Source organism: Ixodes scapularis, unplaced genomic scaffold (assembly GCF_016920785.2).
Source record: "Ixodes scapularis isolate PalLabHiFi unplaced genomic scaffold, ASM1692078v2 PGA_scaffold10__122_contigs__length_95168666, whole genome shotgun sequence".
NCBI classification, from domain to species: Eukaryota; Metazoa; Arthropoda; class Arachnida; order Ixodida; family Ixodidae; genus Ixodes; species Ixodes scapularis.
In genome coordinates this window covers 43,487,464-43,611,584 of record NW_024609836.1, presented here as the reverse complement: position 1 = coordinate 43,611,584, position 124,121 = coordinate 43,487,464, and the positions used below count along the sequence as shown (strand labels likewise).

Genomic DNA, 124,121 nt, shown 5'->3' with positions numbered 1-124,121 from the left:
TATGAACAATTAATACGCCTCTTACAAAACAATTGCCAAACTCATTAAGGTTCTTGCCCAACTTTCATCCAGTGCTCCCGCTAACCGTTTTAATTTACTCCGACCCAGAGCCGTTTATACTGAGAGAGTTTGGCCTTCTTAAGGAGATTTTGGCAGTCTGACAACCACAGCAGCGTAGTCTGACAACCGGGGGATGACTACTTCCGTCCGCCATATTGTGGATCTGCCTCATAGGAACTCTACGCGATTTCACAGGAATGAACAAGACAAAGAAGTAACGCCATATTGTGTTATCGCGAAATCCGCTGGTTCTAGCGGCCAACAAGCTCCGCCCATCGGCCAAACTCTCTCAGTATAAACGGCTCTGCTCCGACCTATAGAGATGTGATAACTAAACAAAAGAGTTGGATAAAAAAAACTTTCAGCCCTTCCACTCTGGTGAAGAAGGAAGACCAGCGAAACTGTATTATGGTCAGACGACCTCAAGGAAGACTGCTTGGACGACCTCAAGGACGACGTCTAGGACGACCTCGAGGATGATGTCTAGGACGACCTTAAAGGAGCTGTGCAACAATTTCAGGGCTTTGCTTAAATAATTGTGGAAGTTGATGCCTGACACTTCTGAAGTGAACTACAGAAAACAGATTTTGCCTGGATACCCTAGTTTTTATTTTAAAAAATGAAAAAGATCCAGACTTTTGCCGCCTCTCAACTCGTACATCGTCTTCCGGGTCATGTGCGCAGTGACGTCACTTGAGTAGGCGCGGAGTTCCGGAAAAGTTCTCTCTGTAGAGCCATCAGCGAGCAGCAAGAACTCATCCGCTCGCGACCGCGCGACCACGTGCTGGCGGGCGCCCCGCGAAATATACGGTGAAAGGAGGAAAGTCTCATCCGGGTCCAGCCATACCCGTCCTTGCCCGTCCGGCGCTGTCCCCCTCCCCCTCCGGCTTCTGGCATCTATTCGCGGTTTTGTGGACCTAGAATAGATGGCGCCACTAAAACTCTGTATAATAAAAGTTTTCTCGATGATACCAGGGTTTTGACGCATTTATATATATGTTGGAACGACAAGATTTATAGACAAGTTACCTTTTATCGAGCAGGTATTCGCACAACTTGCTATCTTTTTTACAACTACCCAAGTGACGTCACGCCGCTTGTTTTTCATGGCCGCCGCTCGTGGCTGCAGGTCGGAAATATTCTAAGTTTTGCCTCGCTATTACGCGGCGGAATCGCAACATTTCGATGAAAGGTGTGTTTTCTGCCATTTGTGACACAGTGAACAATACCAAAAGCAGAAAATGCCAATTCTTTCAACGTTAAAATCGTTGCACAGCTCCTTTAAGGACGACTTCTAAGACTACCTCGAGGATGACACCTAGAGGACGAACTCGGGAACGACATCTAGACGACCTCAAGGACGACCTCGAGGACAACCTCAAGGACGACTTCTAGGACGACCTCGAGGACGACATTTAGGACGACGCCTAGAGAAATTCAGCCTTTCCACTCTGGTGAAGAAGGAAGACCAGCGAAACTGCATTATGGTCAGACGATTTCAAGGAAGACTGCTTGGACGACCTCAAGGATGATGTCTAGGACGACCTCAAGGATGATGTCTAGGACGACCTTAAGGACGACTTCTAAGACTACCTTGAGGATGACACCTAGAGGATGACACCTAGAGGACGAACTCAGGGACGACACTAGACGACCTCAAGGACGACGCCTACGACGACCTCGAGGACAACCTCAAGGACGACTTCTAGGACGACCTCGAGGACGACATCTAGGACGACGCCTAGAGAAATTCAGCCTTTCCACTCTGGTGAAAACCAGAGTGAAAAGGCTGGAAAGGTTGTCGCCATCTATGAGCAAGGCCGGCAAACAGATTGTCTGGTTGCTGCCGTCGTTCATAGATAGCGGTAGCTGCCCATAGTTTTGTGTCAACATTTCTTTACGGGGGACACGATCCTGGGGATACTAGCCCTTAACAGCTCCGCTGTAAAAACATACCTACGGACCAGTCCATATAAATCTTCTTGCAACTCCAAATATTCGTGCTAAATCTCGAAATTGGACAAAGATATTGTGAGGATATCACAGTGTATCACATATAGCTGCAGTTTTATTTGGAAATTGTACGTAACATCCTGCTCTGGAGGAGTACTTTTCCCTTAGCATGTGGGTACGCTGCAGCAGAGCAAGACGTGAAAACTCGCAATGTCCACTCGGATACGCCCACTTCACAGCATAGTGTTATTATAAAGTACGCTAGAGGTTCAACTGGTGCTTATCGCAAATTGAAGCAGATGGCAACCAGTCGAAAATTGACTTCAGGTGATTCATTTCTATGGGAAAAAGAGAGCATATTTTCTCCCTGCGCTTGATTATAAGAGCGAATGTTTTGAATAATTTGTACGTACTACGTAGCTTGGAACATTTCTCAGTCAGGCAGACAAAATAATTGGTCAGTAGGGCATTTTTCTTTTAAACTCATTGGATTAAAAACTGTGCTAAAACAGCTTCGTACATGTATTTATGTGCACTACCGGACACTGTTAGCGCGAGCACGACATCGGCGCTTTTCAGCATGAGGGATATACGTGCCAAACAAACGAAGGGCATCTGGAAAACAAAGAGAGATGGCAAGAACTACGCAGCAGCACTGGATCAGTAACTCCCTGTGAATGTACAATCAAAATGCAGTCCGATTTTCAATAAGTGCTGCTTTATTCTTTTTGCTCTGTGCGAAGATGCTTGTTTTATATTCAAAACATCACCCACATGCTCGAAATATTTGATAACAAGTGCCCGATAAAGGCTGCCCGGCAGAGAAAATGATAAAAAGAGACACCTTTTGTAGCCCACATAGTTTATTCTTTACGTTCTGAATGTTTTTAGCCTCGTAAAGATGCAAGACTGGGTCAATTTCATATAGCGACAAGACTGGCATATTAGCAATATACAAGCGTCACCGGAATGATGTCGAACCTTGGAACACACTTGTATTCCTTTCGATTGTTATTTTGTTTAGAATCGTTGCTTGTTTTTACACACCTGCTGTTGAACACAAGTTTGGGCCTGAAATATATAGAGAAGTTAAACATTGTCACTGATGAAGGAAAATGTGCTACCTTAAGCAATTGCACCTTTACAATGTTAAAAAAGGTACATACATTTGGTACAACCCAAATACAAAAGCGTTCCATGTTATTTTCCAGCGAAGAGAGAAAGTGCACACGAGTTTTCCCATAGGAATGCACAGGAGCACCTCGAAAGTAGACTGGTTGCTGTCCGCTTCAATTTGCATCACGAAAGTCGCATAGACACTAGCGCCAATTGAACCTCTAGCGTACAATATAATAACTCCATGCTCTACTGTCGTCGCCTCACTGCACTGCATCAATGCGTGGCGAGAAGCGCACAAAACGAAGCTACAAATTAACCCGCCAGAAAAGACCACGGACAAGAGAAGTATTTCAAACCTTTTGAGTATACTTCCAGTCTTTGATACAAGATCAAACCGAATAGTATACGTTGTCTGAGGGCGATAATCCAAAACTCTGAAAATTCGCACAAGCCCATCGAAACAACTTGGCCAGGTAGTGAGGCTTGAGTCGGTATATTTTCAGTACCATTGAAGTGAAAGGAAGGTTTGATGGCAATGTTGGCAGCAATTCCTCATATTCGAGAAAAATGCCGCAGGATGTAGCAGTCTCATCCCTACACATTTCGTCGTCAACTTCAATTTTGATTGATAAACAATTTAAGAACACCAGTGAGTTTCCCAATTTCACTGCTGAATTGGCTTGCACTTTGAAGTTGGAGAATGCTATGGGTGCAGGCATGAAGGCATAAAAGACCGATTCATGTGCTGGAAGCAGCTTTCGAAGTTAAGAGCCCGTGCCTCTTACTGCATTCTACTATTCACAGAAAAAAAAAGCTCATATTTTATTCATCTTTAACCCGACAGTGCTGTGAAAGCTACACACTCACCGGCCCTTCATCACCAGACTCCGTCCTCTGCGTGTGAATATGGGCGGGAGCGTGATCACATGGTGAGAGAGACATAAAACTTTCACCGCACCCTCAGATCATCGGTGAATGGAGTATGGTGGTTTTGAGCTTGCCACTTTGGCACGCATGCACCAGACATCTAGAATGGCAGTTGCCAGACGTCCTTTCGTGAAATGGTGTGCATTCGTGTTTTTAATACGAACACCTCCATATTCCAGAACCGTCTTAAGGTTCTGGAGTGCTAGCTTTTGCTCCACGTGCTCCGACGCACTAAAAAAACTCCACCAGTCGCCCCCAAGAGTATCAATGTTATGACTGATACTCAGGATAGTATCAGTATCAATATTATTCATATTTATTTCGGTTCAGGAGAGGCACGGCATGACCAAGAGGCAAGTAGCCCGTACCGTGATGGCCTGTGGTGCCACATCTAATGATGCAACGACATATTGTACAGATGACAGAGGTGCTGATGATAGCTTGGGAGCGAGAATGAGGGGACAGCAAAACGAGAAAACAACCGAAGCTTTATCAGAGTCGACCTTGAGACGACCTTCGATGCACGAAAGAGATGATGGTTGACCGGTCTGTCTACCGACGATGTCGGCTATCTCTCCCGGCAGGTAAAATAGCCGCATGAGGAATTTCGAGCTCACGTGACCGGCTCCGTGGGGACAAGAAACTGAAGGTACCTAGCATTCCAGGCAAATGGCTGCCTTAGGTCTGTCCTCACTTGATTATTCAGGTTCAAATTAGAGCACAGCAATGGAGTGAACAGGCTTGAAATGTAAGTGAAATTGATTGCATTCGTGTACGTCAGGAGCAACATTCCGTACCTGAGGCAAGCCATGTTAAGTGAAGGAAACGACAGACAAGGTTTACGTCTGCCGAGCGGATATGGCTGGAACGCCATGTACTTCCCTCCTATGGAACCTGATGCGTGGCCTGAACATCCCATTTGCGCCTATTGTAACTGCTGGGGGAGATACCTGCACTCGGCGACAAACCAGCCCTGGACTTCTCGCAAATGCTCAGGACGCTATCAGCGAGAGCATGGCCTTCTCCTTCCTGGCCTTCTTCTTCCTCCGCTCCTTGAAGGCCCGTGTGGCGTCCGTAAAGAGGGCCACCTCCTCCCTCGAGTCCAGCTCCCTCTGGAGGAAACGCAGACCGGCCAGGTTGAAGCCCACCGCGTCTCTGGCCGAGCCGAGCCGATCCAGTGTGGCCAGACGCAGACGGTCCACCACCGGAACTAGGGCTGAGGTGGCCCCGATCTGGCCGCTGTGCACCCTCAGCAGGAAGAAGAGGCAGCGGCAGCACAGCTCCACCTCCCAGTTGCGGCTCAGCAGCTCCGAGAGGGCCTGGAGCGTCACAATGGAAGTGTCGTGCAAGGGCCGCAAGCTTGCCTCCGCAGCCAGCAAGTTTGTCTGCTCTTTGCTTAGAGGTAGAGTGACACTACAGTGGTATTATAAAAAAAGGCGAGGCAATGTTTTTTGTACTTTCAGTAACTACCGCTTAGCATTCATTCTCGACGTTCATAATCTACGACCACACGTTGCTTTTAATGCAGTTGGATACTATAGCCACTGAGCTGCATAGTATGTTTACTCTGGAAGCACTGTGCTTCCGGCAAAACGTGCCGGCGAGGCCAATGTGACATCATAAAGTTTGTATAATTTTCTGCTACATGACACTCTAGTTGCAAAAAAAAAGAAAAAAAAAAAGAGGCGCTTGTTTGTGCAATTTGCAGCCAGAACGGGCGGCCACGTGATCTGGGCTGCCAATGTTTATCATAGTTGAGCACTGGGGTTGACGAAGCACGAGGCACGTGACAAGTTCCAGACATTTTTAGGGTTCAGTCGCTTCTGTCGTTGCAGCAATTCGACATGAGCCACTGATTATCACGAGCCCGAATCAAGCGCTCGTGCAATGCTCGTGTCGAACCTACGAGCTGCATTCAACTACCATCACGCAAGGGCCGTCCCCAAGAACTACGTCAACACCGCGACCCCCGTGCTATGTCGTCGAGTTTTGCGAAGGAGAGACTGAACAACAACGCTCGCTTCATCTTAAAGTTACACCCCAAGAGTAGTTTCTGGGTCAGTGGCGTTGCGTGCGAATATGCTTGGCTCCTACTAGTGCCAGTGAGCGCATGTAAAGTGAAAAACATTCCAACTGAATATCAACGTACCGCCCATCTCAAAGTGCCCGAAATGTTCATCCCGTTATAAAGATGCGGATGGCCGGCAGACTTCTTCGGGCAACGGTGTGTGTGATAAATCACATGCTCAATAGCTTCGGAAGGAGTCGCGTGCACTTTTTTAACCGGCTGTGTCTCCCGGTGCCTGTGTTGTCCCTTCACCGACGCCGTCGACATAATGTCGCTAAACGCTCCTGTTTGCCACTTATGGTGGTGTGCGTGCAGTCAACAATTTCGGTTGCGGGTTTCCGACCGTTGATAGCTATCAGCTTGCCCCCAAATGGTTGCCTTTGCTTCTGCATTCATCTCAAACTTCTCTAGATATATGGGTGCTTCATCTGCAAAGGATCTAGAAATATAAGTCGACCAGATGGAGTGGCACCACTGCCCGAATATTGAAACCCTTCAGGGTCTTTTCCTGCTTTTTTGTAGACTGTCTGCAGCAGTGTGGTAGAAGATAACCCTTGTGCAAGTATTTTTTTTTAAGTAGGTACTACCATAAGGCAGATTATTTTCGCGAAAACTGGATCGGATAACTTAAGAAACTTGATGGTTGTGAAATATTTAAGTGAAACATGTGCACTCCAATTTGCTGGGGAATACATGGTCAAGTGAACGCTAAAAAAAAAAGAAAAGAAAAATAAACCTAGTAAATCTGATTGTGCTGTATGTAAGCCTTAAAACTGAGTGCAAGGCCTTGCATAAGACCTATAACTTTCTGTTGTAACAGCATACAAGAGGCTTTCAACTGAAATCACATTAAACTGCAAAATGACGTACCTTCAGCAGTTCAATGACATAGCCAAAGGGCAGCACCAGCAGAGTTTCTTCCAGCTCGCTGTACCTGATCCTTCGCAAGGTCTCAAGCATGTACCGCTCGGGACACGTGGTCTGGTAGACTGTCATCAGCGGGTGTGGGGCAGGCCTTTGAGGTGGATCTTTTGAATTTGTTTTCAACAGTGCTGTATATTCTTCCAACTTGGCCTTCTCCTCCTTGTAGACATCAATGGCTTCCAGAAGCCTCTCTGCAATTTTTACCGTCTCCACTGTCTTCTTTGCTGCCAAACCGACCTCGTCTTTGCCGCCTTCCCTCGGTATGACCGTCTCTTCCAAGTTGGAGCTCGCCTCAAATTCAGCTTCTCGCTCGTTCTCTCGTTCTTCCTCGAGCACAAGAGGTTCATCCGTCTTTAGCCACAGCCTCAGGGACCGGTCGTGTGACGCTGTCGCCAAGAACTTGCCGTTGGGGCTGATTCCCAAGGCCCAGACCTCCCCCTGGTGCCCCTCAAGAGTGACTACCTTCTGGAAGTTGTCCGCATCCCACTGCTTGATGCGGGCGTCCTTACTTCCCGTGAAGAACATGTGTGTTTTGGGCAGGAACTGCAGGCACATGATGCTGTCCTCATGGGCCAGGATCGACCGGTGACAGTCTCCGAAGTCGAGTCCCCAGATCTTCACGCTGCGGTCCGCCGACCCCGTTGCCAGCAGCGTGCTGTCGTACGAGACGTCCATGCACAGGACAGGGAACTTGTGGCCGTACATGGACAGGAAGAACTTGAGCGTGTCCACGAAGAACACCTTCACGGTGCTGTCCATGAGTGACACCGCGAGAAGCTTGCCATTGGGCGTGAGCCTGACGCAGAGCACGTCCTCGGCCATCTGCAAGGTCCTCGTGTGGACGAGCGTCAAGGCCTTTGCGCCTTCTTTCTCAACAAGGTCAAGGTCCCAGAACTTGACGGTCTTGTCGCCACTTCCTGAGACGAGTCCTTTCTTGTCTGGGTAAGTGTCAAGGGACCAGGTGGGTCCTTCGTGAGCCTCGATGTCGCTCAAAAGGGCTTTGGCCCCAATGTCAAAGAGCTGCAGCTTTCCCGTCTTGGTGCCGACGACGCAGTGGCGGTCGCCCGGCAGGAAACTGGAACACAATGCGTACTCACACTCCATGCTCCGGAGACACTGCTGACTGGTGCGGCTCCACACTTTGACGGATTCTCCGCTTGCCGTGAGGATAGCCGTGTTGTCCGAGCTAAAACACAACGTCCTAATGTCGGTCCTGTGTCCCGCATGCTGAACACAATCCGCAAGCGCTGGCACGCTCGTTTTGTCCGTCACATTGAGGACGTGGAACTCGACCTGGTTGTTCTTCAAGGCGACAGCTACCTTTGCCAGCCCGTTGTTCGCAGAGCGAATGTCGATGGCGCAGGGCTTACCGCTGCACTTGAACGACTGCAACCGTTCGATGGTATCTCCAATAGTTGCCACGGCCCGTACCTCCTCTTGGGGCTCGTCCTCAGTTACCGTCTGGAGACGTTTCTTCCGCTCCTTGCGCTCCCGCTTCTGCAGCTTCTTCTTCACCTCGTCTTCGGTGTTCAACTTGAAGACCTCGACGAGGGAGTCCGTCCCGTGGCAGAGTATGGCCTTCTCGGTCGGGTCCGCCACCAGTGAGCAGATCCTTCCCCTACCCTCCCTCATGATGCTTCCAAACTTAGTGCAAGTCAGGGGACAGCTTTCATCCTCGTCTTCGTCGTCACTGTCCTTTCCGTCAGTCTCTTCCGGCCCGACCTTGCTCTTCTTAGCCTCCGCGTCCACTGCGGCTCCCGCGGCATCCTTGTCCGCGATCTGCCAGACTCTGAGCTCGCTGTCCGCGCTGCCGGTCACTAACCACGAGTCCCCCTTGACGAGCACAAAGTCCCAGACCTCGCTGCGGTGCCCCACGAGCGTCTTGAAGCAGTGCTGTGTCGCCAGGTCCCAAAACTTGACGAACGTGTCCTTGGAACTGGACACCAGAATGTCCCTGTCCCTCATGAAGCGGCACCTGGTCACCACTCCCTTGTGGCCCTTCAGCCTGAACACACCGGCTTCGCTGACCACATCCCACAGGATGATGACAGAGTCCTTGCCTCCAGACGCCAGGCGGCCCTTGTCAAAATCGAGGCTCGTCACGGCGGCCTTGTGGCCCTGGAAGGTGATGATGGCTTCGGCCTGGTTGATGTCGAAGACTCTGACCGCGCCGTCAGCATAGCCAACGGCGAGCTGGCGGTGATCTGGGCTGCTCGTCAGGCACGTCGCCGAGTGCTTTTCGCCGCGGAACGTGTTGACGGACTGCTTCGTTCTCGTGTCCCAGAGCAGCACGTTTTCGCACGCAGTGACGGCGTAGTATCTTGAAGCTACGTTCTGGTAGTTGAGGTAGGTGATCTGAGCGTCGGCGCTCGCCAGGACTCCGAAGACCGGTCCGCTGCGGTACCGCAGGTACTGGTGCGTCAGTCCCATTCTCGGTTGGAGAAAGTCACGGGTGATGAGGAATGTTACTTGCTCCTAGCCTAACATTCTGGGGCGGGAAGTTGAGAAGAAGGACCAGCAGCAGCACTTCGAAAGAGCCAAGTTTACCGACAGGTCCATGTGCTCCAGCATGCTCCACGCTAGAACCTGACAGATGGCAGCACGGCAGCACTTCATGATATTCATGATAAGTCATGATTGTAAACGCTAACCCCTTTATTCACATATTATCAATAAATACAATTCAGATTAAAGTGCACATAAGAATGCTTCACAAAATTGCTAAGTACTGCTACGCGTTGTTGCGATCCTGGCGGTTGGGTGCACAAGCGTTGCAAAGAACGCAAACGAGGCTAAATACGACAAATACGAGGCCAGCGAGGGCAGGTGTCGCTGTCGTCGCGGCGTCACAACTCGTAATTATTTGAGCTTCTGTTGACTAGCCGACTGCAGTCTGCTGAGTCTGCTACAGCAGAACAGGTGTCTGCTGCTTACAGCTGTATTGGTTAATCACTGCCGCCAGGGTCGCGACAAACGGTTGCGTTATACAATCATGACGTCATTAGCTGGAAATCGAAGGGAAAAATATAAACACGGTGTCACCAACCCAACGCACAAAGCCCTCTCTAGACCTATACGCTCTCCCCAGCTCTCCCTTTTCCGGCGTTTCCTGTGCTGCATCAAAAACACGATGAAAAACAAATCTGCACATCTGTCATCTCAGTTGTCTGTTTTCTCCGGTGACACCTGACTGCTGCGAAAGACAAGAATAAAAGTATAAATTAATAGGACAAAGTATTGTCACGAGCAGGTAGGCGGAGCTGCTGTAGCTATGCCTCCTTTTTTTTTTTTCCCCATCTTCCTTATTTGTTGTTTTTACTTGGCTCTTTGTTATTTCATCAAGTTGCTGAAGCATCGCCGTTGTGCGATGCGGGGAAGCCTTCTGCTGATACGGCCGATACGGGCCGCGCGCGTTGGCTGGGGGCGGTGGGAAGCCGCCGCAAGATCAAAGTCCGTCTAGCCGGTGGCCGCTTGGACGGAGGAGCACCCGAAGCATGGTACGTAGATTGACTTTAAACACTCGGCCAGGGCTTTCGCTTCGCAGCAATCGGCGTCGACATTTCGATGCAAGTCCGGGGAAGTCAGCTGTAGTCCTCTATTTTCGTGGTGTCCTCGTATCGATTGTGGAGTCGCTGTTGTGGGCCAAACCTCGCACCCTTTCTAAATAATGATTCTTGGGGCACGCGCTTGGTTGCGTTCTGCGTTTGGGGAGAGCTATTTTGGACCCTAATGAGGAACGCTTTCGGTTTGATTAGTGATGGTCACAAACGAGAAGCAAAAACGTAGACAGTAACCGGAGCTGGCTAACGGACTGCTCGTCAGAAAATTCCCATATCTTTCGTGCTCTTTTTTTTTTTTATCTTTGAAATCGTGCGATGGTAAGATAGACGTTTAGTTGCTCAACGGAGGTATGTTCTTTAAATTAGCTGAAACACACAACAAACTAGCGTACGTCGTGGTGATTATCTTTCCTCTTAACTTTTGCGTTTTGGATTGCATAGTTTTGAAGTGTCCTGAGTAATCTCTTTTGGAGAATCTTTTCAGTAGTCCGCGCATAGGCACATGCAAGTTGTTTTGACCCATTCACATATGCACACTGGACCAAATGTGGCGTCACGAATTGGTTTCTCAACGTTCAGCCGGCTGATTGTAGTGACGTGCCGCGCATTCCCGGCTGCTGATTGGTCAGTGTAGCCGGAGGACGCGATCGCGCAATAGTTTTCACTGATGCGATTTTGTCCCCCCTCCCTCCCCCCTTCTTGAGTTGTTCAGCTATTTAGCGTGTGCCGAAGACGAGCATTCCAAGAATTTATAGGGCAACTTAAATGTGGAGAGAACAGAAGCTTATAAATCTTACCATGCTGACATCTCCTCAACAGGTTGCAATGTAACCCTTCATATAAGTAAATTTGTTTGAAAAAAACAAACAACAACAAAATGGCGGAGGACGTCATGTGAAAACGCCCTATTGGTGGAGCTATAGCAGTTCTGCTTTTCACGCTATGGTGCTACTCTGCACAAAACTCTTGGCAGCTTGGTTGCTTGGAGACTTGAAAGAAACCCATCGCTGGTAACTTCACGCTTCGACACCCAATGACATTGAAGCTACGCGTGATACGAGGCAGCAACCTTTTCTGGAGCACACAGCTCTTATTTATCGTTTTCTTTTAGTTCATTCCTTTAACAATAGGTGCACGGTGTCGTTGATTGAGCCCAAGGACATAGTCGTTGACAGGCCCAAATCGTCACCCGTTTGATGCGTACACAATAAACCTCAGAAAGTGCAAAGTGCCACCAATTGGGCTCTTGTTCGGTTTTGTTTTGTGCAGGAGTTTGAAGCGAGTTGCCAGAAGCCATTTCGGCTACTCTTACGCCATTTGCCTAGAGCTTGCAGGCTTCTCGTAGGGTTTTGATAGGTGCTGTGTCATACCTTGCATTGCTGAGTGTCACTTTCTCTTCACATTGTTTTAATCTTTCATAAAAAAAAACATTAAAAAAAATTTTTTTGTTTATCTAAGGATTTGGTTGTGGTCCTTCCATTTCAACATCTTTTAAAAACATGCTCTCTTTTCTTTTTTTTTTTTCTTTTTTTCAGGTATTAGTTTTTGTAATATTGAGTAAATGAAATGCGAGCAGCAGTGCACGTGGCCTCCGATACGTGCTGCGTAACCTAGAGGCAACTAGGAACTGATAAAGCTTGAGCAGAGAGGAGGGGGGAGGGGACTGCGAAGGTGTGCGTCTGCATCGATGTACGCACCTTCATAGCCTCCTCTCTCCACTCCTCAGTTTTATCAGTTACTAGTTGCCTCTAGGTTGCGCAGCATCTGACGGAGGACACATGCTCCGCTGTTCACTTTTCATTATACCCAATAGTACAAACTTGAATGGGCAAGGTTCAAAAATATCAGTGTTGGCTAAAGTACGTCTAAAAAGTACTTGAAGTAAGCTAATTAGAGGCTATGTACTTCAAGTAAAAGACTAGGTATACTGGGCACAATGTACTCAAAGTAAGGTACTAAAATACAATGCACTTTCAAAGTAAAGTACTTTTTAACACAATCTTTCATGATGCGCTTTCATTCCCCTATAGGCTCCTTGCACTGACGTCACATTGCACACTTTTGATTACCATGTAAAACGAGGAGAGGGAAGTTGCTTTTGTAACAATTTTGAGTGACAGGTTAATCTGGGAGGAGTATAGCGATGGGTATGTGCATATCCGGGAGGCACAAAGGAGGATCCTGATATGAGGGGAGCTCCCTCTTCCCCTTTTCTCTGGAGGTCATCGGAGCGCTCTTTCAATGACGTCCATGTGCAAGCCACGTGTAGACCGTTTTTTTTTTTTTCGTGGTGGCTGCCACGTTGATTTTTGACGTAGCCGAGTTGGGGGAATACAGAAAATCTCTTTATTTACCAACTGGAAGGTGCTAGAATTCAAGGGGTGCGCACCAATAGTCCTACTTCTTTCTTGGCTGTACTTTTTTTTTTTTCAGTTATGCTGAAACTATTTACTACTTTAGTTTTTGTCTCCTAGCCGAACTGTGTCGTATTTCAAGATGGTGACTGTAACACGAAAACGGTTTATACATTGTGTTTCTTTCTTAACCGGTATACATTGCCCCAGAGGCAATCAGGGGTGCATCAGTTATTTTTAGGGAAGGGTGACGAACATTAGATAAAGCCAAGTGGCCACAGAGTAATTATTTTCAGAAATGGCGCCGAATTCAGAAGTCTTGATTTCTGAATTTGGCACCGCTTGCACTGGTTGCACCCAAGGGGGTTAAACATACCAGGAGAGAGTGTGACGTTAGCCGGTAGCTTCTGCAAGCAATCCTCTCTTGGAAGAATGTCCTCTCCTAGTATTTTTAACCTCCTTGCTTGCTCTGACTGAGTGAAAAGTAGTGACAGTTCAAAATGCTGCTGGAGAGCTGACCCCAGTGCAGACTCAGCGATGCACTGTCTGCTTTCGTTTTTGGTGAGTGTAGCAGATCCCTTCCTGCATTTCCTCAGAGTGTACAAGAATAATTTTGCTATACAAATTTAACAAGATAAAATTTGGGGAATGTACTCTGAAGTCGGGAGTTGTACATCCTTGAAAGTATCAACAAAAAATACTTTACATACTCGGAGAATGTACTTCAAGTAAGGTACAAGTTTTCTAAGCCTACTCTAAGTACATTGTACTCAAGGTACTTCTCAACACTGAAAAATGTCCAGTATATTTTATAGTATGTGACACTGAGTACTCGGCACGTGTCGGCTTGTTTTAGTCGAGTTTGAATAACCTAGAAGCTGTCACCAACATTCTTGCTTTTGGTTTTTATTTGTTGAAGTCAGCGCTGCAATCTCAACGTGTGCACATGTGCATTGCTAGCAGTTCGTAGAGAGTATCGCCATTGTTTGCGTATTTCTGACGCACGACCGAACACATGCGTCAGACTTTTTATTTGCGTAGTGGACGCTTTTGTCTTGTCTTACGAAGGACGGATCCATGGCTACACTGGCCGTACTTCACTTTCGAGGTAGGAAATTATTTTTGTACCTTAACAGTAGTTTGTCACTTTACAACGACATAACTGCCCGAATGAGGGCAGGTCGCTTTGATGCATCTTATATACTGGGCCATACACTATATTCTGTTTTACTACAGATACGAGTGAAGCCAGTGCAACAAGCACGAGCGTGTCGTCTTGAAGGATATCTTCACTTTGCGAGGGCATGGGCATAGCTGACCTGCTCAAAGCGTTGTGCTTGCTCTTGTAGCTTTTCCTTTGCTCGCACTTATAGAGGAACAGAGCATTTGTTAACATTTCTTTTTTCTACATTGCTTAAAGCGAGGCTGACGGGGTATTTATGCTCGCTGAGATTGTTATTTGAACATGACCTTTAAGTGCCCAACTACCCGGAACATAATTTGTGGCTCGAAATCAGTTTTCTTTTCACCCAAAAACAGCCGGTCGAGAATTGGCCAGTTTCAGTTGTACTCACTCTCTTTTTTATGGTCATGTGGTGTTCGAGCCATGTGTACGAAATATATTAAAAGTTGTGGGTCATCTAGGGCACACATTCAATATTAAAAATAGAAAAGAATGTGAACCTTATTTTTGTGACCTCCAAAAAACTGCAAATATACGTGGTTTTAAAAAAAAAATTTTTTGCACAGATCACAGAAAGTACATGCACAGCCTCAAGATTTTTTAATAATGTCGCGCGAACACCAACCGGTAGATAGATCAGCGCCTATCGTGGCTTAAAACGGCAAATCAGCGAGGCAAGGTGTGGGCCTTCTGCCACACACGCATAGTCTCATTGACCTGCTCTTTCACGCCACGATAAGGCTCTGATCTACCCGCCAATCGGGGTTTGCGCGATATTGTTAAAAAATCTGGAGGCTGTGCACGCCATTCTCAATATGGCAACATACCGTGGGCTGGTGGCACACGACGAACCAACTTTGCAACAGACGCGGGGCGACTACTCTGGAACTGTCGTTGATGGTAACGGCCAATCAATCTTCAAACGCAGAACATTGAGCGGAAGAAATAGTAAGTGCGAAAACAATTGCACGACAAACAATGCATGCAACTTCGTCATCTGCTTCTCACTTCTGAGAAGCGGAGGAAAAAAAAAATGTGGTTGGGTGTAGCCACGTGACTTCCGGTGCTTGTGCTTTCGCTTCGGTTTTGAGCAGTTGACATTTGTGACTTTATTAAAAATATGATTCTACAGCAAAATATTGGCTGGGTAGTCTCCTGGTGAACAATGCAAAGAGATGTTTTTGGGGGTGTTTGTGCCCCTTTAACACGCTTTATCAGGTGCTGTACTTATACCACCAACGAAAACCTGCTGCAAATACGCCATGTTTTTGTGTGTTCCTCACATAAGTTACTAACCTCAATACCGATAATCCTCTACAGTCTTGGTTTGTTGCACCTCAGCTTCCTTCTTTTGTGAGGGCAGGCACAAACACAACATCGGGGTACCAGCTGCAAGCGAGCAGCTGCCTTCGACCAACCTCTTGGAAGTTTTTGTTGATTCCATAGCAGAAGAATAGCGATGTCGTAAGCTTTCACATCCTGCTCGCACGTCTCCGCCTTCAGGCACACGCTACAATCTAAACCCTTGTGAGTACGAGAGACACGGCTTGTTCACTTTTCTCTTAGACCTTTGAGTGCCTGGTTTTTTTCCCCCTCATGCCGAATGCAAATTTTGGTCTCGCTCACACTTTAGCATGCTTCATGAAGAATGTTTCTTTATCAAAGACATACTTCTATGGGCTAAACATCCGCATGCCTCCGACCTGCAACAATTTTTCTAGTATAGGCCTGCTTTGCCCAGGAGGCGCTGCCTAAAAATCGGCTTGTAGCGCCCCCTATGATTTGTTTATCGGTATTGTGTGGTACAAACTTGCGGATTTGAATTTGTCCTGCGTGAGTGCATTAGCCGGCGGTATGGATACCCCCCTTGCAATCGTTTTTTACGGCATGAAATTGAGCCAATTTCTAACGTGAAAAGCTTATTTCGTTCTTCAACACTTCGCAAAGGGAAGACTCTTGGCGATGCATGCTACTGCAAGCTGCGTCTAGGTTGTACAAGAAGCCGCAAATTTGGTGTAGGCCCGCTGTCACTGCAAAAACAGCGAGCTCCTATGATGTCGAGCTTGAGGTGAGCATTACGAGATATGTTAATGCGCCTTGTAAGCAAAAACTACCAATCTGCAGTCCCTCCGTACAGCCAGTGCGATCAGCTGATACCCAACCTCAGAAATGCGCAGAAGCAGACGCAAGCGATCGAGCGGCGACCGGCCGTTTGTTGGCCGAGCAGATCGCTCCCGCTGCTCGTGGCTTCTCAAGCTCTTGCAGCTTTTTTTGCGCATTTGCGTTGTAAGCTTGACCCAGCATAAGATCACTAATAGGAGCTCCGCCTTAAGCACATGCTTCCTGTCCTCTGTAGTGTGTTAGTGTATGCGCACGCTCGTCTTTTTAAAGGAGAGCTCTCGCTGGAAACAACGATTTTTCTGCTGATCTCATGTTGCAAAAGGTGTAGTTCAATCGGATAGCTCCACTGGTCGGAGTGTTATTGTGTGTTCCTGTTTTTAAAATTCGCATAACACGTTTCAATGCGTGACACGGCCGCTTGATCGTGTGGCCGTGCTTAGCAGAACAACCTTCAGGCCGAGAAAAACAATTGTCTCGCTTACTCAGTGCGCTGGGCGGCTAGTATCAACTTGATACAGTTCGGATGGGAATCTGTAGAAGTTTACTTCGGGGTTTTTCCTATTCTTGACAGTTGACGATGCAACAGTACCGTTCATGGCGACGTTTCGAACACATTGAGGTCTCTTGTTCCCGTTTCGACACACTTCGACGAAGGAAAAATCACTAGCTTGCGGCGAGCTCCGGTCCCTGGGGTAATGTTTTGCGGTGACGACTACGAGTGACGCATTTTGAGTCGTGACCACGCAAACGCACAAATAACAGCTGCGTGCAGAGGTAAGCAGCTGCCTGAACAGGTTTGTGATTGTGTGGGGCCGTGGGACATGTACTACTCAGACACTACCACCTGCCACCGGAGGGCGTCATGATACGTTCAAAGCTTCAGCGCAGGAGACCTATTGCACTTACCAAGGCATGGTACTATGCAGTGGCACCTCAACTTCGCACTCTAAGATCACTCTTAGGAGTGGCCTCGCTCGCCTTTCTTTCTATTCTAAATTGTAACTTCCTTGTTTTCACAGTCGTCGAACACAGAAATCATTAGTAATTTTCAGATCTCCGTTTTCGCCATAAGGCGGGAGGTTGAAATTACGGATTTGCCGCTCTGTAACGACATAAGAGCATACCGAAGCAAACGTCATCAACACAAAAGTTTGCAAATGCCACCAAAAAGTCACACCACTAAATGAAACATTGTTTTTCATTGCTTCTTCACACGTGCCGCTACAGACAATTGAAAGAACGCACCCAAGTATATTTGGGGCGTGGCTTTCAAAGAATCGAAGGGGGCGTGAAGCTGAAGGTGGCGGTGGGGGGGGGGGGGGGGGACTGTTCAGTCCTGCTCTTCCACGTGTGCTTAGTACTTCATTGTGGTGTCAAGAAGGATTTTCAAAGTATGAAAATCATTTTGCGGTCCCTATGCGGTGAGCAAGCCGTCCGCTTCTTGCGCTGGAGTTAACGTCGGAACAACGCCGATAGTTAACGTCAGAACAACGTCGAGCTCCGATTGCCTTTGAACTAAAGGATAGTGGGTAGACCTCAACGCTAGATGCCTTGAAGTCTACCCACTATTTGTTTCAATCGGCCAATAAGAGCTTGGCGTTCTGACATCATGCAACCCCTGTGCAAAAGAACCAGACGAACTTGCGCTCCGCATAGCTTTATTTCGGCTCGTACGTGCACCCAACCTGCTTCTTCCAAGTCTTACGCCTCCTCCAACCTGCGACAAGCACAACCAAGCAGGCTGTCTGTTGCCAAGAGGGCAAAAAGCGGTGGAACTTCTTTGAGGCACCCGATACGCTGGCTTACGAATATGATAGTAACTGGCAGGACGAGAACGGCAGTGATTACTATAGTTGTTGCACGCGTGCCGAGCGAGCACCCGAGGTCCGAACAAAGTTGTCCCCTCTCGTCGTTTCTTTGCGTTTACCTTTTGGAACTTTGTCACAGCCGTCTCTCGACACTCTGCGGGCGCTTGCACGAGGCTTTAAAATGACTACTTTTTTTTTTTTCAGTGTTGGGCTTATCATAGTTTTATTCATTGAACCACATGGACGAGTGCAATGAATTACTACAGTCACTGGCAGGCTGAGAACGGTAGGGGGGAGTTTCGATTTGTTTCGCCTCGAGCACAAACTTCCTACCTTCAACGACGATTCGGTGTCTTTTGAGGGAGCGTGTTTGTGCTGTCAAAGTGTGGCAAAGTGCAACGGGCACATGCTGGAGGCCTGATGCTCTTGTCCTGTCAGCGACCACGACAAGCAGCGCGGGTGTGGCCACTGGGGTATTCGCAGCGGCTTTGGCACTCTATCCTAAGCAGTATTTATTTAAGTATTTATTTTACACCTTAATGGCCCAAAGGCAACGCCACATAAGGGTGTAATATGGAAAAGAAACGATACATGAATGCAAAAACGTTAGTAAAAACGCGTTCTAAGTAAAACACAATGTTAAAGGAGAAATGTCAAATCGCGTTGTTTGTGACCTTTTAGTGGAACAGGATGGGATCAATGATGCGGACGACGGTTTGAGGAAGGCTATTTCGGACAATAATCATACTAAGGAAAAAAAAGAGCTGGTGAATAAGGCGTATGAAGATGGCCCATAGGGATTTGATTGCTGAGCGTGGCAAGTGCGAGACGTATCCTTATGAAAAAAGAAACCTGCAGAGAAGGCACAGTTGCACACCGATTCGCTGAGATTGCAGAAAAAAGAAGCGTACCTACAGTTTGAATTTTTTTCTTTTACTTTTTTTTTTTTGCTTTTTCTATCGCGACTTTGGAAGGAAAAATAATGTTTTAAAGACAGGTGTTGGTCTAACCTCGAGGAGTCTAGTGCCTTTTTTTTTTTTCCTTCTTGGAACGTTTGAGCTTTCTTATCTTTTCTTTCTGTCTCATTTCTTTGCAGTTGCTCGTCTAGTCTCCCCTTTATGCGGGATCGGTAGAATAGAGTAAAACTTGTCTCTTCTTCTTGCCACTTGTTCGCGGGGGCCAGACTGTCGTTTTACAGACGTGGCCCGCAGCTTTCATTGTCACGGACAGGATTAGAACGGCAGGGAGGTCTCTCTGTTGTCCCGCCTCCAGCGCGAGCTTCCCGCCTTCTATGGTGCTTCGGCATCTCGTGATCTTTGCGCTTGCATTCTGGGTCAACGTACGGCTGGATACAACGAGTACTTGCTGGAAGACACCTCGCCGTTTTCGTCCTCCCGGTGATTATAAACCATTTCGATAATGGCCTTTTTTGCATGCTGCCATCTTTGTCAACTGGGCTGTGGAAAGCGTTCCCAGGGTGTCTAGCGACCGGGAAAACTGGGAATTGTCAGGGAAATTTTAATTACTGGGAAAAATCGGGGAATTGTAAGGGATATTGTCAAAAAGCGAGCCCAGTCAGGGAAAATGAGTCGGAAACGCCATCGAGTGCTCTGAGCAAGGACGTGAGGACTTGGGGGCAGAAAAATAGGCAATGAATTCTACTTAGAGCGGAGCGCGGGCTCTGCTCACCCGATGTAGAGTGTGCTAAACGATGGAAAGGGAACAGCCGACAAATTCAGTCCAAGCCTTGGTTTCGATTGAGGGCACGACACTAGGCTAGATCCAGTTAGAGCCACTAGATTTAATAACAAATGGGAAAGCCGCAGACCCCAATCCAATTCAAGCCTTAAGCCGAAAGTATACGAAAGTGTGCATTTGGCGGCCATGCTGCCATTTGGTTATTTACTTGTGTGGTCGAGCGTCATGTTTTCGTTGTGCTTCCGGAAGTGGCCTCTTCACTGGCGATGTCGGCAGAAAGAAAGTGCTGGTTTAATTCGGACTGGACGAACCCGAATATTTCGGAATATGGAAGTTGGATTAAGCCCGTGCAAAATGATCCTCACAGTGCTCAACGCCTTGTGTTGTAATGGTCTTGTATATTTAGCCGCCTCTACTGTGGTCAGGGAATTTTCCCTGAAATGTTCAGGGAAAACCTGGAAAAGTCAGGGAATTTCAAGATAATAACTTGCTAGACACCCTGGTTCTGCGAGCATGCTCTCTCGCTCCCTTCCACGGAATATCAAATGCTGCGCATGCTTCTACTGCTCACTGACTCTGCATTTTTCACCCGGGTAACGAATGCTAGAAAGGTCTATGGACCACTCTGGTTCGGTGTGCGCTGTCGTTCTTCCTTTCTTGAAAGCCGTGGCGGTTGATCGTTTTGTTGCTTGTTTTCGGGAGAGGGGGGGGTCAAGAATGGACCTATTTCAAGTAACAAGCATTGTTCAGGGATTCAGGGAGTTGGTCTGAACTCTACAGATGAAGAGCAGCCCAACGTGCCTCCACCCGTCGGAACATACTGGCATCGCGTGGCATCTGTTTTCATGCTGAGCGCAGGTCCGCCTGCTTCTTGCACAGGGGTTGTGATGATGCTTGAATGCTGAGCTCTTATTGGCTGATTGAAAAAAATAGTGGGTAGACCTCAATGCATCTAGCATTGAGGTCTACCCACTATTCTTTCAATCAAAGCCAGTCGGAGCTCGGTGTCATTCTGACGTCACTGCAACTCCTGCGCAAGAAGCAGACGACCTTGTCTCCGCATTGCTTTTTAGGCCCCATACTATAGATGCTCAAGAAAGATTCGTCGAAAGAGACGAAATATGCGCAAAGGTAGATGCTGACAATGTTGGATGTGTGGGACGGTGCTCTCCGGAAAGGGAGACAGCGGGAAGTGAGGCCAGGGGAGAGGGTTTATGCAAATGCAGAAACTTACCGGAAAAGGGTCCACAGCGTGAGAGATGAAAATGCGACGTCCATCCTGCAAGCATGTTGACGTGCGGAGAAGACTGTTGCAGCCATGGATGGAACGCGGGTTATTCTATGATGTTGAGAGGAGAAGGTGAGGCTGAAGGTGAAAGTGGGAGTCTGTCATATTGAATTGGAATTTTTGAAGCAGCCTAAACGACATTGCTATCTGGCCAGGGTGGGACAAGGCAGTTGGTCGACACGCACCTTTTGTTGTGTTCCATCCGTTAAATTAACATTTCACTTTCAGTTTTGGGCAGGGTGCTGATAGGAAGGGTTCATACAAAGAGCACACAGTGTGAAAGAAAAGAAGATACAGTGGCGAGAAGAAAATGCACCGCAAAAACTCAAATTGGGAATGCGAGACAGGACCATTAATGCGATAGTTTTACTTGTTTTCCCCTGCGGCATCTAGCAATGGAACATGTAACTCAGCATTGAGCAGAGGCACGATGCTGTCCGTTAATTCATTTTATTCCCCGTAGGTAAAAAAAACCCCAAAACTCGTGCTTGTTGAAGTGGTGCTACAATCCTCCGAATATTGTGATTGCTTATTACAACTAACTTATGACTGATGGGGGAGTGGGTAGGGCTGGTCATGTAAATTGTCTTGTCAAGGATGAGTGAATCATACATGGAGAAGTTGCAAGTTAGCACTGAATTCCCAAAGAACATATTTCTTCTATTTTTGTATGCAGCATAAATAGTATACACATGGCACACAATAAACTTCCCCCCCAGAAAATAAAATAAAAGCTTTAGCGCAATATTTACGTTGCGAGACTTCTTGTGAGTTGGGAGGGGCTCCCAAACATGTGTCTATTTTGAGATGTCGACCCCGAGACAGAGGTACTGTGCCTCATTTTCAGAATCTGTTTCAATTCCAAATGAAGCTTATAATGTAAATATTGTGCTAAATAAAAATTTTTTTTTGGGGGGGGGGGGGGGGTAATTTTTGAAATTTGAGTCCTATCGGGTTACAAAAAACTATTTTTTGGAAGTTTAACGTCCCTTTAAGTAAAACAAACAAACAAAAATTTTACACAAGCTTGATCATGCTGACAAAGACCAGGAAGCACAGAATGCACCCCGCACAAACCACGCACTAGTTTTTTTTAGAATTCATTTTAATTTGTAATTTTTTTTTTATTCCTCTATTTTCATTTCGTCTCACTTCCTCTTCCAATCTGTCTCCTCACCCTCCTACGGTGCCCCCGTCTCCTTTGCCTCACTTCTCTCTCCCTCCTCTCCTCCCCCCTCCAACCTCCCCACCCTCCTGCAGTGCTTTCCCCGCTAAATTTAAAGGGGAAGCCAGGTTGTTGTAGAGGTAACGTGACATTGAGTCGCAGCGTCAACAGTTTCCCCGCTAAATTTTAGCGGGGAAACTGTATCGTGTAACGCTCCCAGCTGTGTCGCTCGTTCACGCAGCTCATTCTCATAGAAAACAACCCAAAAGCCACGTGCCGTGCTAAAAGAATAAAAGAAAAATCTGTAAAGCGTGCAATTGCGTCGGCACGTGTGACTTGCTGTTGAACTGTGCGACCTCCCCACAGACAAAAGGCCAAACTTCCCTGCAATAAATAAAGCACTGTTTTTTGTTTTTTTTTCAATTGAATGATTTTAGGAGGCAGAGCAATCGATGACTGGATCACTGCACAAGCAGATGGTACGATTCTTTTTTTTTTTTGGCACAGCAGCCGCTCAAAATTGCCGACACGCGTGGAAATTTTTTGCAAACTTGTCGAGATAAAGGAAGGGCAAGCCAGAACCCAAAAGACGCTGCTGTGTAAATCCTCGCTGCTGTTTTGCAGGCCTTAGGTATCTTAGTTCAGTCTGCAATTTTAATCTAAAAAGTAAAAGTAAAAAAAAAAAAAATTGTAAAGAGAACGAGCAAGGAGCACTGTATTGCCGTTCTGTATTGTGGCTTCCGGCTATAGAAAATTCACTGGGGGGGAACAAGATAAGCCAGCTCCAGTCTGGAAGCGGATGTGCACCGTGGGCTCCCTCCCCTTTTAGATCGTCATGCGAATCACTTTAATGGCCATCTGCCGTTACATTCTTTTTTCGTGCTCGGTACGCCCCCGCAAATGCCCTTTGCAGAAGTCTCTTCAGCTCCAATTGCTCTTTGTTTTCTCCTTGTGTATTTCTGCCGGACACACCCTAAAGGAAGAGGAGTGGCAGACAGCGAACCTCTCATTGGTGTCTTGTCTTAACCGGGGATCTTCGCACTTGGGCTGCGGCAGTTACTTCATGCTGCGGAGACGCGGTGAGAATGTTGCAACAAGTTTAGAACACGTCTCGTTAGTCGCGCATGCACGTACGTACAGGCAGTTCAGCTTCAGGAGGCACACGAGTTTTGGAGGGTTCTCTCGTGGGACGTGCCTACTGCTCAAGTACTCGGTAGATTGTTCGAGCTAATTTCCTGATCATGCACATTTTAAGCGGGGAGCTCTTTCGGGGAGTTTCCCAATCCCGGGTTTTTTATAGGATTGGGAAGTTTCCCGATCTTTCACAAAAAGTGGGGACCTTTTTTGGGTGCGCGACCGTGCCTTGGAAAGGCACGGTCGCGCACCCAAAAAAGGTCCCCCCATTTGAAGACCTATTTTTGCTCATAAATAGGTCTTCAAATAAATCTAATAAAATCCGAAAAAAAAAAAAAAATGCTAGCCGGCAAATCTTTTTTCAGTTCAGATTTATCCAAAAAACTCTGAATTCGGAGGTTACTCTGACCAAAAAGAAACAAAAGAAAAGGCAGTCTTCTATTAATAAGTTTGGTCAGAGCGCAGAATCGGCGGTCATTGGGAGAGGCTTACTCAGATTTCTTCAAAATCTCGTAGCTTTGACCACAGAAGGTTCGCCGCTTATCCCGTCGGGGTTCTTTTGGGACAGGGAGGCATTGTAGTTCTTGGTCACGACACAAACCGCAGTTTCGGTTTCCAGATTGAGCTCCTTGGAGGAAGGTAGGGTTGTGATTTAATAACCGTGAAACCTATGAACTTCTAGATTTCATAGGAAGGGCAGCTGAGGCTTCTATCTTCTCACCCCGCGCACCTGCAGGAGAAGTGGTAGAATAGAATGAAAAGAAAACACTTTCCAACGACTACAACAAGGACTTTGGCGATTTTAATGTCCTCTTCAAGTTTTGTCGTGGAACAGTTAGTATTGCTAATGGCAAGGGCGCCATTGTCACGTGGTACATCTGCATTCTTATAAATCTAGTGCAGGGTTATACCCGTATGTTAATATATATTGTTATAGAAACATACCAAAAATAAACTCCCTTCTTTGGGGAATTGGGAATCTAACAAACAATAAACTCTGATAAACTCCGGCAAACAATAAACTTCGAAAAACGCCTTCTGAATATCATGAGTAATGAACTCTGAAAACACAGAATTTTACTCATATGAGTAAAAAAAAAGATATTTTTAGAAAAGTATGAGTTACCTAGTTTATTTACCGTAAAATCCCGAGCGAGCGCCCTTTTCTGAATTCGGAGATGATCACGTAAAACTGGAGGATGGGCGCTTCTTGGGTGAACAAAATGCCAAGATACATCTCTTGCATATTTTCTGAATGTTACAAAATAAAGGGGTGGGCACTTATCATTGAATGGGCAGGTGCTCAGTGTGTTAGGGTAATGTAAAAAAATAACATTTTGCTAGGACCGGCTTTCTGTTAGGCTTATTTCTTATAAGGCAAGCCAGTGCCTTGGTTCAGGCATTAATTTTGAGGAAATTGTAAGATCGTGAAAATGTGTGTCCTTCCGACATTAATTCCCGCCCGTTGTTTTTTGTTTTTTTTATAATATAGAGTATTTAAATTTAATTCCAACAGATTAAAAAAAAAAATAGGGTGCAGAGTTTGGCGAGTGCAGTCTTCATTAAGTATAGAGCCCTGCGTGGATAACAATTTGATCATCCGCATCCGATCCGCATCCGCAAACTTCGTATCCACATCTGATCCGCATCTGCAATGTTCTTAAATAATTGTATCCGCATCCGATCCACATTTGCAGACTTTGTATTTATACCCAAACCGCATCCGCAAAATTTGGAAATGTATCCGATTCTCAATCCGCGCATTCATTGTACATAATAAAATCAAGCATTAATAAACCTTAAAACAAATATCTGGATGGTATTCTATCAGCCGTCTGCTTACCTTTATACAAAGAACTTTGTGTAAGAATATGGTGAAAGTCATTTTATCGTATTCTGTTTGATCATATTTATAAAATAAACGATCATCCTCCCAAAGACACTTTGCATCGCTCGAAAGATGATCGCAGTTATTAGATCTTCTTGGGAGTCTGTGACACTGACGCTCTGTCCAGTTTATGCGCTCAAAGGGAAGATAATTTAAATTGGTTTCCTTTTGGCTTCGTAGAACCCACTTCAAGCAGACACATATTTTATAAACATGAACATTGTCAAAGGACAGACTAATAACATTCTGTCATCTTTTTTAGGCCAAACAGTAAAAACGTGGGAGGAAAGGCCCTCATTCGCAGCAGCAGAATACTCGTGTATATGTGTAAGGTGCGAGTACACATCACTGGGAAAATATCACAATATTCAATAATGGCAGCACCTCCTGTCGGTCACAGTTTTAAACGCGAACTCTCAACTGCATGCTCAGAACCATAGACTTAAAAAGTAACTCAGTGCCAACTGTCAAGAAGAAGAAAACGCACAGACACGCAACATTTCACTTGTCGAGGTCGTTGTGCAGACAAAACAGAATATCATCAACTCGGACGGATTCAGACTGGTTCGCCTCTCTTAAATTAATACTCGCTAGTGAGAAGTCTTTCTTTGTTGCTGCACTTGATGCTGGGATGGCATGTGCAAAGTGTGCTACAAGAATGAGGTGCGGAAACTCGCGCCGGCGCAAGTTCCACCACTCCAGAGGATAGAATTCAGTCTACTCAACATATACTTGTAGGCGAAGAAGCTGCTTGCAGGCTTTTTCTACTTTCTTGTTGCTCGTACGTTTTAGCTTCCTTAGCCCAAAGAATGTTTTCCGCTCTTTCCCTGCCAAAGAAAAGAACACACTTCCCGGGACGACTGATGCCCTTGCATTTTTTGCTTTTTCTAGGGACAGTATTTTTGGCGAGATAGAACGTTCTAAAGCAATCTTTAGTGAGAAACAAATCTTTATTGGCATAAAGAACAATTTTCTCCCTGGTTGGCACCTTTAATCTAAGAGAGTAGTTTGCCTTTGCAATATATTCGATGATGCACTTCATAGTATCGCTCAATCATTCACTTTACACTGTACGGTCGCACATGTTTATAAACCGCCTCGGCAAAAACGCATCCGGACTCGCGGATATCCAATCCGCATCCGCAGCCCCTGGCATCCGCATCCGATCCGCAATCTGCCAAATCTGCTTCATTTTTATCCGACTCCGCCAGTTTACTGCGGATATCCGTGGATAATCCGCGGATATGCAGGGCTCTAATTATGCATTTATCAGACTCGGCGTACACCAGATGAGGGGATGAATTGTCCTGATAAGTTGGCTAATTAACTAAAATGCGTCAGCTTTTTAATTCTTGGCTTCAGGGGTCATGTTGTAATTGCAGTATTGACGGCACATACTATTAGGGGCCAAATTGAAAGAATTTGCGATTTTGTAATGTTTTTGAAATATTAATTGATAATTTTTCTTGTTTCTTTAGCCCGATTAAAGAGTGCGCCAAGCCCTGCCCACAATGACGCTTGGAAGAGTGACATAGTGGTCGTTTCAATTTTTTTTGTCAATATCTCGGAAGCGTGTCCTTGGAGGGTGCGCCGACGACACAAGTGATGGCGTGACTGATATGGCTACGTCACTCTTCTGAGCGTCATCGTGGGGAGGGCTTGAGGCACTCTTTTTGCGTGCAATTTTTAAGTCAGGCTAGAAAACATGTAAATTGTTCTATTAATATATTGAAATATATTAATTTCTTAAGAAATAGTCTAACATTAGTTGCTTTCAATTCTGCATTTGCAACTTGACTCCTAAAACCGATAGAAGAATCAACAGATTTTAGTTAATTATCTCACTTACCGTGACGACTGTCCTCGTCTAATGTCCGCCGAGCCCGATGAAAACATGGTGAGGACGGCACTTGTCTCACTCCCAATCCCTTTTAAGAAAACAATAATCTGTTAGAATTAAAATTAAGCACTGTATATGTCACAATAGCTTCTGCCTGCATTTGTTTATAAAATTTTGATTGATGATTCCAGCTGAGTAAAATGTTTTATCCTTAACTCGTTGCACAGGTCAGTGCATGTGGTTAAATTTCAAAAGACTGCCTCCCTGAACCCAGTTGCGTCTTCGTGAGTTATGAATGGCTCCTTGTTCACTTTTGCGTTGCACCTGGGAGGCTCCACCGCGCAGGTTTTGTAAGGGCGGAAATTTTAAAACGACGAAGAGGTTGTTGGTGAACATGTGGAATACTTGTACGTTCCTCTTGAACCGGTAAAAACAAAAACGCAGTGTTGATAGAATATAACGTACAAATTGAATTTATTATGACACAAGCTTCCCAAAATCAATTAACGTGTGAATATAGTAATTGCTGGCCCATGTAAGTGCATGAATACACAACACTGAAATCAACAACATACATGGATACACATCATTAAGTCAAAAGTAATGCGCCAAAAACAAATCCCGCACCTCTACTCATCCTATGCAGCGGGGATGAGTAAGCATTCAAACACGGCAAACTGTTTCTACCGTGCACTGCTTCCGTCACTTTGGGACATGTGCAGGCTGCAATTTCGCCACAGATGTCAACCTTTCATGGAGACAGCTGGCACATGTTTCAGCATATCATCGTGTTTGGACAGAGACCCCGGAAAAGTGCCAGTGCAAAAAAAAAAAAAAAAGAGAAAAGAAAACTGACTGAGTATGAAAGCAATGAAGCAAATACATTATTTTTTAACATCATGTGGACGTTTGTGATTGAACATAGAACAAGAGGAAAATTAGGGAAGAAAGTGGAAATGCCGTGGCCCTGCACGTGCCGGCTTTCTGCTTTTTTTCGTTTCCCTCTCATTTGCCGGCTCGCTGCTGCACCCGCTTAGAGACTTTGAACAGTCGCTTTTCAAGAACGCTCGCTTGCGTGCCTTCTCTACTTGGTTGTCCTCAACAAATTTTCGATTCTTGCCAAAAATAGCTTTAGAGCGGGGGTTTCCAAACTGGAGGCCATCTCAGTGGCGCAGCTGACCGCAGTTCTTGCAGTGGCGCCCGGCGCACAGCCCGTTTTCCAGCAGGCCCGCTGCCACCGGAGAAAATAAATAACATGGCACCGCTATGCTTACCAAACGCTTCGAATCTGTTCCGATTCTTATCCCGCGGAGAGTTGGGTGTCATATTTATTACACATTGTCATCACTGCCATCTCCATTCTTAGTCCCCTGCTTTCATGTTTGTGTAATTGCGTTATTATTTTAGCTTCTCTTTTTTTATAAGTGTCGCATATTATCGTCAGTCCTACCATACTCATTAGGCCCCGCACAAATGTACCATTGTTCCTGAACGTTCTGATTTATGTCCGGTGAGTTTTTTGGGCCCACATTTGTTTTCTGTCATAATTAGCTAAATATTGAATTGCACAGTATATTGAACAGTATTACTCAAAAATCATGTTATTCCCATGTAGGTTTGTGTTCTATTAATACACATTAGATTTTTTTTAATTTTCTTCATTTTGAATTTTAGCATTTAAATGTTTTTTTTTCTTTTCTATAAAGCCTATTTATTTGGTACTCTTTTTTTTTCTTCATTTATGTTTACTTGTTTATTTTCTGGCCCTCTTCCTTCCTTTCTAAAGCAGCCTAGAAAAGGTAAACAATGCAGGAGCATCAATCATCCTGGGAAAGCGCACTCTTGTTTGGCAGGGAAAGAGCGGAAAACATTCTTTGGCAAAGAAAACCTCAAAATGTATAAGCCACAGAAGTTTAGAGACCCCTGCTTTTTTAGCGCATTATATCTTGCCAAAATCCTGTCCCTAGAAAAAGTAAACAATGCAGGGGCATCAATCATCCTGGGAAAGTGTAGTATTGTCTGGCAGGGAAAAAGCGGAAAGCATTCTTTGGCAAAGAAAACCTCAAAACGTACAAGCCACAAGAAAGTAGAAGCCTCCTCGACAAGTGAAATGTGGTGTGTGTGTGTTTTCTCGACACTTAACTAGTTGTTGAAAAGTATGTAATTCGGAGTCACATGATTCATGGAGTCACGCGACACATGGAGACGTGAAACATAGTCACGTGAGTCGCTTGATACATGGAGTCAAGTTCATGATGTAAGGATATCAGTGGAACATAACTTTGCCCCATATACCACATGGTCCTGTCACGTGGCCATTTCTTTCCTCCCCACTACATTTAGGCTGCAAACTCCCCCATTCAATTGAGCTCGTTGCCACGACCCTGCTCGAAACTTGCTCGGGGACCTTCAACCGTCACTCTAAGATGTTTTGCAGTCTAGCATCCGTGACCTGAGCTGAAATGTCAGCTAAAAGTGGGAATCAAAAGACTGGCGTGGTACTATAGTCCCTCATAACAATATAGTAGCAGGAAAACAGAAATTGCACTCTGTTTAAAGAAGAAAGGCAGTGCTAACGTTCTGAAGCAGAGATGCGGGTGAAAATCTGCAATATCTAGCAAAACAAAGGAAGTGATTTTGGGCTTAATGGTGTTTTATTATCTTTGAATCTTCATATTTATGTATAAAAATTATAAAAGCCGGCTATGGTCACGAAAATAGTTGAATTCACATTTGAGGTTCTCCCGGCAGCCCAGAAGGACATAAATTTCAGCCAATTTTTGTGTGTGTGGTTCTTCAAATATCGACGTCGCCCGCCATCACGTTTACGTTGACAAGTAGGCCTAGCCATCTCCTCCCCATTGCAGTACTCTTGTAGCTTTAATTTTTCACTGAGAATTATTAGCAAAATATTATTTTGCTAATTTATGTTTTTTGCTACTATCGTAAAATACTGCGAAAGCACCCATTTCGTTCGAGCGCTCACTATTAACATTTTCTAAACTTGGGAGTTCTGCAAAATTTATGTTAAAGGGGTACTCCAGTGATTTCTTTATGGTCGTTGATTTGCCTCAAAATCGACTCAACTCGTTGATGGACACGGTTGTATTAATCCTAAAAGTATTGCGTGAAAAAAAAGCAAGGTTATTGAGTTTTTGAATTCATTCTCATTGTGTTTCACAAACCAAGATCCCCTACTGGCAACACTTAAAGGGAAGCTACGGAGCTTCTTGGAAAAAATGAGTTAGAAGTGAATTCTAGTGTATTTTTACCCCGTGAACCCGAATACCCAAACCATTTGCTGCGTAAGTATTGTTAAACGCGAGAAAAACGCGAAAGACAGTCGCTGTCCATGACGTCATCGACGGCTCTTTTGGCTGCCCAAGGCTAGGGGGGCGGGGCTTAAGCCCTATTTTGAAATTGCTCTTGTGGCTCTCCGGCGCGTCGCATTGAAATATAATTTTGATATCTGTTATTCTAAAGGCCAATTGAACGCAATTCAAGCGTTTTTTCTCAAATGTAGAAGTGCCCCATCTTCCCTTTAAGTGTGACGACAGAAATGGTACAAGGTGGGCAGTACACCACATTTCCAACTGATTACAAGTTGTTTAGTGGTGGGAAAAGAATGCTTGGAGGCTCATTCACTGAGAGGCACAAAAAGAAAAAAACAAAACAAAAAAAACACTGACATACTCTGTTTAAGTCTACCTGTTCGACCTGGAAGTCTGTACCATTTGTGATCTTCATTTACGGTTTTTTCAATAGATATTTTGAATTTCGAGACAATAAATAGCATGCCTTGGAGACTAAAGTCTGGGTTTCAGAAAATGCAGCTTGTTTGGATAGCTCAAAAAACTGCGGGAGTACCCCTCTAAGCGCCCGATTTGACTGGACAAGCGGCCATATCTAGATTAACCCAGTGTTTAGTGACAGTTTAGTGGGCATTCCCTCGGTATTTTATGGTATGCAATTTTGGGGCATCCTCACAGTTTGCTCACAAGAATTCTTGTTTGTAACATTGTCCTATCACAACCAAATTACAGGGTGTCACAAAAGAAAATTTACAGTCTTTTTTACCGCAAAAATAAACTATGCATCGCCAAACGCTAATTCTCCGCCCAAAGGTAGAGCTAGAGGTCACAACCAGATGCCAAAGTTTCAGCTTGATCCAATAACTTAATCAAAAGTTATAAGCGATTTTCTGAAAATTTCAATGGGAAAATGGAGCCCATTTTTGCCCGTTTTCGGTTTCTGGTGCCATAGAGCCCCAGTATTCGAAAACTCCGTTGGCCGCCGTTTTTCCATTGGTCTTTTCAGAAAATCACATATAACTTTTGAAGAAGTTATCGGATCGGGCTGAAACTTTGGCATCTGGTTGTGACCTCTAGCGCTACCTTTGGGCGGAGAAAGAGCGTTCGGCAATGCCTAGTTTATTTTTGTGGTGAAAAAGACCGTGTAAATTTTCTTTTGTGACACCCTGTACTTTAGAATATGTAGAATGCCGCCATCTAGGTTTGATTAGAATGCCAGTTTTTATAGTTATGAAAAGTTTAACAGACTTTTTTCACCCCTTAAATATTGTTTTTTCGATTTTTAGTTACTTTAAAAATAGGTCTCACACATATTAGTTTCGTTAATCATTGCACTCGGTGGTTTAAAAGAAGGTAATCAGTTTATTTTACTATAATTTTTTAAGTGTACCGCCATGCCCTGCATATGTGCAAGGACACCTGCCAAGTCTGCCGTATTACCTGGGAGACTCCCAAATTTTGACCAATTTGTACGGTTGACCAATTGACAAAACAATCTCCTGGAAAATGCAAATTACCTCCCCCCCGCCTCCTTTAAAGGAGTCATGAAACGCTTTTCCAACCTTTTCCTGTTTAGCTTTCCTCCTCAACTCATAAATCGTGCATTCCACTATACAGTTCAAGAAGACAAAAAAAAGGGGAGGCCCCTCTTGCTCGGAATCTCGTTTGTGTAATCCGGACACAGCCACTGTCCCCCTAGAAGATTAGCCTGTCGCTTAAAATTCAGACAAAAGTTGCTTTCCCCACCCCATTCACCCCGAAGCTGACAGTGCTGTGGAAGCTACGTGCTCCTTGGTCCAGCAACACTTTTGCCACATGATCATGCTCTCTCGCACATACCCACGTGCAGAGAAAGAAGTCAGGTGATGAAAGGGAGGTGGCTGATTGGTCCGGCAAACGCGTAGCTTCTACTACAATGTCAGCTTAGGGGTGAAGGGAATAAGTGAGCTCCGGTGTTGTGTGACGTTCGCTTGGGCCCGATGACGCGCTGCGAGGTCAGCGGATGCATCGCAGTGAAAAGGCAGAGAGCTTACGAAGGGAAGGAGGTACGAAATAGTCCGCTGTGTTTTCTAATTTTCGTACCGAAAGTCAGCCTTCTGACTTTCTATCTTTTTTCTTTTGGCTCACTGAACGATGTGCTATTAGTAAAATCCCAATATAAATTGATTTATTCAAGCCCAAAATTCATTTCATGGGCCCTTTAAATAAGTAGTTCTTGCCGTCACAACAAACAACTGCAATGATAGCAAGGCCCAGCTGTTTCTCGTGTTTCTCGCTAGCATGAGCAGTGCAATATAAATGTAATGAAGTTGTCTTCATGTACATTTGTTGTCAGTATTTCTTTTTAAAAAAAACTGCTACCCCCCCCTCCCCTCCGCTTACAAATTCTCCCGGATTTGATTTCTCCAAACTTGGCAGGCACGGACGTGGTTTTTTCCACATCTGCATTGTACCCAGAGCATAGAAAGCAAGCTATATCAAATGTAACACCAGATATATAAATAGATGAAGGACTATAAACTGTGAAAATTTTATTTAGTTAAATATATAATTAATTATAAACAATAAGAAAAAGTGTTTTCCCCTGGTGCATGTCCAAAAGGGAGTTAAGCCGTGTGATCTTTGCTACTCTGAAGAACCCTCTTTTGTTTGGGCTTCATTAAGATCTCTGGCTTTGTAGCAAAAGGTTGTACATAGATATGACAAATGTTCCTTCTATATTAATGTTATTTCTATTTTCACTCTGTAGGTTTGCACTTCCATGTGTTTTTTGTGCTTCTTGTTCTTCATTCTTGCCTTGTGCTGGAATTTGTATATTGTACTCGCAGGGCTACGAACATCCCAGAACTTGTGATCTTTGGTTTAAGAAGTTTAGCACTACTGGGTCGCTAAACTCGTCAAACACGAAGTTGGGGCCGAAGTTAACGGAGCGCACCGATTGGCCTGTCACGATGATGACTTCGCGCTTTTTTCGCCGACGTCCAACCGGCGCGCTCCGCGAACTTTCGGCTCCAACTTTGTGTTTGACGAGTTTAGGGCCCCAGAAGTGTTTTGCTGGGCAATGTTTTGTCTAAAATATGTGTGAAATGCTTGCTTTCTTTTCGGTATTACTTTCCAAAACAAACTAATATGCCCACTCTTAGGAGTGTACAGTTTGAATATATAGGGTGTTTGCATGAAATACCGAGGCTGGATCTAAAATGGGCCATAAAAATTGGCTCCTGCACGTAGCAATCTAACCTTTTTGTCAAAGATGTACTTCACAGGTGAGTTTTACCTTGTAAAATTACATGGTGTAGCCCTCTTTCTGTAAAAATTTATTTTACAGAAACCGCTATTTTGTTATAACCGACTTCGTTATAACTGGTCTCGACAGTATCATAAGCAATTCAAACAAATCGTTTTTGAACCCTTTCAATTCGCTCTGTGTCAGCTGCAGTCAGTGAATTCCTTACAGTACTGCAAAACTCAAGTCTAACTCTCACCAAGGAGCAAAACAAGCAGACAACTCATAAAGAATTGGAAAAGTTACACGTCACGCGTGATATCATTCCCATCACTCGAAAAGCTGAAGCAGCAATCTGGCTAGCATGATTTGAAAAGGAAAGGTTGCTATCAAAATAAACGCCAAGGTCACATACTTGTTCAACCCGTCGAATAGTACAATTGCCAAGTTTGTACGGGTAAGAAATGTTTTTGCATTTTCTACACACAGTGAGTACATTGGTTTTAACTGGGTTAACAAGCAAAAAATTATCAGAACACTATTCGGAAATGCGTAATATGTCATCCTGTAAAAGAGCACAGTCATCTTCTGATTGAATTTTCATAAAAAGTTTGATGTCATCTGCATATAAAAGCATTTGCGCATTCGTTGCATATGCCAGACCATTCGTGCTGAACAGCTTTGGACTGACATTGAAGGAAGGATACTCAGTAACTTGTGTGTTTGGCCGCCTCGGTGGCTCCAAGGCAAGGCGCCGGCCTACAGATCCCTAGGTGGTGGGTTCGAATCCCAGCCAAGATGCCCGCAATCTGACGAACGCTTACTGTGGAGATCAGGTGCCGTGTAACCGGGCTTTCGGTTGCTCATAAAAGAATCCACATGTGGTCGAAATTAACCTGACTTTTCAGCAACTCGTGGTGCATAAATTATAGGGCCCCTGACATGCTGGCTATGCCTAGCCTAAATGCCTGCCATCAAATGGCCTACAAAGGCCCAGCTGTAAAGACTGACAATATTTGCAGCTAAAAGTTAGACTTTCTGTTTGAAGACTACTGATCAAGAATAGGCCATTGGAGGCTAAAATCATCTGGCGGGTTAGTTGGTTGTACATATTGGAACATTAAAGCGCAAAAAGATGAAGAAGGAAAAAAGAGGGGAACAGGAAAGAGCGCTAACTGACAACTGACATTTACTAGTTCCTAAAGAGGGGAAGAACGATGTTCAAGGTGTTATCAAAATGCAAAAAAAAAAAAAAAGGATAATAATTCTACAAAGGCATACGTTATACGTAAAGTGAATCCCATTTGCACCATTAAAGAGCAGGGGTGGAACGGCTGCGCCATTTCCGCCTTTTTGCGCCAGATGCATTTGTCTGCGCCATCTTGCGCCATTTTGCGGAAACTGCACCACAGCCAATACCTCGCACCATTATGCACCAAATCGCAAAACGTGCTCCAAAATTTGTCTTGGTTTAAGTTGTAGCGACACGATTGACAACAATGAGTGCGTTTAGCTTGGTCAGCCTTGCAATCTTTTGTTCTGTTTATTCTTCCTGTGTATCCCGACTTGGAAGCGTGCAAAAAAACTCGGCGGTCGGATTCCAAGCACTACACCACCTGCGACTGGATTCTTAATCTTCAACCATATGCGGTTGAGCAAGTCGGCCGAGATTGCCTGAGGCTCTGCGGCCCAGGATCCTGACGTCAGCCAGTTGAAAACAAATGAGCAAAAGATTCCTTTTAGTACTACTTCATCGTTAGAAGTTGGAACCGCATTCCCGCATGATAAATAGTGATTTGATAGAACTGAAACGCGGTCCGATCCGAAACCTTGCCGGCCAGCAGCCCTCACACGAGCGGTAGATCTGCTCGGCGTACTTTGACCTTGCTCCTACTTATCGCTCCGAATACGATGACTCCGTTAATTGTGTCTGCTGCTTCGATATTGAGTTACACAATAGCAAACTCAAAATTTGTTGCTCTGTTCCTGCACGTCCGTTTCTTACGCACGTCACATGGTTCGCACATATAATTACTATGTTGAGCATGTGTGGGTGGTGCAATAAGCAGTGCTGGTTTGCATTTTAAACAGCTGAAAGCCACTCGGAAAGTATCAAGGACACTATCTTCAGAAGCATATGGTACTTGCTTTTTGGTTCTCACTAAAGCTCACAGTTTTCGCATCTGTTGCACTGTTATCCCATCTCCCTAGGTTCCTAACCACTCATGTTCATCTGTGCTGCTAAGCACAATTGAAATTGCTCTCGTGCTTGTCTAAGACACAAGCTGAAGTGCAATGTAAACTGATCTGAGCTGCTCCTTGCCTGCTCCAGAACGTAGTTTTAGCTGCTCCCAACCTGCTCCAAAACAGCTGTTCCATCTGCTCCCATGGCTGCTCCCAAGTACATTTCATGAGTTCCACTTGTGAAGAGGAAATTACTTGGGGTACTTATTTTTTAGTAATGCATTTCCAAAATTAAATAAAGAAATAATCAAATTATTATTTTTTTTTTCTTTTTCAAAAAGAATAACTTGATTATTTCTTTATTTATTTTGGGAATGCATTACTAAAAGATCAGTACCCTCCGTAATTTCCCCTTTAATGGTGTAAATGGGATTTACTTTACGTATAACGTATGTTTTTGTAGAATTATTCTCTTCTTTTTTTTTTTTTTCATTTTATAACACTTGAAACACCGTTCTCCTTCTCTTTAGGGAGCAGTAAATGTCAGTTGTCAGTTAACACTCTTTCCTGTCTCCCTCTTTTTTCCTTCCTTGTCGTTTTGCACTTTAATATTCTAGCATTGGAAGCTAATCCTTGACTTGAGCACGTTCTGGCAACCAGGACAATGTGCGACCAATGAAGATGCTACATTTCGTGGAGATTGCAAACTTTGTTATTATGCTTTTGTAGATGGTAAGAGCAAATAAGAGAATGAGACAAATCTCTACGAAATGTCGCTTTTTCATTGGTTGCATGTTGTCCTGGAAACATGCTCCTCCCATCGCCTGAGATGACCTCGGCGTGTTGCGATCCTTGAACGCTTTTTTAATAGGGAAATCCGTCACGCGTGTTCGAGATTTGGGAATTTCTAGGATGCTCGGAGCCCGCAGAGCGAGTTGTCGCTATATTTAGGCGATCTCAGTCTTCGGGGCACCTTTACTGCACTCGGCCATAAAAGTGCCCCAAGGAACCAGCCTGAAGTCTGCTAGATTTAGTGACTGCATGACTGTTCTCGTGACGCTTTTTTGAGCTTGCCGCTCTTCCTCGTGGGACTCCACGTTAAAAAGGGTGCCACCGCACGCAGGTGTCTTCAAGGGTGGCCGCTGGCGGCACGGCTGCATGGGGGGGCTGACACCACGGTGGCTGCGAAGGACTCCCGGGGCCTCTGCGGCGGTCAAGTGCCTGGCGCTCCTCTCCTTCGGCTCCTTCGTCTGGCTCCAGACGCGCGTGTCCGACCTCGGGGGTGGGGCCGGCGTTGTTGAGGACGGCTCCGCCTCCCTCGGCAACCAGTCGTGGGCGGGGCTACTCCAGAACGCCAGCCGGGAGCAGGAGATCCTGCGGGAGTACGTCGGACAGCTCAACGACGCGCAGGTCAGTAAGGGCCGCCATTTTGGGGTCCTGTTCTAGTTCCTGGACTCGGCTTATTCTAATATTCTTTACTTATTTAGTTTTCATACTCTCGGGCCCAGAGGCTGTACAGAGAGGAGTGTTTGTAACACATCAGTCGTTGGCGTATGTGTTCCTTGAAATAGGTGACTTCAGAGATGGTTGCTATGTCTCGGGCAGGGGGGGATTCCACAGAGCATCTCCGGGGGTGTAGAGGGTGCTATTAACTACATGCTGCCAGTGATGTGATTGCTGTGCCAATTGCACCAAATTGCACCATTGGGCTAACCTGGCTACATCCTGCTACATTTCGCCAAAATATGGGTAATCTGTGCCAAGCCTGCGCCAAAGAACTAATTTTGGTCGCCTTTGAAAACGGAAACTAAACTGAGTACCGTAATTGAGCACACATGAGCTAGGTGGTGCAAGCAGCCGTCCGATACAAGGTACCCTGCATCAATCGTTCATTTGGTCTTGCATGGCTTTTTCCCCGTCTCTCCTCTCGCGTCTTTAAAAAAAAATAAAATAAACATTTCAATGATAAACCTGGGCGTGTGCGGACGCTCCGACGCTAGCGTGCTGGGTACCAGCCGTGCCGTCATGCTGTGAAACGAAACCATGCTTTTGCGCGGCGGGGGTTACTTTATGGGCTGAAGCACTCGCTCCTAAAAGCAACGGCCGTGGCCAAACTATATTTGGTCTATGCCTGCCAGTCACCATAATCGCGCGACGTCGGAAGTTGCCATACCCACGTCACTGCAGTTATGGCACTTTCTAAACTAAAACGTAAGGACTGCCGCGTGTTCATCAACAATCCTGTTCTTGTTTAATACGCTACTACAAATGTCCCTTTAGCTCAAAGACTGCTGTGTCGAAGTATTGATTACCTAGGTTTCTCTCGGTGGGCTTGCTATCGAGACATACTCAGGTACGTGAAAAATCGGCCGCAAAAGATGTTGGTGAAGGGAAGTGAGCTGAAGCGAAGAAGGCAATGCCCGCATGCTGAACCCACACAGCGTGATTATTTGTCTCGAGTTCAGTCGTTGCACAAAGCTCTCCAAGAACTTTTTGATCCTGGCTCGCGTTGTCTTGCATCGATGCGCTCAGGTTCTTTTTCTTTCTGTGTTTAACTTGCTCCTTGCCTGCACTCCTGGCAAGCACATGCCGCTAAACGTTTTTTTTTTTTTTTTTGTTGTTGTATGTTGGACAGCTACATTTTGCGTACAATTTTGGGAATTAGTTGGAGACGGAGCGGAGTGGCATGGTTTTGATCGGACAGCCATCTCGGCTCGCGCAACAATTTCGCATTGCACGGCAGTAGTTACGTGTTTCAACAGTTGGAGACTGCTTCCATTTATTATATTACTAGTCAACCTAATGATGTGATATTTATTACTAAGCTGGTTATTTTCAAATAAATTTTAATATGTGCAGTTTGGTCCGATATATTTGTATCATTTAACTGAAGCATTGCAAATGTGTCATGTCATTGGCATTTCAGTTACATGTTGACAGACTCCCAGGTTGTCTATCTTGACAATAATTAGTTGATTGCGGCGAGCAATGTGTCCTTCGTTTGTACACCACTTGAAATGAATATCTTTTTTTTTTTCTAAGAACATCTGCTCCAAAAGCAACTTTCGCTGCTCCGAAACACTGTTTTAGCTGCTCCAAAAGCCATTTTTGCTGCTCCAAAATTCTGTTTTGGCTGCTCCAGAAGGTGCTCCAAAGCGGCTTAGGCCAATCACATCGCTGTGCTACCCTCTACAGTCATAGAGGGCGTATGAAATGATGAAACAAAAATATAAAGCTAAGCAAGTGACAGCACAACTTTCTACTCCCTATGATAGAGCAGCACTGCTGTACAGCCTTTATCTGTTCTAGAAAGTGTCTCTGGAGCCGACGTCGTATGGCAAAGCCCCTATAACGAAGACAAGCTAGCTCTGTTTCAGTGAAGGTTTGTAGAAAATAATCCCTGGAGAAGGGGAACAAGAGGGACAAAGGACAAACATAAAACTCCCTCTTGTTCCCCTTCTCCAGGGATTATTTTCGTCATTGTCCAGCTCGCTTGCACCTTTGCATTTAATTGCATGATAATTAAGAGGTTTGTAGTTGTTTTCCCTTTTAGGGGTCATACGTTACTAAATGTGATGCTATTACAAGTTAGTTCAAGACGGCAGACGACTTGGAAAAGTTTAAAATAAAAAAAGGCAAATTTTTTTCAATATTGGCATGCAATTTTGCCACACATTGATAGATTGGCTGCATTTCTGCATTAATAACGCAACTACAGTAATGGCTAAGCATATCTTTTTTTATAAGGTTTGTAAAATGCATTTAAAGATGCTCTTTTTGATGCATTTTGCACCACTTTTTATGTAAAGTAGTTTGTGAGTAAATAATTTGGTGAATGTCTGTAAAATGTTTTAACCTAACATGTCTTGCAGCTTTTTTTTTTTTTTTTTTGGCATGGAAAGTTTTAATTTTTGCTTTTTCATATTCTGTGTAAATGTTGTAAACCTTTCTTAAAATAAGCAGGAAAAATTATTGCTACGCGCATGCTTCGGTGTGAAATTGACGGCTGTGCAAAGTATCGTAGCAAAAACCTTGACAATCTCCACACCTCTAGCTTAGAAATTTTATATATCCGTAAACAAATTAGCTACGGTGTTCATATAATAGCTGAATGCTCCCCACAAGAGCATGCCTTTCACACATATTTTTCATAAATATAAAAAAATATGACCCGGACCATCATTGTACGATCCGACGTGGAAACAGCCCTGAGGATTCCAAAAACATTTGCAATTTTCGAAGATTTAAAAATATTTCCAATAGATTAATCTCACCAAGTGTTGCGCGTATGCGCGAAGCCACCTGAACCTTATTTTATGGTTGGCGGGCGGCATTGCACGAGGCTGTTCTTGCCCTCTCATGCTCTGCATGCAGAGAGCTCCAGGGAGGTTGTGGCACGTGCAGCAAGACTACCGTAATATCCCGGGTGATAACCTACCCCCATTTTTGGCTTCATTTGCTATTTTCTTTTAAACACCGAAAGAGAGCCCACTGCTAGTAACCGTAGTGCTCAGATCAATGATGACATTGGCGTAATTGCAGCTAGTTAATTATGGCGGGATATAAGCAAACATTACTGACTGGGAAGTAGTCATCTTTGCTTCATTCTCTTTTGACAAGTTTGGCAGGAAAACATGATCTGAAAATAGCTTTTTTTCCATCTTTTCTTGTCTGTACACTGAAAGTTAACCAACTCATTATTTTCATCCGATTTGCTCTCGATCTTAGGTGGGCTGTCTAGTACTTCTTGGAATCTTACGGTAAAGTTTTCTCGGTGCATCAAACGGGCTGGTGAGATTGGTCCGTACTTCGAACGGAAAAAGTGTGCAGCAAATTGAATCGAATGGCAAGCACTATTTGAAAGCTTTTCAAAGCTTCGAACATTCGCACAGCTCTAGTCGAAACGTGACGGCTGTTTGCAAGCGTGTTCTCTCCGCAGTTTGTGCACAACCTGGACGAGTATGGGCCCCTGCTGCCTGGGGACCCCGTGGTGGTGGTGCAAGTGCACAACAGGTGGCACTACCTGTTGTCACTGCTCGACTCTCTGCGCGGTGCCGCGGGAATCAACCGGACGCTCCTCATCTTCAGCCACGACGAGCACAGCCCAGTTGTCGAGAGCCTGCCCATCAAGGCGAACTTCTGCAAGGTACGGGGCTGCCATTGCTCGGGAGCTACGCTCGGAGCACGTGTTCATTTCTTTATTCATAGTACCATATTTTCCAGTTTAAGTCAGACCTTGGTACAGTAATAGCTCGTTAACTCGAAATCATAAAAACTGAAAAAATTCTATAGAAGCAAAACTTCGAGATAAACAAAGTATGAAAATTTTCACTCCGATCGCGCTTTTTGCCACTTAAAACTTCTAACGATTGCTGCAACAGCAGAGGCTCTATTTAAAGAAAGGAAAAATGGAAGTACAAGCATACCTGGAACGAACTTCGCTCGCAACAGGTGCGTCATACGGCCCTGCTCTGCTTTTCAAAACAGAGTAGGGGGTTTACTTTCAATTTATTGCAGTCACTCGGTGCCAAAGAGCACAGTGATGCTCACTTACTTGGCATTTATGCTTGGTCTTAGAGAAACATCTTCAAGCTGCCTGAGGCATCGGATCAGCCGTTCCTTGCCACCGTCGCATTCAACCTTGTTCTTGAGCAGGCGGAGCATGACCTAGTATCCTTTTTCATTGTCGTATGACAACAAAACCTGCCGGAGGAGACGTTTCCTGTAGAGCTTCAGGGTGATTTCGATGACTCGGTCCATCGGCTGGAGTACGGACGTCACGTTTGGGGGAAGGAACTCTATCGTAATTGCTTTCGCGTTGTCCATCTTTCCATGTCCCGGGTAGTTATCCACGATGAAGATAACTTTTCAATTTTCTTTATCCAGCTTTTGATCCAGTGTGTGAACATACTCTTCAAAGCATACTGCCGTCATTCACGCTTCTTGTTCGCCCTGTAGATCATGTACTGTGGCAGCCGTGCATTGCAAAAGCACAGTGGCTTCTGCACTTTGCCGATCACTAGATCACCAAAAGGATTGTTACTCTGTCCTTACACTTTTTCGCTCTGGTGCACGGTTCTCCTTTTGGAGTGAAAGTGCGACTGGGCAGCAGGATGTAGAAGGGCGCCGCCTCACCCAGGTTGAAGATATCTTTCTCACGGTATAGGTTTTCTGAAGCGTGGCGAGTCGGTGGTTGCACAAGAGGTCCATAGCTGCTTCATCCACTGTACCACTTTTGCCGCGTAAAGGCTTTGATATAACGTTGTTCTGTTCTTGAAACGGTCAAACCAGCCGCTGCTGCAACTGAAGTGTTTGTACCCCATTGGCAAGGGAGTGTCAGCCTCATCTATCATCAACGCAGTGGTCACTGGAAGGTTGGGTTTTGCTTCATATACTGCAGAAGCGCTGCCTCAACGTCCAGAAACTTGGAATGCCGGACCCTTTTCCTCTTGCTTGAAAAGCTTTGCTCAAAGCCCTCAAGGACTTAATTCTTGTTTTTCAGTATTGTTGAGAGCGTCGATGAAAGGATACCAAATCCCATTGCTATGCTAGACGTTGTTCTTCCTCCTTTCTCAACTTATTTCTCAGCTACTTTGACGAGAGCAACTTTCCTCTCGCGCGTCAATGATTTGCACTGTTTGGGCTGCGCCATCTTCATGGTCAATCGAGTCGCGCCAATAATGTAGAAGAGTTCACAACGTACCGTATTTACTTGCACAATGAACGCACTCGCGTAATGAACGCACCCCCCAAGTCGGCTCTCAAAATTTCGACTTTTTTTTTTCACTCGCGTAATAAACGCACCCCCAACTCCGACGTCAAAATTTTGACCCCCTCCCTCCACGCGCGCGAAATGAACGCACTTTTCTATCCTGGTGCAGCGAGGTCGCGAATGCGTGGGCAGCGTGGGCGAACAAAACGCCTTACAAAAAGCGTTAAAAATATTCGCAAAAATCCAACGGAAGCAAAAAAAAAAAAAAAAAACATGGAAAGGAGCTTTTTTTTTTTTTTATTTATTTGCACAGCGCAGTCTGGACTTTGGTTTTGCGCGCCGCCGCGCGCAAGGAGGTAAGAAAGAGAAGCGGAGAAGCGCTCTAAGCGAACGAAACAGCTTGCAAAAAACGGCAAAAAAAAAAAAAAACAACCATGGAACTAAAAGAAAACATAAACAAAGAAAAGTTTTTTTTTCCTTTTTTTTTTTTTTTTTTTTTTTTTTTTTGGCACAGTGCAGTTTGGTTACGGGGGTCGCCAACACCTGGGTCGCGCGCCGCGCGCGCAAGGAGGTAAGAAAGAGGAGCGGAGAAGCCCACTAACCAAACCAAACAGCTTGCGAAAGACAACAAAAAGAAAAAAAACAAACAAAAAAAACAACAACACTGAACTGAGAAAAAAAAGCAAAAGAAAAAGAGCTTTTTATTATTTTTTTTTTTTTTGCACAGCGCAGTTTGGTTACGGGGTCGTGAGTCGCCCGCAAGGTGATAAGAAAGATAAGCGGAGAGCCCTCGCCTAAGCAAACAAAACAGCTTGCAAAAGGCGCAAAAAAAAAACAAAAAAAAACAACAACAATTAAGGAATTAAGAGAAAAAGAAAACAAAGAAGAGTTTTTTCTGTTTTTTTTTTTTGCACAGCTTAGTTTGGTAACGGGGTCGGGTGCGCGCGCGCAAAGAGGTAAGAAGTTACTTAGATTTTTCAGGATAAAAGGTCGTTCATTATTCATTATGCGAGTAAGGGAGGAAGTGGCCGAGTGGGCTAACGCGCCTCAGCTCGGAGCGTGGAGCGAAAGCTTCCGCTGGGAACCTCCTGGGTTCGATCCCCGCCGCCCCCGCCCGTTTCGATCTGGATGAGTTTCGTACCGGCACGCGTTCGTGTGATCACTACTGCGTGATGCACGTTAAAAATCCCAGGTTAGCGGTTGTACCGCACTGGCTAAATTTCTCATCTACAGCTAAGAGACCGATTACCCATTGAGGCGCATCTCCATCAAGGCTGTATAAACATAAAGAGCAAGCCAATTTTTTTCATTATGCGAGTAGGGACGACCAACGCAAAAATTTTACTTCGCGTAATGAACGCGCCCCCCCAACTTTGCATCGATTTTTCGGAAAAAAAAGTGTGTTCATTCTGCGAGTAAATACGGCTACCCTTGCTCGCACGGCGCTGCGAGACGATTGAAATGCCCCCATAAAATAGCGATCAACCAACAAAGAGCAGCGCAACATGCTCGAAACGAATGAGACATGAGACTGACGAGACGACGACCGGATTGGGAAGGGAAACAGAAGAACACAGAAAGAAAGAAGAGAAAACAAAAGACTGAGAGCAGCAGAAAACACTGAGCACAAGGGAGAGGGCATACCGAACCTTGTGCTCCGTGCATTGGCTTGTCCCACCAAAATCGTTAAAACAATATTAAAAAAAAATAAAAACTAAGGCAGAAAGTGTTTTTAAGGCGCTTGCCGTATGTCTCTCTGCACCTCCATGCACTGCACTGCGCAAAAACTCGGCGATATATATATATGTTTTCCTTTGCACCTGCACATTTTTTTTTTTTCCGTGCACATTTCTTTTTTGATTTTTTTTCTAAAGTTTTTGGGGTCCATTGTGTCTTTTCTTTTTTTAGATTTCTGCTGTCGAGATCTTGAGATATTCCAAGTCGGTTCTGAAAACCTTTCGATATAAGCAAGGACAAAGCGCATTGTGCGAAGTTCATTTCATGACAAGGAAATTGTAATACTTAACCACTATTTCGAGATAGGCGTGGTCTAGTTAACAAGGTATTACCGTATAAGTCGCACCCACCTATAAACTGCCGTTTTCAGAAAAAAGTTGTTATAGTAGTCGCGGCTTTGTAGGGCATTGCGTAAGTGGAATGAAAGGATAGATGATGACAAAAAAAATATATATAACATATTTTGTTCGACGATACACAAAAGGTTTAGCGCAGTTAGGACGGTTCGGCGTTCGGTGAAGCAGAATGCATGCGTCCCATACTTGACATTTTTATATATTCGGAATATAATAGCGTCATCAAAGATAGAGAAACCTGGTCGATATTGTGCCACAGTTAGAGAGATGTAGCACTGCGAGAAAAGGAGGGAATTCAAACTTTTTTGGGTGAATGAGATTTTGGTTATGGTAACGACTCATTCTGGGAAGTTGTTCCCATCTTGAATACCCCGTGGGACGGCAGAGTTATTGAAGGCATTGGTCGTGCCAATTAGATGCTCGAAGATTTTACTTTGGTGGGTTGATGGAAAGATTGGCTAGAAAAGTTGGGCAAGCAACGTTTGAATACTGCTAGTTTTAATGCAGTTTGCGAATAGTGCTCTAGATAGAAACATTTCTTTGTATTTTAAGAAACAGAAGGAATCGTCGACGTTTTAATAGCGAAACATTGAGTGAATGTGTAGATGTGATGAAGCTTGCTCCTTGATTCTGAACCAACAGTAGGATGCAAAGTTGGGCTAGTCAGTGCGAACAGGTAGCAGAAAATGGCACAAAAGGACATGACAGACAAGGAAACAAGGACTGACAAGACTAAGCGCCGGGACAAGACCAGCGCTGAACTGACACCTCACCTGTTTACAGCAGTGTAATTCCATTCAATTTGTTTTATTAGCAGAAAGGCACATGCACATTACTGAAGATGCGGATGGACCCATAATGGCCATTCGGCTAGGTCGGATTCATTAAAACAATTAACTTGAGGCTCAAAGTGAGCAACACGGGTTATTAGGGTTCTAGACAGAAGTATTACAAAACAAAATATATACAGCAAGACTTGTGGAATGATGGGAGCTGTACTAATTTCGCTAAGGTAGCATCACGTGGCACCCTACCTCTTTACTCCGCAATCTTGTTCCATAGAGCTCTTTGAATGCTGTGTTTAAAAGAGACCTGCGCCTCTCGGCGTTCTGTGTTAGGAGGCTGTGGCTACGTTTTTTGTCTGGCAGTCAAGTTTGACCTCAGTAACACTTAAAGGGTAACTGCAAAGAAAAAAAAGTTTTTTTTTAAACAGCCTAATTGGGACAAGCATGTCACAAAACAAATGTTCCGCGAAAAAAATGATTTTTTTTTATCAATATTTACGCCACAGAACGTAATTTAGTAGAGTGAGAACCTCTCCACATTTGAAACTCCCGCTCCTTCGACCCCCGCGGAAGAGGAGTACGCCCCGCCCCCCACTCTCCTTGCGTTGCGGAGTTGAACGACGCAGCGTCTCGACTTCCGGCAAGATCTGGCAACTACGCCAGGCCGCGGTACCGGTACCGCGGTATTGTTTTGGTTTGACGCGGTTTGCGAGCACATGTAGCGAAGACGTGGCCGGAGAAGTGCCCCTGTGATGTTCCCGGAAGACGGAAAGTATTGTTCGTAATCGTCGTGCGCGCTTTGAAAGCGAAGGGAGTCACAGAATCCACGAGTGCGCAACCACAAGCCAAGGTTCACGACAGCGCTGCGTTGGTTTCGGCGATCTCGTTCTGTTTGGTGCAACACAGCGATGCGACAGAGCTGAAACGTTCGTGGTGTGTGTAATGCGGTGCTAACACGGAGCGCAAATTGGTTGTTGTGGGGTTGACGTTCAACCAGTTAAGTCCCGTCGTCGTCAGCTAATCCAGTCAAACTGGTCCGGGAGGACGCTGGGAGCGTTTTCAAAAGTAAATCTGCCTCGTTCTGTTTCAAAATGTGGAAGTTTCCCGACGCATACCGTGAGTAAAAAGCTGCGGGCGTTTTCAACAAAATTACGTCGTTTTAATTGAACAATAGACTCCGAATTGTTGTCCTAAATCTGCCGTTTTTATGCTTCGTGTTGGACTGCGTTTGTACAGCGACGTGTTGCATCGTGCGGTGTGAATAAATTTGGGCACGATTTCGTACCTGCCTACAGATGCATGAACTGAGACCATTTTTACGTAGTGGACATAGTGATTTTTTATTTTCTGTCTAGTCGCGGACGTTAGGTGCACACGGGGCGAATCTCGACGGCCTCCAGAGCGATATGACGAGAACGTAACTTGACACGTTGGTCGCTACGCGAACGCCCGATTGCCTCCAGCCAAATAGCATTCCTTTCGGGGCGACATGGCTGCTGGAAGGCTCACTGTCGGGATCACACATCTGACATCTCCGAAAAGTCAGCATTTGCACGCGCAAACAAGCAACCAACAACAAAAAAAAAAAATACACGCTAGGCAAGCAAAGAGGAAAACGAAAGAACCGCGCTATGAAAGCCAAAACCCCGCGTCGCTTCCTATCAGTAACACCTGCGACAGCTGCTAAACACACACTACTTCACTTCAAGAAGTCTCACTCAAGCACCTGGGTCAGCACGAAACGACGAAACACTGATCACTTCGGTGAAACGATTAGTCGAGGTAGGCGAGACAGGCGGGAGCAGAGACTTCGGCGGCCATGAAAGAATGGCGAAGCGCTTTTGTTTGTATGAATCCAAACGGAAGTGCCCGTCTTGTAAAGCTTTTGTAAAGAATAATAACTCGCATCACATGGGTTATTCTTTAAACGTAAAAATGTGCCGCTCAAAAGGAAATTGCAACATATAACAAAGGTTTAACAACCGGATCTAAGCTGTCAATCAAACTCTTAGCCAATGAGAACCTTTTGGGATTGACGTCACATAATCACAACTTCGTGGCGTGCGATTTAAAACGGACGAAATAGCCGCAAACTAAAATGAGTCTCACGCAATAAATATTGCTGTAAAAAATGTTTTTTCTCGCGGAAAAATTTTTTTTGACATGCTTGTCCCAATTAGGCTATTTAAAAAAAAACTTTTTTTTCTTTGCAGTTACCCTTTAACTGCGGTTAGGTGTGCAAGTGCCACTGGGGTATTGTGGTTAATGTCGCCGCCCATCCGCATTGCAGATGATGCAGATCTTCTATCCGCGTGCCATCCAGCTCTATCCCCTCGAGTTTCCCGGGACCGACCCAAAGGACTGTCCTCGCAACATTGGCAAACAGGAGTGAGTTCGGTGTCATCTAATGTGCTTTGTATCACGGTCGTTGCCAGCTTAAGAGGTGCGGGGTGCGGCTTATTGTGTTTACGCTTCTTGCTTCGCAATGCATTCTTTGGCATTCATGTCGACTAATGCCAGAATCTCGTTGACCGCTAATAGATGATAGCATGCTCAAGACTTGCCGCATCCCGCCTTTCTTCAGTGGTCGTTGACTCTAGGAGGCATTAGCGTCTTTAATCTAATTTTAGGTGTGGTTATTTAGTTTTTTTTTCGCATTGTTGAATTTAAACAAAAGCTCACAATGAATTTTTTTTTAAACAACAGCTGGCATTGTGTTTTTAACTGTTTTTAAGTTGCCATGAGTTACGACAAAAATCACGGTATCGGAAATGACATAGACCATTCTGAACTGCCACAACTTCCTGCAAAACAAAAATGTAAAAAAATAAAAAATTAAAAGTGTGGAGCTTTTTATGTTTATTTGTTTTTTAATCTCTATTATTTTTCTCTTGGGTTCGAATAGATTCCTTGGACAAACAGGTTTTATCCGTCCGACGGTATCATTAGTCTTTCCTCACTGGAATTGTGTGACTGGAGTATTGTGGTTGAGTTGTGGTGAGCTGTGACTAGTATACATTGTGACCACTCTACCATTCCAGAGGCTACCCCTCCTTCCCAGCAGCCTATAAACCCTGCGCCAAACTTGTATTTGTTTTTCTCGAGGCGACGAGTACAGCACTTTCCGTTTATGACGTTGTTACCATTATCTGGGGATTATTATTGTGCAGTAAAAGCTTTATAACCAACCTTTTTTTTTTTTCTTTTTTGTCTAGAATGTGTTATTTTGACTAAGATATTGTGACTCTACTGTCGACACAAGTAGAAACTTTTGCAAGTTCTTTCCCGGTTGATGCAGGGCTAGGAAGCTTGGCTGCAACAACGCCGAACATCCGGACTCCTTTGGCCACTATCGGGAAGCCAAGTTCTCTCAGACCAAACATCACTGGTGGTGGAAGGTGATGTTGTCTTTGCAAGACTTGCCAACACCTTTTGTCGTGATGTAGGAAGCTTTTAGGGGCCGCCAAAGCATTGCCGAATATAGTATCAAAGTTTTGAGTGTCGGCGGTGTCAACAGCAACTTTCATTGCACACTACGCACGAGGACACAGCGCACCCGTAACAAACACTAGGACAACGTTCACAGTCACACCAAAAGAAAGGGACACTTACACAGCGCTGACTTCAACTCTTTGTATATTCCCGCCTTTTCTCTTCTTTCACGTCTAATGCATAACCTAGGCCTCATCTTTTTCTTTCTTTGCTAAAGGTTAACTGTAAAAGTTTTAAGCCAGAAATTGAAAATTAAAAATTAAATGGAAAAATTAAATGAAAAATTAAAATTGAAATTACTGTAGATCAATGATGCAAAGCTAAGTAATCCAGCTCTTTTTGTGACAGCGCTATAGATGGATTACTAATACACCTGCCGTTTTGCCTGGCAATGTTCTCCGCTTCAATTATTTCCCTTGTGAGCTGGTCTCGACTCCTTGCCAACACCACACACTTGTCAAGTTCCGCTGTGCACCCACAGTTCCGAATGTGTATGCCAACATGTCCAGAGTTCTTGTTGATGGTGGACAGGTTGTGTTCTCTAAGGCGGTGGTTTAAACACCTACCCGTCTGTCCGATATATGTTCTTCCACAGGACAGGGGGAAGGAGTAGACCACATTTTCAGTGCATCGAACAAACTTATTTCTGTGATTCGTTGTGCAGGACGTCGGTGTTCTTGAAGGAGTGTTTACCCTCTTGCAGAGGCTGTAGAGCTTGTTCGGAGCGGAGAAAATAACGTCCGTGCCTACTTTGTTTGCTATTTTCTTGAGGCCATGAGAAAAATGCTGGAGATATGGCACAATCACTGGTCTTTTTGCCCTGTCCCGATGACTTTTCTTAAATCGCTCATCATGCTTAAATTCTCTGAAAAGGCCTTCCGCCACTGATGTTAACAAGGATGGTGGATATCCAGCGCGTTTTAATCTCGACACTTGCCCATCAAAGCTCCTTTGGATGGAATGGAAGCATGACTTCGTTAGAGAGTTCTTAAGGCACAACCGCGCTATGCCTCTCTTTACGAGTTTTGAATGCGCTGAGTTGAATGGCAGAAGTGGCTTCTTTCCCCTTGGCTCGTAAGTCCAGCACGTATGGTACGGTGACGTACAAAGACGAAGATCTAAGAATCTCAAACTTCTTTCACTTGGAAGTTCGTGGGTAATCTCCAATGGGTTCATGCACCTTTTGAAACTGTTGAGAATGTCTGGTACCAAGGCTGTCAAATTTTGGTCATCGGTGGCGAGGACAATTAAATAATCATCGACATATCTGAATACTTTTTTAACTTTTGACCCGTCGAGAGTTTGGTTTAAATTCCTGTCAAGGTGTGCAAGATACAGGTCACTGAGGATAGGTGCAATGCACGAACCAATACACACCCCTCTCTTCTGTAGATACGTATGTCCATCCCAGGTGGCGAAGGTAGATTTTAGATAGATGTCAATTAAGTTTTAGAATTTGCTTTGGGATAGGCCTGCCGCATTCTGAAAGGCGGTAATGCCATATGTGTCTATGCAGTCCTCGATACACCTTAGGAGATGGGGTTGGGGCAAGGAATAGTAGAGATCCTTTATATCGATGGAGAATGCTCTTAGATCTAGGTCGCTATTTTGATCGAAGAAGCTGATGACGTCATAAGAGCTATGAATCAAGTAAGGATCATCGATGACTAGCAGCTTCAGTCTTTCTTGCAAATATACACCTACCGACTTCTGCCAAGTTTCCCTTTCTGAAATTATTACTCTAAGAGGGCATTCCGGTTTATGAGTTTTGGCGCTGAAGAATAATTGAAGGCTCAAGTTTTTGCTGCGTTCAATTCTGGAGCAAAGTTGATTCAAATTCTGTGACTGACAAAACGTTTTTGCTACCCGTTTCACTTTTTCCAGGGAGATCTCGTCGTGGCTGCTGAAGACAGATTCGACCGCTGTTAAAGCTTTTTCTCCGAACGTGTCCTTGTGCATGAGCACAAAACCGCCTTCTTTGTCAGCTGGCATAAGTGTCAGTGAGTGTTCTTTGAGGTATGCTTCTACTCTCTTGATAGGCAGAGGTGTAGCTGAAGGCTTGTAACGAACGAGCATGTCCACTCCCTCGGAGGTGCATCGATCTATCTCGGTCTCTGGAGCTCGTCGCGACACTTGTCTAATGATGGAGAGTAGCTCCGGTGCCGTCTTCTTAGGTTCCACTGCAAACTTGGGGCCCAAGCTTAGAACGTGCCTCACAGAACTTGGTATATCAATGTCCCCTAACGTGTGTACTGGGTTACTTGAAGCCGTTTCTTTCTTGGGTCGGGTGGTCCGGAGATGCCTTAACGTGAGTGTCCAAAGATGCTCAGTCGTACATTCCGTTAAAGAGGCGTAAGTTTGCCATATTCTTCTGCTGGAAGAAAGAGTGGTATCCTCATGCAGTAGACAAGTGTGTGGTGTTGGCAAGGAGTCGAGACCAGCTCACAAGGGAAATAATAGAAGCGGAGAACATTGCCAGGCAAAACGGCAGGTGTATTAGTAATCCATCTATAGCGCTGTCACAAAAAGAGCTGGATTACTTAGCTTTGCATCATTGATCTACAGTAATTTCAATTTTAATTTTTCATTTAATTTTTCCATTTAATTTTTAATTTTCAATTTCTGGCTTAAAACTTTTACAGTTAACCTTTAGCAAAGAAAGAAAAAGATGAGGCCTAGGTTATGCATTAGACGTGAAAGAAGAGAAAAGGCGGGAATATACAAAGAGTTGAAGTCAGCGCTGTGTAAGTGTCCCTTTCTTTTGGTGTGACTGTGAACGTTGTCCTAGTGTTTGTTACGGGTGCGCTGTGTCCTCGTGCGTCATGAACTACCAACTCGCCCGAACTTCTGTTTTAACATTGCACACTGTTATATGCTGGATGAAGGGAGGTTTGCATTTTTTTTTGCCGTTTGGCCAACACGTCTGAGAAGAAAATGTTGTCAAATCTTGTAGTTCTTTTCCTTGTTGAAGTGTGTTGTTTTTGTGTTTTGTCTTACGAGGGGACAAAAAGTGTATACAGTATGCCATCTCCTATCATAGCTCTAGATGGAATGGATAGTATTTTAAAATAAATAAATAAAAACTGTGTGGCGAGGAGATGGGTATTGACACCTCATGTTCCATCAAAAGGCGATATGCAACCCCATGCGAAAGTTTCCCCTTCCTCGGGGGAGCTTAGCTTGTGACGGCTGGTTCATTGTAAGACACTGACACTCAAATATAGTACATTTAACACTCCCATTTTTTAGGCCTTCTCCCCCCCCCCGCCATGACATTGGTTCATTGTTTTCCGAACAAATTGTGTCTAGAGAAAATAGGCAGCCCTTGCGTGACACCTTTACTTAAAGTTAGAATTCACTCCCAAAATAAAAATTTTGAGGGGGAAAAAAAATTTTTTACAAGCAGACAAAACAAAAAAAAATTGCTTCTGGAAGCTCGGATACATTCCTTTGCTCAAAGCACGGGTCCAGCCAATGCATGGCATGGGTGAAGCGGCTTTGGTGACAGACTGGACGGTGCAGAGTCAATCGAGTGGGTGCTTGCTCGATATTTTACGGTACTTCTACTCTGTGCATGCAGATGAACCGCATCATGGATGGGCTCAACATTACGCGTAACCACTACGGGCCGTTCATTCTGCTCGAAGAGGACCACTATGTGGCGCCGGACTTCTTGCATGTGCTCCGCCTCATGGAAGCAGCGCAACCAAAGTGAGTTCTGTTCTTCGACCCCCCCCCCAGAAAAGCGACATCTTGGGAAATGTGGCTGGCAGTCGACGTTCCGCAAAAAGACTTGGATTCGAGATGCTGAGCATTCTGACGAAATATTGACTGCTACAGTCTAAGCTCGTTACAACAGACCTTGATTTTGACCAAGATTTTGGTCTGTTGTAAGAGGAATACCTTGTATGCAGATATGAAGAGTCAATGGTGCATAGAGGGAAACCAACCAAACCTCACAAATCGGTATGTTATATCCAAATGTCTGTGGTAACCAGGTCTGTTGTAATGAGCTTAGACTGTATTACAAGGCTCGTGAGGGGATTTCAGATTCCTCTTCAAGTTGTTCTTTCCACTTGCCATGCAGTTGGTAGGTAAAGTTGTTGGATTCTTTTTTTTTTTTGTATTTATGGAGATATTTTGAAAGCAGGTCATCAATGGTTAAGTATACTGAGTGAAAAAGTTTTCCATAAAACTGACAATTTTCCCTCCACTGAGTACTGGAGTTTTTATAACTGCTATTTTTTTCTATCTTCATTTTTTTATAGCCACAAGGAATGTTCCATGCTGGTTCTGGGTACTTATGTCAAGTCCTTCAACTATCACATCACTGGAAACCATGTGAGTGAAAGCATTTCTCTCTATAAATCTTTTTTGTTTATTGTTCCCATCAAGGACATTCTTTAATTGGCCTTATTTCAGAAGAAAAACAAGTAAAAAGTGAAAGCCGTTTACAAATCCCTGTAACGCCGAATTGGAGCGCAGCTCTTGAGAGGAGGAGTGAAGGGTACTGAGGGGAGGGTAGACCCCTCCCCCTTCTCCTCCTCCTCCCCTCATTCTTTAATATGCTCCGGGGGGGGGGGGGGGTCACGTGACCTGGGGGGGGGGTGTCACGTGACTTCGGGGAGGGGGTCACGTGACCTCAGGGAGGCGTGACCTGGGGGTCACCTCAAGGTCATGTGACCCCCAAGGTGACCCCCACGTGACCTTGGGGGTCACGTGACCTGGAGGGGTCACGTGACCCCGGGGAGTCACGTGACCTCAGAGGGGTCACGTGACCTCAGAGGGTCACGTGACCTGGGGGGTCACCTTGGGGTCACGTGACCTTGAGATGACCTTGGAAGGGGTCACGTGACCTTGGGTAGGAGACCACGTGACCTCAGAGGGGTCACGTGACTTGCGGGTCACGTGACCTTCAAAGGGTCACGTGGGGTCATCTTGGGGTCACGTGACCTTGAGATGACCTTGGAAATGGTCACTTGACCTCGAGGGGTCACGTGACCTCGAGGGGTCACGTGACCTTGGGGGTCACGTGATCCCAAGATGACCCCACGTGACCTTCAGGGGGTCACGTGGGGTCACATGACCTTGGGAGGGGTCACGTGACCTTGGGATGACCTTGGTTACGCCGACGGCGACGCCGACGCCGCTCAAGCCGGGAACGGGCCCCTAAGAGCTGCGCTCTAAAAAAGAATAAGAAAACTGTGGGTATCTGTCAACCTGTATAAAAGAACACGGCATGCAAGTTTATCTGCTCCTTGTGCACTTCGTGCGTTTTTTTCCTCCCGGCCTCAACCAACAACGGGCTAAGCTTAGCTACCTCGTCATCGCACATTTTCTATGCATTTTCTATGTTTTCCTTCGATTGGCATGCTCCTATTTCTGTTCCGATGCGTCTGAGACGCATTTTGAAACGCCTGCTCGCTCTATCAATGAAAAGAAACGCAAGTGTCACGCCTTTGCCAAAATTGGGATGCCTGTCTTTTAGCTGAATTTAAAGGGTTTAGAAACAAAGTCAACTTTGACCTGAAGAGTGCAAAGTGCGATCTTAATAGGAAATATAAATGTATCTGGAAATGATTTACCAGCAGACGAAATGAGTTGGCAATTTACAGTCTACTCTCATTAATTCAAACTTTCGGATAATTCAAACTAACATGCAGGTCCCATCCTATGCGTCTCTATGGGAGGAAGCTCCCGGTAATTCAAGCTTCTCTTTATTCAAACAAATTTTCGGTCCCCCTCGAGTTTGAATTACCGTATTTGCACGAATATAACGCGACCACGAATATAACGCGAGGGCAGGTTTTGATGCCCCCAAAAAGAAAAAAAATATTATTACTATTATAACGCGAGCCGGGGGCCGCGTCAATTTCTCGCACTCGGGGCATAGCAGAAGTGAAAAGTCAATGGAAATAGAAGAAATATCAGTTTATGTTTTGACTGCACTCATCCTCATTGCTCAGGTCCTTCCGTTTACAATCCACTTGGCGACTACGCAGATAAGCAGCAGCACGGCACCTGCTTGTCTGGTAGTTCCTTTTTCTTCCGTGCGAGCTCGAGTCGGCAGCCCACAATCCAAACAAGGCACGAAGCAGAAGCACCAACACACAAACACCAGACCACTCTGGAACAGAAACTAAACAATGCGCAGGCAGAAAAAAAAGACGGCTGAACCCGATACACGATCACACTTCTTGTTCTGGTCCATCTGCATAAACAAATGCCTCGTGTTGCACGATTGCGTAAACACGGTCGGTGGTCTTGGCTTGGCTTGTGTTTGACTTGGCCCGGCTTGGCTTGGCTCGAATTGGCCGGTGCCCTCATTCCCGCATGGCGCGCGCGCCCGCGCCGAGTTTCTGCGGCGTGCGCGCGTTATAAACACACAAAAGCGATAAAAATGCTTTTTTATGTTTTCTTTTCGCCCCTTCACGTGGCCCAATAGCTAATAAATTCCCTTCCACACCCCCACTTCTTTTTCCACCGGATCTTTTGCATTGAGCCGGAGGGATGGCTTTCTCCAGACTCGCGCGCCTCGTGGCTGAACTCGATTCCGAATATAACGCGAGGTGCGTTTTGGAGCACATAATTTCGAAAAAAAACTCGCGTTATATTCGTGCAAATACGGTAATGAGATTCGACTGTATTAGCATAGGAACTCCGGCCGTTTTTTTAGCTACCCAAACAAATTGTTTTTTATGACTACTCGGACTTCAGTTTTCACTGTATGTTATTTATTTTCTCGAAGTTCAAAATAGCAATTGAGAAAACTGTAAATATATGTGATGCCGAAACCAGCATTCAAATTTCCGCGCGCTCTCCAGTGGTGCGACGTCACAAATGGCACAGACTTTCAGGTTGTGCAGATAGTGTTAAACAGAGTGTGTCGAGTGTTTTCTGCATGCTTCTCGGCAAATCAGCTACCAAACATTATTTTCCCACCATCAAACGTTTTGTACCTAATCAGTTGGCAACATGGCTTACTGCCCACTTTGTACCATTTCTGTCGTCACACTTCAATGTTGCCAGTAGGAGCTCCCGGTTTGAAATACACATTGAAAACGATATTCGAAAATTCAATAACTTCGCAAAATGTTTTTCATTTCACTCAATACTTGGGAAATTGGTACAGCCATGTCTATCGGTGCGTTGAACCAATTTTGAGGCAAATCAGCGACCATGAAAAAATCGCCGGAGTTCCCCTTTTAAAGACAAGTATTTGTTCAGAGTGTTGTAATCAATATCGTCGGGGAAGCAAGAACTGTCAACTGATTGTTTCTTACAGACACGTTGTGCTTGGTTAATTCCCGAGTGAGTTGAACAACGGGAAGGACTGTACTTGCTCTCTTGTTCTATTAAAAATGCCAGCACGTTGGCAGGACGGTATCATTCTAATTCTTGCTATCAGATCAGGTAAGGGCCCAGAGTAGTCATATAAATAAATGAAATCTAAAAATGTCCCTAAGAAAACTGCGAGTTAAAAAAAAAAAAAATGGAGCACAATGTCTCTTTTTTTTACACCCCCCCGTCGTGGCCCTCGGACCTTTCCGTTGGGGGCTATCTGGCCCCCACACTCAAAGGAGTTTGAGACCACTGCTATAGACGATCAAACTATGTCGAGTGCGTGCCTTGCGGAACATTTCAACACTCACCTTTCAAATATGCGCAGCACTGCCTACAATGATACAGCTCTCTGTTTTTTTAGACATAGTGACGGAACTTCTTTTCCTGAAACCAATTGATGAGAATGAGGTATTTAACATATTCTTAGGACTTAAAAACAGCAAGAGTATTGGTATTGACGAGTTAGAACACAAAGGAAACCAGTTAAATTTGTAATGGATGTGAAAATATTTCCCAAAAAAAGGGGGGGGGGGGGGGGAAGAAAAGAGAAGAAGCAGATGAACTAGTCAATTTCAAAGATGCGTTTTCATTGCAGTCTTATCTGAATTTGTTGGAATATGTTGGAGACATGTATGATTACATGCTAATTTTTTTTTTTTTTTGTTTTGCCTTTAGTTGTAACATGACTAGCAGTTGCCAACGTTTATTTATAGTTTTTGTTGGTTTTTGTGAATGAATATATTGTTGTTTACTGTCCCTTGTTGCTTTGACTTGTTATTTTAATTGTGTAATGCTTTGTACTTTTGTTGTTAATATGTATCTTGAGCTGCTGAACTTCCAGGGGCGGAGGCTTTGTTAGGCACCACATCTTCGTCTCCACCCCTCTGTGCGGTAAACCCGCGAAACAAATGAGCTGTGTTTGCTCGATCGATAAGTTAGATTCTTCAAATGTTAATACAGATGTGGTAATTTACGTTTGAGTGTTGCTGCAGCGGGCCAACGGCTCAATGTTTATGCTCGGTTTATGGTGTCCAAAGGCTGGAGGAAGCTCTTACTCACGATTTTGTTTGGCTCGTTGACTCGACAGGTGGAGATCGCAAAGTGGGAATCAAGCAAGCACAACATGGGAATGGTCCTCTACCGGAACCTTTGGTCTGCGATCAAAAACAACTGCTCCAACGTGAGTGATCGAACGCTGTCGGCACATTCGATTCCCTTCCTCCTGTTTCCCCCTGCAAGCAAAATTTTATCCCACACCTCGATCAACCGTTTTAATTTCGATCAAATCATTCGTATGTGGATGAAGTTTTTTTTTACTTTTTACTGACGAAATTCGATTCTACTTTGCAAGCCGTTTCGACTCTGGTACTGTAGACCCTTTCCGAAATTCAGTCTGGCAATTTAAATCCCTATCCTCATTAGAGTGGATGGCCACACTAATGGCAGCTATGGATGACCGACGGAGGAAGATGTTGAAGACGTGCACCCGAGCAGATGACGCATACGGGGACGGTGTCCGACGAAATACTCCGATAGCAATATCATTACTGTCATTAGTATGGCGAAATGGAAATTGTACAAGAAGACAACGCCAAATCAACACCAAGGCAAAGATTGACCAAAACAAGACGAGGTGGTTTGTCCCATCTGGGCCTATTTTCGTCCTCGTCTTTATTTCGACACTGTTTTCTCGTGCACGAAAAACCAACTGCCACGAGCCACCGCTTTGCTCAAATTTAGACTAGCTGGCACTGACTTTTAGAATGGATCTGTTGAGGAGGCCAGTCTATATTCTGTCTCGCCAGTTGCGCACAGTGCTTTTAAAGGGGCAGAGAGGAAAGCCACTTTTGTCCAAATTTCAAGCAACGGGCTAATCTCCGAGCGGGAGATAAGTGACGTCTGGGACCCATGCAAGTGGCTCCGGCTAAGAGGGGAGTTTGTTCTTCTCCTCTTCCTCAGCTGCTTCGGTTACGCAACTAGCGAAATGAATTGTAGGGTGGTGTCCAGAAATGCTCGTGACCTCCCAATAACCTCGGATTTGTCGCGCGTGCAACCCGTGAAACGAAAGGCCGTCCGCCAACTGCGCCCGTGCTCGTTTTCCGCAGATGTTCTGCCGCTTCGACGACTACAACTGGGACTGGTCCCTGTACCGGCTGAGCATGATCTGCCTCTCGGCGCCCATTCACGTGATGGTGGTCAAGTCCACACGTGTCTTTCATATCGGAGAGTGGTGCGTACTCCTCTTTTTTCCTTTCTTTATCGTGCGTGTTTTAGAGATGCGTCTCGAGGCTGGTTTCAGATTTGCGTCCGACGGATCGACTGCACTAAGACCACTTGGGACGACATAAAATCTAAGCACTATTGTATCATAACTGTAACATTCATAACTGCTCAATAGATGATGTCTACATGTTATCTTGTCACAAGCCGTCACAGGCGGTCGCAGTGCAGTGGATCACAGTCAGATGCAAATCTGTGAACCGGGGTACGAAAAGTGAACGCCCTCCAAAATTTGCAGGCTTATGCGAATAGCGAATTTTAGGGTTGAATCGAATACGAATCAAACGGTCAACCACTTTGGTGATTTTGAACTTGCAATCAAACTGTTTCTGCAAACTGTGAAGCTTGTCCCTCTAGAAGTGTCTGGCATTCCTAAATAGGTTCAAAAAAAGATTGTTCTCTTAAAGGAACTGTAAAACAATTTCAATGCTTTGCTTAAATAGTTAGGGAGTTGGTGTCCCGACCCTTCTGAAGTAAAGAACACAGGAATGTTCTTGCTGGCACGTCCTAGTTTTTATTTTAAAAATGGACAAAGATGAAGGTTTTCGGCACCTCTCTACTTCTTCACCATCTTCCGAGTTACGTGCGCTGTGACGTCAATGGGGAACGCGCGGGGTTCTGGTGAAGCGCATCCGCTCACGACCACATGACCGCGTTCTGGCGCTGCGTGAACAATATGGTGAAAGGAGGAAAGTCTCATCCGCGTCCGGCCACCCCCGTCCAACTCTGCCCCCGTCCCCCTCCAGCTTCTGGCGGCTGTTCACGGTAGTAGATAGAGCTGACGATTTTGTTGACTTCGGATAGATGGCACCACTAAACTCTATATAATAAAAGTTTTGTCAATGGTACGAAGTTTTTGACGCATTTATATTTATGTTCGAACGACAAGACGTATAGAAAAATTACCTTTTATCGAGCAGGTATTTGCACAACTTCCTATCTTTTTAAAAGATCCCGATTCACGTCGTGCCTCGTGGTTCTCATGGCCGCCGCTTGCGGCTGCAGGTCGGGAAATATTCTAATTTTTGCCTCGCGATTACGCGGCGGAATTGCAACATTTCGAAGGAGGGAGATGTGTTTTCTGTTTTCTCTGACAAGATAAACATTGTCAAGAGTAGAAGATGCAAATTCTTTCAACGTTAAAATTGTTGCACAGCTCCTTTAAGTTGTACTTTGCTAAAAAAAAAATGTTACGGGATATCTGCACTAGGTTATTGAATTTTTTCCCAGATAAGGTGCATCTTAATCCCCCGGATAGTTTGGAGACACGGAACGTGTAGACTGTCTAGAGCTCCTCCCATCATGATTGGGCGGAGCTTTTTGCGGCATCCCGAAAACATGCACAGCTACAACCGTGCTAACTGAGGCGACTCAGCTGGTGCGGGGGCATGGGTGCAGTGATGCCTCGCTGATACGGACACCTTCATTTCCCCAAAAAACAAAAAAGCGTCTACAATGCGAGTCGTCCGTAGTAGCAAAACTAAAATGCACTTAGTCTTTACCCAGTTCGTCCCCAGAAATGTTGTCTATATAGCGGCTTGTTCATATTAATTAAGAGTCTACATTAAGACACGACTGCATGGGATTACTGAGGGGGTGGTCAGTAATAGTTTTGATTCCTGCCGGGGGATGCATTATTTTGTAAAGACAACCGGCCTTGTTATCATATCTTCATTATGACACTCGCTAACGCTCTAGGCGTGGTGATCGGCCCTACAATGCGTGCAGGCACGTAGCCAGGGGGGGGGGGGGGGGGGGGGCATGATGCCCGGCCCCCCCCCCGAAATCCTCCATTTTGCTGGGACCTCCTCTACCCCCCTCCCCCTCATACAGCACTTTGTCATGGGCGCCCCCCCCCCCCGAAACAAAATCCTATTTACGTGCCTGAATGTGCATCAAAAGAAAGGAAACAGTGAAATCTGCAGCACTCCTTTCTCTTACCCCGAGCGCTTCTGCATGCTCTCGCAGCGGTGTGCATCACAGAAGCAAGAACTGCTCCAGCCAGAAGATGGCCCAACAGGCACGCAACGTGATCGGCTCTGCCCGATCTTATCTCTTTCCCAAGAGTCTGCAGGTGAGTGCTCAAGGATGGAGGGCATGAGGGCTGGCCGACACATTCGGCGCCACTGAGGGCCAAATTCACCCACCGCATTCATCCATAAAACCTTTTTTTTATGGGTACTATATTCCGGACTATAAGTCGCACCCTCATATAAGTTGCACATCCGTATATTCAGCCATTTTCGCTGAAATGTTAGTATATAAGTCACACCTTTGTATAAGTCACACTTCTTTGCACAGTTCATGTGATGAGATTTCTCGTTTTACACGAACTGGTATCGCGAAATCGTAGTTTCGCTCAAACGGCTGGATCGCACATACCATTTGACACAACTTTGACGCTTCGACTCGTGAGAAATGCCCATAGCACGGTGCGGTCTGGCGAGGGCAATCGAGTGTTTCGCGGCAAAAGGACATAAAACATGAAAAATGAGAAGGCAGATAAGATGCGTTAAGAAAAACGTTCGTAAAAAAAACGCGACTTATACACCGGAAAATACGTACAGTATTTGTTTTTGTGTCTGGTTTTAGAGTACATAAGCATTCACACACTTCCACTTTCTTGGGACCTTGTGCCTTGTGCCTCTTAAAATCTCTTAGAATAAGAGAACGAGAACGCCAGAGAGCATAGATTGTTGAGGGTCTATCTCAAACCATGGCGAGCGTTTGCAGTTTGGCGGACTCCTTCGGCAGGGATCGGTCAGAAGTCCGCTTGTGCCGCATTCTCGTGCGGCAAGGAGAAAAGCGGGCGGAAAGGCAGAGACGCTCGCAGAAGATCGATGCATTTGACACCTCCTCGCAGCTCGTGTTACAAACGCAGCCCTTAAACCACCTGATCCCGATCAAGCGGTTGGAAGCTCTCTGTAATGTAGGCTCTCTAAAGAACACGCTGGCGCCATTTGCGAGGTGACCCCGGTACTTCATTTCGTTAGACCAATGTTTCTGCGGTATTTGCGAGATCAGACGTACGTATCATCTACAAGACATTATCGTGTATAACATTGTCAAAAGATTTTTCGAGCCATAAAAGAAAAATGTTGCATGAACAAAAAAAAAGGAAATATGCAGACATTGAAAGCGTTCCACAGCTAGCCGGCGGACGGCCCCAATGTATTCTCTTGTAAGAGATTTTAAGGGCAGATGACCAGACTGGAGATTCTGCAAGGGTCCTCTCCTCTCCATGTTTTTGAAGGAGGGAAAGAATGGACTAAGAAAGGCGGGCATAGGTCTGCGGGCACCTTCGGATGGTGGGGTGGTTCAAGGTCAAGCAAGTGAGCATCTATTGTGCGAGCACATGAATGGAGATAAGTAGAGCCCAGCACGGATAACAGTTTGATCATTCGATCCGCCTCGCAGACTTTGTATCCGCATCCTCAATATTCTTAAATAATTGTACTATCTGCATTTGATTCGGACCCACAGACTTTGTATCTGCATCCGATCCGCATCTGCAGACTTTGTACCGCATCCAAACCGCATCCGCAAAATTAGGAACTGCATCTGACCCTCAATTGGCACATTCATTTTACATCATAAAGTCAAGCATGAAAAAAAAAATTTCAAAATCATCTGGATAGTATTATATTAGCCGTCTGCTTACCTTTGTACAAAGAACTCTGTGTCAGAATACGGTGAAAGTAATTTTATTGTGTTCTATTTTATCATCTTTATATGATAAGCAATCATCCTTCCGGAGACACTTTGCATCGCTGGGAAGATGATCAGTTATGAGATTGTCTTGAAAGTCCATGACACTGACACTCTGTCCAGAACATGCGCTCAAAAGAAAAAGAATTTTAATATTTCCTTTTTCTTTTTGTACAACCCACTTCAAGCAGACACATATTTTATAAACATAAAAATTAACATAGGACAGACTAATAGCACTGCGTCATTTTATTTAGGCCAAACACTAAAAAATGAGTCGTTTACAATTCCCTGTAATGCCAAATTAGAGCACAGCTCTTGAGGAGGAGGAGGAGGAGGGTGCAGAGAGGGTAGCCCCTCCTGCTCCTCCGTACCTTCTCCTCCTTACTCCTCTCCTCGTCCCCCTCCCTCTCTCCTCCCTCGTGACCCCTGTGTTATCACTCGTGAAGGTCGTGAACCTCACAAGTGACCCTTGTGACGTCACTCGTGACCCTTGTGACGTCACGTGTGACATCATTTTGGGAAATGTCCCATAATGCAATGTGCGATTACACCGACGCCAATGCCGCTCGAGCCGGAAACAGGCGCCTAAGAGCTGCGCTCTAAAAAAGTGGGAGAGGAAAGGCGCTCACTCACCGCAGTAAAGCAAAAAGCAAAGTATGCACGAGTACACCACTGGGAAAATATCACAATATTTAATTATGGAAACACCCCCTATCGGTTTAACTTTTAAACACGAAACCTAAACTACATGCTTGGACAACTCAATGCCACCTGTCAATATAAAAAAAAAAAATGCACACAGATGCAACGTTTTATTTGTTGAGGTTGCTGTGTAGAAGAAACGGAATACCAACAATGAGGACGCATTCAGACTGGTTTGCCTCTTTTAAATTAATAACTGCTATTGAAAAGTTTCTCTCCGTTGGTGCACTTAATGCTACGATGGCATGTGCAAAGTGCGCTACGAGAGTGTGGTACGGAAACTCGTGCTGGTGCAAGTTCCACCACTTGAGAGGATCAAATTGAATCTCCTCAATCTACTTGTAGGCGAAGAAGCCACTTCCAGGCTTTTTCTTGTTTCTTGTGGCGTGTACGTTTTGGGTTTCCTTTGCCCAAAGAATGTTTTCCTCTCTCTCCCTGACAAAGGAGAACACGCTTTCCCGGGACGACTGATGCTCCAGCATTCTTTACTTTTTCTAGGGACAGCGTTATTGGCGAGGTAGAACGTTCTAAAGTGATCTTTGGTGAGAATTGGACCTTTCTTGACGTAAAGAACAGTGTTCTCCCCGATTGGTTCTTTACTTTTTCTAGGGACAGCGTTATTGGCGAGGTAGAACGTTCTAAAGTGATCTTCGGTGAGAATTGGACCTTTCTTGACGTAAAGAACAGTGTTCTCTCCGATTGGTTCTTTACTTTTTCTAGGGACAGCGTTATTGGCGAGGTAGAACGTTCTAAAGTGATCTTTGGTGAGAATTGGACCTTTCTTGACGTAAAGAACAGTGTTCTCCCCGATTGGTACCTTTTATCTAAGAGAGTAGTTTGCTCCCACAATACATTCAATCATGCACTTTATAGTATCATTCACTTATTCACTCTATACTAGGCGGTCGCACATGATTATGGGCCACCTCGGCACAAGTGTAGATCCGAACCCGCAGATATTCGCATCCAATCTGCAATCCGCCTAATCTGATTCATTTTTGTCCGCCTCCGCCAGTTTAGTGCAGATATCTGCGAATGATCCGCGGGTAATCTGCGGATATGCAAGGCTCGAGGTAAGCCTACAGAAAGGGTGCCCCCTCAATGGATGCGTCACAATTCATGCGCCAAAGGATTAGCGATGGAACCTTCCAGGACCAGGAAACGAGAACCGAGTTTGTTTCTTGCACTGCCCGATACGACTTCACTGGGTGCTTGCTGCTTTGATCACCACATTTGTTGATCAATGTGAATTTGTTTTTTTCTTTTTCTGAAATACGGCTATCCCCTGTTGGAAGCCTGCATCAGAATGCATTGTATGAAAATGTCAGGGCCACAAGAAAGGAAGAGTAAAGAAGCTTCTTTGTACGAACTTCAGGGCAAAAGATACGCTGCAGATAAACCACAATGTGTACAAAGGATACGGCGGTAGGAACTCAATTACTCACAAGTCACTGCATCTACGACAGAGGATCTATCTCCCTTTATCTGAAGGCTTTCGCTTATTCTGCTAGAACACAGTCACATGTTTTCACGCTCATACATTTCGAACTAGCGTCTGTGTGGGGCTGTGCATGTGCAGAGGATGTTTTCCAAAATCATAAATATCTCAACAAAAAAAAAAAGACTCATATCAAAACCAAGAACTGCTTCCGGTTATATTTAGCAACGTCGCCCCCCAAAAAAGAAAACTCCAAGGGGAGCACATAAAGAAATACCAGTGCACGGGCACGCTGACTAAAAACCTACACCGACATCAACGGCGTTGCAGCTCGCAGACTCAAGGCTGCTCTTGGAGCTGCTCTTGTTACCCCCCTTTTTCTTCTAGTTGGAGTCTATGGCTTAGCCACTGTGGGCTTAGCGGAGCAGGGGCAGTGGATGAGGGGGTAGAGACAGGGGGCAGGGTGGAGAAGGAAACAGTGGAAAGGGTAGGAGGAGGGAGAGGAAGAAGAGAGGGAAAAGTGGAAAATGTGAACTGGTCTTGAGCCTGTAAAAGGTTTTAAGGCACACGGTCCCAAGGAGTCGCAAGTGCGTGGACGGGCTTTTGTTCGCATTGACTCAACTGCTTACCCGCCCTTTCATAATGCAACTTGTTGTTTCTGATTGGTGCACCGTCCCTTGCCCTTTCAGGTGAAGCGGGGCGTGCAGCGCAATCTGAAGCCCCCCAAGGGCAACGGAGGCTGGGGTGACGTGAGGGACCACCAGCTCTGCATGAACAGCTCGCGCACCACCTCGAGGTAGCACCAGCCGCCGCCCACGATCACCCACTCGCTCGTTCTCTAAAGCCCAGTTTTCTCCAGTTATAGACCCTTTTCGAAAGTCGGGGCCATCTAGTGGCAGCAGTAAGAGCTCTAATATATCTGCACTAATGGCGGGGATAAAAGAACAAGATGGCCTAACATCGAGCACCCTCGACTTTGTGAGTCGAAGGCGACGTAGAATGACCGACTTGTCGGAATCGATGCAGAGCGCAAGTTTGTCTGCTTCTTTTGCTGGGGTTGTGGTGATGTCAGAATGCCGAGCTCCGATTGGTTTTGATTGGAAGGATTGTGGGTAGACCTCAAGGCAGCTTGCTTTGAGGTCTACCCACTATCCTTCAATCGGAGCCAATCGGAGCTCGGCATTCTGACGTCACCACAACACCCGCAAAAGAAGCGGACGAACTTGCACTTCACATTGACCGCTTTCTGCTCTATGCTTTCAAAGTTGTTCGTTTTTTCCAGTGCAAAGAAGTTAGAGAGTCGGATTTGGCTCTGGACACGGCGGGTGAACGCACTCTTGAAAAGGGTCTATTTTTTGGGGCGTGCTTGTCGCGCTTTGGTTTGCTCACTAGTACCCACCGGAAACGGAGTCGCCAGACTGCCTGCGAGAGTGGGTGAAAGGAAAAGGAATTGCCAGACAGTCCATGAGAGTCGGGGGGCCAAAGGCAAGTCCGCCCTCTTGCCAGTTGCAATTAGGGACGTCACAAACTTTTCTTTAACCTCGAGTTGTGACCGGTTCGGCGAACGTTTCAACTTTCCGCAAATTTCTACGAAGTTTGGCTTCCGAGTAGTAGACTGTTCGTCCTACTTCACCTTGTACACCAGATACGCTCGGTGCACGCTGCCACATTCAATTTAAGAGTGCAGCTTATTTAAAGACACGTTGGATGTACACTGCCTTGCACCTTTCTGCACCGGTGTAGGCCGGTGCGGGTAAAACGAACGAGCCCAGCATTGCTCGACTTCTTAACAAAAATTTCAATTGTTTGGGAAGAATAATTTATGTGCAGTGGTTTGTTTTAAAGTTTATGCGCTATAAAAGCAAACCCATTTAATGATTTAGTTTGCTCGTTAATGTGAAACAGTACAAGCAATACACATAAAAAACATTGCACCCCCTCTCTGCCAGGTTGCACGAGCTTGTTTTCGATTTTCGCGCGTTTAGATAATAGTCAAACTTCGGTCGAACATTCGTCGAACTTTGCGTTTAAAATTCAGAAAAGTGTAACCTAGTCGAACTCGAATCACGGCAGGTTTGTGATGTCCCGATAGTTCCGACCCATGAAACCGCGAAAACCCGACACTTCGGCAAAATGAGAAAAAAAAAAAAAAAAAAAAAACTAAAGGCGGTCATTTTATTTATTTGCATGAGGTTGTGCAAACTTTTGCGTTCTTTAGTCGCTTTCGAACAATGTGCTCTTTATTGTTTTTATCAAAGTTGAAGCAATCGAAATGCATTTCCACGCACGTCCGCTACAAAAGTAGAAACAATACGATCTTGTAAATGCCTCGGAATATTAAGACAAATGGGCAAAGTGTCAGCGACGTGAGTGCCATTGAGATTTCTAGTCAATCGGACATAGATTGTACATTTTAGACCCTAAATTGCTAAGCCTTCTAGCTGCGTGGTTCCTGCCTCTCAATTTGGTGCAGCAATGCAATAATTTGCTTCTAACTTCAACCTCTCGCTTTACACAGCCACCTCGTCTTGCCGTCGTAGTCTCGGGTTTTTAGGGCATTCGACCTTTCGCCACTTCGGCTGGTTCCGCAGCATTTGGTCGGCGACTCCAAGCACAGTCGTCGTCATCAGAACGTCACTTTAATGAAAGCGACGACGTGACTCGTTAAGTGGGCATCCCATTACAACAGCCAGCCATTTTCTCCGTTAAGAGAATGATCCTCGTTGCTGCCTGTGCTGGCCTGACTGGTCGGTGTAGTTCTGTTTCTTACGAGAGTGTAATATGATGTCTGACATTCTTCTGTAGGACTGTAACCGTGTCACACTCACCTTGTCACAAGGGCTGGGAATAATTTTTTTGTGGCAGAGCGTCTTTTGGACGAGACAATGCGCAGTCATCGCAGGAAGTCTCATTGGTGTGTTCGACGACGCCAGTTTTGATTCGTGACCAAGCTGAATTTGTGTTTTTCTTTTACTAGATTAGTGTCTCCATGGGGTTGAGAGTTGCAACTTCTCGTGGCCGAAAACTCTGTAATAGCAACCCTGCGTAGTGGACGGAATGCTGCGAGTAGTTGGATCACGAAGTCGTGCTCGAACGTGTACGGGACCCAAGGAGAATGTTTTTGTTGCTTGTGAACGTTCGATGTACAGTCTTTTCGTTGACTGCAAGCATTCCCACTTCCTTCGGTAGCACGATAGTACTATTTATATGCCAGCATCTATATTTTTGAGCTGACCTGTCCGGAAGCAGACGACGGTCGTTTCCTGTCTCTCAATTTTCGTTTGTATACCAAAGTTTTCCCAAGGCGTTACACCAGAGTTACGAGCTGCGGCTCGTATCTCACCCTCTTAATCTTTTCACGCCCGGCACTCGTTTGTACACGTTTTAACGACTGCCGGGATCGGAGAGCCCACCATTCGTAAGATGTGTTTCTTGGATTTCGTGACGCGTAGTCACTATTCCTTGTGCCCTTCCTTAGGTTCTTTCCCTCCATGTTGCACTTAGTAGTATTATGTGCAGCGAAAACCCTTTTAAGGCACGTTTGTAAGTGTAATATCTTCGTCTGTCGTTGAACTACAGAGGTTTCTCCACTTGGGTGTGTTGTTCACTTGTTTTGACGTTTGCACCGTGTACCCTAGTCTTATGTTCCTAAAGAATTGTACAAGAATTTGGACAAACAGTAGTAATTATCCTAGTCGTCGCGCCTGGCACGCCCGCTAGTCATTGTGTACCCTTCCCCCCCAGTCAGCAGTTTGCCAAATGCTTAGTCACATTTTTTTTCCCCTTTGCGGAGAAAAATTTTTAATTGCTTAGTTTAGAGCAGAGTTTTGTTTGTTCTTGTGGGAGAGTTTGTGTGCGTGAATGCTAAGTTGTTGCGAGAATGTTAGAGTGTATTTCTTCTTTTTACGATTGCCGCGCTCGACGCAATTTTGTCGGGTTCGTCGATCGGAACATTTAGCTCGCTGGTTTTAGTCTTTAACCGGGTGGTCCGAAATTTTCTGCGGGCGTTATACGTAGCGGGACGTCTCCGGTCGTCGTCACTTAGGAGCATCTTTTCGAGTTTGTCGTACGCCACTTTAGGTTTCCAAATGTACCGCTTGCGAGTAGAGTGCCATATGTTGCTTCGTGTTACCGAACGTCGTGGTTTCTGTATACATTTGGGGCTTGTCGTAGGTTAAGCTGATGTGGCCACTTGGATGTAATTGAATTCCACCGTGCCTTTATTGCAAGCTCGAGACGGAGTTAAGGTTGTTCGTTCTGCAGTTCGTCATTGCTTCGGCGGTCCGAAGCCGCAGACGGGGGACGCGTTTTTTGTGCACCACCCTGCGAGTACACCCCACACCCTCTTGCACACAGTGTCATGGGTGGAGTCGCTCCCAGCTTTGTAGTTTCAAGAGGCACCCGGGAAGTCGGGTGCACACTACGTACGCGAAATAAAGAAAAACGCTTCGGCAGTTTGCCGCGCACGGCAAGCGACACGCGATTTCACCAGCTCAAAGTCGAGGCGGTCACTCCAGAAGTTGCGCGTTGTTGTAGAGGAAAAGGCTCCACCTAGTGGATAAACTGCTGCTTGGTCAGCGGTTGATTCGCGAAAAGAAAATTTCGTATAAGAGCGGCGAAGCGAGACATGCTTGTAAGCACAGCAATTTTTACGGTGATGTAGAGTAGTTGGTGTCGTCCGTTGGTGTAGTACAAAGAGCAACCCCCCCCCTCACATTTTTGCCAAAGCACTAGAAGGTAACCTTGCGTTTGTTTCGTCTACGGACTGACGTTTATAAGGCCGTAGGTGGCCATTTTGTTATCTCTTTTTTGATTCCGATTAAATGTGTGTGCAATTTTGTTTGCGTGGCATGTTGGAGTGCGTTTGTGTCTCCCAATTTGGAAGTATATGTAACGTTTTTCCTATTTCGAAGAGCAGACAATTACCAAAGTTTCGGTTGCTTATTTATTTGGAGTGTCGTTCGTTGAGAAGTGTGCAGCTCGCACCCAAGCCACAACAAACCGGGCAAACCCATTTGTGGATCTGTAAGTGGTCTTGAGCGTCGTCTATTAAATGTTTTTCAAGGTTCAAAAAGTGTTGCTGTGTTGTCTTTTGTTTTGTTTATACCCATCTTTCAAAAATATGGTGACAGTGCTCAACTCTTCATTCAATATGTCGAACAAGTCCACAAAATTGGCTCTTCATGCGCAAGAGGAGGCCGAAAAAAAAAAAAAGAAAGATGGGAGGTTTTGATCACGTGCGTAAACTAAGATCCAGCAGACTCGAGTTCTCTCAGGTTAGTAAACAAACATCTTTGCTGGAAGTTCTTTGGTATTGCTAATTGACAAAAAGGATGTAGTCTTTAAACTGCATCTCGTCTCCCCTTTCTCGAAAGCCGCATCCTTTTTTTACTATAAAGAGCCAGTAGTTTTGTGACAGTCACAGGCAAGGAAATGCAGCCATTACTGTGACTAGCAGACTACTTTGTATGCAACCTCCAGTGGACCTTTTTCGAGTAACGAGCGTCGTCTGGTGAGTTGTCTGCTAACTACAAATGAAGAGCATCCCAATATGCCTCCGCCCGTCAAAACACATTGGCATTGTGCTGTTGTATCAGTTTTCAGTACTTTTTATACCCCATACTACTGATGCTAAGAAACGAAGTGTCAAAAGAAGCTAAATACTCGCGACGATAGATGCTGACAATGTTGCTGTCGCGAAACCGGCGACAGTGGGATTGTACGCACGCGCAGAAGCTTACTGGAAAAAGGTCCATTGCAGACCGGTGCTGCGACGTCTTCGTTTACCCTCTGAACAGGGAGCAGGCTAACTTGTTTGCTGCATAATTTCTTGCAGAATGGACAGTTCGCAGTCGCGTGCTCGCTGGATCCGAGGAAAGGCGCCGGCCTACGGATCTTCGGTTGGCGGATTTGAATCTCTGTAGAGGTACCTCCAATGCGACGGAGGTCTACTGCAGACAGGGATCCCTAAGTTGTCCAAAATAATCCCGAAGTCCTGCACTTGGCACATGAACTACCGAAATTTACTTCTGAAATTACTGTGGCACCTTTCGTGTGACCAAGACGATTGTCCCGAAAATGCGGCAGGGTCGCACTTTGTGAAGTTTACATGCTTGCTCCGCCTCCAGTGCAAGGATTCTGCCTTTGATAATACTTTGTCACATGCAAAGCACAGTGAAAGACAACGAGTGGATGCTGTAGGCAGAGCTTCTGCATTGCCCAGTCTGTCGCCAACTACAGAATCGTACCACACGAAATTCCCGGTGTTGGGTAAAGTGCATCTAAAAATTACTCGAAGTAAAGTACAAAGTATACGAGAGCTAGGTTATGTACGGCAAGTAGTAAGTAGAGCCTTGCGCAGATAACAGTTTGACCATCCGATCTCCATCCGCAGACTTTGTATCCGCATCCGAACCACATCCGCAAAATTTGGAACCGCATCTGACCCTCCATTCACACATTTATTTTCCATCATAAAATCAAACATAAATAAATAAATAAAAAATAGAAAAAGGCTTCTGGATAGTATTATATTAGCCGTCTGCTTACCTTCATACAAAGAACTCTTTTTGTCTGAATACGGTGAATAATTTTATCGTATTCTGTTTCATCACATTTATATAATAAGCCAGGGGTTCTCAAACTGGGTTCCGAGGAACACGGGTTCCACGAGCTGGTCTCGTGGGTTCCGCGAACACCCAAATTGCAACCCCTCCCCATGCCGCAGGTTGCGCGGCAGTACCGTGCAAAGCACCTTCATCTCACTTTGTACTGACATTGCGATTGATATAGTGGGGATATATGGGAAGCAACACTAGCAAAATTGCCTACAATGGTGCATCTGTTGCTTCTCGGTCGGCAAATATGGAGGAAGGGGGGGAGGGTTCCGCGGCAGTTTTTGAGGCTTCCTGGGATTCCGTGATGCCAAAAAGTTTGAGAACCCCTGTAATAAGCGATCATCCTTCCAGATTCACTAATTTCAAATGCTGTCCTGAGCCGGCATGCACGTTTTATGTCCCCATCAAGGCAGACAGAAATGCTAAATATGAAGGAACTACCATCAAGGCTATGGCAAGACCAAGGTAGAACACAAAGAAAGCATCTTGCTGGGGATGTGAGGTGTACTATCTGTGCTTCACCAATAGGAGCATTCCTCTGTTGAAAGGCACACGTGCTACGGAGGCTAACTCTCTGACGAACCAAAAATAGACGTCGGAATACACTAGCTTTCAGAAGTAATGGCCCTGGGTGTGAGGCAGATTTTGTATATTCATTTGTTTGTCGTTTAATTTGACATAGCTGTAGAAATTGTTTGCATTTATATGCCTTCGGCACATACATTGTACTTTCAAGAAATAAAATTTTAAAATCTTTTTTTTTTGTTTTTACATTATACCTTCGTTTCTTTTGAAAGAACAACTAATTGGCCATATTTTAATGTATCATATTGGCAGATATGCAAATTTGTTGTGAAAATAAGAGTTTGCTTGGATCCTTTGAAAATTGCTACTTTTCCCGTGGTCAGGAAAGAGTTGAGTACAATGTACCCCCCAAGACTGAAAATTCCAAGATGCAGTTTCAACGAAGTCCGCTTCGATTGGGTCACCAGCAAAATTGTCCGGTTGGCGTGGCTTACCAAAACAGACGAGAGAAGGCACGGTGTCAAAATATATATGGTTTTTATTCAAGCGTCTGTCTTTGAGGCAGATAGTGTTCGAGATAAAAAGATAGTCACCACTGTTTTTTTTACTTCTGTTTACAGAATTCCCAAAGCGCAGAGAAAACAGATCTTGGTTGTATTGTAGATGCTTGCGTCCATAGTCGAACTAAAAATTGCAGCTACCAACAGAGTTTGGCAGGCGTGGAAGTGGCACACAATAAGACTGATCCGACCATACAAGAAAATATGGAGGAGCAACTGTGCAACTTTGCACTGATCCGTCGGACCAAAGGCATGATCAAAGTGGGGAAAACAACAACCTAAGAAAAATCAGTGGTGTAAATTAAATTCATTACAGAGACCTTTGAAGGTAGTAACAGATAAACAAGAAAAAGCAATAAAGAAGTCAACCAAGGTAAAACTGTACAGATTATACGAGTTGCATACAAAAATATTCCGACATTCAATGAAAGAAAATCGGTAGTGCCGGAGGTACTGTAAAATAAATTAACAGAAAAATTAAAATACATCCAACTAAGGTAAAGCTAAATAAGAGGAGACACTTGTCTTGAACATTTCTTTGTCATTTGGCATCTAATTTATAGTATTAAATTCTCAAACCTATAATTCTAGGTGCTGAGCACAAATATAAGATGTTTCTTTTTAGACATGTGCGAATAATGGATTTTGAGTTCAAAGCGAATACGTGGAACTCAAAGTGGTTTGGGCCGAATATTTTCACATCGAATACCGAATAGTTTCTCCTAGCCTTTCACTACTGCATCACGAGAAAAATATGAATATTGTGATGCATTGCAAAGTGAGTATCGAATAGCTTTTTATTCGAAACTGCTATAAATCTTTAAATAATCGCACAACCCTAGGTTTTTTGGTTTTTTTTTCCTCTATTCATTAGTTTTTAAGAAAATTTGAAATTCATCAAAAACGTTTCTGCCTGACTTCTTTAAATATGCCCATAAAAAAAAAGGAAGAATGTATGTCGGCACATTCTACAGTGCAACAAAACTATTCCTGTAATTATAGCATCATGCTAAAAAAAAGTTATTGTATTTTGAAGTTCTCTCCCAGATAATTGGAAATAAGTCATTAAAGTTATTCCCAATTAAAAATCTATAAATCCTTAGTCTTGTTGCACTCTTATTAATGAGGTGTCCAAGCACCAAAAAAGTATTCAGGTCCCAATTCAGATCGAAAAATACTTGGGGAAAACGTGACAAATGAATTCTGAGAAAACATGCGCAAAGACCTTATAAAAGATGCTTGTGGACAGCCTGGATGTGAAACTTCAAACCAACATATTTAACCAAAATGTGCACATCCTGAATGTAATTGAAAAATAAATAGTCTACAACTTAAATATAAAAAAATAACAAATTCCTGCGATTTTCATTTTTTACAATCAGTATCCCTCCTCTTGAGGGCACCAGTGCATCCAGCTTTACATCCAAATTCTGACATGCAGCAAAAGTATTAGTGGTGGTGCGGTACAGATTTTTTTTTTAAGATTAACAAGAAGTAGCAAGCAAGTGGAGCACTAAATTAGAACAAAACGGTGACCTTTCAATCACAACAGGCAGGGAGGTTTCGAGCCCTGATACTGTTTATGTCGCAAGAAAAATGTAAAACTAGGTCTGATGCATAGCTCAGATTAGGGAGGAGCTGATCCTGGTGTGCCTTGCAACATATTACATGTTTTGTTCTGTAAAAACAAAATATATATATATATATATATATATATATATATATATATATATATATATATATATCATTGTAATATTCCAAGATATAGCCCACCTCAAATCAAGAGCAAGTCGGGAGAAAATAAGCAGTGGGCTAACTTTCAGTGTACAACCAAGAAAAGTTAAAAAAAACATGCTATTTTTACATTATGTTTTCCTGCCAAACTTGTTATTGCGGCGAGGGACAATGAAACAAAGATGACTGTACTCGCCAGTCAGCAATGTTTGCCTATATTCCGCCATAGCTAGCTAGCCGTATTTATGAAAAAGTCATCATTGACCCAAACAATATGATTACTGGGATGGGCTATCTTTCGGTGTTTAAAAGGAAATAGCAAATCAAGCTAAAAATAGGGGTGGGTTATCTTTTGGGGGTGGGGTATCTCTTGGGATATTACGGTATATATAACTTGATGCTTTACGGGCTACACAGTAAAATTTCTCGGATCCCCTGAAGAGAGTTTGGAATTAAGTGCATGCCTCGGAGAGTCGCTCAGAGTTATGTACTTGGAGTGACTCTCTGACTAGTTAGTTGGCCTCATACCTCAAGTTTTCAGTCAGCAGCATACTGGGAGATCTAACACAGACAAGAACGCCGATTAAATAATGCTGCAAAGATCCTGCGATGGACGTTACGACACTGGCAGCCGCTTCTACCAAACATTCACAAACATTCACTGTGACTAGATTATCCCATTGATCTGTTCTTTTGTCCACATCTCTCCAGACAATAGCTGTAGTAAATAGAATCTATACTGAGTGAAACACTCGACACAAGTTAATTATATTTACTTGCAATCTCAACCCAAATAAGCCTCAGCACACTGACGTGCGACTGCTCAGATATTCCAGGCACTAACGACAGGTAGGTCTCAAAGGCTGACCTGCAAAAACTTTTCAGCTGGGCTGAAACCCTTTCTCTCTTTGCATCTGTGAATGGGAAAGTGTAGAAGCCCCCTTCCATTGCAGTACAAAATCCACAATAAATGTTCAAGGGGGACTTGACAGAAAGTTCTTGAATGGAGAGTTACCTAGTTTTCTGCAGAAATTGGAGTCAATCTTGAAGTTAATGCTCAAAGGAAAAAGAACAATGCTGCAGTATGACAACACTGCCCTTATTTCACTGTGGAAAATATAAACTTGGATGTCTTGTGCCACAAGGGAGTGCACTAAAATGTTTGTCAATAAAATCATTTGTCATAGAAAGTTACATGTTCTAAAAATGCTTCTTGTTTTGCCACGGAAGCTAAAAGCAGATGAACGAGGTCCAACTGTTGCAGGAGTACTAATAGCCTACTGACAAGTCGAGACAAGACTGAAAGACAACAGCCGACGTTTGCTATTGGAAGAACGTTTGATGAAGGCAGACGGCAATCCTAATTTGAGACTGTTAATGCCATCTGCCAGCTACCATTTAATCTTGGCCTCTGTAGTGTATGCTTCTTGAGGTTGCCATCCACAAAACAGATTTCTCGGGGCACAGATTAAGATTTAAAAATCAACACATTTTTAACTGGGGGCCATAAATCGAAGGCTACGAGGATGATACGTCGTGATGCAAGACACATAACGGAAGACATAATCCGTCGAAGTTCCTATTCGAGAATGAAGAGAACTTCGAAAGGTCACACACTGCCAATCAAATTGCTTGCCCCTTGCTGGGGGCCTACAGCAATCGCCATACTTGAAACTTGACCAACTCCTCGCCGTGCAGACATCCATGCAACAAATTCGACCCCTGACTTTGACGCAATTTTCGCTCGATAGTCGAAACAGCGTTGCATCCGAGCACAGGGCCAACACCACATAAAATGATCAAAGCCCGTGCACTATCATTTCAACATCATAGCAGCGAGATGAAGCGCAGAATGAACACAAGTGCCGTGTCAATGTTTGCCTGGGCCACATGTTCGAGTCAATGCATTGGGTCCAACCGGCGAGTTCGCACCTTGCTACACTCTGTTTCACACTTAAGTCTGGCCACAGCCGACGCAGCCAATCGAGTATAGCTCCAAAACTGCATCGTCGTAGCGATCATCGTCTTGGTGCGTCTGCCATTGCCGGTTAAATCAATCGTGCACAGAAACAAATCGCAGGATCGGGACGTGTGTGCCGCCGGTGGATGGCAAACGCACAAAGACGAGGGGCGGCATGATGATGCGCTTTCGGCGCCACTTGATCAGCTCCGTCGAACCATAGCATCGACTGCGGTCAGGCTTACGCGCGACACAAAGTATTGCGGAGCGCAAGTTCGTCTGCCTCTTGAGCGAGGGTTGCGGTGACGTCGGGACATTGCGCTCCGATTGGCTCTGCTCGAAAAGAAAGTGGGTAGACCTCGAGGAAGCTAGCATTGAGGTCTACCCCCATCCTTCCAATTGAAGCCAATCTGAGCTCGGCACTCCGAGGTCGCCGCAACACCGGCGCAAGAAGCAGACGAACTGGCGCTCTGCATAGGCCTTTCACGGGCCTTTCATTACTCTAGGTGGTGTTGACATTACTCTAGGTGGTGTTGACAGGGCCCGGGTTGCATGCGGCACCGACGGGTGTCGTTTGTATACGGGGCGGTTTTCGAAAGACGACGACCCTCGTGTTCAAGACTGCCGGCACAACCGGTTCGAGTGCGCCCACCGGATCAAAGAAGGAGCCTGCGTAGAGGAACGGGAATGGCGCTCAGGGCGAGTATCCAGGAGATGTTGAGGAGCCAGGCGCTCGGAGGCAGCAGGGGGCTGGCGACGTCCTTGTCGTGCGGAATGTAGTACACGTCTCCCTTGCCGCAGCCGGAACTGCGGTACGTGCAGTTGATCGGCTGCAGCTCGCGGTCCATGCAGAGCCGGATCTCTGCCAGCACCGGAGCCGTGTAGTTCTGCGCACAGCAGGATCAACCGATCGACGCGCTTCTACCATATTACTTTGTTTCGGCTTGAGTCCAGTTGTAGCCGACGCTACAAGCTAATTGGATCAATCGAGCGGCGTCAAAAGCGCAGGTCACTGGGCCTTTTCTGTTCGATTGGTTGGGTGATGATAGAACATGCGCAGAAACATGGCGAACGCCATGATGATGCGCTTTTGATGCTGTCCGGTTGGTCCCATAGCTCGTAGCTTTGGCTGTGTCTATTTTGAAACCTTTCAAATGCTATGTGTACATCTAAAACCCTTGCTTTTTTTTTCTAGAATATATTGCCTTTTGAGTCATTTTAACAATTTTAGCGGAATTCTATACCCCATGTCTGGCAACAAAAGTTTGTCAAGATAGTTTTTAGGGAAAATCTTCTTCAGAATCAAAGTTTGTGAAGAAAGTTTTATTCTACAATAAATGGGGAGTGGCATTTGAAGTTAGCTGAAACAGAGTGTAGAAGGGTTTTCAAACTTTTCTATCTCAATGAACCGCTGCTAAACTAGTGCACTCGAGGAACTACTCGGAGATGGGGACGATGAGGAAAACTTTGGAACTTAGGGAACTCTGGGCGACCCCGGTGTTCCTTGGAAACCCAGTTTGAAAACCGAAATACTAGAAGCTACAATATTGAAGGTAGCTAGTACAGTTGAGGTTTGCAGTTTCTTTGGTTACCTAATCTTTCCGATTTCAATCCAATGAAACATACTACCCTGCTAGTGCCTCTACCACTGTTTTCACCCCACTTCTGGAACTTGTTTTGCAATTCGATTCATGAACACTCGACGGTGACCCGTGGAACGATTCTCCTTTCACAAACCGGCCCCAACAGTACTATGTCATAAATGTGGGCAGTTTTGTATTGAAGACTATTGGGTTTGAAGTTGATGCAGGTCCGTTTTGCCATTTTCCCACTTCCCCAGCATAGAGCCTTCGCTGGCTGTTTGGAATTTTGTAGAAAATTTAGAGAAATTGCAATGCACCTGACTTGTTTCCAGACTATGTTCAACGACATTGCTGTAGAAACGCAAGCTGAACAAAACCCAGAAAAAAAAATAGAACCGTATATTTTGGGTCTAAAAGCACCACTGCAAGCATTAGATACAGGCAGAAAAATTCAAACGCATGAACCGCCCTCGAACGAGCAATCAATTTATGATATGATATAATAAACATCTCAACCGAGCCTTAGTTGACAATTTTGTCAGATCTCACTCGAGCTAAACTTTGATAAACCCTGCTTTTCCTTCCATCTATTGCTTGAAATCAAGAAGAGAAAATAGGAATGTGGTTGTCCTTTTGAGATGGTGACTTTGAGGTTCCCTCCATTTTCTGCACCAAGCAGTAAAAGCCCGTTCACACTGTTGCAACCTCTTTGAACTTGGTGCCTTAAAACCTCTTACAATGAGAGGATACAGTGGTGCCATCTATTGGGTTGCAGTGTAAACTTGGTGGTTTGGCCTATTTTCTATTTCCCCCGCGCATTATCCTTTTTTTCTTTACTCTAAAATCTTTTGTAAACGTTATAAACGAGCCTTTCTTATAGGTATTACACACATTTGACCTCGAAAATCCCACAAAACCGTCGCTGTTGTGAAATGCAGTTCCAGAGTCACCGCATAGATGGCGCCAGAATGCCAGTCTGTTTCCTCGTCCTAAAAATTTTAAGAAGTTTTAACAGATCTCGTCTCTCTCGGTCGTACTCGGTTGCAAGAATGTGAACGGGCCTTAATAACTTCAGTGCAGGAACTGCGACAACAAGTGCCCAGCCCAGGCAATGCACAAGCTTCGTTTAGCTGCACTTGAATGAATAATGGCCATGCAAAGGGGTCACTCGCATGACCTAGACATCACACACTGTTGCCTCACCTTATTGTTGTAGCAAACGAAGTTGACCGCTTCCTTGACATCGTCTAAAAGGGCCTCCCTGATGTCTTGGAGCTGAGATCAATGAAAAATTAACATTCCCAAAAATTTGGGTTCACAATGCTCACTCTATTATTACTATGCCGGGTCTGTGAGAGAAAATGAAACAACTTTGGGGGGAACGCATAAATAATGTATGCAGTGCAAAAGGCTGAAACTCCATCTGAACACGATGGGGATAGGACGTCAAAGTTTGAGAACATGACATTACCTGAATCAAAAGAAGAGATAAAAACGAAATTTTCCTACGGTCCGACGTCCACTTAGGCATAATATTCGTCAGACCGAGAAGCTGTATCGTGGGCGCCAGTGGCATTGATTCCAGTGAAAAACGCTTGTCGGCAAGAAAGACAGTATCGTTTTCTTTCTTGCTAACAGGCTTTTTCTCACCGAAATAAATGCTGCAGGCACCCAGAAAGCCATTTCTTGCTATGACTAATATTAGGCCTAGGTGGACGTTGGTTGGCTCATGGAGACATTCCATTTCTTTTTGTTTAATTTCTCGATTAATGTTAACGTCCCATACTCAAGCTTTCGCATTCTGTCACCGCCACTATAGTGTCGCACTCGCATGGAGTTTCAGCTTTTCTGCAATGCGCATAGTTTATTTGTGCGGACCGAAAAACGGGCTTCACTTTCTCCAGCACACCTTGTACTTCACCAGGAAGCATCGCTGTGGATAAGCGAAGTGATAGAGATCCTACCTTGTAGGGTTTCGTCGAAGAGGGGACCACACCGCTGTTGAGAAGGTATCTGAAAAGCGGAACATTGATTTTGTCTAAGCTGGAACCTTTGAACTTGGTTTCTTGCGAGCAGCAGCTCAACCACCCGTTGTGCAGTGAGGGAGTGGCACCGCGAGTATGAAAGGATCTGGATGATTGCCAGGTTTATCAGCTCCATTAGTGGCAGTATCGCTTCATTCTAGGCACAACTATCAAGCCTACAAGTGGTACGCATTCCGACGAAGAGCGCCGTGGACGTAGGCGTCTGGAAACTCGGAGTCGTATCGCTAAACGTTTGTGATGCAAGGATGTTTTACGTATCCAACACGATTGCCTAGCAATTCGCTATAATTTTTTTTTAATTATACCGGTGCTGATGACCACTGACTTGAGGAGAATGGCAAGGTGCCTCTTTTCGGTGCCTGGCCTCCAGCACGGGTTCGTTGGCCTTCTGCCGTGCTTTGGTTGCGCATGCGAGTCATGAGACATAAAAGTGTTATTGGAGGCAGAGAGCTCGTATTGCAGGCAGAGGCAGGGCAACCAGAGGACCTCCGTGTTATTACCCTGTCGGTGACTATGACTGGCCATATTGATTTTCAGTGCCAAGATGGCCGACGCGTCTTCACTTTGAAGCGTAGCTGTTTTTAGTGGCTTTGGCTTCAATCTTTGTTTATTTGTTTATCCATATATTGTGCTGAATTTTAGTATACCGACGTATGTCTCGGTGGCGATTTCAAATATGCAAGTAGTTTTCATATAGCCATACTAGATACTGACTTACAGAGAAATTTGCAATTTCAATTAGGTTAGCCCTCTTTGTGGGTTGTTGGCGTAAAAACTTTTGGAATATGTCAAAATTTTTTTATATAGATTTGCATTCAGCAAGACATGCCTTGTGTGGCAATGCTAAATTCTCCTTGCTTTTTATGTCATAGTACAATAATTTTAATTGGACCTCGAAAGATGTAGCTTCTCCTTTTTTGTGCAACTTGGTCACAAATGTTTTTACCAACATAACATGTATAATTATATTAGGCTTAAGATATATCATCACCACACAGAGCTTGTCTCGGCAAATGTGATCTATAAATATTTCGGATATGTTACGAAGGAGGTTACGCCAACCTAAGGAGGACCCAATTAAAATTACAAATTTATTGGTAAGGCTGAATATCTAGTACAGCTATATGAAAACTATGAAAAACTGCCAGCGGCCCTCACCCCGTGATGTTGTGGTGGAGGTAGAGGTTGAGTGTGCCGTTGAAGAAGTTGAGGAGGCCATTGAGCTGAGGGACCACGGTGGCACAAGTACCGTGCTTCTGCCATTCGTGCTTCCTGGGAAAAGGAGAACAACGACGTCAGCCCAGCACGGTACGGCACTTGGAAAAGACAAACATACCAGAAAATGTTGAAGTTGCTGACGGTGACGGACGGCCAGTAAAGGTTCATCTGTTCTTCGATGGGCTGGAAAATAAATATTTCTCTCTCGGGATATTGTCTAAAATAATCTAGCATTCGAGGAAACATGCAGGGTGCATTGGTGGCTCCCATCGTAATTATAACAGCCTACCAGGTCAGTTTTTTAATGCGAAATCATTAACTGGTCCCATGGAGCGAGCCGACGTCATCAGTTGGAAGCGCGAAAACGACACTTAGTTTCCCTGATCCCAAAGGTCCCATTGGCTGGTGCGCGGTGACGAGGCGCCTATTGGCTACTGCGCGCGTCAGTATCAACGACCGCCGCCAGATGACGCTGCGCGTCCGTGCCGTCAGCACGCCGATAATACTAACCGCTGCAACCCCATCGACCCCATGCCAATACGGGCCCTGCGCCGGTTAAAACGGACATGTTGGTGCGTGCTCGGAGGCTTCTGCTCGTCTCGCCGCCAATGAACATTGCGCCACCTTTAGCATCCACATCGTCGCCGGTGCTTCTGCCACAAGTCGAGAACATTACTCGCGCCACAAAATTCCGCGGATCACTCCACGGCGTTCCATTGGACATTCATGCTTTCGCATTCACAACTCGTAAGAAGTGCTTAAGTGTCTTCCAATTTTTTACTTTCTGCTATCATTTCCCCTTCCCATAATATGCCTTCAGGATGCCCAAGGTATTATTTAAACCTTTCTCCCCTCTACGCAAACATTCTGTTGTTTGTGTGCTTGTGGGAAGTCGGACAGCCCAAATGGGCGTACGGTGTCTCCACCGTAGACGAAATTTTTTTTTTCAGGAAGGTGCGACTTCTAGTTTGGGGTCTCTGACGTGCATCACACAGTAGCGATGTGTGACTTCACAGCGACGCGACGTTCTTCCAGGTCAAAGCAGGCAGGGGTGGGGATTTAACCCAGGATCCATGGGTTCTGCAGCGCAAACTTTCAATCCACCCGCTCCGAGTCACAACGCGTAAATGCGCTCGGCCAAAAATCATCCTATGCAATGGCGCCAGCTCACAAAGGGTAAAATATAAACCAAGGAACGTGCTGCGGGACTTGTTCGGGAAACAGAGTTCTCTAGGCGGTCTGCGAAAGTATGCAACCTACCTTGAGTACGGTGGCATTGTAGCGCATCGTCGTGTTGCAGAATTCCGGCTGGATTGACTTATTTGAGGAGGGCCTGTGGCATAATATTGAGGAGGAAGCATCGGAAAGTTACTACGTAGAGGCATAGGGTGGTCTTAAGAAAAAAGACAACGGCATAAAAATTTTTTTTTCCACACTCTTTTTGGCTATTTTAGCAGAACGACAATGAATACCATATCTTTCACTGCTGCTGAGCACATACATCTGGCAAGAATGTTTCTGCAACCTGCATTTTCACAGTAGCAATATCAAGAGTGCTGCAAGACAACAAGCGGACAATCTCTCTAAGCATGCATTGAAACCAACAATCTCATGCCATGGGCAGTGAATACTACATAGCCACAGAAATTCTGTAGATACGTATACCCATATGTGTTGTATCTTTAACTGCATGTACACCTAAAAAAGGGTAAGCACCAAGCTCTTTTTTGAGGGAATCACGACCTGACACAATCTGTCTTCATAGTTTTTTTTTTTTTTAACTATTTCATTGTATTTTTGGAAGATTTCTGAAGAATACACTAAACCCCAAACTTCCTCAATGAAACTGAGCTTCTTATTTTGCAGACACCAATAATTATCCCTTCCTTCAAATATTAGCTGCACATGACTCACCATAGTCCATGTATCGTCCAAAAGTTCCTCTCATTCTTTGTTATGCAGCGCTGAAATGAAATCAACGCAATTAATAGGAGTGCACAAGCTGTGCAATCTTCCGTAAAGATGCTTTATGGTCCAACGATGACTTTAACGGCAATGTCGACAACATGTGGAATAAAAAGGTATCAGTCTTTAGGTAGGGCAACTTAGATGCAAGCGCAAACTCTCAATTCTGCCCGTCCACAAAACACCGTCATTCTAAAGCTGTCGGTGGTTGGTGCTAGTGGGTCATGTGATTACCCACTAGCACCAAGTAGCCAAGCATTCTGCAGAGTGCCCTATTAGATTACACACCACCTAAACTGCAAACATTTGCACATAACGGCTCAGTCGATTCAATGCCTTCAAATTGAATTAAATAGTGACATAGAAAATTTTTTTAATAAATCTGAATTAACTATTTAGCTTTGTTGGGTGCCCTTCGCTGATATCTGGGTGTCTTGTGGCAGAGCAACACCCGTGGCATTGGTATCCTACGGCTTCTGTTTTCCCGCACAGCAGCAATGCCCAAGGAGAAGCACACCCTCTGGGGGGGTGTGATTTTTATGTCGTACTACAAGAATTTTAATTTTGAAGGAGGTAAAGAACACTTTTTATGTTTCAAGTTAAAAAGTGCCATACCTTGTCCTGTAGAGCTCCACTGCAATATCCAGGACTCCACTGCTGGCTGAACATGAAGTAAGTGACGTTCTCGACTCGTGCGGCATTCACGGACACTGTGCTGTAATGAGCGTAATAAGCAGAACTTTGAGCTCTCTGCGCAGTGCTGCACAGAGGTATACCTATGTGGCATAACAGCAAACATGGTAATACTTTAGTGAGTGCTTCTGTGATACTCCAAGTATGTGCAGAACACATTTAAGGTGCCTACAATGTATCTTAGCCCCGTTACACGAGCCGGAAAAATTGGCACCGGCACACAGAAAACTCAAACTTTAGCCGAATGTGCATTTAGGTGGTCGATCTTACTTTGTGAAATTTCAAGGCGCAGCTCCCTTCCTGCGAAAATTAACAACAAACTTGCCAAGGTCAATGGCAGATATGTTCGCACACAACAGAGTTAGTGATGGCTGTAACCTGTAGCGCCACCTTCCGACAGGTGCAGCGAGCAGATGAAAAGATACTTCATATGCTTGCTGCATCTATCAAGAGGTGGTGCCAAAAGTTTGTTGGTCTCGATTTTCACAAGAAGAAAGCTTTGCATTCAAATTTCACCGGGTAAAACGCACCGCCCAAGTGCGCGTTTGGCGAGAGTTTGCGCTGTCTGCACGCAGATGGCAATTTTTCCGGCTCATTTTACAGCGCCAAGATCCATTCTAGACGTCTCGTATTTTGAATTATCCAGTTCTCCCAAGTTTAAGACTGTCGCTATAGACCGACATACTGTTTACAAACAAGCCTGCATTTGCCCACACCAGGTGTGGGCTCTGCACGAGCGCTGAAACCAGATTCGCGTGTGGTGAAGCTTCTGCACATGCGCCGTGGCGACAGCAGTGCCACTGCAGAGCGTGTCGTCGGAGCCAGGTGTTGGTCTATATGACAGCACCGTTTGTCACCAACTGCCTGGTCACGTGATTAGACGTTCTGAATTTTCAGCCCGAGAGAGGCAATCGGGTGACTGCAGGGTCGCCTGCAATTGCTCGGTGTCTTTGCAACCGACTGGCTCGACTTTGGGGTACAGTAAGTAACACGTAAGTATGACTCTCAGGTTGCACAGCGGCAAACTTCGTGTCTTATTCTAATGTAGAACAAAAGTCTGACGAGGGTGACTTGACAAAAATGTAAGATACAAAAGCGAGATGCAAAATTGTCACAGCTGTGGGAGGTTGTAGTAGTATGAGTCTCGACACAGAGACGATTGCTACGAGGTATACCGACCCAAAACCGTATTTCATGTATGATAATTTTGTCAGCTATGATCAAAGTACTGTAGAAAATACTATACTTTTAAACAAACAACATACAGTACCTATAAATAAAATTAAAAATTGTCTTTTTTTTGCATTGGCAGGAAATTTACAAATGCAAAGTCATTTTGTACTCCTTTTCTCTCATCTACAATCTAAATAAAACATGGAGGATTTGTTGAACTTTATCAGGCAGCCTCCCATATCAAATGACCCAAGGTGTTGGAATTTGATGGTATCCTCTGTGCAGCCTAATTTAAAGAGGCAATCTGGAGATTTTGCTCAGGTCCTTTTCCTCCTCCTCCCCCCTTGGCCCAATCTTCCACAGTCTGATAATCGCCTTATTTCCACCATAGCTGATATGACTGACACCTCTCTGATAACAGGTCCATACAGTGCTAGATTTTTTACCTCCACTATCTGGGGCAGATACAGGATATCAGCAAGCATTTGGCTGGGAGTCGTGTTTGAAGATCCAGGACACAGAATCCCAGCTGAAAGCCGATGCATGCAGCATTTGCATCCAACTAATTGTGTGCCCCACGCTGGCCTCAGTCATGTGATAAAGAAAATCTTCCTTTTTTTTTTATTATCACCAGGCTTTGATAATAAAAGAGGAACCTTCTGCCCGAAAAAGCCCGTCAACGGCGTTTCTGTCCAAATTGGATACGAGCGCCGCTAAAAATTGTGCACGTCGACGTACAATTGTTAACGACCTGATCTTTAATGGCACATAGAATCCCTACAAGTTAGCTTCAGTGCAAATAGATATTTTTGTCATTTGAGTATATTTCAAACAATCTACCAATATCCTTCCATCCAATTACAACTTTGTATTTTTGTTTGTCTTACTGCTTCTGCGTGTATGAAGTTGTAGACCACATATCAGAGACCACCAAAAAAGGGATTGTCTGACACCTTCACAATAAGCATTAAAAATTGTTCTTATTCTTATCTGTCTGCAAATTCTCATCCTGCATGACTCCTATGCGGAGAGCAAGTTTGTCTGCTCCTTTTGCCGGGGGTTGTGGCGACGTCAGAACGCCGAGCTCTGACTGAAGGAATTCAGTCAGAGCCAATCAGATCTCGGCGTTTTGACATCACCACAACTCCTGCAAAACAAGCAGACGAACTTGCGCTTCGCGTAGTTGACAATACAACAAAAGATTAAACATTGCCTTGGAATTTAGCACATTCTGTCTACAAAAGGGCACATGTTGCTGCATGACATCTTCACGACAAGCACTATTTATTATTATTTTTGACTACTTTCTACTTTGTCTGCAAGCCTGTATCCTAGCTGCATGACTTGATTCTCTTAGATGAGAAACATTATTTTATGAAAATACAAATTTTTATTACTCAACAGAAAGAATATTTTAATATATCAAACATTAAAAAAAGAAAAATTAAAAAAGCCTCAATGTATTCAGTTGTTTTTCTCGGCCTTTCGTGCTATTGTTGTGTGAATGCAAACAGTAATGTTTGTCTTTGCTTGAGCAGCCCCTCGGAGGTCATATAACCTAGATTTGAATAGAACCTCGCGTAGCAGACGACAAGCGTTGCAGACGCTCAAAATGACAGAAGTCCTCGCCAAATCATATGCATACTCCAGTGTCATATGACGTATGAATACGGCGTAAGTTTGTACACCTTTCTTCGTTCTTAACTCGTGTAGTGCAAAACAAAATTGCGGTTATAACAAACAACCAAACTTTTTCTTTTTTTAGGCGGGGCGAACGAACGCTCATCGATTATTAAATCCCAGCTTAGCGTTCGCTGTCTGCACCTCCACGAAAATAAAATTGTGTAAAAAATGCAGAGATGCACCAACACGTTATAAATGATCTCCGGGGATCATTGATCACGCGGAGAAAATTTAATAACCAGCGAGGGTCGCGTGGTGCGATCATCCGATTATGGATATAGAAATTAAATTTATCTCCGCGCCAACAGCCTAAAACTCTTTTTTAAAAACAAATATCCAATTTAACACACGTTAATTTAATATTTAAAGCCTCTTTCCATTACCAACTTTGAGTAAATAAAACAAACATAGTCGCGTTCTAATCTGCACCGATACTGGCAATTATTACGTGATCATCATACAAACGGCCGACCAAATCGCACTAAGCTTCCCCAGTCTACCACGGATGTAAGCTTGCTCAAGGGAAGCGTAAGCTCCAACAGGCGACATTGCAAAAAACAGCTGATGGACGACAAGAACGCGCAATGCAGGCATCAATGCTCGGTGGGCTTACCTCAAAGCGATCAAGGTGAACAAAACGACCACACAATGCATAGCGTTGACATTGGGGCGGCTGGGACGCATATTCGAGTACAGCAACGTAGTGCGACAGAAACGTAGCGACCACTGTGGTAGCGACCGTTAGCTGAAACGCTGAAGTCACATGCTGGCTATTGCAACAACATCGCCATCTGCGGTTCGATAAGCCCGATACTCGAGCGCGCACAAGCTGTTCCGTAGCCCCCGCTCCCCCGCTTCGGTCCGTTCCGTCGATTTGGCCCGTCCGTTTTCCGTTCCCGTCCTTGCGCGAGAAAGCGAGAAGCGATTGGTAAATCAAAAGAAAGATGGCGCAACAGGCGCTACCTGTTGTGACGTCATTGTAGAGCATAGTTGTAGAGAGCAGCTTCGGAGCCATAGAGAGTTCGGAGCAGAGTGAGTAGCGCGGAGTAGCGCGAGTAGCGCAATCTAGAACGCCGTCTCTCGGCGACTAGCGGCGAACGCCCGGAGGTTCCGACTGCGGTCAGAAATGCTAGGAGAACGTGAGAAAATCGTTGTTTCTTCAGTTTTGTGGGGATGTGCGGAATAGAAATCATTTTTGATATAATAATGAAACATTTTAGAATAATATGCGATAAGTTTTGTGCCATACAAGGACGTAACTTTTTTTAAAAAAATTGCCTGAGCGGCATCATGCAGCAGACGACACGGCGACGTCACACCATTCACGTGACCCGCTCCGGCCAACCCGAGAAGCCCATCTCCGCTGCGAGCAAAAATTGTCTGCTTCAAACGCCATTGCCTTGGAAATTGCCTTCTCAAAATTTGCACACGCATCCGATATTATTAAAACTTTGATAAAGTGTTTAGCGCTTTACTAACTTCACGACAGGCTAGTTTTGAAAAATGTGAACTCGCCGTTAGTTTTTTAATCAGCCGTGTTATGTCGATCTCCATGTATTCTGCCCATTCTGCCATAGGGCGGGCCGCCTCCTGGAACCCTGAGTACCACGTGACCACCCTGCACGACGTGACTCGAGCCGAGCCGCTCTGTCGGCCATGTTGTCGACAAAACACGGGGTTCAAAGGATTGCGCTACTCTGCTCCGTAGGAGCTATATAGTGCTCTAGGTGTAAGTGGGGAAACGGCCCAAGAAGCCTACCGCAGCGCCGTGACCCCCGTGACCTGATTGGGTACTCGTCTGCTTGCGGGTACTCCCGACTTGCGACAGATGGCGCTGCGGAGAGAAGAAAAAAATCGGAATCGGATTTGCATGGAACTCTGTGGGAAAGTACACAGAATAAGCCGAGAGCACGACAGTCCTCCATTAAAAATCCACGATAAACAATCTCCGTCAGTTTAGCCGATCGCCACCGGTCGCCCACCCGGAGTGAGAGTTCGCGATGCTCCACATAGATGGCGCCACAGAAAGAGAGAAACCCGAGGGGGACACAGTCCGGTCGCTCATTTGGCTCTCGTTTCCTCACCTGTCTATCTTACACCCTGGTAGAGAGCCTGGTGTGGAGGCTTGCGAGTTGCAGGACGACTCGATAGCGCGGGAACTTCAAATTCGGCTTTTGGCGATTGGTTTTTTACTTTACAAATACTGAGCTCCCAGGTTTTGAATTTCGAGAGTAATGACCAAGCATCGTTTTCAATCGTTTCAGATAATAAAATAAAATATGATTTTGACCTGTCAGTGCCCCTTTAATGGGGGAGGAAAGCGGACGGAACAGCTAGACAAGGTTGGCTGCGACCAGAGCCATGTATAATAGAGTGCCTTCATGTGCGCTTCGCATAGAGTGATGCCAACTGCCTGTTTCCCTTTCCCACACCCTCTTCCACCGCCATGTTGTTTCTCTCATTGTTTTCCCGTGCGCCGCAAAGTGGCCTTTGTGTCCATCGGTAATCCTATCCGAGGGGGAAAATGCTCCTCCCTCCGTGGGTTCCACAACGCTGCTCCGAACTTCTGAGATAAGGTGCTTGTTTCCGGCGCCGAGGAACAAAATGGGTGCTGGTTTGTCGGCGAGCGGCATTACAAAGGGTGGCATCACCCTAGCAAAGCGCACATGAAGGCTGCTCCTACGACTAGAGCCGTTAAATAAGCTTCGCTTTATTTAGTGACTCATTACTACGACCAAACCTACCTCGTTGGACCAAATCTGACCAACAATCTGCTCGTCACCTCCTCGCTGCTTGTATTGCAGTTGGAAACTCTCTCAGGCGGTCTACATTATTTGAGCTATTAAAAATACAAATATGATTAATAAAATTGGACGGTCTTCTGCGGCACCTACCTCTGGTGTAATCAGGAGATGTAAAATCGGGCTCGCGCTGTATCAGACAGAAAAGTGCCAAATTATTAATGGATACCACTGATCTCTTCCCCGCTCCGCGAGTGCGGCCTAGCCAAGGAGGTTAGAAGTACTAGGAGGGGGCACGTTGCAATATTGGTAAAGCCTAGTCATAAAAAGTTTAAACGATTTTGTGCCCAGCGTGATCGCAGACCTCTCTGGCGATTGGTGCGCGTGACATGTCACGTGTGAGATGGATGGTTGATTGTAGAAGGACTCCTTGCAGGCTTGCGTGCGCTCTGTCCGGTAGGTTTTATCAGGTCGAAGTCTAGACTGTGGTGTATTCTAGTACCACACAGCAAGACGAAGTCTAGCTACGGTTACGTGATGTGGTCACGTTGGCATGGTAAGTGAGGAGAGTAAGGAGGAAAGTAATAAAGAGGCGAGGCGTCAAGGGAGCATGGCTTGTGGAGGCTACGCGGCTGACGTCATGCCCTCTCCTATCCTTCTATTCTCCATGGGCCTAGCGGCGCCGCGAGTCGCCTACTCCGCAGCGGCGTAGGGACGCCTGCACCGGTTGCTATGGGTACTGCCGCGCGGCGCCCGTTTTAATCGCTCATGTGTTTCCTGCTTTTGCATGTGTAGGGAATGTAGTAAGATCATTTCTTACTATACATATGACCTTCATTGCACATATTTGTGTATTTCTGATCAATGTAAAAATGTGCGAGGTAGCGGCAAATGCCCCTCAAAGGGAATCCTATAGACCTTTTCACCCTCCGCCGCATGGGTGCTGCCATCTTGGCATCACGTGATGCGGCCGCCATGAGGTTGCTTCAACTCGTCGCTCCGCTCTCCCCTTCGCGATACTCCGCGCCTTGGCGGATGCGTTGAATTCGCGTTTTTCGTCGCGTTTCACAGCATTTCTTACCTTTCTGCGTAAAGTGTTATCCGATACTTATATTTACTACGTAATTCCACTACATCATTGTATGCACAACTTCTGCATTTAATTTTGTAACACATTTTACTATTTTTGCCGTCGGCGTGCCGGCTACGCGTGAAGAGGCTCTATGGGCACATGAATCAGCGTTAGTGCTCACGCACATTCAGCTCATATATGACTAAGACAGCACAAGGGGTTCAAAGGTCAAACCTTACGAGAACTGAGGTTTGCTTACTAATAGTGGCAAAACATTCGCAATAGGAAGCGCAATGTAGGTAAGTATATTATGATCGCGCTTTTGTGATCTCAAGGACGGTGACAAAATACTCAGTGCAAATAACCACGTGCGTTTCCCGAGAAAGCATCATGTTTTGTATTCATAACAGTTCGAAAGCAGTGGCTTTTGATTATATGGGTGAACTCTTGGACAAGGAAATAAACGTTCAATTTTAATTTTGTTCTTCTAATACTAGAAATAATGGTACGTCAACATCAAGGCAATTCATTTGTTTACAATATTACACCTACATCTGTTTGACGTTCTTAGTCGTTTTTCTTTTTTTTTTTTGCGATATAAACATTCCCTTGGTCGGTCTATTTATGAATTTCAAGAAGCTGTATGCCGTTAATTAGTCCCATGTCTAGAGTATTTTAATTGCTTAAATGACATTCATCAGCTAACCAGTCCAATTCAATTAACTCATTTCAACACAAAGGTTGGGACTCCCCGCGTAAGAAACTGTCACAGGCAGCTTGAGAATGCCTGGGGTCCACAAAACGTGACGCCGAAAATAAACCGTCTGCATGAAAATCGCCCGAGTGCAGCGTTGTCAACGGCAAATAGTGATTCACTTTTAGTAGCTGGCGACGCCGAAATCTACAAAGCGCGTCGGTCCAAACCAGTAAAGAGCTTTCTACACAAGTCCATGCGGTGCCTCACTCAACTTCAATCAAAGTTACCGGGGGTCACTTCTTTTGCGCTCTTTAGTTTCATCTGTCAAAATTTACGGAAGATGAATGTCAGGCTTCATTTAAAGGAGCGATGCAACAATTTTTGTACTGTGCACAAATACCGCTTAAAACGGATCCCTAACGTTAATGACCTATGAAACACGCGTTCGTTTCTCACCCCACGCAATAGAAGTCCCAGAAAAAAAATTTAAGAAAAACGAGCAGCGTTCACCCCCTCAACTCGCAGCCAGAACAAGCGGCCACGTGATCTGGAGCCGGTTATATGCCGCCAGTGTTGATCATAGCCACGCGCTGGGGTTGGCAAAGCGCAGGACACGCGCTGAGTTCCAGACATTGTTATGGCTCGGCTGTTGTCGTCGTTGCAGCGATTGGACACGGGTCACAACCCGAATGCTTCTCGAGCTTGCAATTGTCACGAGCCCAAGTCGAGTGCCCACGCAATGCTCGGGTCCAATCTAAGAACCGCATTCAAATATCGTCACTCGGGTGTACTGCGATCCCCGAGTTACGTCATCAAATTTTGCGAAGGAGAGATTGAATGAATATTATCGCTTTTGTCCTTGAAATTACACCGCAACAAAGGAATTTCTTGGCCAATGGTGTTGCGTGTGAGTATCCTTGAGTCCCAGGTGTGCCAGTAAGCTCGTGTAAGAGAAAAACATTCCAATTGAATATCGTTGCACAGCTCCTTTAAGGAGCCTGTCGCTTACCTCATACCTTGAGAACGTCGTAAGAAAATGTCCAAATCACAAATAATAAGGCCAATATTGTGAAATCCTGTTAATGAGTAATTAGTTAATTAAATTCTCTAGTCGGCCTGGGTTGGTCTATTAAAATATTCTTTGGAAACTTAATTTAATTAAATAAAGCAGACCGAGAGAATGACACTTATTTTTTTTTTTTTATGTATTGTGTTTACGTCATTATAGGAGACTTTTCCAGTCTGCGAAGTCACAAAAAGTTGGTGTACGAATCCCAGACATCGAGCACTAAACTTGTCACTTCATGTGCTAATCCTGATTCAGCGCATTACCAATCATGTTGTGGACCTGCTTCTTCACTAAGCACTAATGCATTATAGTCCGTTACAACAGAAAGTTTTAGAAGATCGTGTTTTCAATTCCACGCTATTTGCAGCGTGAGCTCGCGCTGCCACTTCGATGCATGCTGTGAAGCGCGCGCCCGTAGCGGTAGTGGGCATTTGAAAACTATCTACTAAAACTCGTTAATATAATGGCTGGTTCACACATTTGCAAAGGTTGCGTTCGCATGCAACCGAAATGACAAAAGCGACCAAAACACCGGAACAACCGTGACTCATGGATTACTTCACGAAGCTACCCCTTGCGCAGTGTGCTTTGATGGGCTAGTTGGTTCATGACTAGATGGAACAGCACGGAACATAGGACAGAAAGAACAGGACAGTCTTAGAACAAGTCAGTTGTAAGTCAGCGCTCGTGTTGTCCTGTTCTTTCTGTCCTATGTTCCGCGCTGTTCCATCTACCCCTTGCATTGCTTGCCACGCTGTGTACGGCGAACACTTGTCTTGGTGACTCTGTCGTAGTGGTCGTTTCGGTTGCATGCGAACGCAACCGAAGCCAATGTGTAAAGCAGCCTTTAAATGAGCGGTCGAATATCTGATTTGAGCGCGAGCCCTTCCACAGCACTCGGTGCACGGGTAGCCAAAGCTCGGCGGCAGGCAAGAAGCGCGTGCTGAGGCGAAGCTTGTCCTGCCCTTTACTTATTTATTTTTCTGGAAACTAGTGTTTATGGGTACGACCGTGGGCGATGGTACTCCTCCCTGTGCACCAGCGCAGTTGTTTCACCCCCGGAAACCTGGTCGAAATTAACGATTGACGTAACCAGACGCATCTGGTGTTCGTGAAAGTGCTCGCCGATTTTGGCTGAAACCAATTTGTGGTTCCCTAAGCGCCTCAGTGCCATTCTTTCATTTACTGTATGCGACAATAAAGAAATTTGTATTACAAAATTAAGCGAAAATGGCGTGAAACAGCAACACAATCGCGTGCACGTCTAAACCGAAACCAACCAAATTAAAGCAACCCCATGGATGGATGGATGGATGGATGAATACGGCTGAGCCCTTTGGATCGGGCGGTAGCTTACGCCACCTAGCCATTTTGTTTTACCATTTAAGCTTAGAATATTTAAATGTGAAATCTATATTCACTCCGCAGTGCAAAGAAAGTGAGGCTATGAAACCCCCTTGCCATCAGTGATTAAGAAAATACCTAGTTTTCTCTCGATTTCTGCCACCATTCACTTAACCTTTGCTTGGTAATCTCTACAGTCTTGAAATCCACTCTCCCTTCGCTGTCTCTGGCGGCGAGTGCGCCAGCGCCCTCTACCCGACGGTCAGGCAACTACTGAAATGAAAAGGTATATATCCCTCCGCCACCTCCGCATCCAATACACGTTTGCAAGTCCGGCTTCAGGGCGCTGCCATCTTGCCTGTCTGGGGTGCGCTTGGACCAGTCATAATCCTATTACGAAGCCTTGCTAAGGCGTCGTAATCGGATTATGGCCGCTCCCGAGAGCGCACCCCACTGAGGAAGATGGCGGAGCCCTGAGACCGGACTTGCAAACGTGTATAGCGTCCCATCGTTTCCGTGACGTCGCGGCCAACGCGCGAGGAGGGTCTTGCCTTTCTGTACATATTTGCTTTATCTTTCGACTTCGACTTAGCATAGTGGAAGCCACGAGGGGGAGATTAGAGTTCTCCCCCACCGACGGAAACAAATACGACTTTCGGTGAAAAGACGGTGAGAGTGCAGGCGAGCTGGTGGTATCTAATCTTGAGACGTTCTCTGTGTCTGTTCCTTCTACTGAAAGTTCTTCCGATTTCTTCCACCGCAGTCTCAGGTGTAATACGACATGATTAACGACTTTCGGGGATTAGCTTCCCCCCCGATGGATACAAAGGCTGCTTTCAGGGGCTCGGTTCCCTCCCCGAAGAATACAAAGGTCGCGTTCTTAAAAAGTGGGATCGGAGACAAGTTGGAATCCATTGAAGCGGAACAAGGAGCGTTTCCAGCGAACTCTTCTTTCGACTGCGGAGAAATTTGAAACGGGCGCATCACGCTTGTGGGAGGAGCTTCTCCTACATTCTTGTTTGTAACCGACTATAGTAAATCTATACATTTTAATCACATCTCATTATACCGGGTGTTTGGTAGAAAAGGGAAGCGCGTTTTCCTTACGAAGTGTTTGTGACCATATGAAGTGCCAGACTTTACCGTCATGTGATTAATTTAATGTAATTTACCTTCAGGCATCAACTAATACCTTTTTTTTTTTGAGGGGGAATTAAAGCAAGAAAGTGGGAGATGTCGTGATTACATGTGAACTAAGTGCCATGGAACTTTTCACAAAAATATTTTTAAGTGGTGCATTGATCATACTCATATTTAAAAAATGCAAAAAAAAAAAAAAAAAAAAAAACTTACTGTTTTTATATTATTGGTGAGCGGGAGTAAAACAGAAACAAACCGTCGGTACCGTCGGGTTGACGCCACTAGCACGAGCGCTTGGCTTTAGAACGTGAGTCCTATGCACGAGTTCTCATATAAAAGACAGTCTACTGAGCTTGGCTCACGCGCCTGTACTTTAGTTTTTACTGCATACGTTTGAGATCTACCGGTGACATATGGGAGCAGCAGCATCAACTCGGCCGTTTGTTTGTTTTCCACCCGAGCATAAAAAACAGGTTTCTTTAATTTTTTATTAAAAACCTACTTTCACAAAATATACTCATTGCCACTAGTTGCGTGCAGTACAGGCGAAGGCAACGCCAAGCGAGGGGAGAAAGAAGAAGCACTACAAGGGCTGAGGAGGAGCAGAGAAACCTCCTTTGCTCTCTAACGTTCCTAGTGCTTTCCCTTTCTCCACTGCCCTCCTCTCCCCTCTGGCCTTTTCTCTTCGCCTGGCCTCGCTTGTCCTCCACTGCACACAACTAGTGACACGGAGCATAGTTTAATGTTTTTATGCCTCTGTAATCTCACAACCTAAATTCCCAAAGTTTTGGGTAGCTTATAAAGATAATAATAGAATAAAATAATAAAATGAGCATATACAGTGCTATTTCAAACTGCCCAAGGAAGTACACACTTTTACCTTCTGAGCACCGTGTATAAGCCGCTGAAACTCCAGCGTGCCTCTAGGTTTGCAGGCTGGCGCGCGCGCGGTAGACATCGACCATCACTTGCGTCAGCGCGCCAGACGGAGAAACGGAGATATGAGCGGCTAGGTCAGGTTCCGTCGCGCCCGCCTGCCGTCTTCGGTCTCCTCCCAGTTTGACGAGAAAAAAAAAAATCACACTTTCATTAGAAATTTAAAGCAAATCAACCTTGAAGAAACTGCACGATCGGCGGCGACCATGGGACTCAAAGTAGAAGACACTGCGATCCTGGACAAGGCGCCCAACTGCTGCAACGGAGTTTCGCACACCGGATCGCCCAAGACCGGCGACAGCAAGGTAGGTACTCGTCGCCCTGCCACTATAGAAATATATATATATATATATATATATAAAAAATATCTGGGTTAGGTCGGAGTCCGTAAACGTATTGCAGGTATGACACTCTTGACCTCGCATACCCCTCTGGCCTGCAGATAAAGTGTAGGTGTGCGGATATTGGCACCTCCGTCGCAATTTCGGCGTGGTGACGGCCGTCGGCTCAACGTGGTCACTGGACAGATGTCCCGTTTGATTCGTGACCGCATTACTTCGGTCTCCGGTATCGTCGGTGGGCGATGAATGAAATGATGCAGTGACGGAACGCCCTGGGGTGTCTGAGCGCCGGTCGTAGCAACGGCAATTGCACGACGTGCTAAAAAAGTTGGAAAAAAAAGAAGAAGAAAAAAAAAGTGCGAGTTTGACAAAAGCGGCGAGTGTCGTCGTCTTTTTGTGTGGCGAGCGAGCGGCTATACCGACGTGTCACGTCCTGGTAATATGACCCCCCTCCGTCCTGCACCGCACCTCGTGAAGCCGTCGTGGTGATCGCGAGCTTGCCGCTTCTATTCCATAGTGGCACATCCGGTGCGCTCATGCCAAGGCGCGCGACAGTGTTTCGATAACCCAAAATAGATCGAGAAAAAAAACAACACAAGAAAGGACTCCCCTCTTTCTCCCCCCTCCCCTCTTTTCTCGATAAGCCCGATTTTATCTGCTTTTCGTTTTACCATTGCTAAACAGACCGACACACTTCCTCAGTATACGCAGAGCCCTCCACGAAGGACTTTGAAAAAATACTTTTTTCCCGCTCGTTAATATTTACGAGCTTAGTCCTCGTAATCCAGCTCATAGATGGGGGGCCGCCAGCTTGCCTTGGGGGTTCTGTCCCACGACAGCACGCGAGAACGGTTATCACAAAAAAACGGGGAACGTTCTTGGCAGTGAGCTTGGAGCTTGGGCTTGGCAGATAGTCCACTGCCCGAGCATCACCTTTCAATGGCTTATCGGGTTTGTGGACTGGAGTGCACGACTGACCACGGAAGCCGGCATTGGGAGGTTTTTCCCTCTCTGATATCCGACAGACGTGAAATCTAAGGAGGACTGTCCAAATCAGATTAATCTCTGGAATTCCGTTAAGGGTGTTCTGATCCGCTTTGAAAGTGGCGTTACCCGAGCGGGACAGCATGAAGACACGAGACGCGTTGAACCCGAAATTTGGAGCAGATAGCCTTTCTTTGGTAGCAATGAATAGAGTCGAACGGTACTGTTATCGGAGGTAATCTAAACACAAAACTTCCGACCAGATAGCTTTTGTACGGTATCAGTGAAGAGTACAAAGGATTGTTGTTCCACTACTGCTGTTGGAAGGTGACGAGCATTCTCGTTGCTGTGTCTGCGTGGCCCACAGGGTGTTCCCCCAAAAAATTCACGGGGTTTTTTTCGCCGTTAAAATACGCCGAACGCTCATTCTTTGCTCAAATGTAACGCCATACTTCGTTTCACCCTACGATGGACTAGAGGCCAAAGCTACGGACCGCCAGATTCAATCACAATCCTTTTAGAAATTGTGCGGTATTTCGCTTCGATGACCGTATCGGTGCCCGCGTCTCAAATCACTGATGGGGGGACGGGTGGACAGTGGTTCGAATCGAAGAGCACTGAGTGATTCAACAATTTTACATCGCAAAGAGAGCCAGGACATACAGGCTCTTTGCAGAGTCGAGGCCATAGAAATGATGCGGCGCTTTTGGATTCGAGCATTATTCGTCGACCCCTAGTCAATGTTAAGCGTGCCATAGTATAGCGTGGAACGTGATTGGATTTGGCGGCCCGTGGCTTTGGCCTTTAGTCCATCGTAGGATGAGACAGAGTATAGCGAACCAGATGCCAAAAGTTCACAACAAACTGTTATCTCAATAAAAAGTTGCAGGTGATTTTCCGGAAAGTTCAACGGGACAATAGGGCCCTTTTTTTCCCCGTTTTCGGTAACTGGTGCCATTGTGCTCCATATATTTGAGAGCGATGTCGGCCGCCATTCTCCCATTTAAAATTTCAGAAAGTCGCTTGTGTCTTTTGAAGAAGGTGACGGTTCATTCTGAAACTTTGGCTTCTGGTTTGGACCACTAGCGCTACATTTGGCCAGAGAATGAGCATTCAGTGATGCATAGTTAATTCTTGTAATGAAAAAAAGCCATGTAATTTTTTTTTGTGACATCCCATACATTGCAGGGTGTTTTTCTTTAGACTGGAAATGATAACAATAAAAAAATAGGGGTACTCAAATGCTATCCACTTGGGTGGAAGCCAGAGCACGTGCAGAATGGGACAATTAGCGGCCTAAATAGCACTAAATGACATTTTAAAACTAGTTAGTGCTTGCTCATATAATTTTTAAAAAGTTAATTAGGGAAATAATGAGAGCATATTTTGTGCACGGTGACACTGCTTGTGCAGCCATATTGCGATGCCTAGCTGTTTTTCTGTCCCCTTTCCCCTCTCTTTTTCTCTCCCTCTCTTCACTCGCAATATCCTTTCTGCACGAACCTCGGTGCTCTGCTGTACCGAAATTTGGGTGTCGTAAGATGGCGTCGGAGCCTACTGGTTGGATGGTAGCGCCATAAAAATGCGGAGCCGTATATGCAGAGAGTTTGGTCAATGGGAGGCGCGGGCAGAGCCAGGGCGTGCACCAGACTCAGAAAGAGGGCTTGGCATGCTCTTTCGACCAACCAGAAGCCGAAAAGAATCCCCTAGCGGTGGTAGCGAGAAACAGTTCTGATCGAAGGTCTATGTTCGTATATGGTTTTAATAAGTGCGTAAGAGTGAAGTGTAGTAACCCTTTGTGTTTGAAAATAGGGTCCACGTGTTGTTTCGATCATCATCATGCAGAAAGATGTAAAAAACGAATGCGCCGCTCAACTCTGTTTTGCACGGACAGAGTGTGACCGCTCGGACGGCAAATTCCCGGCCCTCGGCGTTTGGCGTACAGATTATGTCGATCGTTCCGGTTGTCGCACTCTTCCACCATCAGTTTCGATGAGCGTGATTAAAACATCACGTGTACCATATTTTCAGTCATCGAGAGTTACTCCAATGCAGTTATCAGGTTTGTTTCTCGCGACCACCGCCAGGGTATTATTTCCGGCTTCTGGTTGGTCACATTCGAATTTCTGAAGACGACCTGGAACACGCCGAGCCCGCTTTCGGCCAATGGCGCCTCCTCATTTGTCCCCTATACTTCCCAACGAATGGCCAAACTCTCTACATATACGGCTCTGTAAAAATGAAGCCTGTCCAGCATGGTTCCTTTAGTATCCAGGGCCTTCAGAGCTAGTCAACCTTTACAGGGTGATTAGACAGTTAAGGTGTCTGATTGGCCAGGAAATGAGGCTGATCGGCCTTTAAGTCTGGCTGATCGGCCAGTAAGGGCAGCTGATTGGCCCAAATGGTGGCTGGTTGGCCTTTAAAGGTGGCTTGTTGACCAGGAAATGGGGTTGATTGGCCTGTAAATGTGACTGATTGCCAGGAAAGGAGGCTGATACCCCTGTAGAGGAGGCTGACTTGCCTGTAAAGGTAGATGATCATCTTGTAAAGGTGGCTGATTAGCCTGTAAAAGTGTCTGATTGGCCTGTAAAGGTGTCTGATTGTCCAGTAGAGGATGTTGATTGACCAGGGAAGGTGACTGATTTGCTCATGAATGATGCTGATTGGCCAGGAAAAGAGGTAGATTGACCTGTAAAGTTGACTGATTGGCCATGAATGGAGGCTAGTTTACAAGTAAAGGAGGCTGACTGGCCTGTAAAGATTATTGATTGGTCAAGAAAGGAGGCTAATATATTTATTTCAAATACCCTCAGTGCCATTATTGCATTGCAGAGGAGAGTGGGTTACATGCAAAAAACAACAAATTCTAATTGACCTGTAAAGGAGGTTGATTGGCCAGGAAATGAAGACAATTGGCCCTGAAGAAGCCAAGTTTCTAGTGGAATGTCAACAGCAGCTCTGAGGCTCCCAGGACATTCTTTTCCAACTTCTTTTCCTGGCTAATTATCCATAGCTAGCCTTCATATCCACGTTTCGTCCGCATATTCCATGCACTGGTTTTTGGCGAGACAAAAAGCGGAGGAGGCAAGCATGCGACAGGAAACTGGCAGACAGCGTTGTTGACAGTTTCAAACGTGGTCCCGTGGCGCTTGGTGGGGGTGAGTGGCCCCCCACACTGCAGCAAGGTGGATAAGTCGAGTTTATCTTTCAGTGTTTATTCGGTTTGGGAAATACTAATACAGTCGGATGTGATAGATTCTAAGCTTGCACGATTATCTCAGATTCCAGTTTCTGTGTGGCGTGAAACGTTCCACAGCCATTTGCAGGCAGCCCTTGCGGTGCCGTCTAATCCAGCCAAGCGAAAGCAGGAACAGTGAGATAGTATTTATTATTTTTTATGCATAGTATTGTTGAAACATTTCCTTTGTTCAAAGCTAAGTGATACTCGTTTCATTGATTTTGTGCACTATTGTATTACCTGTTTTGTTTTTTTTAAATCTTGAATTTATGTATTTTATTATCTGCCCTTTCTAATAATAATTGGGGGTTGTGTGGATATTCATACAGCGTGTAGTTGGTCAGCCATTTTAAAGATGTAACGAGTCACTCGCTGTAGATGAGAAATTTAGCCAGTGCAGTACAACCGCTAGCCTGGGGTCTTTAACGTACACCACGCAGTAGTGATACACGACCGCACGCCGGTACGATGCTCATCCAGATCGAAACGGGCAGGGGTGGGGTCGAGCCCCTGGATCCTGGGTTCTGCAGCGCGAGCTTTCGCTTTGCGTGTTCCGAGCTGGTGTGCGCTAGTCCACTCGGCCACCGACCCCCTTACTCAATGCTCTAACGAGCGCATGAGGTACTCTCTAGGTGAAATAGAAAATTAATAAAAAGCGAAGTTCTGTCTTGCTGCAGCTGCTTCGAAATGTGGCATGTGTCACAGATGGTGCTTACAACCTGTACTCCCTCCAATGAAAAAAAAAAAAAAAAAAAAAAAAAAATGGTCCTTTCCGCCACTACTGTGGCAAAGGCAGTGAGTGATAACGCAAAAGGTGATGCAACATCAAACTAAATGCAATTGCAAAGTAAAAAAAAAAAAAGAAAAAAAGAAGAAAGAGTGTTTGTTTGGGGCTGCACCGACGTCGGAAAGCCAAGTTCCGATTGACTCCGACGGAGGGATAGCGTGTAGGCCTCAGTGCTGGCTATTTTGAGGTATACTTACTATCTGGATTCATGGTTTTGCGCAAAAAAGACGGACACAAGAGAGAGAAACAAACACGAGCGCAGGTCAATCTACTTCTTTTCCTGGCCAATCAGCCTCCCTTACAGGTCAATCAGCCCCTTTTTCCTGGCCAATCAGCATCATTCACAGGCAAATCAGTCACCTTTCCTGGTCAATCATCATCCTCTACTGTACAATCAGACACCTTTACAGGCTAATCAGACACCTTTACAGGCTAATCAGCCTCCTTTACAAACCAATCATCTAGCTTTACAGGCAAGTCAGCCTCCTCTACAGGGGTATCAGCCTCCTATCCTGGCAATCAGTCACATTTACAGGCCAATCAACCCCATTTCGTGGTCAACAAGCCACCTTTAAAGGCCAATCGCTCGTGTTTGTTTCTCTCTCTTGTGTCTGTCTTTTTTGCGCAAAACCATGAATCCAAACTTTCACCAACTCGCCCAACAGCAAACTATTTTACTACCCACTATCCTTCAATTGGATCCAATCGGAGCTCGGCGTTGTGACGTACCCGCAATGCCCGTTCGAGAAGCAGCCAAACCCTGCACTGTGCATAGCCGCTGGCAGAATGAGATGGGCAAGGCATGTCTTTGGAAGCTTCGTGCCTTCCGCCGTGCTTTGACCATGTGCGCACGCTCGAGGGGCATGAGACGCTGAAGCGTTGTCGGAGGTAGTAAGCTTGCGCTGGAGGTAGGACAACCGAAGCAACTACCTTCCATTCTCACCTTGCCTCTGAGCATAGCGTTTCTTGCATGCCAGCTTAACAAAGGCAATGGACCTAAAAAAAGAAAAAGGGTTTTTCTACCTGGTTACGACAGGCTCGTCTCAAAATAAAAATCTGTCAAACAAAAAAAAAAAAAACAATTTTTTTTTCTCAGTATTTGTCACGATACAAATTTGTCGATTTGCGGGTGAAACCGAAGTTGTACCACTGTGGGATGACGGTGATAGCATTTGTATCGAACCTCTGTGTGCTCTCTGGGTTTGCTGGACCTCGATGCGCACACTGGTTAGCTACAAACACTATCGTCATCATCCCACAGGGGTATAGTTTTGGTTTTGCCTGCAAATCTAAAACTTTGTATTGTAACATACATATTGGGTAAAAATGCATTTTTTTTACAGCAAAGCTGTTATGCGCTAGAATCTGGGAAAAAATGCATCCGTGGATGTTGATAGCAAACTCCCCATTGGTCGTGGCAAGTATGAATAAATACAAATAAAAAGAGGGGGCAACCAGCGTGAGTCAGCCTTCCTTGGCATTATTAGTAAGTGAGGTCCTGATTCCTTGTTATCATCAGGTATCGTCCTCGAGGTCGTCCTAGAAGTCATCCTTGAGGTCGTCCTAGGGGCTGTCCTCGAGGTCGTCGTAGAAGTCGTCCTTGAGGTCGTCCTAGGGGTTGTCCCCGAGGTCGTCCTAGAAGTCGTCCTTGAGGTCGTCTTAGAAGTCGTCCTAGGCGTCGTCCTAGAAGTCGTCCTCGAGGTCATCCTAGAAGTCACCCTCGAAGTCGTCCTAGAACTTGTCCTTGAGGTCATCCTAGACAGTGTCCTCTAGGCATTGCCTAGACGGAAAAATAACAGCTTCGCTGTTCCTCCATCCTCACGTGAGGTGGAAGGGCTCTACAGTTTTTTTAGGTTTAGTGTTTTTTGAAAAGGCCTACGTCACAACTGTAGGCTGCATTTGAGTTTGAAACGAGGCTCTCTTTCTTTCAGGATGGGAAGCAGGCCCGGCGGAAAGGGAAGGACGACTTTGAGGAGACGCCGCTGCTCATGGCACTGAGCACCTACCTGAGCTACGTCATTCTGGGCATCTTCGGACACATCCGGGACTTCATGCGCTCCGTCGGCCTGGAGGAGATTCGCACGGCCACGGAGAAAGACCGGGAGGTGGGTGGCGACCCCCCCCCCCCCCTCCGCCCACCTTTGGGGTCGCGGATTTCGCTCATGTTGGCTCTGAAACCGGCATTGCTTTGTGAGGGGTTCAGCCTAAATGGGTCATTTGTACTCTATCTTGCTCAGGGCAGATCTTATCGGTTTGTAATCGGTTGCAGTAATAATATTCATAATAATAATACAAAATTGACCTATTATTGTGAGAGTCACGGTACCGGGTCAGTCCAAGCCAAAGTTTGTTTGCTTGTCTGACTGAAACCCAGTCGCCAGTGAAAGCTGGAACCTCAACACAACGTGATTTGACACATTATGTAAGTGTCAGTAATTCAAAGCTACAAATGTTGCATATGTCTTAGCCACAATAATGATAATAATATTAATAACAATAATTTTATACAGGAGGAACGCAAAGATGACACAAGGCTGGTTTGTCAAATGTGACAAGGGCTTTTGCAACTGAACCAGGGAAGCACTGGTGACAAGATTGTTTAGTAGAAAAAAGCAACATCACAAGAACGCCAGAAGACTCGAGGAGATGTTCACTTGAGTTGTTGCAATCCAAAAATAAAAGAAATCACAAAGGTATAGTAATAATAATAATAACACTAATTACAACTTTATTCGCTTACAAACATCACCAGATGAGAGATTTGCGGGCCCGCGAAAGTTTATCAAAAGGCTTGTGGGACTTCGCAATTAATCACACTAGGAAGTATTCACTGGTGGCCATAGTTGTGTGTACGACTGCTGAGCGCGTGCTCACGGCTAGGGTGCCTTTATGTGCGCTTTGCTTAGGGTGGTGGCATCTCGCCATTTTGTGCCATCATTTATTTGTATTTTTTGTTGAGAAGCGCGTGAAAGAGCATGTCCCCGCACGCGTTTGTGGCGCTGACTGTGCTATAGCGAATTTTGTTTTCGTTGATTTCTTTGTATTTTCCCCGTGAGCGCGTGCTGTCGGCATCGGGTACTACAAAGGGTGGCATCACCCTAAACAGAAGGACATTGATGCACCCTACTCACGGCGAGCTTCCACGGTTCTTTTGCAATGTGCATTCCACACCATCAAGAGTGCCGGTCTTAGCAACCTATTAATGTGAGCTCGTTCTGAGCATGTGCTCTGGACAGCACCCACAAATATGGCGCCCAGTGAATACTCCTTATAATGACATTAATGATACACTACCATTAACATTATTGTCATTATTCTTTGTTTGTCCTGTTCAGAAAGGGCATTAGAACTAAAAGGTTGAATAAAATAAAACGAGGAAACGTTTTGACAGGACATAGGAAGCACCGACATTACACGAGCAATACAAAACACAACGAAAAACAAAACAGGAAAACCCTTCAGCCTGCCACCAATAACGCGGAACGGATTGGGACAAAAGCGCCGGAGGCTTGTCAGTGTCACTCCGGCCTGTCACCCTGTCAATGTCGCACAATAATATCAGATGTGTTGAAGTAGAACTGAATTGAAGCAGGGAAGGACAGTACATATTTTAAGTTACAAAAGTTACAAATATTTTTTTTATTATTATTGCGTTATCTGGATGGTGTTTTCTTCAAAATTTGGGCACGCGTAAAAGCCTTGTCAGTAGCCCCTTAACTGAAATATCAGTAATTTCTGATTGATTACCACAACTGTTCCGATTCTGCCCTTCTAATTTAATGTCTGTAAGCTATTCTTTGTATAATCATTGACATCTTAAGAAACGTGGGGCATGACTCCTTATCTTTATGCTTCTTGCATTGTAATTTATTGTTTGGCATTCTTATCCAATAATAATGCAATCTCATTGGCCGCTTAGCGATAAGATGATGCCTGAGACTCACACCGTGCCTTGTGTTTCTTAAGAAAAACTGCGAGGTTCTTGAATAAATAAAAAAAAAAGACAAGACGAGTTAGAGGTGAACTGTTACATACTTTTGTCCCGTGAATTCGAATATCACGAGCATTTGACCCGAGCGTATCAATAGACACACAGAAAACAGGAAAACCAGCCGCCAGGTGTAACGTCGTACCCGAAGGTTTCAACTGCCTCGCACTTGTTGCTTGTGAGGGAATGCATGCAGCATTTCTGACTGTTCGGGTAAGGCTGGTGAAAGGTGTGGAAATGTCGGGATCATCTTCCTTCCACTGAATGCGACAAGAAGGAAGGGCTTCGGCGCTATTTTGAAAGTGCCGTTGTGGCTACTTGGCACATCAGTCGAAAATATAATTTTGATATTTGTGATCCTGGAGGCCAAATGAAGACGATTTAGTGTTTGTTCTCGAATACAGAACGGCTTGGTTTCTTTTTGAGCCATCAGCGATTCTAGTGTGTTTTGTTCCAGCTTGTCTCACGTTTTCTCTTGAACTCGAGCTCTGCTCGGTTTTGCTTGGTTTCGTAACGTCCCATATTTGTGCCAGATAATTTGTTTGCAACCTTGCTCGGTCTCTTTGTCTCGGGCGCAGGGTTATGTTCCACTCTACCAGAGTTTCGAGAGCTTCTACACGCGGAACGTGTACCGGCCGATCCGCGACTGCTTCAACCAGCCGATCTGCAGCGTTCCCGGAGCTGTCATAGACCTGGTCGATCGCGTCACCGACGACAACAACTGGACGTTCACGTGAGTGGGCCGCGCTCTTCATCAGTTTCCACCATGTGTTGACGAACACTCTTCATTTTCTGTTTTGCTTATAATTTAAACGGACAGAATCTGACGCTCTCCAAGTTTGGTCGTAATGCGTGAGTGTCGGATTAGCATTGGTATTAGAGGGCTGCGACCTCTTTATGCTCTGGTTGAAGCTATGTCTTACCCGAGACTGGGGGGCAGATAGGAGAGCTCAACAAATGAAACTTGACTTCAGCAAGAAAAGAAAATTAGGCACGTGAGGTTGACCTTCACTCAAAACGTGGCAACGCTCGTTCACGCCAGTGATGAGAAATTTAGTCAGCGCACTACAACTACTAATTTGGGTCTATAGCTTGCGATTACACGAACGCACACTAGTGTGATGCTCATCCGAATTAGGATGGTTGGGATCGAGGATCAAACTTTGTACCGTATAGTGATGGTTGGCCATTGCGTTCACTGCTGCGTTAGACCAACACCACCTGGAAAATTGGCTGCATGTTTGGCCATTCTGTTAAACGTGTTTATATGCAGTAGCTTTATAGGGTGGGTGGCACTCTTAGTTCGGGTGGTGCCTAGGGCAGGATTTTGAATGAAAACGGATTACGTCACACCATTGTCCTTTTGTGATACTGTGCTTGCTTCCCTTCAGCACCATCTGGATACAAAGCCCTTGCACTGAATTTTTCGGGTCAGCAAGGAAAGGGAAGCGCACATTCCTGCCTTTTCCAATACTTGTTCTGTGCACTCTTTCTACACCACCTGTTTCTGCTCCTCTCTTTCATGCCCTTTCCACCCCTCTTTGCTCTGTGCGCTTTCTCACGCCACCTGCTTCTGGTCCTCCCAATCCTGCGTGTTGGATCTGTAGCTCATTCAGCACCGCACACAGCTTCCACGCTGGTGACGAATTCAATCCCTAACATCAACTGCCTTTTTTTTTTTTTCAAAAATCTTTTTGCGGTTATTGGTTGTCCAATTTTCACATTTCATGCTTACGCGGCTCCTGACGTCGGTTGGACCTATAAAACTACCTAAAAACAGCCTCCTTTTCCTCTATGAAACATTCTTACACTATACTTTGTTTCATTCTACAATGGACTGCACTGGACACTGTAAGCCATTGGAGTCAGACCAGCGCCGAGCGAGCGCCACATTTTGGGAGGGATGCAGCAACGCATCGGGCACATAGTCACGTGATGCGTTCAAAGTGCTGAATTGGCTGGGTTACCTCGTACCGTCTGCTGCAGTCCATCACGAGGTGAAACGAAGTCTAGGACAGTGCCAACTCGGCAATTGGGCTCCAGTTCGACACCTAGCGTCCTTCAAGCACTGATTGAACACGAGGCCCAGCCGATTGCTGACACAGTACCCATGTCCACTTTGTGTCTGTGCTCGGTCTCGCTGTGATGGCGTCAAGATTCTACTGTCCTTGATTACTCCAGGTCGTAGGTTCCTGAGCTGTTTCCCTAGGAACTCTGGTGTACCCCAGAGAACATTCAGGGGTTCCCCAGAGTACCTTCAGGAGTTCCCCAAGTACCTTCAGGGGCTTCCCAGAGTACCTCTGAGGTTTCCCCAGAGCTCACGAAATTTCTCAACCAACCTTGCCCCTAACTAAAGAGGTTTTCTAGTTTGAGCACTTATTTAGCAGATGGATACTATTTACTTAGGCATTACTATGTGCCCAACACTGTCTAGTGTGCACATTATTGCTTACAAGGCTTGTAGACTCCTGTGCTGCTTTACTGTATTGCATTAGTGCCTAGGCCAGGAGAGGTTGCTCAAGGTAGACGAAATTGAGGACCCCTGCTCTAGGCGGCGGTAGTTGCACTGGTACTTGTGTGAAGCAGGTTTGGGTTGATGTCGCTTGTCGTCTCCCCTTCCTCCGCATAGGATGCCTGGCACGGTGACGAAGGCGATCAACATGGGCTCTTACAACTACCTGGGCTTCGCTGAGAACTCCGGTCCTGTTGTGGACGAGGTGGAGAAGGCCATCCGCCGGTATGGCAGCGGCACCTGCAGCAGCCGACACGAGCTGGGTGAGGGTCGTGATTGAGTCGGAAACGTGAAAATTGCCATTTTCGTGACCCTGGAAGCATCCAAACTCCAAAAGTGGCTGCCAAACACTGTGTTTTCAGGCTGAAAACTTAAACCAAGCATATTAAAGGCATTTTTTTTTTCCTTTTTTTTTTTTTTTAGTTTTGCAATTGGCATGTTTATTGCGTCCTCAAATGAGGTCTGTCGACTTCCACCCGACAAGATCATGGAATTGTCGTGCCTTCGTCTGCCGCGATCCTGGCGGTGGCGAGGCTGCAGAGGTAGATGCAGCAGATGACTGTTTTGCTTTATGTTGCTCTCTGGCTTGATAATCCGCGAATGCTCCAGCAGAAATGAGTTGGGACGCTGTGACGGCGGCTTAGTCGGAACTTTTGTGACCAAGTGCCAGGAACGTGGCATCCGACGGCAGGATACCGGCTCTCGCGGTATAATTTGTTTCCACGTTTGGATCACTTTCGTCACATGGGTGGCATACCTTGGAAAAACTAATTCATTGGCATATTCGCTCGCCTCGGTTAGCCTCACCCTCGGGCGTTAGCCGAGGGTTGCCAAGTTCGTAAGCCTCGAAAACTTGGTGAGTTTGAAGTCGAGTGACTTGTGTGAGTTTGGTGTGGGGTGCGATTTGGTGAGCTTGGGGAGTTTGTGAATTTGGCAAGTTTGCGAGTTTGGCAGTGAGGGATTGAATGCGAGTGTGGCCGTGAGGGTGAGCGAGGTTTGACTTTGTTTCTTGACGTGTGTTTAAAGGTGAGGGAAATAATATGTTTGGTTTTGGGCTGATTATGAGTGAGTGAGTTCAAACCTCTGGTGGACGGTATAGGGCGCCGAGTACGCCAATTGACTTTGCGTTCGAGGCACCATACCTCTACAAAGAAGTCGTCGTCCTCGAGATGACGTTGTATCATGCACGTGTCTGTCTGGCACATTCCATGTGGCTCCTGTGACCTAATTTTCTGTTGTATGTTGCCACTCTGGGACCACTTTCGATGCATGGACGGGGTTCAAGTCGTCAGTCAGAGACGCATTTCAGGCACCCCACCTCAACAAAGAAGTCGTCATCCTCAAGGTAACGTTGCGACTGGCCGTTCGCAGGCACACTGGCGATCCACCAGGAGCTGGAGGACCTGGTGGCCCGCTTCCTCGGGGTGGAGGCCTGCATGACAGTGGGCATGGGCTTTGCCACCAACTCGACCAACATCCCGGGCTTGGCCCAGAAGGGCTGCCTCATCCTGAGCGACGAGCTTAACCATGCCTCCCTCATCTTGGGCTGCCGCCTGTCCGGGGCCACCATACGTGTCTTCAAGCACAACAGTGAGCGGGTTCCCTTCGCTTGTTCAGTTAATTTTTGTCACCTACTGGGATTCGAACGGCGGGGCGTCTCTTTCCGACGTCCGGCCTTCAGCACGCGCTCGTTGCCTTTTATTGTGCTGGGGCTGCGCGTGACCGCTCGATGCTCGCGCGGCTCCGAAGCGTCGTTGAAGGTAGGAGGTTTGCACTGGAGGTGGGACAATCGCAGAACCTCCCTGCCATTCTCATCTTGTCAGTGACTGTAGTGTGTGCATTATTGTTTACAGGGTATCGTCTGCCTCTTGGATGGCAGATAAACAATGTTTATCTACCATTCTGCGCATATAAACATTCCTCAAGATTGAAAAGTCTGAGGAGCTCTGCCCTACAGGGTGTTTCAGCGAAAGCTTTTGAACACACCTAAAACAAAGGTGTTAGGAGAAAAAAAAAAAACAAAAAAAACGGAACTCTTTCCGGGAACAAACTGCCAGCCACGGCGGATGTCGAGGATTGAAAGAAGACATGCTAATTAGTAGCTAAACGATCGAATGAAATTTACGAATGCACTTTTTGAGTAGTGAAGAAATAGATACTGTAAAGTACTGTAAGAGCACACTCCCCCGAGAGATATCCCATGCCGTTTTTCTGGCTAAATGTTTGTAACGTACTAGTCCCGAAACATCGCCCTCCGCCCATTCCCGTCTGACATTGCGCAATGTCCGAAAGGAATTGCATCAAATGTGCAATCTGCGGTACCGGTACGTGCAACAAGCGGGTTCGCTGCGGGTTCCCATGTTTTTGTCTTCAACCTGCACATGCATAATTCATTCCCGCAACATAGGAGTTCCCGCGCTTTTTTGTCCGCGATCTACATGCATGATACCGGTTCCCGTGGAGTGCAAGTTTAGCCGGTTTCTGTGTGTTTATCGCACCGTGCAACACGAGCGCCGCATCCACAGTCTGCGGCATCCTTTTTCATGACACGAGCGCTAGAAGCTGATTCCCGCGTGTTTATCGCAGTGTGAAACGCAAATTTCCAGCTTCCGCAATCTGCGGTATCGGTTCCTGTGTCACGTGGTTTGTGGCGGGTGTCCCTTGTGTTTATCATTAATTTTTGATTAAGTTTTGCTGTCTCATCCGCGAAGATAGCCACCTCATGTTTGTCACGATTTATCTCTTGATTTTGGCTGGGCTGGATTTTACGGTATGGTTCCAATGAGAAGCTTGCTAAGCACCTTTAAAAACCACTATATCAACTCATTTTAGAAAGATTCATGACAGGGCAGCATTTCACAACAAAAAAAAAAGGAAAAAAAACCCGCTCAATTTGGGTGCATTTTTAGGTTTTGGTTTCGTATTGGAACACATCTTTGTGCCAGCGGTCCTGCTCCCCTGTGGCCGAGATGTACAACACATGTGCACCCTACTTCCCTCCATCCTAAGAGGAAGGCAAGGCGGTAGCTTCGCACTTTGGCCACCAGGGGACAGGATTGCTGGTGCAAAGATGCACTCTGACAAAAAACCAAAACCGAAAAACTCTAGCGTTTTTTCAAAACGCCGTAAATTGCCGCCTTGCCTTATATATTTCTACAATAAGTTGATGAAGTGCTTTTGGATGATGCTTAACAACTCACTCATTGGGACCCTATGTTCATTTTCATTAATTACGAAGCTATTTACTAAAACTTAGTTAATTGTTTAGCTAATTTGAATGTTTTCTGCTATCCTTGATGTCTGCCGTCGCTGGCAGTTTGTTCCCAGAAGGACTTTCTCTTTTCTCAAACACCCTATATTTGGGGAGTTTTGAAATCCTTCGCCGAAACACCCGACTTACTACTGCCTTCGGTAAGTCGTAGCCTCTAACTATCGTCGGTAAGTTACGTGGCGAGATATGGCAGAGCGGCGGGGACCCTCACGTTGAGACTTGTACCGAGAGTCTGTACGGGTTTGCAGACATAGCGGACCTGGAGAGGAAGCTGAGGGACGCCATCGTGGGAGGGCAGCCCCGCACCCACCGGCCCTGGAAGAAGATCGTGATCATAGTTGAGGGAGTATACAGGTGAGAAAAGAACGAGGCGCGAACGGCGCAAAGAGGTCGCAATTCTTTCCCTGATGCCGTGTCGGACCGAAAACCATGAAACGGTTTTGTTAGTGTCGCGAAAGCGTTCCCAGCTCTGCGGCGTACTGTAACTTCGTTTTGTGCTTTCCACGCCGCGAAAAACGTGGCCCCTGGCAAGATCGGAATGGCAGAGAATCTTTTTCCGGTGCCCTGACCCCATTGCGAGCTCCTTCGCCTTCCGATGTATCGTCGAAAGTAGGAAGTTCGCGCTGGAAGCGGCACAACTCCTTGCTGTTTTCATCCTGTCGGCGACTCTAATATAGTAGCTGTTTGGGAGGATTTGTGGCTGAGCGTGTTAGTGCACAGGAGCTCGGAGCTCATGAAACAAAGGCTCACAATAGACCTTTCGCTAAATTATTCAGGCATCAAAGGGAACGTTGGGAACGCTGGTACATCTGGCTGCATGTGCTCGCATTTCCTATAGAAATGATCAGAAGTAAATGACCAACATAAAGCGTCCATGGAACGTGCGTGCGAAGTGCCATTTGTTTTAGATTTTTGCTTTCGAACAGTTAGTGCGGAAGACGCCAGCACGTGCAGCGCGTGTACCTACGTTCTCGGCATTGTTTTCGATGCTTCGGTAATTCAGCAAAACGTCTATTCAGAGCTGAAGGATCCCTAGTTCGATCCCCGCCCCGGCCCGTTTCGATTTGGATGAGCGTCATACTGGCGTGCAATCGTACTCTCTATCGCGTGATGCCCCATAATGACCCTGGGTTAGCCGGGGTGCTGCACCGGCTAAGTTTGTCGTCTGCAGCGGTGGCACCAGACACCCATTGGGGCCGACTGAAGGCCCGTTCGCACTCGCGTTTGCCTAGGACTGAGTTCTTATGATCTCTTATGACGAGAGAACAGGCTGGCACTATCTACAAGGTGGGCCTGGAACTGCACTTCGCTAGGGCGAAGTTTTTGCGGTATTTCTGGGGAAAAGCTGTATACACTATCTATGAGAAATGGTTGTTTAGAACATTGTGCGTGAACCAGCGTTAACTTACTGCTGTCTAAACATACACACATCACGATTACTTTGCCGTTTTGCGCTCGTCCAGCATGGAGGGCTCGATAGTGAAGCTTCCGGAGATTGTGGCCCTAAAGAAGAAGTACAAGGCATACCTGTACGTGGACGAGGCGCACAGCATAGGAGCCATGGGCCCCACCGGGCGCGGAGTCGTGGACTACTTTGGCCTGGACCCCCGTGACGTGGACCTGCACATGGGGACGTTCACCAAGAGCTTCGGGGCGGCCGGCGGATACATCGCAGGCTCCAAGGTGTGAATCTGCGGGCCTTTTTGTCGTAGAGTTTGTGTGAAGCGTCTGGAATGGAAGGTGTTGCTGTATTCTCTGTGATAGTTTCGCCCAGTGTCCTTTCCTAGTGCGTCGAGAGCTCCAGATATCATTAGGTAGCGTTTTTCTTCCGCTCGAATGGTAGGTCACTGGTGCAGGTAGTTATGCAAACAGGTTTCCCGGAACTAGTCTTGAATCTGCCAGCAGCTGTAACTCATTTAGCGAGAAAATCTGGGCAATGGATGTTGTGTAAAAGGAAAAACATTTGCGCAACTTGCAGAGCGTTACGGCAAAACAAACATGTGTCGTCTGCTTTCTTTTTCCTTATTTCTATCGCTTTCTTTCTCACTCACTGTCTTGGCACCACCGATGTCGGCGTTTATGATTTGCCAAACTCCACTCCCATCTGTACGCCGTCATTTTTAACGAATAGCCTTTGTCTACAAACGCGGTGATGACGGTACAACCGTCGAGAAGAAACGCGTAGGTTTCCGCTCTGCTACGCTCAACGTTCTCACAAATAAGGACGACTCTAATGGCCTCGCTGCCAACTGCCGATGTCGCAATATTCGTAGAGCCACGAATTGAATGACCTCCCTGCCGTTCTTATCTTGCCAGCGACTACGCCATACTCTTAGTATGCCGCTTCTTTAACGGGGACACTCTTTGCCCTTTGCCGGTGACAAAGGAATAAATATAGGCATGCGAAACCCCCTCAAACGTTTTCTGCGACGCCAGTGGGGTGCTTGGAGTGCGTCTCGGACCGTTGCATCTACCGTCCCGTCCCACTTCCTCGTCGAAAGTGGCCTCAAAGTGGCAGTAGGTCGTGCCACAGGAGCCGGCGGGTCCTGCCCTTAGACGTCGCCATGCTCGCAGTCGGTTGTCCGGATGCCGGCGGAGAAGGCAACTTTGCAGCCAGCCTTACGGCAGAAGAGGCGTCTGCTGCACCCACCTCCGCCGCCCTGACACTGCCGGAATCGCGGCAGTCGACGGCGTGACACTCTCGCGGCGTCGTCGGACGGAAATGGAGGGACCAGTTTTGAGGACGCGATGAAACGAGAGAGGTGCTTCGGGCGGCGCAGTATGACGATACGGTTCCAGACGAGCTAATCTAAGGACCGTGTTCTACCCTAGTTAGTCGAGCAACCCTCGTTTTGTTCGAGTGGCATTCCGCCGTACCGTTTGGGCGTCCCAGCAAACGTTTCTCGCGTCTCCTCTTGGCCTGCAGGCGGTGGTGGACCACCTCCGGGCAGAGTCGTACAGCTTCTGCTATGCGGCGAGCATGCCGGCACCCGTGGCCCAGCAGATCATCTCGACGTGCCGCGTCATCATGGGGGAGGTGGGGTCCGGGGACGGGCAGCGGCGCATCGAGCGGCTGGCCCGCAACACGCACTACTTCCGGCGGCGGCTGAAGCAGATGGGCTTCATCATCTACGGCAACGAGGACTCGCCCGTGGTGCCCCTCATGCTGTACCTGCCTTCCAAGATAGCGTAAGGCCCTCGAATCTTCTTTGAACGCCAAGCGCACTACTGTAAAATCCCTGGGAAGCTGCTACCCCACTTTTGCCAAAACCTGGGTTAATCTAGACGTGGGTACTTGTTTGGTCAATTCGGGCTCTCAACATATAATCTGCAGAATTCCCAAGTTTTGGGAATATTACTGGTGGGCGCTTGAACAGAGTGGGTGCTTCCGCGGTATTTTACGGTAGATTCTGTTTGTTTCAGTGAACTGCAGTTGTGAAGTTGTGAAGTAGTATAATTTGTCCTACCCTTTTGTTTCAACCAGTGCAAAAAACAAAAAAAATTAAAAAAGAAGGACGAGTTGTGCATTGCAATTGCCTGCAAGTTGAGATGTTGAGGTTGGTCAGGTCTCGGATGGAGACAGAGATGCTGCACATGCCAATGATTATGTAAGCAACAAGGATTTACGAAAATTTGAAAAGCCCAAGTCAGCTTTTGTACCATGTTCCAATTTACACAGTTTATGACTTGACTGTGAAAAAAAAAAAAAAAATTATGTATTTAAACTGATTTATGCTCCTGATTGTTCATTATTTTTACCGTAAAATACAGCAGAAGTGCCCACTTTGTTCGAGCACCCACTATTAACATTTTCCAAACTTGTGAATTTTGCAAATTACATGCTAAGTGCCTCGTTTGACCAGACATGCACCCTTGTCTAGATTAACCCAGTTTTCAGTGAAAGTGGGGTGAGCAATTCCTTGGTATTTTACAGTATTTATATGTATAGATATAATCTGAAAAAACTCTAATTCAGGGACAATTTATTTAAAACCCAATTTCTTCCCGATTAACAGCTTAGAACAAAGTGCTCCCCCCCCCCCCCCCCCCCCCCGATTTTGAAAAATGAGAAAACTCAAAAACGAAGGGCCCTAATTATGTGTAGGCAGTGTTGTAGGCATTACCGAAAAAACAAAATATGTTACTCGTTAGTACTTGCAAATAAAAGAATGCTTTACCCATCTACGTTACCATTACCGATAAGAAATAATGCACATTCCCTTTGCATTGCTTTTCTTTCGACACTGGGACAATGGCATTGGGTGTCGGGGTTTTGCTAGAGTTGAAGTGTTAGCACGGGGAAAAGAGAGGAAAAATTGGTAAGGTCTGGAATTCATGCAACTCGGCACCTAGAAACACACAAAAAAAATTAAGTGTACTTTATTTTGAAGCCTTGAGAAGATGTAACAGGTAACATTCCTATGTTACCCGTTACTCGAAATAAGTAACAAAAGTATGTTATCCGCTACTGCTCTGAAAATGTGACAAGTATGTTGCAACATTATCGGAAGAAGTGACACGTTACTGGCAACGTCTTTACTTGTAGCGCGTTAGTGCCAACTCTGCACGTAGCACTCCACGTTTTCGTTATACACTGATAAACTTCAAAAATTAATCCCCGGGCCGGTTTTCTCGAAACTTGGGAAACCCGGACGACCCCATATTGGAGCCACCCTTGAATGAGAAAAACCCAAGACTCGCGAAAAAGCAATCTCCATTTACGGCTTCATTTTACCCAAGACTTTCATCTGTCTGCATTGCTATTTTTCTTAAGGTCATGGTATTTGTCATGTTCCTGGGCGTGTTCCATCATCGTCGAACCAGTCGTACACAGAAAAAGCTGAGTGACTTGCGCTTTTGACGCTGCTTGATTGGTCCCATTAACTCGTAGCGCCGGCTGCGTCTGGACTTAAGCTGAAACGAAGTATAGTTACATTACTGGCTCGTAGCAGATTTCTGCAACGAACTTCCCGTGCGTTGCCATGAAAAATGAGTGCATGCGAGTGCTGCGTCGGCGCTCGGTCGAACCCCACCTCCTCACCAGTGGAGTCTCGGCCGTCGGCGAAGAAGAGGAGAAGAACGAGCAGTTGAGAGTGAAGAGCAATGTGAACTTAAGTGCACTCTACGTGAAAACTGGCACGTGCAAACATAAACCGATTCCCGGTCAGTATGTTTCGTAAGTTCCGAATAGCCGAAGTTGAAAATCACTCCGCTGTCTTTTTAGTCGTGGAACTGAACCCTTGGTGTGCAGCCGGAATGCTAGTTATGCAGTTCCGCTGCAAGCCTTCCGTCGCGTTTCAGGCTACTCATCTGGGACTCAAACTCGCCCGCCCAGGAACCGTAGGCTCAAATTTTGCCTCGCTTTCAACGAAATGGCTGGCATGCACTACCCGGACGTTTTGTTACTGCCGGTCATCCAGGAGTGAGTTTTGCGAATCTGTACCAAGACAAGTCTAGATGAGCTCTGTTAATTACCTTGTTTATGGGGTAACCGGGTTCCTAATAGTAGTCTTATGGGTTTCCCACGCTCCCAAGTTTCTTTACCTGTCCATGCCCCCAAGTAAAGGGTCTTTTCAGTTTGAACACTATTTTAGCACGTCTGAGCAACCCATTATTGTGTGGCTGCAAACCTAATGCTACCTAGTATTTGCATTATTGTTGCAAAGGCTCGTAGTCTTTTCCACCGCTTTGTTGCATTAGCACCATGATGGGGACGGGTTCTCCAGCTACAGATCGACGGGGGTGGGCATTCCTTGTGAGTGAAAGGTTTGAGAATGGATCCTGACCTAGCCGAGAGTGTGTCTAGCAGCACACAGTTTGCCAGAAGTTGTTGACAGTTGCTGTGCATTGCAAGAGGTTGTTCCGTCTTGCTCCACTTGATACGATTGATGCTGGAGTTTGATGCCGCACTCTTACTCACGAGAGAGCGTGGTTTGGTCTTGACGCGATCGCCAAACGTGTGGTGCTTTCTTTTGCAGCGGCCTGGTGCGCTACCTGATGAAGCGCGGCGTGGCGACAGTGGGCGTCGGCTTCCCGGCGACGCCGCTGCTGGAGGCCCGCGCCCGTTTCTGCATGTCGGCGTCGCACACCAAAGAAATGCTAGACCAGGTGGGTTGGTGCTCGGGCCGCTCTCTGCCGACTGGGCCGCCGAAAGTGCGATGCCCGTTATGTGTCTCTGACCGGTACGCTTACCCTGACCCCAAAAATGCAGTCCCCCGATTTTTACCCGACGACGACGTAGGAGCGTATTGCCGCCGAGAGAATGTTAAAGATTAAGGGGTCGTAGAAGCGGCGGAACGACGGATGGAGAGCAGAAGTGCACATCGCCGGCGTCCCGGTCCGTGGCTACCGGACCGGTCTGTTAACTGATCGGTTGAAGGGTTGGCTGCAGCGGAACGGGTGTCTGCTGCACTCGTTTTTGCCACGTCATCGTCGCCACAATTACGGCGACCAGTGACTTTCTCGACTTGCAACGTCGCGGAGCGTAAATCGGGCGAACGTAAAGAGGATCGTCCGTTCCTTTACACCGTGCTGAAAGTGCTACGAACGAAGCGTGTTGTCGCACTCTGCCATTGAACGGTGACTGGTCATTGAAAACTAGGCAATCCTTTATCTGTGTTGTAACATTATGCGAGGTCTTAACATCCTGGCAATGTGCGCCGGGTGCCTCGAGCAGACGGCAGCTTGCTGCATCGGTTTGTCGCAACGACGGATTTACGAGTACCGGTAAGAGCGTGTCGGCGTTGACACCGCTCCTGGAACGCGTCTTCGTCTGGTCTGCGTGGCGTCCCATTCCGCCTGTGCGTCCAGAGCAGTCCTGAAGTGGCAACAGACGACGTCGCCAAGCCCGGAGTGTCATGCCGTTGGATGCCGCGAACCCGGCAGTCGGTCGTAGAAACGCCGGAGAAATACTCAAGCAAGCGCGAGTGTCGCCACCGTCACGGTGTCTCAACTCCCGGCTGCTGGAGCTTCCGTGGACTATCGAGCTGGATAGCGACCCGCAGCGGAACAGGCGTCTGCCTCGGCCACCACTGCCGCTGCGGCACAGTCGGGTTCGCGGTTGGCGACGGCACGACATCCTTTTGGTTGCGGTAAACCCACTGCTTGGAGACATGTTCCAGACACTGTAAAGGCCTGCCCAAACAGGATACTACAAATATTGTTAGGCGATATGACTCCGGCACGAATCGTGCGGCGCTCCACTTCCGTCCGTTTTTTTTTTTTTTGCCGGTGGGAGAGTTCCTTTCGTCTAAGGTCGCCTGTGCCTTTCACGAAGGCCGTGAACATGCTCGTCACGTGAGTCCGGATGGCCACTAACAAGCTCTGTTGGTTCTTGGTCAATCGCTCATGGCCTCCACTGCTCTTCAAGTCTCGAAAATGGGGAAGGGAAATCTTACCCAAATAGATCCAAGCTACTCCAGCAGGTCATGTCACGTTATAACAGAGAGCGATGCTGGACGTGGGTAGGTTTTTGAACGCAAGGGCACAAAACCCTTATCCTGGAGTAAGATTGAATAAATTTTGGAACACGGCGAAGGATTCAAGGGCTCGGCTAGCCCTGCAGAACAGCGGACAGCATTGGCAGGTGGCATGTGACGTCAAGTCTGATGAGAACCGAGGTCACCGAAAAGTGGAGGAAGCGAGGAGGAAAGTCGTGATGCACGCTTGGCTGGTGTCCAAACAGACATCGAACTGCTGGGCGCTTCAATTTCCACGATTTTTGACGGAGTCGTGTCACCTCACTATTTTTGTAGTATCCTGTTTGGACAGGCTGGAATGTGGGTCTCTAGGGAACGAAGCCATGGGACATACAGGAGCGAGGACAGACGAGTGTGTGCAAGTTTTCGAAGCTTGTCTTGGTGTGTACTTGTATGCCAATGTCCCTATATGTTAGATGCTTTTTAAAGCGAAAGCCTTGCTTGTCCCATTACGCAAAAACGCGGCGGCGTTGTGCCCAAAAGATGGTCACACCAATACGTCATCAAGCATGTGCCTCAGAAATAAAACACAAAGAAAAGCACAAGAACGCAGATGCTTCGTCACGGAAGCCGTCGTGAAGCCGGCGGGGTTCGCCGCGCCTGCATAGTGGGGGACCTGGATATCACTGCCAGAGTGCCGTGTGAAAAAGGAAGACGTTGCACACTGCTTGTAGGAATGCGCTGCATGTAGGAATGCTTTTGCATTCCTACACTTTAACAGTCTTAAAGGGGCACTGACACTTCAAAATCATATTTTTTTTTATTATCCGAAACGATTGAAAACGATGCCGGGACATTACCCTCAAAATTTGAAATTTGGGAGTTCAGTATTTGTGAAGTAAAAAAACAATTTCCAAATGCCGAATTCGAAGTTCCCGCGCGATTGGCGCCGGTGCCTTGACGTCAAAAATCGCGGAGACCTGAGAGTCGACTTTCTTTCACCACTCCCTGCTGTTGCCATGGCGACCCAAAGCGAGGAGGAAAGGAGTGAGCGGCGGCGTTACGGCGGACCGGTTTTGAGCGGTGCTGCCTGTTTTCCGTTGGAGGATACAAATCCAGGAGACGGCACCACAACAAACTCCCGATTCTTGGTATTTCAAAAAGAAGGGCCGTAGTGCGTTCGCAATTGCGTTAAAAAACATGTTTTACGATTGCCGTTATTAAATGTTATAGAGATGTCGCCTACAAAGCTTCTAAATTTCCTGATTTTTGACGTCACCGATCAAAAGAAGCGAGGAGGCGAGAGGCGGGAAAATAAAACGCCAAAAATAAAAAGGCGCGCGTGCGCGCGGGAACATTTTTTTTCGCGATGCGTTTTTTTTTGCGTGTCTATGACTGCAACTTGCATCGTTTTAGACAATAAAAATAAATACGACCTTTGGGGTGTCAGTGCCCCTTTAAGTGCCTATATCAAATGTTTTTTTTTGTTTCCTTGAGAAAGTAATTTCTTATTTTAAAGGCAAAGATGACGAGTTGCTAGGAGCTATCTTAGCCACATTTAGTTTCCCTTCATGGCATTTTTACGGGAACAATGTGCCAAGAATGACATCCTGAAACCTGTGAGAAGCGCAAGTTCGTTTGATTCTTTTGCAGGGGTTATGGCAATGTCAGAACGCCGGACTCTGATTGAAGGATAGTGGGTAGACTTCAAGGCAGCTTGCCTTAAGGTCCTTCAATCAGAGCTCGGCATTCTGACGTCAGCACAAAACCTGCAAAGGGAGCAGACGAACTTGCGCTCCGCATATTGTAGTTTTGGACCCTGTTAATTTTTTGCTCGTTGCACAACAAAAGCCAGTGCCATGACATCGAAGCCTAATTTGTTGGATGTCGTTCTGGTGAGGAGACACAGTGGGGGTCTACTAGACCGAATATAAAAGGTACCTATGCACAGTGGACAATAGAACTAGTAATGTCCGCATTAAACCAGAGATATAGAAAGTGTGAGTTTGTAGCTAGAAGCATTCTCTAATGCTTCAAACTATAAAGCGTCGTAAATGCTGATTAATCACGATGCCTATCTAGTGTTCTACTCTTACCCTCAGAGTCCATTCCCATCATTTTTTTTTTCACTTGTTGTGTTGGCGTTAATCTGTATAAGTACTTGAGCACTTCGAATGCTGTATCATTGCCTGTCTAGTGAGCAAGTCATATAATAACAGCATCTTTTTTTTTTTTTTTTTTCTTTTTGTGCTTTTTGTCGCAGCAGGTATTAGTATTCTCTGCCGCCGTTCTCTCTTTTTTTTTTTCCTTATTGTGCATTGTTGTTTGCATGTATGTGATTTACTGCATTGTATTACCCACTCCTGTAAAAGCCTTGTCTAGGGCTGACAGTATCAATAAATAATAATAATAATAATAATAATAAAATCTGCAACTTCGAACAATCTCTCAGTGCTCGCAGATTGCATTCGAAAAAAAGAAAAGAAAAACTTGGGCATTAGCTTTTTCGTGTTGGCAGTTGGCCTCCAAAAAATGGTTGACGAGATTTTAACTTTTTGTTCTATTGGGTGCCCGGGGAAAGAAAGGGTAGCATTTTTTCCATCACCAAAATAAACTATGTGTCGCCAAATGGTCATTTTCCGCCCAGATATAGCACTAGCGATCTGGGCCAGATGCCAGAGTTTCCGAGCTTGCCGTTGTGGGATTAAAAAGTTACACGATTTTCGGACATTTTTAACAAGAAAATGGGACTCGTTCCCGGTAACCGACGCCGTTGATACCCATGTATTTGAAGGCTTGAAGGCTTCGCCAACCGCCATTTTTTCACTGAAAATTTCCGGAGAGGGCGAAGGCTGAGTATTCGGCGAACCATGGTTTGTATTTGCTGTGGAAAGAACACTATACTTGCTGACAGGTTAAGAGGTCAGGTGAAGCTTCTGCCAACTCTACTCTGCTAAAGCATGAAGAGGTAGGAGGAGTTTCCCTTGGACCCTAAACCTGTCACCGACTATGCGGAGAGGAAGTCATCTGCTTTTTGCGCAGGGATTGCGGTGACGTCAGAACGACGCCGAGTTTTGATTGGCTTTGATCGGAAGGATAGTGGACAGACCTCAATGCTAGATGCCTTGGGGTCTACCTATTACTTTTTTCAATCAGTCAATAAGAGCTTTGCATTCTGACATCATTGCAATCCCTGTGCAAGAAGCAGACGAACTTGCGCTCCACATTAATTGTTTCCCCAGACTTGGGTGCTGTTTTTGATCTGGAGACAGTACCAAATTAAAAAAAAAGAATTTCAATTTCCCGCAGGCTTTGAGCGTCATCGACAAGGCAGGCGACTACCTCTACCTGAAGCTATCAAAACGCAAGAGGACCACAGAAGAAATAGTCTACTAAGATGGCGTCCCGTTTCAGAAGACGCGGACCCCCACTTTTTCTTCTCGTCTTTTTCCCTCGCTGCTTTGTCAGGCTGGGGGAAAAAGTAAATCAAAATGGCAACAACAGAAATGCAGGAAGTGCCTGTGAGACAAACCTTCTCCCCAGGTGCGTCGTTTTTATCGACTGTTGCACCACCCATCTACCACGTGCATGTGAGCAGACTGTTGCGGACTGTTGCAGGCTGTGCTCTCCGGAGAGCTCAGTTCTTCCCGGCACATGCTTTGAAGCCACCTGTCACTGCATCGTCATGGCCTTTTCATCGAGCAAGCTTTGCTTCTGTGTGTTCCTGATGCAGCAATTTTTTTTCGTGGCTGGCTTTGACTTGTATATTTTTTTTTTTATATCACCTCTAGCAGTGCTGGAAGGCAAAAGAAAGGTATAATGGTGCAATGAGAAATGTACTTGGAAATAGTGGCTGCGTAGGGAACCAATTGAGCACTGCAGTGTTATACATTTCCAAAAAGAGCTGTGGCAGGTGTATGTAATAAAGGAGTTTTCTATGCTCAGGTGCTTTGTAATGTTGTTTTTACTGGACAAAGAAAAACAGCAACATCAATAAACAACTGAAAGGCTGAAAACCTGGATGGGGTGACAGAGGTAGAGGTTCCTTTTAGTTTTTGGGTAAACCGAAACAAAGGTAAAAATAACATCTTATATAATACGTATGGGTGCAGGAGAGCTGGTGACTGTTAACCATGTTGAATAAACCTGAGACTGGGCAGAAATGAACAAACAAGTCGAAGGAGCAGAAAAGGGCAGGACGTCGTCGTCCTCTCCTTTTCTGTTCCTTCGACTATGTGTTCGTTTCTGCCCCAATCTCAGGTTTATTCAACATGGTTAGCATCTTTTATTTATGTATATTGTGTGAACACAATTTTTAGTTGCTTTCGCCCAGCCCAAATCAATTAAAAAAAAATGTTTGTGATAGCACAAAAAGGGCAAGTAGACTGGGCAGGACAAGCACTTTGTCTTTCATGCAAACTATTTGTGATGCTTAACCCAGAGTCCCAGTCCATCAACATATATGGCTACTAATATTTTAAGACCTTTCATAGATTTATTCAAACATCAGTGGATTTATCAGGTCAGGGTATCGGGCATACTTGCCATCTATCTCTAGGATGGATTTGTTCAAGCTCTAAGGTGGGTTATTTTGAACCATAAAACTACTGGGTGTCCGAAGGAGCGGCCAGGCTCTTTAAATTGACAGCAAAATTTGGTTTCTTAACCTATCGCGCTACGACATTGTGCAGCGTTGCCCACAGATAGTGCATTTTTTTTGTAAAATTTGCATAGAGCAGATTTACCTGAGGAAAAAGTAAAGAAAGAAAAAAGCTTAGCTCCTATGGAAACGCAGCGAAGCCACCAGTCTTCTAACAATACGGCGCCGCTTCGCATAGGAGGCAAGAGATGGCCCAAGCGTTTGCGACACCAACTGCTGCCAACGAACAAGCATATAGTGCCGAGAGCTGGCGTCATTAGCAGACAATCTTTTTCACTCAAAAAAGGCACGCGTTCTGCAGGTGAAGACAGAACCAAAGACATGCGGTAACAAAGATCGTTCAGCCTTTCCACTCCCGTGAAGAAGGAAGACGAGGGGAGCTGTACTCGATACTCTGTGTGCTTCTTCTTCGTCGTCGTCTGTTTTTCGCGCCGTTTCCTACGATGAATACCTACCAACGCGCCCAACTATCCATTCTTCTATTATAGCTGGAAAGGTTACCGCCATCTACGAGCGACGGCGGAAACCATTGTGTGCTTGCCACCGTCGCTTAATGATGGCGGTAGCTATCCAGGTAGGTTTGTGTCGACGTACACGGACACGATCCTGGGCAACCTAGCCCTTAACAGCTCCGCTCACTGATCCCTATGACAATTGCTGGGTCGCGTTTGCCCGCTTTGCGAATGCAGCCACTGGCAGCCATCTTTTTGGTAGAGTTATATTACCTCTAGCCAAGGTACAGCTATCATCCATCCGTGTACACTATCGTCCATCCATGGCGGGCAGCGTTGTGGCAGTTGTGGTGGCAGGCTGCCATCAAAATAGCGTAGGTGATATTTCATGCTTGGTTGAAATTGTTTGACCAAACATACTTTTGAAACCCGGCGTGAATGGTAGCCCGATCTTTGAGGACCCAGTGAAAGTTTCACGAAATTGCAGCTCCGGAGAAAAGCAGCACAGCACGCATCGGAAGTCGCATTGAAAGCAGACACCGGTACGGAGTCTGCTTTCAAAGCGAGCTGCACTGCTTTCCCTCGGTGCTGTGCTTTCATAGAACTTTCGCCGGGTCCTCAAAGATGAGGCTACCATTCATGCCAGTTTTCAAGGATTTGCTTCTTCGAACAACTTCAATCAAGCACGAAATATCACCCACGGTACGGTGTGCTAGATCCACGGCTATTTTATGGCAGCCTGCTGCCATTGCGCTGTCCGCCATATTACTATGATGGCTAGAAATAATATAACTCTACCAAAAAGATGGCCGACCGTGGCCGCATTCCCATCCTAGGCAGAGCTGGTCAAACGCGATCCAGCGAATAGGCATAGAGATCAGTGGCTCGGCTGTAAAAAGGAACTACAAAGCCGACAACATCAGTACCCCGAAAAAAAACAGTAAAAATATCCTGACAAACCATTTTTTAATTGATTATGTGTCCATTCATTATGTTTTATTAGTAAGGATTATAAAATAATGCATTGGCAACTGATATCAGAAAAGCTCGCGCCGCTCTGGGCACCGTATGCTCGTTCGTTGGCGGCAGTTGGCGTAGCGACCGCTTGAGCCATCCCTTGTCTTCCGTTCGAAACGGCGCTGTATTGTTTGAAGACCGGTGGCTTCGCTGCGTTTCCATAGGAGCTAAGTCTTTTTCTCTCTTTACTTTTTCCTCAGGTAAATTCGTGCTTTGTAAGTTTTACAAAAAAAAAAAAAAAAATGCACCATCTGTGGGCAACGCTGCACAAAGTCGCAGTGCAATATGTTAAAGGGGCCCTGCAACAACTTTTTGACTGGTTTTTAATTT

General features: G+C 45.7%; 4 protein-coding genes across 4 annotated transcripts; 2 read left to right on the top strand and 2 right to left on the bottom strand.

Moving 5' to 3' along the window:
• Positions 1 to 4,528: 4,528 nt before the first annotated feature.
• On the bottom strand, positions 4,529 to 9,912 carry LOC8041599 (WD repeat-containing protein 3). The gene is made up of 2 exons (XM_002414808.5): positions 6,998 to 9,912; positions 4,529 to 5,378 (listed from the first exon to the last, which is right to left on the bottom strand). The coding sequence occupies exons 1-2, from the start codon at positions 9,479 to 9,481 to the stop codon at positions 5,052 to 5,054; spliced, it is 2,811 nt and encodes a 936-aa protein (XP_002414853.3). The 5' UTR covers positions 9,482 to 9,912; the 3' UTR covers positions 4,529 to 5,051.
• A 504-nt stretch (positions 9,913 to 10,416) lies between these two features.
• LOC8041600 (alpha-1,6-mannosyl-glycoprotein 2-beta-N-acetylglucosaminyltransferase) lies at positions 10,417 to 69,442 on the top strand. Its single transcript, XM_029992623.4, has 11 exons — positions 10,417 to 10,548; positions 36,935 to 37,221; positions 40,751 to 40,957; positions 47,692 to 47,789; positions 48,700 to 48,799; positions 52,474 to 52,604; positions 53,162 to 53,234; positions 57,325 to 57,417; positions 58,343 to 58,467; positions 60,486 to 60,591; positions 65,058 to 69,442. The coding sequence occupies exons 2-11, from the start codon at positions 36,970 to 36,972 to the stop codon at positions 65,166 to 65,168; spliced, it is 1,296 nt and encodes a 431-aa protein (XP_029848483.2). The 5' UTR covers positions 10,417 to 10,548; positions 36,935 to 36,969; the 3' UTR covers positions 65,169 to 69,442.
• A 4,345-nt stretch (positions 69,443 to 73,787) lies between these two features.
• On the bottom strand, positions 73,788 to 87,043 carry LOC8041603 (ribonuclease Oy). Its single transcript, XM_029992624.4, has 9 exons — positions 86,738 to 87,043; positions 83,191 to 83,290; positions 82,525 to 82,574; positions 81,871 to 81,943; positions 80,729 to 80,793; positions 80,551 to 80,664; positions 79,312 to 79,360; positions 78,551 to 78,622; positions 73,788 to 76,651 (listed from the first exon to the last, which is right to left on the bottom strand). Exons 1-9 carry the CDS (start codon positions 86,806 to 86,808, stop codon positions 76,421 to 76,423), a joined length of 825 nt encoding a protein of 274 aa, XP_029848484.2. The 5' UTR covers positions 86,809 to 87,043; the 3' UTR covers positions 73,788 to 76,420.
• An 8,038-nt stretch (positions 87,044 to 95,081) lies between these two features.
• LOC8041604 (serine palmitoyltransferase 2) lies at positions 95,082 to 121,606 on the top strand. The gene is made up of 10 exons (XM_002414813.4): positions 95,082 to 95,428; positions 102,405 to 102,578; positions 105,040 to 105,194; positions 107,091 to 107,236; positions 108,345 to 108,563; positions 110,493 to 110,598; positions 111,708 to 111,927; positions 113,171 to 113,433; positions 116,223 to 116,352; positions 120,972 to 121,606. The coding sequence occupies exons 1-10, from the start codon at positions 95,330 to 95,332 to the stop codon at positions 121,056 to 121,058; spliced, it is 1,599 nt and encodes a 532-aa protein (XP_002414858.1). The 5' UTR covers positions 95,082 to 95,329; the 3' UTR covers positions 121,059 to 121,606.
• The last annotated feature ends 2,515 nt before the right edge of the window (positions 121,607 to 124,121 follow it).

Excerpts from the sequence above, each read along its gene's own strand:
- LOC8041604 (XM_002414813.4), top strand. The coding sequence starts at position 95,330 with ATGGGACTCAAAGTAGAAGACACTGCGATCCTGGACAAGGCGCCCAAC. Across the intron at positions 108,564-110,492 it reads ACGTGTCTTCAAGCACAACA|ACATAGCGGACCTGGAGAGG; the intron begins GTGAGCGGGTTC and ends ACGGGTTTGCAG. Across the intron at positions 111,928-113,170 it reads GATACATCGCAGGCTCCAAG|GCGGTGGTGGACCACCTCCG; the intron begins GTGTGAATCTGC and ends CTTGGCCTGCAG.
- LOC8041600 (XM_029992623.4), top strand. The coding sequence starts at position 36,970 with ATGGGGGGGCTGACACCACGGTGGCTGCGAAGGACTCCCGGGGCCTCT. Across the intron at positions 47,790-48,699 it reads CGCAACATTGGCAAACAGGA|GGCTAGGAAGCTTGGCTGCA; the intron begins GTGAGTTCGGTG and ends CGGTTGATGCAG. Across the intron at positions 60,592-65,057 it reads TCTTTCCCAAGAGTCTGCAG|GTGAAGCGGGGCGTGCAGCG; the intron begins GTGAGTGCTCAA and ends TTGCCCTTTCAG.
- LOC8041603 (XM_029992624.4), bottom strand. The coding sequence starts at position 86,808 with ATGCGTCCCAGCCGCCCCAATGTCAACGCTATGCATTGTGTGGTCGTT. Across the intron at positions 82,575-83,190 it reads GTGGAGCTCTACAGGACAAG|CGCTGCATAACAAAGAATGA; the intron begins GTATGGCACTTT and ends ATTTCATTTCAG. Across the intron at positions 76,652-78,550 it reads TCGTTTGCTACAACAATAAG|AACTACACGGCTCCGGTGCT; the intron begins GTGAGGCAACAG and ends TGCTGTGCGCAG.
- LOC8041599 (XM_002414808.5), bottom strand. The coding sequence starts at position 9,481 with ATGGGACTGACGCACCAGTACCTGCGGTACCGCAGCGGACCGGTCTTC. Across the intron at positions 5,379-6,997 it reads ATGTCATTGAACTGCTGAAG|GCCCTCTCGGAGCTGCTGAG; the intron begins GTACGTCATTTT and ends GTGACGCTCCAG.